The sequence below is a fragment of the Corvus hawaiiensis genome, chromosome 2 (assembly GCF_020740725.1).
Source record: "Corvus hawaiiensis isolate bCorHaw1 chromosome 2, bCorHaw1.pri.cur, whole genome shotgun sequence".
In the NCBI taxonomy this organism is placed as follows: Eukaryota; Metazoa; Chordata; class Aves; order Passeriformes; family Corvidae; genus Corvus; species Corvus hawaiiensis.
Window position 1 is genome coordinate 108,403,582 of NC_063214.1, and position 144,179 is coordinate 108,547,760.

Sequence of the window (144,179 nt, forward strand, 5' to 3'; positions counted from 1 at the left end):
TTTGACTCACCTAGTAGTTTCTATATAGAAGGTCAACAAGCTTCTTCATGTAAAGAAACTGTGTTTGGAACTCATTTGTAAGAAAGAAATAGTGTAGTTGTGTTTTTGTTGCTTTGTTCCTTCATCCCTCTTAAGCATAAGTCAGTATGAGAACATCTTTCTTCTGTCTTTAAATACAATTAGTGGAGGCTTGTTTATCATCAGCCCAAATTACTGCCAAGAACTTTCTTGAGAAATAAAAGATTTATTTTAAGACACTTTGAAAAATGATCTGTCTATGAGAATTGGAACAGAAAATTTTGATGACATTCAATGGCTGTTCCTGTTTGATTCATGAGAGTCCATTTGACTAAGGAGCACAAGCACTCAGCAGAGGGTTTGTTCTTTATAATGAGATTATGAGATGCTTGTTATCATAGCTCTTTTCCATCTGGCTTTCTATCATTAGACAAAGCATGTTGTCTGATTTTTTTTCTTTTTTTCTTAGGGTTTTTCTGAGTTCTAAAAAACTACTTGTTGATTATAGTCAACCAGCCGTGATAGCTAACTCTAAAGACATAATGCAGCATCAATGAGCAAATTATCTTGCATCTTTTGATGCCTTCTCATCTACAAACTTTTTTTCCTTTTCCTAACACCAACAGGACCAGCAAATGATCATACTGACCTGTTTTTTCTTTATTGTGTACTTGCTTCTTCTCAAGATGATAATAGAACTGCTATTCAGTTCAAAGGAACAGGTTCAGCATCTGTACAAACAGCTAACAAACCATCTGTGATAATGAAGTCCTGTTGCCTTTGTATGTTAATACCAAAATCCAGAAGAGCTGTATTTGTTCTTCTAGCTTGATTAGTTGGGAAACCATGCTGTGGTCACAGAAAACTTCTGGGATGAAGGCCCTGGCAGCACCTAGAGGAATGTGAACAGTGTGGATGCTACATCGCAGCCTTTTTGTATTTGGTGAGATTAACCAGCCCCCAGATGTAGAGGAATAGCAGATGGAAAAATGTGGCTGTGGGCTTTGTGCATACCTCAGGGTAATTCTGCTCTGGCAGATGTTTATCAGTAAAGAGGATGTTCTGTAAGATGTGACTATAAAGTTTTGGTCTAGCTCCATAAGTTGTTTGTTGTTTTTTATTTTCTTAATAAAGACCTCAATAAAAACATGAAATTTGAAATTTTAATGTCATGAGATTCCTACACTCAGTTTTATTGGCTATGCCAAATGCTCTGTTCTAGCATGCCCTGATGTTGTCAAACCTTCAATATATTGCACCTACAACACTGCTGAGCATTTTTTTAATTCTCTTTTTTCCGATGTAAAATGTTAGAAATTAATTCTCTATTTGCTTGATCAGTGATAAACTGCTTTCATCCAACGAACTTGAGTCTGTTGCATTTAAATCCCTACAAAAATTAAATCCTAATCAGTACAGTGACCTAAGTATGTGATAATATCTAGAACTAAAGGCAGAGTAAACTTTTCATTTGCACTGTAAAGGCAACTCTTTCTAGGACCATCTTAAATACACTGGCAATAAGGAAAGACAGTTAAAATGAAATTAAGCAAAGGCAATTGATTACTAGAAAGCTATCTGATAAAACTCTTGATATGTAAAGGTTTAAATTCAAAGCCAATATAACTTGGATTCTGGCATAGCATTTGGTCCTTCCTCTTACTGACATGAAGCTGAAAGGAATCTTTTTGAGTTCACCTTCAAACTTAAGAAGAAAGCTAATAAGATGAAAAAGGTCAGGATTTGTGGGAGACCTCAAACAGCATCTAATTTTCAGAATATGAAATACATCTGTGGTAATTCCACCAAATCCAGTAAAACTGTTGTTGGAGGAAGGTAGGCTTCAATGTAGGTAAAGAATGACCACTAAAACTGAACATCAAACCTTGATACAAAGTGTATTGAAATCAGTGAGAAGACTTACATTCCCTATTTTGATTCTTTCTCTCTTTTTATATACAATTCTTCATGTAATTATTCTTTTTTCTTAAAACACACAATTCCTCATGTATCACAATGTACCAGTCTTCATAATTATTTTCAAACTACTCTATTCATGTGATCTTGAGCATGCCTGGATCTTGTCAGTCTTGATATCTGAATCAAAATTGTAGCAAAATTACACATTTTTTAGGAAAGGCATTTAAAACTCTTGCTATGTCTACAAATGCAGACTTCTCACAGCAGTATCTAATGACTGGGATATGTGGACACCAACCAAAACTGAGCATCGTATCTATTTTAAGGAGCATGAATACATTCAGTAGAAGAACAACAGCAGATTTTGGCTTTTTAGAAGCATTTCAAATTTTTGTCCAGATGCTATGAAACACTTTTTTTCTTTAAGCTTGGATAAAGATACCAACTGCTGATCCTTGAGTATAATGAATGTTCTACATATGTGTTTCCTTGATTCTAATGGAAAAGAACAATGTAGGATAGTGAAAGTAAGTACATTTATATGGTATTGGTAAGTAAATGTGACGTTCCTGCAAATAACTATTTACCTTACATAAGATTCCTCCCTTTCAGGGTCAGGATTCAGGAGCTTCCCCTTTAATAAAGCAGAATTAATACTGCAATGTGAAGTCATGAATTAGTGGGAATACATGTACAACTTCTTTTGTATCTGCATTGTTATTCCCAGGCCATTGAGCACTTGCATAGATGATGGCAAGAATATGTTCTTCAGATAAAATGTCAGTTCAGAAAAATACTGATGATTAGGAATGGTTGTGCGACATCCTGGTAATGGAGGTGGCCTAGTTGTGCTTCCTCACTGAGCACTTTTTCTCTGTATCTGATAGATTCATCCTGCATCAGGAGAATAAGAGAATGGGTGAGATGAGATTTGAATTGGCAAAATCACTATTCCACCATGTAGTAGTTCAGGGCAACAGAAAAAAATTAACTTTTCTTTGAAGGAGGACAGGACTTTGTCTAGAATATCTTGCAATTATATGGTGTCCCATGCTGTGCTTCTTCTGCTGTCTTCAATCTCTTTTCTTCATTTTTGTTTTATGTGATCTTGAAACTGTTTCCTTAATATTGTTGCTAAAGATCTGTTCAGACTACAGTTCCTGTTCTCCCATCTTTACTGTCCACATGCCACAAGTCATTTGCCCATCTTGCTCTGTTGCCAGGCTCTTTCCTTTCCCTGCTGGCATTTGAACTTACTAAGCAGCTTCCCAGATCTGACCATCACATGCTTTAGTAGAGCGTTCTCATCACATTGTAGATTGCCTTTATCACCTCTGAGAGAAAGGATTGTAAACATGCTGGTGTGCCTGTTCTGCATTTCTAGGCAGAGTAATTGTCACTTAAGAGAACCTAAATAACTCCATAATACACCATTCAAGATTGCAGCAGTGCAGGAGATCATGGATAAACAAGGTCCTGTCACCACTGTGTGTTACATTCTGTTCTTTCTATTAAACCAACCTCTAAATTAGCAATCCATAAAAAAATTGGATCAATAGCAAACCTTTTGTTACTGGTAGAGAAACAATTCAGGGATATTTTACAACTCCAGTGCTTAGTGCTTTCTCCTCACAATCTGATGGAAATGATTAAAACAAAACACCTCATAATGAGGTGGCTGTTGAACAGTAAACTTCTGGGGGTTTTATTATCATTTTTATTCTGTTGTTTGGAACAGCAGTGGGATCTGGAGTGTGGAAAAGGGCACTGTTAGAGAAGTTTGTTTCTATAACAACACAGTGTAAAAATGGAGTTCCCTTTCTTAGCATCTTTCTTGAAGTGAAAAAATACCAGAGTTTATTTCAGATGCAAGGTATTGGATAGCACTAGCACTGTGTGAGACAGTAAGTAGTGACAGATGGAGTTTAAAGTAATGCTGTGTGTGTGTGCAATATTGCTCTAGGGTGATAAAGCTGTTTTTTTAAATTTTCCTAAGGTTTTTTAAAGCTGCATATATGTGTGCTCACCTGAAATCATGTTGCTGACTCTGCTTTCTAGCCCATCCTGACGTTAGCATTTTAGGAAGGAATCACATTAGGCTATGGTACCTGAGTAAAGTCAATTCACTGCCACCTTAAGATTGAACATTACTGTGAAAACATGTCCTATAAGTCTTCCTAGTGTCAAAGGAAGAAGGAAACAGAATGATTTTAGGGGCTGCTTGGGTGAATGTCTTTGAGTCAGCTAAAATCCCTGTACCTGGTAATTCTTCATCCTGTTACCTGCAGGACTCCCAGGACTATTCAGCCAGAGCCAGGATTAGCCCTATTCCATCTGATATTACTGTGACAGAACTCATAAGGTTTATGAAGGTTCATAGTATTGCTAATTTGATGTTACCTTTACTGCTGTCACCTACTCTTGCACACATACTGGCACGTGGGTGTCTAACTTTCATTGAAATGTACACAAAAGACTAATTTAGAGAAGTCTTTTCCCGGCTGCTGAAAAGCTGTGGCTTGGTGACTAAGTTTGGCTTTGTTTTTTAGCTGTTTTTTGCATAGTTACTCAAATTCATGAGAGATCTTTTAGGTGATACACTCAAAGATTGCATTTCCAAACCAGAGAATCGAATATATTAACTTCCTGTCATTGCTCCCATTACATTTGAATTAGTTTATTCTGATTTCAGCAAGGAACTTGCCAAACTTTTTTAAACTATCAAAAATGTGAAATTAGAATATTCTGTGATTGCTGTCTATGGATATATCTGTTCTCTTTCAGGTATCCTCCAGTACCTCTTTTTAGGTTATAAGGTATAATTCTTGTGGTTTTACATGTTGTGCATAAGACTGTGTAATTGTCACTCCTTGTAGCTAGTCCCTGGGAGTCAAAACAGCCGTTCTAACTGGTTTGTAGCTTATACAGTTTGGATTCAGTGGCCAGCATAGAACAGATAACCTTAAAATCAAGTTGTGTTGAAAAAGGGAGGCTGCCATGGCTCAGAGGAGAGCAGCAGGCAGTGGTGGGTCAGTGCTGGCATGATGTGTCCAGTGCTGGGGCTTATGCTGTGCAGCTCAGCAGCCTGACTGGGTGAATTGAGTCCTTGTTCCTCATGGAAACCTGAGCAAGAGGGTTGTATGGAGGAGGTGGCAGAGAAGGAGAAACTGATGTCTTTGGTGGCTTTGCTCCAAAATCCAATAGGATTGTGGCCAGGAAACCCCTCCAAGCCTTGTGAGAGAAAAGGATTCCTTGGTTGACAAAGAGTCAGAACCATCTCTGGGAGGAGCAGGTACTGTCTGCTCTCTGTCTCTTTCATCTGCCTCTTCTCTTCTTCGTGGTAATGAGTGTGCATTTTATTTGGGCACTGAGGGAAAGAGATGTGCAATAGGTGGAAGTTCTGTTCTTTGGTGCTGATAAACTGAACTCCATTCTCCCATCTGAAAAACCATTAAAATTATCTGCTCTATCACAAAAGCATATATTTGTTTTCTGGAAAGGGAGCTCTCAAGGTTAGCTTTGCTTATTTAGGCACCATGTTCAGAGAGAGAGAGAATTATGCTGGAGAGAACATATGTATCCATGTGCAGAGAGATAGCCTTGTGGGGAGGACATGGTGTGCATGCCCTCAGGAGGAAATTCTTTTCAAACCCCCATACCTTCTCATGAGGGAATGCAGGCAGCAATACCTCTGCGGGGCTGCATGCAAGGCCCAGGACACACAGAAGAGTCTTTTCCCTTCAACCATGAGGAAAAGAGGAAAAGCCAGGTCTCTGGGAGGCTTTTTCTTTCACAGATGGGATGTACATCCCTTCTTTGCAATCTGAATTCTAGCTGAATATTAAGATAGGACTGCATACAGTTGGAGCAGTACAGGCTTGCATGCTGACAGATTCAGCTTGTTCTTTCCAGATTGCTAAAGCTTATTTTAAAAGGTCTTGTTATTGGAGATCTTCCATTGTGTATCTAAAGCCACTGATAACTTGCTGTCAATTAAATGAAAATAAGTTGCTGTTACTTTTCAATTTAAGGGGGACCTCTCAATAAAAATATGTTTACCAACAGTTACACATACGGAAGTGTTTTAAAAATATTTTAAGTGCACCGCAGTTACCTAAAGGTGTGAAATAAAGTTGCCTGTGTTCACTGCGTCACAAGCAAGGCCTGAAATTCAGTGACTATCGGGGTTGTTGGGCTGTTTTTCCATATATATGGCCAATAAAATTAGAAGCTTTATCTCTAGGCAAACTCATTTATATTTTCTTAGGTTTAGATGATTCTTTCAGCCAGGAAAGCTATAGTATGAGTTTCTTAAGCAAATACTTAGCTCTTTATAGTTGCAGTGAAACACTGATATGTGAAACACTGATGTACTGTTCCATGCTTTTAAACACTTACTTTATACTATATACCAGTGTATAATGCAGGAAATTTTGAAAGACAACTGTAGATTTCTGAGAAAAGCCTTTACTTTTAGCTCAGAAAAATATTATCGTGGCTTACCCAGTCAAATTATAACAAAACAGATTCTGGTTTTGGTGGAAAATGCATTCACATTAGGACATGTGAGTCTATAATTGTAAAAGTAATCCTCCTGTGGTTTATGAAGCTAAAATACTTGTGGGTGCAAAACTGCTATAGTTTTGTGCAGAAATAGAAATGTTGAAGCACATGTACTTCACTGCACGTGAATCTTGGGTTCACATCAGAAAAGCTGGTTAACTGTTTTTTGTAACACGTGTCTGTTGTGGTGGTGCTGTTCTCCTGATACTTTACAGCATTTAGAAATGGCTTAGGTGACTCACTTGCAGGAAAAAAAAAAGGGACTTGAAGCATTTCTAATAATGGAAAGAGTGACAAGGGAAAACTATTATTTCCAAATCTATTCCATTACAATGTTCTAAAACCTTTTTTTTTTTTTTTAATGTACTGGAGCACAATAATTGTAAAAATAATTGTATTCACTTGCTTCATAAATGTGACATTCAGTACCTAAATTAGCTAAATGTGTCAAAAGACAACTCAAATAATATAGAGGGACGTATTATCAGTCTTGTTATAGCTGTGGGTTCTACTGGTCACATCAGTCCTCTTGCTCCAGTTGAAATTGATCTTGAGATCTGTGTAAACTGAACATCTTCCAGTGAGTTTGAACAATAATTTAAATACAAGTTAGAAGGAAAAGGCTTTGCATTCATGGTATTTCAGGCATGCTGCGAGCTAGAAGTGTCTGTTCCATAAACAGGATCAGATGTACACTAAGAGATCTGCATCTTGTAAGGTTTCACACGACCTACAGGTACTTAATACTATCTTATATTTCCTTGAAAAGCAGTAATCATGGGAAGTTTCTTCCTTGCTGCTACTGATGACATCAGCATGGCTTCAGGTTCCTTCTGCCTTGCTGCCAATTCGTGGCATGCATATTTTTGTACATCTTCCTCGTCTTCTTGAGACCACTTTGACAGCTGAAATCCCATGCAAGGGACCCCACTAACATTTGCCAATAGCTCTGTTCCAGCTGGCATTGACACTGTCAAATGACTTTGGCAAGGTGAGTGAAATATTAACATAGAATCAAAGAATTGCTATGGTTCAAAAAGACCGTGAAGGGGATTGAGTCCAACCATTAAGATGTCCAACCAACATCCCTGAGGATTGGTTTTCAGATATTCCTCCTTGTCATAGGTGGAATAGTGATCTGGAGGAAATGCTTTCTTTCATGCAAATTCAGAGCTTGCTCTTCCTTAATTTCCTCTCAGTGAACTCATTGCAAGTGAAGCCAGAAATTTTTTAGTGTATCAGCCAGAGACCTGTGCTTAGAAAGTACTGGTTGGAATTGAGATAAAGACATTCTGACACTTCTTTAAGTCAATTTCTACTGTATTTCTTGTAGGAAATGATAATAAGTTCTCCAAGAATATGAGGTCAGTTTGCCCTGCTGCTCCTCCCCTGTACTCAGGGTCTCTTTTATTATTTGTGTTGCCACACTTTGTCTCTAGACCCCAGCTGAGATCGAGTTCTCATTGTGTGAGCGACCATAGAAATGGATTGTATGTCACAATGAAAGCACAGTTTAGCAGGGGAGGACAAAAAGGACAAAAGCTAAGGTAACAGAGACATGCTGAGACTTGTGTAAAGTCACCCAGTGAGCAGCAGGAAGGAGCAGCCATAGGACTGTAATTTCCAAGTCCCAATTGCACTGCAAAACTACTGACAGATGTTTCTTTTTAAAGGAAGACTCTCATCATAAAAAGAAAATGTTATTTTTGAAAATTTTCTTGCTAAAGGATCTTTAGAAATGGCAGACAGAAAAGAAACTGAGAAATCCTAGATTGATCATTTGAAGAAGAATTAGGTCTAAATCTTGAAAAAGATTTTAAATAAGACTTGGACTGCTTTTAATGATGTTTTCCTAGTTACCAGCAGATTCAGTGGAAGTTTCCTGTTGTTGCCTTACATTACATAACTTAACAAACCCAGCTCTACACTGATAGTCAGTGCATAAAAATGGTACAGAAAAAAATTGAACTCACAGTGACTTCTTCTAAACAATATTCTATCAGTTTTTTCATTAGAAACAGTATTTTCAGTTGGGCTGGGAAATGGAATTACATCAAAGAGGTTCTCACCCCATATAGTAAATTTAAGTCTGTTTAACTTTCATCAATATGAGAATTTATTAGCATATAGATAAATCAGAAGTAGAAAGAAACACAAGAAGCAGTCTTGGAAAAAACTTACAGGTATGTGCTGCAAGTCCACAGTTTATAATGATGTTAAGTAGACAAGAAAGTAGAAAGAACAGACACAGGAATGAGAACAGTGAAGTGGTGAACAATGTGAACGATGCTCAAGTACGTCTTTGTTGACTTTATTGACGTTGGTATTCATACCAAAGTCTGTCAGGAATATATATCCAAATATCTATATACTTTCCCAGTCATATAATTTCTTTCCCTAACTAGTCTTCCAGAACAGCTGGGAAATCTGCCCCAAGAAACAGTTCAAGTCCTGCTTATTATCTTCAAAAAGGGTATTTGACTCATTTGCAGGCAGTGTCTTTTTGAGATATCCTGGTACAGACAGAGAGGTTTGTTTTATAACACTAAATTCTAGAGAAATTCTGTGGGATTTGAGTAAATCCATTATTCCTTACACTTTAAGCATGAAATTTAACATTATCTAAGATACAACATGTAATAAATTGTACATAATTTCTGTTGAAAAGAAAAAGACTCTTGTAGACTCAGAGTGTTCACTAAAGTGTGTTGATTGCCTTGGAAATTTCAACTAAAATTAAAATGCCTTACCTGCTGCATTTTTTTGAATTATATTTGTATTTTTTATCAATACAAGTGCAAGAAAAGTTAATAGAAAATTGCCAGCCATGAATTATGAGTTCCAAACTTGTATTCCACTGGCTGCTGTTCCACCTGTTAATAAGTAAACCAAGCAGCAATTGCCACATCATTGAGAATGACTCATTTCTGTAATGAATACCAATTAGGATATCAACATATTCAATGTTCTTATTCAATATTCTTGTTCTCTTTCAATATTGCTATATTATTGCAAACTCATTAAAGGAGTTGTGTGGTGAAAACATTTATTTTACAGAATGGAGAGAATGAAATCACAAAAATATTTCTATATCTTGAAAAAATGGTTCAATTTCCTTCAAATTAAATGGGCTGATTACAAATTTGTATCTTTCTAGTGCAATGTTAACGCTTTGATTTAATTTTTCTTATTCAGAATGCAAAAAATCCCCAACAAAACAAAACAACCCCAAAAAAACCCAACATAATTTTCCACCATATGGCAGTACTGGCTTCTGAGCAGTTCTTGTGCTAGGCACTTTACTGTCTCTTCTATTCTGCCCTGAAGATGTAACAGTTCAGCAGAACCCTGCTTCCATTTGCTCCTCTAATTTTAGTTCAGACAAACACAACAGGCAGGTAGCACTGCTGAGGGACAACAGTCTTGCTATACAAAGGCAGGGGAATATTTGATGTGAGAATTTTTTTCACTTGCCCAATTAGAGTCCTCATTAACATGTAGAACTGTTGATGAGAATAAGCTAGGATAATACACCAGCTACAAGTCTCATTTATCAGGTGCACATTTTATAGTTTATAGTGGTCCTCCTGACTGCTGGTGAGCCCGAAATGAACTTCTCATGTTGACAATAAAATGCTCTATACCTGCTAGGCTTTGTCTGTGCCAGATGGGTTTCGCAAAAAGTGAGTCATGAGTCATCAGTCTCATCACAGCTCTGCTTGGGACAAGATCTGGTTATAGGATGCATGTAGTTACATACCTGGCTGCAATGTCTTTTTGTTTTGGGTGCTGGCTCAGACCTTTCCTTTGGCTTTTTTAAGTTTGGTAGTTTTGTCATTGGAGAGGAAGGGTATGGTTGTTCCAGGATTTGAATTGTGAATATTTTCCCCTTTTCTGACCAACGTCTCCTTTGAACATATTCTATGATTGCGGTCATTTTGTTTGATTGCAAACTTAGAGAGAAAAAAAAAGAGAGAAAGTAACATCATCTCAGTAGTGGAACTGTTCAAATCCTGTGTATGATGCCATGCATGGAGACAAGGAGCTCAAGGCTTCAATTAATGAGTAGAACAGGCTTGTCTTTAGACAGCAGCAATACCCCCTAACTAACCACCTAGCTGTCTGCTCTCCTTTGCCCCCTTGTACCCAGAGGTCCCTGGTGAGATGACTGAGCTGCTTATTATTCATTTGCTAAATGGCTTGAGATACTAAGGTAAAAGGAGACATTTTGGTGTCCTGTAGCCTACTGGGCTGTAATTCTTGTGCATTCAATAATGTAGAAAGTGCCTGGGCTACTGGGCTCCTGAGAACAGCAATGCAACCAGGATCTGACTTGAAGAAAAGCTGTTTCCTAGAGTCAGACTCTTGAAGATGAAAAGAAATTAATACTTCTGTATAAAAGTATTTGCCCCCATGAAGACTTCTAGAAAATATAAAGAGCTGAGTTTTGTTGGGTCTCCCCCCCTGCCATGTGGTCCTGGGAGAGGGGCCCTGGGGGGAGACACAGGGTTTCCCTGCCCCTGGTCAGCCTCGTTCCCCACTGGTTGTTTTGTGTTCCCCTGCGCGGGCAGAAGGACCCTCGGGTCCCGTGTTTGCCTCAGTTCCTCGGCAGAGCCCTGGCCATGCGGCTGGAGAAATAAACATCTCTGAAACATCTATCAAGAATTGGTCCATATATATTTCTTTTCCACGGCCCTCCTTGTTTGATACATCGTGTTACAGAATCCCCACTGTAACAGGGTTTTATACCCTACAAATGCTTTTGAGGGGAGTGAGCCATTGCAGGGTCACTTACTAAATAAGTGGTAGCAAACAGGAGATCTGTACTTCATGAAGATTTTCTGACATACTGTGTGTTATGACCTGCCCCCACAAAGGTGAGAGTAACCCAGGTTCTTGGCAATGGATCCTTTGGGGCAGATTAGAGTGAAACAACACCTAATGATTGGTGCTTGTAAATATATATATTTGTGATGGGTTTATTTTAGAACAATTTGGTTGCAATGGAAAATGTAGCCATTTTGGTTATTATTATCTATAGTAATATATCAATATGAAATCATAGAAGTATTACTTGAGAAAATGTATAAGGAAAAAAAAAGAAAGAGAAAGAAAGGATAAGAGTAGAAAGATACATAGTCACCACCCATGGATCTGTGATGAGACTTGATTGTTGCTGCTAGTTGAAGTGATGTTCTTGATCTGTCTTGATCCATCAGGGGTCAGGAAAGAAGCCCCCAAAACACAGTCTGATGGGTTAAAATACACTCAGGCTGGGTGGGAACACCCAGATACTTCCCCTGTGTGTGGGGGAAGTTTTACACTGTCTCTTGCAACAGACCTGGGATCTGCTGCAACACCTTTGGATCACATGCAGTCCTCTGATGGCAGGCTTCAGGAATGGGTCTGGGGGTGCTTCAGGGGTCCCCGATGGTTTATGGCACCTCCTCAGCTGCCTCTCACATCAGCGCAGTTGAGCCAGTAATGCCCCATCAGACCTTCCCTGCAGGGAGAGGGGACTTTCACAACTGAGTCCTATCTCTCACACCGTGGAACCCTTGGATCATTCCAAGCATTTTGCTAGTATCCTAGCCCATAAAAGTAAATACAATTCAACTTCACAGTGACTTCCTGAAGCTTCTACAGATCTCAAAATAAATATTATATTCACATTGCAGGCAATGCTGACATGTTCATTCAATGAGCACTTACTGCAGATGAGAGTTATGTACAGTTAAAGTGTGTATAAACCTCTTAAAGTGATGAAGGGTACTCAAAGCCCTCTGATAGCAAACCTGTCATCCATGGTATTGCTTCAGGAGGAACCCCTACAGAGAACCAGAAGGAGTGGGGGGTTGTGTGTTGGATAAGATGTGCATACAGAGTATTCCCTGTGATACACAGGGAATGCAGAATTATTGTGGCACTGTGAACTGCATGAAGGCCATTTATAGTGAAGAATAATAGAATCATAGAATCCATTAGGGTGGGAAAAGACCTTCAAGATCATAATCTCTAACTGTTAACCCATCACCATCGTGTTCACTGTAGAGGAGAACTGCGAGCCCAAGACTCCTGAGTGTAAAGTCAGGAAAATTCCCCCAGCAAGGCCCTGCTTGCCACACAGTGAGCCAAAGAGGGCTACAAATCCAAATAGAGATGGGGAAAATAAGGGCTCTGTATGCTCCCAAATGCAAGACTCTTGGGGGACAAAGAAACCGGATCCCCTCTGGTGAGGAGGTATATCTTCAAAACAGCTCACAGTTATGCATAGACCTAATGTTTGTCTCACACAAACGGAGAACTTACAGGCCAGGAATATTTATTTATACTTATAAAAAACTTCGCATAAATCCATAATGAAAGGAAGTTTTCTTCAGGGAAATTCAAATGATTTGTGAAAAATATTGCCTAAGGCTATACTGTAAACAAATATGGATTTCACATAGATAACAGAGGTGATATATTGATGAATTCAAAATGTGAAAATGTAAAGAAGGACATAAAAATGTCTGTTCTAAATTTAATCAAACATTAATTAAAGAATCCTGTGAGGTAAGTGGTATTCCATTACATTTTTTTTCCCTAAAGGAAGGAGAAAGGACTGGCTTTATTGTCAGGTAGAGCAGATGCTCCCCTCCTCACCCCCCCCCCCCCGCCCCCGCCCTGCCATACAGAGGCTTGACGTGTCAAAAACCAAAAATGCTGAGGTTTCTTAGCAATTTTTGCCTAAGTTATACTTGTCTGTGCAAGTGTACAAGTAGTGCTCTGCTGGATCTAGCAGTAGAAATGGATCCAGGAAACCAAGTCAGGTTATGAAGACCCTAAGCTTCCTTGTGATGCAGAGCTGGAGTTTGAATTGATCAGCATTTCTACAGAGAAGTGCTCCAGGCACTTAAAGGGTGGAGAACTTCATTTATCCTTGAGTGAAGAGTCCCTAGAAGGGCCATCACAAAGAAGAAATCATTGAATTGCTGGTTGTTTCATTTGACAAGGATAAACTATTAGGAAATCTACACTTTTACTTGACATGTAATTGAATTTTATGTTCAATCTCTAATTCAATCTAATTTTCTGCATAATAAGGATACTGTGATTAATGAAATATAAATGGTCAAATGAAAAGGCAGTTATGTTCTTCCTTTGTTCAAGGTTGGTATATGACCCAAAATACTACCAATCTGGCTGGACAGTTACAGTACAAAAATCACAACACTGATTACTTCAGAAACGTAGTTTTGCATTTAGGCTATGATCTGACCTGTTTTGATTTAGCTGAACTACCCCAGCTTGGATCTGAAGTTGTCTGCAGCATAATTCAGCTATCTGATGGCACCCCAAGTGTGTGATTAAGCTATCTGACCTTCCTGTGCTATTCTTTCTTTTTCTACTCTTGGTTAGATTAGGTTCTGTCCTAAAATCCATTCTCTCATTCCTGCTTTTGATTTCCAGTTTAGAATAATAATAATGTTATTAATAATAATAAACAATTTATTTCATTTCTTCTCACTCTGTTACTGAAAATAATCCTTGAGATGTGTTACTTCAAATAAAATTAGTCAAAGCCACTGTTCCGCCTCCTTCACTCACAGGAGCACTAAATCTGGTGTGAACCTTTTGTTAACAACTCCTCCAGGACTTAATCCTTACACTTGAGTCTTGGTTCACGCTCCTCAGTTTTTGGTTTCATCTAGTTTAACAAGTGGGTTTTTATTTTTGTTTTTATTTTTGTTTTTAAATATTCCCATTTGCAAAGTGAATTTTATTTTGGTGAAATGTGGGATTTCATCCCTGTGTCCGTGGTCCATGTACACATGCTGCTGTTTCAGCTGCAGGCATTGCTTGGCCCAGGTCAGTGAGAGGTGGCCCTTCTGCTCAAAGCATCTGCTGATGTCAGCAGTCGATCAAACAGCTGGTGTTGCTTGAAGCAGAATTTAGTTCACCTTCTAGGACAACAAGAATTCTTACCTGCCATGCAAACAGATAAGGATTTACTGTTAGTACATTCTAGATACCACAGCTCTTTAGCTTTCAATTTTTTAATCAAGTAGAATTTTTAATCAAAACTAGCTAGCTGTGAGCGTGCAGTAGCAAAACTTTATCTAAAATGCAGATGATCTTTCATGCTCCCTATGTATTTTACTAATGCTTGAAAAAAGAATTAATTCTGTGTGCAGTCTGAGTCATTTTGCAATGAACAAGCTGTTATTTATATTTTAACATTTCCTGAAGAGACAGTTTCTATAGAACATCAGGAAGCAGCCGTAAAATGAATATGGAAAAAAACTGGGACACAAACAAGTAGATGTTTTTTGCAATTGGCTGTGCAGAACCATTCCATAGCAAAAGGTAGGATCACATGCAGTAGAAATCGCTGGCTTTTGTGAGTTGGCAGAAAATATAATTAAAATAAAGAAGTGACATCTTATGTGACAGAACCTGAGTAGGCAGCACAGCATTTATCACCTCCTGTTCACTAGCTTTTCTTTTTTAAAATTAGTGAGATTTATCTTATATGACGCCTACTCATGGTCTTGTTGGCATGAACGAAAACAAAAAAAGAAATATAGCAATGTAAAATAACACCAGGAGTTACTGCAGCCAACAAAAAGGGACAAATTCATCCCTTATGCTGTGTAATAGAACCGAACAAGAGCGGATACAGTCTCCAAAATGCTTTACTTCCCAGGGTTATTCATGTTTGGTTTTTAGTTTTGTGCTCATAAATTCTACTTTTATCTAGGGAAAACTCTAGATCAAGCTATCTTCTACAAAATGAGAGTTGGACTGACATCTTGATTTCAGCTGTGTAAATTTGAAGTTATTCTGCCAGAGTCAATGAAGTCATTCTGGGTTTATACTTTAAAGACTTTAATCAGAATATGCCAGTGAGCAGGAAGATGTGGCACCTGAAAATCAGTGGTTGGTGCTGCTGTTTTTCTGTCAGGCTGAGAATTTTGACATCTTGCTTGCTTGGTTTTCTGTGCTGAGTTTTCTGATTCAGCCAGGCTGTGGACTGAGACCAGTAATATTCTCTATTAGGAGACATGGAATCTGGGAGGTTTCTGAAAACAAAAGCAAACCAAATCAAACCAAGACAAACCTAACTTAACACAGTTTAATTTTAGAAGACTCAAACAACCAATGATTTGGAATTCTGGATGACGTGACTTTAACAAAGAAATGAAGGAGTGCTGTCACGGAAATCTGCAGATAAGAGGAACAGAGCAGGGAAGAGGGTGAATAATTTTATGCATATATTTATTAAACAAGAGCTTGTAAAAGAGCTCAAGTATATCTACATGGAGTGGGTGGAAGGACTAAGCATGATCCTTAGAATAACTATATATACAAGGTTTTAAAAACCTACTTTTAGGAAGGCAGTGAGGTGAGAGAAAAGGGTGATCAGTATTCAGATTTTAATTTTTTATGTTGTTTCTGATGAGTCACTTTCCACTACCCACACTTGAAGAATGCTTCTAAATGTACCCCTCGGGTGCATGGAAGCACACACTTAATTACAAGCCAGTGTTCATACAGTGATGCCTCCTTAGTGAATGGGATGGAGGCCAACATCCCTTCCCCTCCCACTGCCCCTAAGATGCCAGTTAACACCAAAAGTTGAGGCAACCATTACTTGCAGTCCAGAGAGACCAAAACCAGCTGTTGTCCCTTTCTCCCCTGCTGCCTGGTGCACCTACAGCATCTGACCTGCAATCATTTGGAACAAACACACCAAATCTGTCCTTGAATTTCTGTGAATTTTGTAGGGCCCTTACATGGAAAGCAATGGCTTGGGCAGTATGTGGCTTGTCATTTCTCAAGCTCTTTTTATTCCAGCAACAAATATCTGTGATGAGTGTACCCAGTTTGTCTGCACACAGAGCCATGTACTGCACATCATGGTCTTTGGTTTTTCAGTAAGGATTTAGCACCACACAGACCTAGAAGAAAGGTGCATGAATGCAGCACTGCACCTTGTACAACACCTTGGTGCACATTTCACTGTGAAAAAGGAAAGATGACAGGCTCAGGTGACAGACTCAATGCTGAGGAGTTCACTGTGTGATTTCACTCTGCACTGAGTGCAATGGGAATTTAGGATGAATGATGACTGTTCTACTGTACAATTCCATTACCCTGTGTTCGTTATCTCACCTGTCCTTTTTACTTATTAAGTTAGCCATCCTCAGACCATCTGTGTTTTTGTAGTAGCACCTTGCAGCCTTGCAAGTAAACCTCACAAAAGCCTAGTAAAACATCTGTGACCATTTGCTAGCTATCAAGATATTTTAGGACATTAAACACCAAGCTGTGTGGATACCATGAGGCTGTGGAATGTGCTGGACACTTATCACAAAGTTTAAGGTGGATGAATGTCCAATAAGATCTGCTGTATAGCAGTGCACTCTTTTAAGAGGTATCTCTAGCAATGACAGGACTGTTTTACATAGAGATCTATGACAAACACTGCTGCTGCCTTCCTGCAAGTTGCCAGTCTTAAAGTCATTCACATTCATTCATGTTTTCATGATCAGGGTATTGGCAACAATAATCAATTTGACAAAAGAAAAAAAAAGAAAAAGCATTGCAACTGCAAGTTACAAACTGACATGTCTCATTTAAGCAGTGTCACTTACAGCCAAATATTTAGACTCCAAATCAGGATAATGAAAAAAACATTTTCAGGAGTGTGGTGGAGCTTCTGTCTAATTGACACTTGTACTTCCCTGCAGCTGAAGAGGATAAAGTTTCACAGAAGTATGAGCAGGTCAACAGCCTGAGTTCCTGCAGGCTTGACACAGTTTGTGCGGACAGTGCTTAAATCAGTTACACCTTTTAATCTTCTTGCTAAATTCTTTTGCTAATAAGGAGATAGGTGAATACATAGTTTGTCACCTAGCAACCCCAGATGAGTTCTCTGAAAAGCTTTTGAATGAATAGCTGCTGATGGATCTTAAAAATAGCTGTTTTGTTTTGTTTGGTTTGTGCAAGTGAAAGGTGTGGTCCCCCATATGTGCTTGTGTGAAATGATAAGCAGGAAACTGAAGGGAGAGTGACACAGAAGAGGAAATAAAAATGGAATCGTATGGTGTAATTGGCATGCATATATATAGAAAATCTGCTTCTATTCTTTTAAGTCAGCTCTGCATAAACTTGCATGACATACCTCAAGTTCCCTGCCTATTCCATGGCATGCTATTCAAATTCTTTCCTATGGAAGAAATGGGAACATAGATACTTTGGTATGTTAAACAACTCAACCACACACCACCCCCCCCCCCCCCCCCCATCCCGCAAAGTAGAAAAATTGGTTCAGGGATTCATTATTTGCTTAGAGTAGGTTGTAAGTTTGTCAATTCTTGCCTGCACTAGACTTCACCCTTGGATTTTAGACTTAAATAGCAACTGGTAGCAATAATTGAAATTGCGTTAATGGCAGCAGCTGGATGTACAGGACAAGGCCAGCTGCAGTGGGGAGGAAGAGTGGCAGCTATGGGCAATGACACCCTTTGTATCCTGCTCCCTAAACAGTGCTGTAAGGGAGGGGGCCAGAGCCCTCTCAGCTCATCTGGTGAAGTCACACCTGGCCAGGACAGGGTCACTGTTATCCCAGAGCAGGCTGATGGCCTGCAGCAATTAAAAACCCTGTTAGTCTTTGGGGGCTGGGTTTCCTTAATACTCCCTCTACAATGACCAGCCCAATGATGCAAAGCACCTTCATGGCCACTTCAACTGACTGCCAGCAATTCCTCTTCCAAAGAATTGTCTCTTGGTGACAAAACTAATTCAGTAGTTTTACAAGGCCTGCTGCCATCTTACATGTCATGGGACATTCCTATGAGAAAAGGAGCATGGTCATACTATAACCAACTTCTCTTTGTTTGGGACATTGTATCCCAACTCAACAGCTTGGCATATGGTAGTAATAAATTACAGTGAGCTCTCATTGTAAATTGGCCCTGTACTGAGGGCATAAATTTGAATGATTGCGCCCAATAAGGAACAGAGAAGTTGATTTCTTTAGAAATCCAAAGCTTCTGATTTCCCCAACCTTAAAAGCCAAGAGTATTGCAGCTGCTATTTATTTTTGTAAGTGGAGACACTTCTTTCATTCATGCAGTAATTTAAAGCACATTATTTTTGTTCAGTGTAGGCACTCGAAGAATAAAGACAGCACTACAGAATGCTTCTGAATTCTTTAAAAGCTTTCTTGGGTTTTTCTTTCAGTTTCCAGTGTTTTGTTTGCAAAATAAGAAACATGTTGTGATGAAGCCCATATTTTGAAGCCTAAACTAGAGGACAAAAGAAATTTTTACAGAAAGTGGGAGAGAGGTCAGGTGGGTTGGTTAAAAACAAGGTGTCATAAATGTTTTTTGGCTCACTCTCTCTGAGGTTATCCACATCACAGTGTAGGCCAATTTAAATTTAGTTAATGTAATAGTTGAATAAACCGGTTGTCAGTTGTGTTCAGCTTATCCTGCTGTCTGCAAAGGCCGTTCCACACACTGTCCACATATTTATTGCAAGCTGGGTGTGTGTTGATGTTGGCTCTTACACTGCCTGTGTGAGATGTGTGTGGCTGTGCATGCACACACCCCAGGGGTCCCTGAGCACAGAGCCAGGAGCATCCATTTGACACATGAGGAAGGGCACGAGGGAGGTCAGGCAAGGCTTACTCTGGTTCCACAGCCTGGTGCCAGCCTAAGAATGCTGGAGGTTTGGGAAAAGCCATGAGATGAAACCCAGGGTCCCCTTACGGCACGTTTGCTTACCTTCAGGGCCTTGATGAAAAATGTGAATGTGACTCTCCAACCTCATTTTCACCAGAGGGAAAAAAGATTTTGGCTAGCTTGTGGCAGCTAATGGGAAGTAAAAGCTCAGCAAGGTTCAGGCAGTTTGCAAAAGGCTCTTAGCAAAATTATCAAAATAAAAGGGAACTTCCTGTAGAGGCAGAAAATGCTTACATCTAAATGTAACTCTGAAGTTACTGACTGGGTCCTTTCATGCATTAGACACTGATAGTTTCCTCTGAAAATTAAGCTGGGCATTTCTAATGTACATTTTAAGGTCTAATTAGCATCCCATAGCATGGTGTGTGCCTGGCAGTACTGAGACACTACATTTCATCTCAGAAGCTGGTAATGGACCATCTGCAACTGATTGATGGCAACAGTGAAAAATGCTAATGGGAAGCAAGTTAGTGTGGTCATTTAACCATTTCATACTGAAATATACTTATATTTCCATGTAAATGTCAAAAAAGAGCAAAGATGTAACAGTGAGAATCTATTTTAAGATAGAATAATTTTGTGCTGTCTTTTGGGTCAGGAAAGAGTGATGGATCATCTTCATTCTTCTCTTGTATTGAATATTTTTAATGCCCAATTTGCTCTTAATTTTAAATATTTTTCCATATTTATGCTGTTATTATTCAGTCTTTTAACTTTAGTAAGTGCTAGATTTCAGAGTGCTTTTCTCTAATTCTGCCCTGTTATTTAAGATTCTTCTAGTTAGTTTAAGTTTTTATCCTTTTTTCCCCCCTCTAATGCTTCCGGAAGAGAACTGGACTGTCATGAGCTAACAGGTCTCTGTGTAGGCTCAGAAGTTTTATTTGACATTATTTTCCCCCTTGGTTATTTGATCAGGCTGCAATCAAACTTTCCATCAGTCTCTTGGCAGTATCTTGCCAGAGACATTGTACTGATGAAACACTGTGCTTTTGTGCGTAAGGATGTGGCTCTACAAAACTACATTTTAGGCAGGGGCTTCATCCTCCAGTTTGAAAGGACCCTCAGTAGCAGCCAGTGAAAGCATTGCCAGTGTCTTATGAAGTATGACTGATGTATGACATTTTCCTACATGAAAACCGTATGTACCATCACATTTTTTCCTCCAAGCCCAACTTTGGTCACCTACTGCTTGAATAGTGAGCTGCTCAGGGTGTTGCAAAACCACACAAATTACATGTTATCATACCCATGCAGTTGGCTTGCTGTTATGCAGTGTTTTTCTGTGACATTGCCATGTATCTGACTGGCCTTGCTCACTGAGCGAGGGATGTGAAGCCCTTTTTTGGATGCAGTTTCTTGCTATGTGCTGGGGCAATGTGCTTATGGCCCCCAAAATCCTTGCCATGGCTGTGGTAATGGTGTAGCATTTCTGACTCTTGGCTGCCTGTCCCTTATCTTTAGCTGTAGTTGGTGCTTATCATCGTCTCTCTTTCCTGTACGCTAGATAATTAGTCCCTGAAGTTTGTCTCTTCATGTGAAAATCCTTCAGTTGCTAATCCACCAAAAAAGCCAAGTGTATTTTTAGAAATCCTGGGCTCTTACTTGCTCCCCCAGTGGATTTAAATTTTAAAAGCTAGCTACTGAGTCCTGCAACCAGGTCCTCCTTTTCATAAAACACAATACCAACTATGCATTTTTTATCAATATAATGTAGAAATGATGTTAATCCAGTATTTTGACAGCTATACAATGATAAAACTTGTAGAAAATAAGAGCTGAGAAAATAAGGTCTGAACAACAGGCAGGAAGTTAAGCGTTTAGTTTTTTGAAGCATGAAGTGCATGAAGTAATTTCAGGGATTCAGACATGAGGTCCACCTAGCCAAGTACTCTGTCTTTAACAGCAACCAATGAAAAATAGAGAAAAAAAAAACCCCTGGGTATGTCTGCTGAACTTCCAGACACCCACGGTTTAGGCATTTTTTGAGACAGTATCTTTTCATGCCTAGTAACCTTCTGTGCACTTTTTTTTTTAATCAGAAAATGTGTCTAAAATTTTCTTTAATTTATGTAAGCTTTCCTGTAGACAATACCCACACACAATGAGTTCTGAAGTTAAACCACATATCATTCAAAAAGCTAATTCCTTTTTCTTGGATCTCTGAACATTTTATTTGATGCTCCTAGTTTCCAAATTATGATTTTGTAGACCTTTATTTCATCCTTCTTTGATTTTGTTCTTCCAGGTTGAAGACTTCTGGCCTATATACTGTTTTCTTGTCCAGATGCTGTTTCTGCCTTGAGTGGTGTTACTCTTCCCTGCATCATTCTCTGTACCTTGTTCTTCTGTATGTTCATGGAAACATCCTGAAAGCATACGGATATTATGAGGGATTGCCCCTTGAACTAAGATTCCTCATTCATACATGAAGTGCTTCCTCTCCATTCTAAGGAGTGCTTTCCCTCTCTCTTTGTGGCTGTCTTGCATTTAACATGAGTAAGTTTGAATCTTGGGATTTTCTGCCATTCATAACCATTTTTATTTTCTGTTGTGTTCATTTGTACCTATAATAGCTCTTGGCAGATTACCATGCATTTTTGATGAAGGGAATTTCCTCCCTTTTCGGTGACTTTTTCAAGCTGTTTATATGTCTGAATTTACTAGTGCCGATCCAGAGCTTAGTATTACTTTGAGTGTGTGTGTGAGCCATAATGAACAATTTTAGGCTGCAGTTAAGAATGGTCCGTTGAATCCATTCACAAGGAACAAATGTGAAATGGAAGATAGAGCTTACTTTGCTTCACTATGCAGGCAAAGAAGCTTATTCTTGAATAAAAAAAGAAGCTAATGGATGTACATTAGCAAACATGTAAGTGCCTAGGAGATACTGGATAAAGAATTTTAGACTTTTCTTGGCAATGTGGATTTTCTTTGTAATGAGTTGTAGAGATCACTTATCAGTATGGAGAATAAGCTAACAACAATATTTGACTTGGTTTTGGTTTTGTGGTTTGTTGTTATAGAATAATCATAACTCAGACTGGATCAAAGATAAGTTTAATGAAGCAGGGACTTCATTAGTATTTTGAATTCCATATCTCATGACTGGATTAAAAGGACTTTAATGTTCCTTGAGGAGAAAATGTGTCGGCCCTCTATAGGACAGCCTCAGAATCCCAGCTGGACTTGATACCATACGGCCAAGATTGTACAAAGCAGAAACAATCTTCATCCCTTCCACTGTGCCTACATCTCTGCTTCAAAAAAGTTTAATGATTCACATATTTGTGCTTAGGTGTGAAAACCAATTTATATTTTACCCTTTCCCCCCCTGTACTTTGTAACTTCTGGGTTTGAATGGGCTTTGAATTTTCTTTTTCTTACATTTGTACAACAATAATGTGAAAGTGTTATAGGTGTATGTGTGTGTGTATGCTTGCTTTTTCTTTTGGTCGAGAGCTTAAACAGTAGAAACCATTTTGTTCTCCTTCTGTCAGGAAAGAGCTGTTGTTTTTGCTTTGCAGTCCATCCTAATTTGCACCTGTGTGCAAAGGGGACTTGAGGGAAGAAGAGAATTCCTGTGAGATTGGGTTCATTTTGCCACAGCCAACAGAGGAATAGGAAGGGTCAGAATGGGGACTGCTATTTCTAAATGATGATGTCTTTGCAAAAAGTACCCCTTCAGGACTGGTATTTACCACTGAATCCTTAGTGGCAGAAGCAGCAGCCAGTCTGGCTTCCTGGAGATCTGCTGGAGGCAATGCAGGACCAATGATGATCAATTTTCACCTTTTACAACCTGTTATCTTGCCTGAGAGCTGAAGTTGCCTACAGCTCAACCCTGCAACACCGTATCAGAGTACAAGTATTGTATTCTTCAGCCCTTCCCCAGCAAATCTGGATCACGTGGCAACATAAAGCAAGTTAGATCCCAGATTGTTAGTGCAAGAGAAGATTTGTGGAGTTTCCAATAAAAACTGTAGTGATCTTGTGGAAGCCCATACAATTTACTCTGATGGACTTTCAAAAAGAAACATTGAACTACTGCATTTCATACATTTGTTTGGGTGAAGACAAGTGAACTAGATAACTGGATCACTGCAGAGAAGCTGCTTTTGTGCCAATTGACAGTTGAAATTAGGTAGAAAATTGCTCAGAGGACTGGAATTTAGTTACACAAATTTAAAATTAGAAGAACATTTTGTACTTTATGAAGGAAACATATCTGTAACATTTGGTACAAGCTAACATTAGTCAGGGTAATTAAATTCAATGTTTTTAAAGATTAATAAATGTTTTACTTCAAGTAGTTTAGCAGGCACAGAACTAGGAGGAAAAAAAGTATTGCTCTGCTATGTTTTCTTCTTTCATGTGTTCTAGTATATTAATTTGCCAGGGTCAGAGAAGTGGCTGGCTGGGTGGATTCTCTTGATTTCAGGTAGTTTTCATAAGCAAATTACTGCCCTAAGGAGATAAACCACATTTTTGAAAGTCATCTAAGAATTTAAAAATAGAACTGACTGAAAAACTATTTTCAGTTTCAAGAGAAGTATTGATTTATTATTTACCTTGGAAATAACCTGGAAGATTAAAAAAAAAAAAAAAAAAGGAAAACCTAATCCCCTCCCCCATGCTATTTGCAGAAGTTTTCATTGCAAGACAAATTCTTGACACCTTCACCTATAAAGAATTAAAAGAGAAGTTGTATGAAACTGTTTTCCTGAATTTCTTACCTTCCAGACTCCTGGAGAGTAGGTACACATCAAAATGCTGAGGCCAGCAGGAGTGATACCAAGCCTGCTTGGTCAGCCAAGCTCTACAGCCTGCCACGGGGAGATGGAGCTGTGACCTCTGAGATAGGGGAGGTGATTCTTGCAGTCAGTTTGGGGAAACTGGGATTTAAGAACCTTTTGGAATCTTCAACATCTGTGTCCTCTGGGCATTCAAGCAGGATCCCACAGTTGCTTGATAAAACCCTTATGCGCCTGCCTGCTCACAGCAAATCCCCAGCACAACAGTCAGCACTGCTACAGTGGAAGAAATGAGGTAACCCCCACTGGTGAGCATGTGGCCCTTGCTGCATGTGAGGTAAAACAGTTTCTCTGCTGTTTTACTGTTATTCTAAATCTCAGCTCTATTTTTTATTCAGTTCTTATTTTTACAAAAGCATTGTATAAATATAATATCTCTGCTATCAATGACATTTTAAAAATGCTGATAAATAGTTTAGTCTTTGTGGGACTGAAAGAACTTACACTCACTCTGTAAGGTCTTGCAGTAGCATCACTTAGGCAAAACTATCTGATTACTTGAAGAAAGGTGATATCCCATTACATGGCATCGAGTATTCCCCTCAGCCATATGGTAACCAGCCAGGTCTCTTCTTTTACCTGGGAGCTTGTACTATGTCAATAAAACCCCAAACCAAAACACTTCATGCAGCATTTGGAGATACATGATAGCAGAACAGGCTATCCCCATCTCTTAAGATATTTGTAGATGCCAAGCACAAACTAACCCTCATTATACCAGATGTATGTAATAAGAAGAAAAAATTCTGCTCCATAAAATTTACTATATAAATTAGACCAGAAACAGTATGAATCTGACAATAGGCCATGCTAGATAGGATGGGGTGATTGTGGTAAGTGATTTTGAAAGCAATTTTATTAAAAGTCATGGATCTTATAATTATTTTTTCTGTTAGGTGGCTCATTTGGTTGGGTTTCTTTTTTTGTATGTTTGTTTTGGTAAAAGGGCTTATTTTTTCCCTTTCTATTTTTCATGGACAGGCAAGAGAGTGGGAGTAGACTGTGCTACAGCAGAAGTGAGCAGAGGAAAGCTCATTTGCTGGAAGCAGTAGTTACAGGGGGATCAAGTCAAGCCACAGAACTCATCCTGGCAAGCGGAACTTGTTCGCACGCAACCCAGTCTCATGAGGAAAAAGTCTTTGCATTTGGAGTATTGCATGTTGATGCCTTCTGTATTTGGACCTCTAACAGTGATAACTTCAGAAAGGAGGCAGGGAGGAGTGTGCAGCAGTCTTGTTATAAGGGCAGCTTAAGAAAACAGATTTCCCAGCCCAGAGAATCAGCAAAAGAAGGGACAACAAAAGATTTGATAGGATATAGGCAGCATTACTTGGAACCAGCTCTGTTAATCAACTAGGAAGTGAAAAAGAGACACTATTTGAGATCTAAACAGCAAAATCACAAAATAGAGTAGTCATTATTTTGAACACGGGGTATGGAGAGAAAAGGTACTTGGTTAGTAAGCACCAGTCTCTTAGAAAATGTAGGAATTGTAAGTAGCAGTTCCAAAGAGATGGAAGTGCTGGCCAATTAATACCTGCAGATATAATCTCTATCCTGTATTTAAAATCAATTCACCTTTGTAGAAAATGTGTGTGGATCTTAAAAATATTTTTATGTAGGCAGTTCTGAGAGTGAGATTGAAGCTGTGTGTTCCTCAGTATATAAGGCTAATCACTAGAAGAGGTCAAAATTGATGGCTCTCTCATAATTTTGAATATTAACATTTTTATTTTAAAAGGTTTTAGAAGGATTTTAGAAAGGAATTTTGATGTAAGGAAGTTCATGCAAATTAAAAAATGACAAATATTTGATGATGAAGAATAGAAGATGTCAGATGTGAGTTTTCACAAGAAAATAGGAAATAATGCTAACAGAACTCGCTAAAATAGAGATGTTTCAAAACCAACATGCATTTCCAAAATAAGAAATTTTAATGAAGGAGAAATAGTGAAGTGAGCATGAGGCTGAAGATTTTTCAGACCTCTGAATCAAAAACTTCTTGTGGACTTGATCATATTCCTGCTGGGTTCAGTAAATTTATTTTGACATTCAGAGTCAAGGGGTGGGGGAGAAACCTGTTTGTTAAAAATTATTATTATGGAGAATCAGAAATGAGTACTCATTACTGAACTCTGGGAGAAGATTACTCAGCAAGCAGCTGGCTTTGACCTTGGAATGCAAAGATGCAGGAATGTGTGGGAGTCAGAGAGAACTCTGTCATCACTTGACTGACATCCACCTACTCCTATAGAAGCGTTTGGGATGCACATTCTGCCTTCCTCTGGAAATCAATCTTTTGGGAAACAGTTTTCTTAGAATGCAATTTCTTAAATTGCTCTGCAGGAAGGGGATATGCTATGAGGAGCAAATGGGAAGTTTATAAGATCATTCATGTTACACAGCAGCCAAGAGACAAAAAAATACCCATGTCAGCTATTATGAGTTCGGTAAACTCCTAACGATTGACTGTGACATTGATTTTAATATGCAAATTAAGGCAAATGTGTTTAGTGTCAGGAGAGAAGAAGGAAAATGAGAATCAGTTATGATTAAAAATCCCATACTGTGGCTGGGAAGGAAAGGTATTCCACTGTCAGTGAGAGGTATGGTTGACAGAAATATGTAAAGAATGCAAAGGAAGAAACCTGTATGCTGTGCTTTGTAAAGAGGAATGAGACATGGAATGAATGCAAAAAGGAAAATTTAAGAATTATTGTCTTTAGACTAACACATACAATATTGGTCTGTGAAGTAAATAAGCTTAGCATATGTATCTGTAGCCTCCTTACATTCTACAGAAATCAGTATTCAAATAACAAAATAAAACATATTGAAAAAAATTGTCTTAATTTTCTGGTTTATGTACTGTAACTACTCACATAAATGCTACTGGTTCCTATTAGAATTTAGATATAATTCCTATGGTGATCTGAATTTGTTATGCTCCCCTGAATGGCTGCCAAATGTGAATTGCTGTAAAGTGAAATTAAATTGGGTTGCTTTCAAATATATAAGTATATATAATATAAAAGTAGAAATATTGGAAATAATGTTCTTTCTGTGCTACTCACAGGAATTATGTTGAGGAATTTTAAGCAAATATATATAAATGTCTTTCATGACATGATAAATGAATTACATAAAACACCTTTATAGATTTTAATTCACCTTCATTAACTTGAGTCATCGTTAGGCTTCAGCCTTCTAGAGGCAGAGCAGAGCAGAGACTCCCACATTCTGTGATGGGACAGCCCTTAATTCATAGCTGCAAAGGCTGTGCTTCCTAGCAGAAAGGCACTGAGAAAGCAGTGCCCTGTTTGCACATGGCCACTTGTATAGGTCAGGTTTGATTCCCTTCTCCATTGAAAGTCAAGGACATGGACATCACCTCCAGGTGAGAGAGAGGAGCACTTCTGTTCCCTCCTGCAGGACACTGTGACTATGAGGCTTATTAAGTGGCCAAATACCACAACCTATTCCTCAGAAAGAACTTTGCACATTTGCCAGGTAGATGATGACTGCTATGTTAGAGTGATGATTCCAGCTAGGATATTTCCACAGATGTTTGTGGGCAATGCAAAATATATTGTACTTTTAATGAGATTTTTCTATTACCCAAAAAAAATCACTTTAACTGGTTGTAGGGCGAGAACAGAAATATCCCTTTAAAAGCTTTTAAAGGCTTGAATGCTGTACTGCTCTAGAAAAAAACCATCACAGAGAAATTTCATGTTGGAGCTAGGATGAGGAAAATCTTTATTTAGATCTGTACATTTTGAAATATTTCTATTATTTTTTATAAAGTATCCGTGTTAGTGAAGGGCTGTTATAGAATCATGGAATGGGTAAGGTTGGAAGGTCACCTGGTCCAACCTCCTTGCCCAAGCAGGGTCATTCCAGAGCACATGGCACAGGATTGTGTTCAGACAGTTCTTGAACATCTCCAGTGAGGGATTCCATAGCCTCTCTGGGCAATCCATTCCAGTGCTCCATTAACACATTGCTGCACATTTAACATCCAGGATTTATAGCTTCCTTTGCTACATTTTATGCCACCAGCGGGACTACACATATTCTGTGGCATGCCTTTAATTAATTAGTCTTTATCCATTTGATTTGGGGACAGACAGAGGAACTTAATATATTATTACTAACTAATGAGCAAATTCTACTTTCTGATGATTAAATTTTCAAAAGTAATTTGAAATATATATTCTAAGCTCTTCACAGAGAGACATCATCAGATGGACTTCATTAATTAGTCAGCAACATTCACTGCATAGCAAGGCTATGCAGGTGCTAGAATAAAATAACTATTATTTGAAGGTTTTTTTCACATTTTTCATTGTTCCAAAGGAAAATGGCCCAGGGCTTATTTTTCTCTGAGATGTTAGTTCCATTTATAACTCAAATTCCATACAAAAGGAAAATGCCTTAACTTTAATGTGTGCTAGTACTTCTGGATTGAACTATTAATCTGAATCACCCAAACTGATCTTGTCTCAAGTTAGTGTAGCTGATTAGATTGTGTGGATGTGGACTGTGTCTGTGTTGGTGCAGCAAGTCATGTGCTGGTTTGCTGTAATTCCCCCCTTCCCGATACAATAAGACAGACAGTCAATTTCTCCCACGATTCCTTCTTGGAAAAGAAAAAATTGCGGCTCAGCTTATTACAGCAAATAAAGTTGTGTGCAATCCCCTTTAGAAATCTTTGTGCCAGTTGGAGCCAGTGGTGATGCCTTTCATGGGCTCAGCTCTCTGTGTGCTATCCTGCAGTGACAAAATTACAAGCTAACTCTTGCAGTGAAGACAGACTCTCCACTTTCTGCTTCCTTTAATGTCTAAAAAAGCAAAGACTTCCTTCCTCCCTTCCTCCCTTCCTCCCTTCCTCCCTTCCTCCCTTCCTCCCTTCCTCCCTTCCTCCCTTCCTGGAGTAGGCATCAGTGCTATCTGTGCTTGGAGGAGCCCAGTGGCTGACACAGCAGAGAGGGTGAGGCAGAAAAGCAGCACAGGGTGAGGTCAGACACTTCTTTGCTGTGCTGAGGAGTAAAAAAAAAAAAGAAAGGACTAAGCTTTACACTGTAAAGCATCATGCCAGATGTCTGACCACAATGGTCTGTCACCCTGGAGGACTGAGACCTCAAACCAGCACTGAGACAATGACCGAGGTTCATGTTAAAGTTTGGCCTGCTTCATTCTTTTGCAAGGATTCTATCAACACAGAATGCTTCAGGGGCATTGCTGGGGGAGTAGCCACAAGACTGGTAAAGTTCTCTCCTGGAATCTCACTTGCTGGCAGAGAACCCCTTCAGCTTACTGAATTATGAAATTCTTACTGCTGATTATTCATCTGTGCACTGATGTTAAAAGTCAAATGGTTAGGGATAGAAATGAACATGAGCAGAAACATGCTGATTAAAGAAAAAAGGTTGGAAGATGCAGGTTTTAGTCCTGTCTTTAGACTACTTATAATCAAGTAAAGTAAACAAGTTATGTCCATTGAGAATGTAAAGTCTCTACAGTTTGAAATTATTCTCTAAATTTTGCCTGATTTTCTGAGAGCAACAAAGACATCTTCATGGAGATGGCAGAGATCACACTGACAGAAAAGATTTGCCTGTGTAGCTCCAGGAGGGAAGGGTGAATGTCAGGATGAGATGTGTTTTGCAAGAATAGCTTTTAGGCCCTGAAAATGGCTGCTTCTTAAAGCAGTCATTGGAGCAACGTCAGGAGAACCAAGTCTTGAGTTATTCTGACCTGGGACTGAGTCAGAACATTACTGCTAAATAGCTAAACACAATAATTATCACAATAGTCTCAGATTTAGCCCTTTCCCTGCAATAATGCAGAACTACATCAAAATCAAGAAACTACTTCAAAGAAATTACAAGGAGCTGCCAAAAGAAAAAAAGTGTTTGTGGCATTAACATGGAGATTGCTAAAACATAATATACTGGAATGTTAGAATATATTTATTCTATTAATGGAAAAAGAAAACTTGGAAAAGAACTCCAAACAAGTCCTCAAAGTTAAAGAGCAGAGGAAGGGGAGATTACTAGGAGTTTAGAGGCCTAAAATGAACATCACATTTGAATGGAAAAAGAATATAAGTTAAATGTAAAATTAATAAGGCAGAAAAAAAAAGACTTTGGGGAACAATTTTCTAAAGACATAAAAATTAAAAATATAGTTATTTGTCAAACATATTAGAAAGCCTTCCAGAAAGACTGTGGGACCAATAGATGATCATTGTTTAATAGCAGTTCTCACAGGGCAAAAATGCAGAAAAATTAAACCAATTCTTTTCAGTGAACATCACCACCAAGGAGACATTGGAACCAGAGGGCTTTGTATTACAGGGATCAGAGTTTGAAACAGAACTTTCTCAAATGAAAGTGTCAAAAGAATAAGATTTAGAAGACACAGATAGAGTAAATACAGGCAAATTACCAGAACCAGGTGCTATTTATTTGGGAGCCCTGAGGGAACATAAATATGAAAATGGAAGCCCTCGGCTATGCTATGGAGTCTATTGATTAAATCAGTTGTGGTACTAGATGAGAGTGAAATGGCAAATAAAAATTTAACTTTTAAAAAGGATTAAAGTAGGATAGGGAATTCAGACAATCTATAAATTTGGTGTTGTGTGAACTGTTCGAAGACATCCTAGGACTAATAGACAAAAGGGTAAGAACAGTATAAGGAGGGAGAACTGACACAACTTTTGAAGGTGATTAGTATCTTTCAAATCTATTTGGACTGTTTGATCATCACTGAATACACTGAAAAAGTGATCCAGTTGATACTCTGCCAAAAATTTTATTACAAGGTCCTTTTCTGAATTCTCTTAAAGAAATTAAGTTGTGGCAGGATGGGGAGAAGGTCCTCTGCATATTAATAACTGTTTAAAAGGTAGGAAGTGTAAAGTAGGGATAAAGAGTCTTATTTCACAAGGGAGGAAGGCAACGGAATTCCTTAGGCATCTGTGCTGAGGTATTCACTGTTAAATATACTAAAAAATAGTTATACATGGTATAATTCAAGTGTGTGTGTGCCTGTATAATATATATATGTATATTTATATCTCTATTTGAATATTTAGATGACAACATAACATGAAATTCATATTCTGTATCTACAAATAAAAGTAAAGCACTGAGGAAAACCTATTGTGTCTATACGCCCACAGTGAGATCAGCACCACATTACCATGCAAGACAGAGAGTCCAGAGTCTCTGGGGATTGTTCTCTAAAAACATTGGTTCAGTGCTCAGCACTGCTCAAAAAAAGCAGACAGAACATTAAGAAAGACTATTAGGGGGAAAAAAATACGGTGTTTACAGTTTTGCTTTTTATCATAATGTGAATAACCATCATTCATCTATATTGAGAGTACTTTTGTGGAGGTCTGAGCATAATTCCTTGCATTTCTAAAAAAAGTAATACAATTATAAAAACATGATAGCTCTCTCTTTTGACATATATATACACTACCTGTTATTTATATAATGTGGTAAGGACTGTTGGTTTATAGAGCAGATCCTATGCAAGGAGAGATGCCTGATATGCTTCAGGTAGCAAGGGAGAGGCTTGAGAGGACAGCTATCACTGGGCAGCAGATTTCAGACATGTACCTTTTCATTCAGGGCAGAATTAGTTTTGGACCTTGCTGCTATTAGTGGGGGCTAAAAATGTAGGTGGGTCCAAATGATGTCTGCAAAACAAGTATATAGAGATATGTCAGTTGAAAGTTGTGTGTGCAGTGCCACCGCAGTGTCACTCCATTGACTGGCACTGCTGTGCTCCTGCCCCATCCAAAGCCAGATGTCCATTTGCCCCTGCTCCACTACCCTCTTGTACTGGCACTGGCATACGCTTGAGGCTGTTTCAGGTCTCTGAGATATAAAACCATTAGTCTCTTAGTTGTAGGGTTACTTTTCTGTCATCTCCTTTTGCTGGTCCGTGCCAACACCTGGATGAAGGGGTGGGCAGGACTATATTGCTGGGGAGCACAGTGGTGTTTGGGTTTATATTGGCTCAATCTGCCTTATACCTTCACCCTGAGTTGGGAGAAAGATGGGGAAGAAATTTGTCTGTTCTTATCCTTGTTGCTGAATCATTTTGCACAGGCTGTTATCCGGAGCAGAGTGGATGGGGTCTGGTTCAGCTTGCCCGTGTTCTTAAGGCTTGTACTGGCTTGTTAGTTTGTCCTTGTTAGGTTTAGCTTCTTTGCTGAAGAGGAGGAAAGCCAGACCTTTCTCTCTTTTTTGAGAGACAGCTGAAAGGCTCGGAAATTAATTCTAGGGCACTGCAAATAGAGGGCCTAGAAAATTTTTCACAGAGCTCTTTTTCCTCATCTTGGTTCTTTCATCTGTGGCTAGAAGAGACAAGAGCTTGCAAGGTGCTCTCGCACTCTTGTCTAAACATAAGGCTCTACACTTCCATGTTTCCTCCCATGGCCTTGGCACAGTTAAGCATAAGATAGCACATTTTGGGTCAGAATTGGTTGGTCTTAGGAGTCATGTCTCAAAACCCTGACTTCATATCTCAGACTTTCTCTGCCCTGAGAGATCCATTCCTGCTTCCCTCATGCCTGAAGGGGACAAAACAGATCTGCACAATCCTGCTTGAGAACAGGATGTATCTCATCTAAGCTGAGCTCCAGCCTATGAAGTCATGTACCACCACGTGCCACACACAGGGGATGGTGGACCCAACCTTACTTAATTTGTGGCCCAAAATAGAGTAATCTCACAGACAACACCCAGCAGGTAGATATGATTTGTAGAAGCATTGTTGACTAGTTGGTAGTTTATGTTAAATGCATATGTGGAAGAAACCACACACTTCACACACAGGTATATCTGCAATTAAAAAAAGAAGTGGGAATGCATGGAAGAGCTCCCTGTTCAAAACTATTCTCTCAACTCTTCTGAGAGCCTAGGTAATTCAGAAACCCTCTTCAATTTCTAGGTTGCAAAAATAAATAAATAAATAAATAAAAGTTAATTGAAAATGGATGTCACTTAAGTATTATGATCTTCTTAGAAAGGCTGACACCTTCAAGAGGAAATACTGATGCTTTGCATGAAATATAGTGGTTTAGTATCAAGTTTAGCACTCTATCTGTATTAGAGCCAAACGATTAATTTCCCAGCCTTTAGAATATCATGATTTTACATCATTAGGTGCTATTCAATGCAATAATCATCTGTTTTTCAAAAGTAGAGAGGCTTTAAACAGAATGAGGGAAGAAATGAGTATTTGCACAGGCCAGTAGGTTTGTCTGAAACCATGTACACCTATTTCTGGTCTCTTGTTTCCATAAATAATAGATTGACAGCTTCGTGGTTAGCAGAGGAAACATGGCATATGTAAATGTCAGACAAATAAATTCAAACATTCCATTTTTTTCTGTGATGAATAGTTCAGTGTCAAGTTCTTATTATTCTAAATAATACTCATAATTTAATTTTCCTGGTTCTTTAAATGAGCTTAAGGCTATTGTGACAAAAAAAAAGGGGGGAAAAAAGGAAAAGGAAAAAAAGGTGAGTCTGTTCTTACCTCCTGAGCAATTACAGTTGCTACATTTTTAACAAAAGGCTTCCTAAGTAAGACAGGGTAATTTGATGGAAATGTTTAACTGACTTGTATTATTTGGTAGAAAAACATAACTGCTTTCTATTACTTACTGTATCTTATACCAACCCCAAGTGATGGTTTTAATACAGCAATGTATTTTTTGTAACTGCTCTGTGTGGTGAGATAAGGACACTGAGCTTGACTGTTGCTCACAGAAGAACAGAGCCAGGTTATATGGTACTCTATGATGAAGGAAACCATAATAACAACATCTTGTCATCAGGCATTAGTAATCTTTGGGAAGCAGTTTTCTCCTTTTGATTTGCTACCCCCAACTGTTTTCTGGTGGATCTGTGGACTCCAAATTGAGAGTGAATGTCTGACTGAAACCAGACATGTTTTCCTTATCTTTCCTGGATTCCTTTGAAGGGTGAATATTGTCTGTGTGTGATTCTGCATGGAATATGGATTTTTTTTGATACCCAGTGCACTTGATTTATTTCTTCGTACTTTTTCATGCTGATTTTTAATGATTAAAAATAATTAGCTTTCTACAGAACCACCTGGAAAGCAGTGAGAGGGGTGTGGGGGCTGGTCAGGGAAGGAAAGAACATGCCTGGCAGCCAAGGGGCCAGAGTCCAGAGCTGGGCTTCTGCAGGGAGACCAGTGCAGTGGAGAGATACAATGTGCAGTCAGATCTCAGAAAGAACAGAAATTAAATTTGCTGGGGACTGAGGGACTGGGCAGTGCTTGGGGCACTTCAGAGAGTCACTGGATTTGCTGGAACCAGTCCTATCAGCAGAAATACCACACAGAGGGAGAGACTGGATTGTAAACCTTCATTTGCACTCTGAGATAGTGGCTTTAGGTTGATAATGGTTAAAAATCTGTTTGAGGAGCTCACTTAAAGGAGATGATCTACACAGCTCCTGCTCAGAACTCTATCTGACTTGGTGGTCCTTTACATACTCTCTTTGCATGCACTCGTTGCTGTTGCCAAATCCATCTCACACTTAACACACAGGTCTGATAGCTGCACCTGTCTAGTGAACACTAGAAAGGAGACATCCAAACTTATGATCTAGTTGCAATCCATCATTTTGAGTGATGTAGCATTGCAGGATCTAGGACTGCATGGAAGAATTGGGCCTGTACAAAACAAAGGCACTGTTTCAAAACCTGTTTGACAGTCACAAACTTTTGTAGGAAACCATGAACTTAGGAGTCTCCTTTTTTTGGAAATATTTGCTCTCCTTAACATTGAGAACTCATGGCATGTTCTATCAATGTCTGCAGAGAAAAGGTCTCCTGCTTTCTTCTTTGCCTCTTCATGTACCAAAACCCAGAGTTGTGGGATAGAGTTAGGATAATGATGAGATATTGCTGTGCTTGTTGTAGACCAAGAAATCAGAAGTCTCTGTCTGTGAAATTCATAAAGATGTCTAGAAAATAAAGTAATCAACTGTGGCGATCCGTTAATCCATTGCTTTTCCTATTTCACATGTTCCCCCTGCCCCCTGCCCTAGCCCTGGCCACTCCCTTGGTTTCTCCCTATTGGTTCCTGTACCCCAACCCCGCCTAGGGACCGCCTCTGGGCCCCTGACAAAATGCCCCCAAGCCCAGACCACGAGGTCTCTGTACCTGTGGAGATCGTGGGGACAAGATGTGATTAAAGCCATCTCAAACCCTCATGAGAGACTCTTCTCACTTCCTTCATCATCACTGGTTGTAACGCTGCTAGCTGCCAGAGCAAGATCACGAGGCCGTCCGACATGGACTGCGGGATGCGATGGGTCGCATTGCCCTAGGAAGCCCCTCTGAGCTCTTAGGGAGCTACAGCCTGCTAAGCAAAATCTGGCATTACAACTATCAACTTTTTATGTATACACAGAAATGTTGTACACAACAAAACTGACTGCACACCATCTGCTTTTAATTTTTGGGTAAAGCTCTTGGTACTGCCAAGCATTCCTAAAATCAGGCCCTCTGAGAGTTCACTTATAAAAGCAAATAAGCCAACTTTCACTGTACAAAATTATCTCCTGTATAAGTCATTTGTAGGCTGAAATATCTCCATGGAGCCTAAGAATGGGTCTTCTCCCTATGCATCGAAATGACCTCCACTATTACAACAGAGTTTGTGATCACATCACCTTTGGCATACTGGAAGATTGCTCAGGTATACAGGCATATCATATTTCTAGTCAACTTAGTCTAGAGATTATTTTACTACTGCAGACAGCATTTTCATCTGAGTTATATCTGTGGAGAAACATCTACAGGTACCTCTTTTTTGATGAGACCTATGTAACATATTAGTGAGCCTGAAACAGATGCAACCAAACTCAGAAAATGTTGCTTAGTGTTAAAGTAAAATATTTCCTAAGAACTTTCTAAAGGCTGGCACTGATGACCTACAGTGGTGTTTGTCATGCTGTTTTCTGCAGTATAGATTGATTCAGCAGCAGATACTAGTTCTGCAGGAGTTGTTCAGTGTAGATTAAACACCTAAGTTGGAGAAAATTTTAAGTCTGCGGCCTCTTACGATTATGTCAAGATTGAGTTGGTGATGGCAATAGCTGAGTGGTTTTGGCATTTTCTGTCTCTTCTTTTAAACAATACCTTTATTAAAAATAAAGTATATAACATGTAACATAAAAATAGTGTATACCATTTTTTTCTGATAATTTAAATGATGATTCTCTGAGACTGAGGTGAATATTTGGCCTCTTACTAGTGAGAAGAAGGCTGCTATCAGAACATGCCTTATACTTCCTATCTTCTCTCTTTTTCTTGTATTATTTTATTCATCAGATGCATGCTTTGCATGATTCCCAAAGTCACGACTGATTTGAAGTTTGTATTGCCTCTGTCTCTGGAGTTTAAGGTCCTTGGCCTAAAGTTTGATGTATTAAGAATTTTCAAATATAAACAAAGGCAAAAGCAAAACTGACGTAACAGTAGCTGATTAACAGAAAAACCATCCTGGAGATAACTCAGAACTTCAATGTATTAAAATCTGAGAGCTTTCCAAGTGAGAGTTTAAAAACCCCTGAACACAACTTCGGTATACAAATTAACGTAAATTAGTACAGTATTTTAATGAGGTGATAGAAAGTTGCATTAAGAAAAAATATGGTAACTCTGGAAATAACTTAATGAGGGTTGTGTAGGATATGGATATAGATATATATGAGGGTGATAGATCACAATCTAAGCATAGGAAAAAAGCATATACAACCAACAAATACCAAAGTATTATGGAACTCACTATGAATGCTATCAGTATTTGGAAATTCCATTTAGTACTCTTAGTAAATACTAAAAACTAACTTTGCCTTAGGTGTTGAGACATGAAATGGGTGAAAAGTGTCCATTATCTTCTCTGGAGAAGCTTCTGAAATGAACTATTGAAAAATTCTTAAGCATTTGTGGGGGTTTTGCTATGGAACTACGAGTAAAATGAATTAGTCCCAAGGCTTGGAAAATTTATTCTGACCTATAAAACATATTCTGATCAGATTAAAAAGAAATATTAAATAGATTTCAATACTCTATTGAGGGATGAGGAAGAAAATGGGGTTTTACCTTTTTCTGGTCTTGTACTAGATTGAAAACTGTCTTCACAAGCTAAGGGCATTAGTGGGATTGTACCAAAATGTTTACAAAGCCAACTTCTCTCTACACCCTGAACTATAACCTACATACCACTAATGTTTTATTGGAAATTTAAGGAATTGTATGAAGGCATGGCACATACACTGTTCAGATGACATTGTCCTCAACTGGACAGAAACTAGGGCTTGTTTTCCAGTACTATGGCTGTAAGAAAGTGAGCAAAACCATCCGGAGATGCTCAGAGATCACCTGTACACAGGTATTCTCAGGGGTGTTTCAAGCCTAGGTCTCTGAAAGATACTTGATCCATAACATGAAAAAACAGGTCTAAAGCTGAGAAATGTTGAGAGCTGGGCTAATTTTCACCTCCTTGTTGTAATTTCACAGAGATGATGTTTCAGTGTCATGTTTGAATGATCACCCAAACTCACAGGCTATTGGCCAACAAAAAGGAGTCCTTGCACTGTTGAGCTACAGAGTTTCAAAGGTGCTGCATGAATATTTTACAAGCTGCTAGATAACTATATGTTAATAAAGCCATCAAAATGCTATCATTATTATTATTTTTGTTGTTATTTGTAGAGATTAACATGCTAATTTGTGTCAGGTGGTGCTATTAAAGAGCAGTATAACTTGCAGAAAGGTTATGTATGCCCTGATGGTTCATTTAACAGAAATGAGGTTTATTATATCCCCTAAAAATAATTCAGGTAAGAACAACATAAAGGCAAATAGAGCAGGATATAATTGCTGTGTGGAAAGTGCTCTGCAGAACAAGGGCTCACACAATGTCAGCCCTTCCAAAGGCAAACTTTATTCCTGCTGGTGATGTCTCTCAGGGAGCAGGATGGCAGCAGAGGCTGGTGAGGGGGGAGTCTCGATTGTGCTGCTTAGGTTGGAGCCTCGGGCTGGCACTGGTGTGATAAACTGCAGTGTCTCAGATCACTGCTGGGCACTGCTGTCACGTTGCTGTACAGGGTGCGGCTGCTGGGAGGGTGGAGTGGATGAAATCCTTCCATTTAATAAGCTTGTTTGACATCAGCAATTATCAGCTCACTGCTGTGTGTGAAGCATTTTCCCTGTTCCAGCAGCTGGGGTGCTGTTTTACTGCTTGCTGCAGTGTAAAGATTAGATTGCTGTCTCTAGCACTGAGATGCTGCAGGCTGAATGATAACTATGGCAGGCTGCAAGGGTGATTCCTAAAGTGCTCCCAAGAGCCTCGTTGATTTATTTATATATTTTCCCCCTCACTGCTCACCCGCAGGAGTCTTATAGCTGGTGCAGCATCAACAATCACTCCAGGTCAAGCTGCATTAGCCCGAGTGCTAACCTTCTAACAGATTCAGATTTATGAATCCAATTATGGGGCTTTACAGCCTGTTTAGCTTTGTTGTTGCTGTTATTATGGTTATTTATTCCTGTCTGAGTTTAGCTGCACTGCAGCCCATTTCAGGGTAATTAAGGAGGTTCCTATTGATAAGGTTTAGGCTCAACAATATAATGACAGGGATGCAGTATAAATTTTTCCTTTTGTCCTTCCCCCATCTGACAGCTGTTGGTGTGAGCCTATGGGCCTTGCAGGTCTCAGTATCCTTACTTCTTCACAACTCTGACTGCATTATATAACTTCTTAATTTTTTTCCCCCAAATCATTCTGACACAAAAGGGTAAAGAAAGCATTTATCTGTTAACCACATAGAACATTATAAAAGAGATCTTATCAGAAACAAGATAAGAATCTGTACTTACTCTTTAAAATGCTGCAGTTTCTTTCTTCCATCCAAACTCATCATTCAATAGCTTAGGGCTGACTCATGACTTCCATATGCTTAGGACTGGCAGGAGAGACTATGTACAAAGGGCGGAGAAAGAGATAATCAGATTTGTGATGCATGCAGAAAAAGTCTGTAGCATTTAAGATCTTTACCAAAATACTCCATGAGTCCAAGCAAGTTACAGTAAGCAAATTATCTTGGAAAAAATTATAGGATATCTAATTGAATTTTCTACCATGGCTTCCATCAATTTTGTAGAGTGTTCTGGGCTTGATAACAATTAAAGCTGGTGATTAATTGTCAGACATAAAGCAGCTGAGAAAATATATATAGAGACATATTATAGAAAATATTGCTAAGTTTTTCTTGTTTCAGCTCTGAATGTTACCAGAGAATTCTGTGAACAATTAGCATTCAAGTCAGAGAACTTCTTAAATCTGTCAGGAAAGCCATATTAAGGGAATTTAAGTAATGATGGCTTACTATTAGGGAAAAAACCAGCTGTTTTTTTTTTCAGTTTTTCATACATTTATATGGTATAAACATCCTCCTCTTCTTGGTCCCCTTTTGCAGTATAAATGTTTCTAAATTACCACTCTGATGTTTTCTAACTACCTGAGATCCCTTCTTTATGCCATCATCTGCCTCTAGACTAAAATACTCTATAGCTACATAGTGAAATTTATGTGTTTACTCAGCCCAAGTTCATGTGAACTAGTTCAGTGAAAACTAGGACTGGGCCCAAGTTTCTCTCTGAAATTAAAAAGAGGAGGTTGAACTTGAAAGGTTGGACTTTTGCATTTTTGTCATCCTTTTTAGGTTTTGAATAAGAAAATAACAATTCCGAAGAACAAACTGGCTAAACCTTTTCTGCATTTCCTTTGATATTCATACATGACCCTGTGAATTATGAAGCATGTGATGAGAGATTATTTTCTGCTGGGATCCCTGGTAGAATCATGCAGTTTGGATATGTCAGACCACTATGCTGACTAACACAAGAGACAAGACTCAGTAGCACAGACGATCGCATATTAATGTGCCTAAGCAACTCTGGGAGTGAAGGTGATTCACCTATTGCAGTCCTGGAGAGCTGGCAGCTAGAACATAACCATCTGCTTCTTTTTGCATAGAGATACATAGAAGTTTAGAGGATTTCTTGGACAAAGCTTTTCTTTAGTCTTGTGGAATTAATCACCTAATGGATAAAACACTTGATGGATAAAAAGGCAATTTAGGAAAGGCAAAATACCACATACCATTCATTCATTCTTTGAGGGGATGTAGGGCTCATAGAAGAATTGGACTAATTTTTAGCTGTTTTGATAAATGAAACATGAGGAAATGGAATAAAAGATGGTTTGGAGGGTTTCATTAAAAAGCAGAGAAAATATTATGGGACTAATCCTTAATCCAGGTTTGTCTGGTTCTCCATAGTAATGGAAACATGACAGTATTGTTGACATAGGTGTTTGGTACTTCTCAGCATCTGTAGATTCGAGATCTTCAAGCAAAATTAACACCACTGTTTTAGTTCATCTTCCTGGTGATATAAGCTCCATTTACATAAAAGAAAAGTTCTTTCTCTTTGGTGTGATCGTAATGCAGGCTCTGGCAAGGTTGGAAGGGTTGGCTCCATGATTTCACCCTATGGATTCTCTTGTTAATATTTATTTAGCAATACTTTCAAATTAGTAATTTTCAGCAATAGTTCTCCAAAGCAGAATAGAAACAATCTTCTCACAGTTCTCTGGGAGAACTGTTTTTACAAATGACAATCAGCTTGCAGCAATTATTTGAAAGTGTCCCTCTTTTCAGAACTGATATAGTTGTAACTGTGAGTACCATGACAATCAGCACCAGTAACAAGAAGTAACTCTAGCATGCCAATCCTTGCACTGCAAGTCAGTTGTAAACCAAGTTTACTTCAGGTTTTTCTGATACAGTATATTGTAAGTCCAGAAGAGTTCACTTTCATGTGCAACCTTGTGTTTCATTTACAATCAGTTCCCAGACCTAAAGTTCTGTTTTGTTTTGTTTGTTTTTCTTTTTTAATCTTGAAGCAAAATGTAAGTGAAGCATCCTTGGTAAAACACCTTAAAAAGGAAAAATTTCCTGTGAGAGCAGCTGTGAGAAGCAAAGAATGCGTTTGGGAACTAGAACCAGTTGCGTAAGATGGTTCTTCAACAAAGAATAAGTCATTATCTTCCTACTAAATCCAAATTCATCATTACTCCTTGCAAGGCATCATTTCCTTAACATACCTCTTCATTTTTAAGGCTGACATATCTTGACACGATGGCAGCTGATGATAGGATTAGGAATGATTAGTCAAGACAGTGTAACATCTGAATAAAGCTTTGACAGGGAGCCTGGACCCAGCATGCTGATATTGCACAAGCCATCTTGTTAGATACTGTGTTATGAAATACCCTTTTTGTTACATTTCTGATAAATATTATTATAAAAGACAAGCTAGGTATTATTTAGTGGTTCTTCATAGCAACCGCTCTTCGTGGGGTTTCAGCTGAAACATGCTCAAGCTGACAGTAGGGAGCCAGGACCTATTTCTGCGTGGGAAAGATCACAGTTTTGCTGTGCTGCCTTCCAGAAATAGCAGGGAAATTCGTCAAGATTTTCTGTACGTTCTCTCCTTTTCTCCTACATACAAACCCATGCAGCTTTCTGAGGATAGCAAGCTAAGCCAAAATGAACAGGGTGATGTAATGGTCTGTGATGCTGGGGTGAGGCAGGACCGACCCTGCATCTCCTGATGGCAGTGCATGGTCTGCTTGTTACATGAGAGACCTGTAAGCCTGGCCCAGTCACCATCAAGGCTAAACACCATGCCATAGGGTATCTGATGACACACAAACTCTGCCAGTTGTAAAGGATATCAAGGTGGCTGCTGTCTTACACCAGAAATGACCAAAAATAGAGTATGCTTGGTCCTGGGTACATGGCACAGGGGATGCTGAATGGAGATGTTGAAAATTCTAAAAATATGAAGATAATACCTTGATGTCTACTGTTGGAAAACATCTCCTTCCAGGATTATGTAGAATTCCACCAGGGGGATTTATAATTTAAAACATAAAAACACCTGTGTGCAGAAAATGAAGCTCATGTCAAAGATAAGCTAGAAAATATTATGCTCATGTGTGTAATACAAGATGATATTTCCGTGGGTTTATTTTCAAGTGTATTTTACTGCTTTTTTGTTGGTGTTGGGTTTTGTTTGTTTGTTGGTTTTGGTTTTGTGTTTTTTTTTCTTTTTGTAATTAGGATTAGTTAAATCATGAGGCAATGGTGTATCAGACTGGTATCAGACTGGCTTACTTATCTTAATTTCTGCTGAGATCTAATTACATACTCCCCAGCTGGACTTTGCTGAGTGAAGAATTTGCTCATATGATGTTATGTACAGGGAGTTGTGGTTAAGTGTCAAGTAGAATCTAAATCAAAGTAATCATCAAGCTTTTTTTATACCTAGTTCTCTATACCTAGTGTTAGGCAGAGATTCCAATTGCAGTAAGTCTGAGAGGCTAAAGCTTGGGGACATTCTGTTGTCTGTGGACTTCCTCAAAATCTCTGTGCAGGATGGATTCCTCTCCTCCAAATGTATGTAAAAATGTGTGGAGACCTGTGGCACTGTCCCGTCACTATGTCTCCTCAATAAGTACTGTGCAAGTGAATTTGAACAGGGTGAGTTTGCACCAACTAGAGGTAAAGTGAGGTTCGGAACAAGCAAACAGAAGTTCTTTTGCTTTCCCTAAACTCATGGACTTCATTAATGCAATGCAATGAGGCTTCAGGGCCTGGTCTTCTGGGAACCTCAATTTAAGTGGGAGCATCGCATGGAGATGCCACTGGAGTTGGAGCAAAAGGCAGTTTCAATGTCTGGAGCTTTGGGCATGTCTGAAGGTAATGTCAGGCTGCTTTTCTGAGGCCAGTGTTTCTCCTCCTTAATCATCATCACAGGCAGTTAAAATAGAACTGACTCCACTCTGTATTATTTTAAAAGGGGGTAAGGAAGACATCCTCAGTTGTTATCTAAACCTCGGTGGGGTGAGAATCCTATGCACTTTTGCGACATGAGCATGAGGCATCTTCATTGAGGCATTTCAGGTGCCCAGGAAATGGTACCTAATATTTTACTGCAACATCTTAGAATTTGCATTGCTTTCTAAAACATCTTTTTGTATGTTAAAAGTTATTATAAGAAGATGCAAATTTTATGTAGATTTAACAATAAAGCATATTGTAATTTATTATTTGAATTACCATAATAGCAGATGTTTTCCATGCTGTAGTGGCAGTGCAGATTTTATGTCCTTAACACATACCCAGGTGGATGTAAATATTAAATCAGCTATACTGTTTTTCATATACAGCTGAGGAATCCAAAGACTAAATTTATTTAGTCACAGCTAGATTAATAATAATTAATAATAGTTCACAGCTAGATTAGTGGTCCAAACAGCAGCCATATGCAGTGCTGGGTTGTGGATTACTTTACAAAGAATAGATGAAACACAACTCATTTCTCCAACAGCTGATGAGAAATGCAGATTGATCAACTTACTTCTAAAATATTTATCAAATATACCTGTGGATAAGGCACATTCTCAAACAACCAACTCCTTCTGTAATGATGGGATTTATGCTTCTATTTGCAGCTTGGTATTTTGGCTCTGCTAAATTTGCCCATGGTTTCATGTTGCCACCAATCATCATATTATCTGAGCAATTTCCAGACAATAACAGGCAATTACAAATTCCTGGGAACAGGAACATTTCTGGGATGTTTCATTACAAATGGGAACTAACTTTAAATAACTCCTCACTAGTCTTTTAGATAAAATTCCTAAACCCAAGGATCCTTGAGCTGCAGACTCATAGCCACTCACTAGGGGTGCTGGTTGGAGTTTCCATCCCTATTTGACTCAGTTTTTTTTTCTTTGCAGGTAGGGGTTAAATATCGGTAAAGTAGAATTCTTTAGATGCCATTTGATGTATCTTTAAAAAATATTCCAGTATAAAGATTATGAGCAAGCTTGCTGCTGGTAAGGCTAGGTTTGTCTAACTTCTCTGCAAGCTCTGTTTGTGAACAGCTGTATAGTTTCATCTTGACCTCTCAATATTTTAATTTTAGTTTCAGCATGAAATCTGGCAAGCCTAATTGGTTTTGTGTTGCAGTTGCATTAGTCTGAGAGTGCACCAAAAAGACCCCATAACTGAACTTTATGAGAATGTTATCCTGCAACAACCCACAGGATCACAGAATGATCAAGTTTGGAAGAGACCTTCAAGATCACTCAGTCCAACCATCAACCTTGGCCCATTCTGGACCTTCCTCCCAGGTGGGACTTCAGTCGCTTTGCCACACAGGGGTGGATTAGGTGACACCTGGGGGCTTCCTCCACTGTGCAATGCTTGACAGATGCTGTGGGAATGGGGGACAGGGCACTGTCTCACCTGGGCGAAGTCTGACCCACCCCCTAACACACATTCCAAACACCCCAAGATGTCTCAAACCAGATTACTCTGTCCAGTCTCTGACAGCAGCTCGCAAGCCACTCTTCCCCCACCCTGTAGCACTGCTGTGCTACACCGCTGTTGTTGTGACCCAAGTGCAGGACCCAGCACATCATGTTATTGAACCTCATGCAGTTGTCCTCAGCCCATTGGTCCAGTCTGTCCACATCCCTCTGTAGAACCTTCCTACTCTCCAGCACATCAACACTCTTTCCCAGCTTGGTGTTGTCTGGGAACACACCGAGGGTGCCCTGGATCCCCTCATCCAAATCAGTGATGCAAACATTAAACAGGGCTTCCCCAGCACCAAACCCTGGGGAACACCACTTGTGACCAGCCACCAGCTGGATGTAGCTCCATTCACCACCACTCCTTGGGTTCAGCCATCCAGCCAGGTTTTTGCACAGTGAGAGTACAGCCATCCCAGCCATGAACAGCCAGTTGCTCCCGGAGAACACTGTGGGAGACAGTGTCAAAGGCTTCACTGAAGTCTAGATAGACAAGATGCACAGCTTTTCCCTCATCCACTGACTGGGTCACTTTGTCGTGGAAGGAGGTCAGTTTGGTCAAGCAGGACCTGCCTTTTGTAAACCCATGTTGGCTGGGCCTGATCATCTGATTGTCCTGCACATGCCGTGTGATGTCACTCAGGATGATCTGCTTCATGACCTTCCCTGTTACTGAGGTGAGGATGACAGGCCTGTAGTTACCAGGATCATCCTTCCAACCCTTCTTGTAGGCAGGCATCACATTTCCTAACTTCCAGTCACCTGGGAGTTCTCTGGTTAACCAGGACTGCTGGTAAATGATTCAAAGTGGCTTGTCAAGCTCTTTTGCCAGCTCCCTCCTTACTCTCAGGTGCATCCCCTCTGGGCCCATTGATTTGTAAGTGTCTAATTGGCATAGAAGGTCACTAACCATTTCCTCTGGATTATGGTGAATGATGAGATATACGTAAGTAACCAAGACACTATTAAAAAACAAAAGTGTTTTCAAATGTTTGTGTTCAAGCTGGGAGTCAAAGGAAATAGGTCTCAAATGGCAAGACATTTTTTGCTACCACTGTTCTGGGGTAGAAAATAATGAAAATCAACAAACCAAACCAACTAGCAAGCAATGCCCCCGTATTGAATAAGGCTAAGGTTGCTGTCAAAGAAGAGCTGTTCAGAAATCAGAAAGGAAAGATCTACCTGGAAGAGCTGTGTTGTAAAGGAAATGTTAGCAGAACTTTCAGAACAAGTTCACACTTGTGTGTGCTTTCAAGATAGAATATAGAACAGAAATCAGCAGCACCAGAAAGTTAGTAATGCTTTCTTACCCATATTGTAGATGTGTTAAGAGACTGAGTCAGAGGTTGTTGCAAACCTGAAATTTAAGGATACTTCCTTTCTGAGAATTTTGGCTGGTTAGAAATGATCTTAAAAATAGATACAAGACATGGTTTTTTATAGAATGTTTTCAGCTGCAGGAGAAAATTTGGAATGCTTCATAAGTATGTTAAGACAAACACAAATGAAGGGGAAGATATTGGATCTCTTTGCTTTTTCAGTGCACCCAGGGGTTACACTTGCACAGTGTCTCAGGTATAACTGTGTGTATGTTAACTGCATCTTTTAAAAGTATGTCAGCAAGTATTGAACTGCTTCCCTTTGATCACCAAATCCACTAAGTTTTACCTGGCTAAGTAAGGATGTCTGCTTCCTTGACAAAGACGTTTCCTGTTTGCATGAGGCTTTTAGCCTCTTAATCTTTAGGGACTCTAGGGAGGCAAAGTAGTGTTCTGCATCAATAACCCTTCACATCAAATATCTGTCAAGAGAAGTACCTGAGGTGCTTGTTCCTGCTGCAAATATTCTTTAGTTTTTCTGTCCTTGCCTTGACTCTCAAGGTTCTTCTGTTTGCCTTCTGCTCTTCTTTGCCCAGATATAGCTGCTAGGATTGACATTTCCAAAATTATGATTCTGTAATAGGGCTTTCATGGATCGGTGTGTGAGGAGGGTGCTTGACTTTATGTTGTCCTATGATAATAGGATCAGCTTTAGTGGATGTGTGATGGAGCCAGTGAGGAGTGGTATCCCTCAGGGGTCTCACTGGGACTGATACTGTTCAACATTTTTGTGGGTGACATGGGATTGAGTGCACAGTGGGATGGACAGTGGGATTGAGTGCACCCTCAGCAAGTTCACTGACAACACCAAGCTGTGTGGTGCATCCTACATGCTGGAGGGAAGGAATGCCATCCAGAGGGACCTGGGCAGGCTTGAGAGATGGGCCCGTGCAAACCTCCAGATGTTCAATGAAGTGAACTGCAAGGTCCTACACCTGGTTTGCAGCAATCCCAGATACACCTATGGGCTGAAAAAAGATGTAACTGAGAGCAGCCCTGCAGAGAAAGACTCAGGGGTGATGGTTGATGAAAAACTCAACATGAGCCAGTAGTGTGCACTTGCAACCCAGAAAGCCAAACAAATCCTGGGCTACATCAAAAGAAATGTGGATAGCGGGGTGAAGAAGGCAATTTTCCCCTTCTACTCTGTGCTTGTGAGACCCTACCTGGAGCATTGTGTACAGTTCAGGTGCTCCCAATATAAGAAGGACATGGAACTGCTGGAGCAAGTCCAGAACAGGGCCACAAAGTTGATAAGGGGTCTGGAGCACCTCCCCTATGAAGACAGGCTGAGAAAGCTGGGGCTGTTTAGCCTGGAGGAGAGAAGTTCGCATTGAGACCCCATAGCAACCTTCCAGTATCTGAAGGGGGCCTACAAGGAAGCTGGAGGGCGACTCTTCATCAGGAACTGTAGTGATAGGACAGGGAGTAATGGGTACAAACTGAAAGAGGGGAAATTTAGGTTAGGTCTATGGAAGGAATTCTTCACTGTGAAGGTGGTGAGATGCTGGAACAGGTTGCCCAAGGAGGTTGTGGATGCCCCAATGCTGGCAGTGTTCATGGCCAGGCTGGATAAGGCCTTGAGCAACCTGATCTAGTGGGAGGTGTCCCTGCCCAGGGCAGGGGGGTTGGGACGAGATGATCTTTAGGGTTGCTTCCAACCCTTAACATTCTATGATTCTGTTAATAAAAGGGCTGTATTCCTGCATGAGGTTTTTCAAGAGACAAGCTGTGTTACTTAGCAGTGCAAAGGGGAGGCACGACTGTGACCCACCACCTGTACTGAGGAACATGGTGGTAAACAGGGGCTGCTCAAAGAGCAGGAAGCTCGGGTGCAGAGTAGAAGGGTTGCTAGAGGGCCAAGAAAATCTAAATTGATTCTGAAGCTCCTTCTACTGCTCTTGGACATACTTGGGTGACTTCTGAGGCAGGGGACATTAGAGGAATAAAAAGAGGTCAGCCACCAAGGTACTTTGGGAGGCATTACACAGCATATGCAAAGCCCATATGTCTGAAGGAGTTTCTGAAGGCCACCTGCAGTCCTAGGAAGAAGCCAGATGCTTTCCTGTTTCTGTACAAAAGCAACCATGGTATATCTTAATGTCTTAAGATAATTACATTCTATTTACCTTTCATTTTAAGAGAAATTGCCTCCACAGTTTTATTCTCTTCTGTTCGTATGACAGCTTATGTGAATGAAGCCTTCTTCCCATTTCCCTGCCATGATGCCACCCCTTTGTACTTTATCCCCCTTTCTGTCTTGAAAGAGCACTGTTTTTTAATTCTCTGCCTGTAAAAACTGACTTTGTTCTACTTTTTGTCAACAAAAAGTAGGGTCTAACAAAGAAGTGCTGTTACTAACATGGCAAATGCAGATTATTTTTAGCTATAACAGCAACAACAACTAGGCATTCATATCTATTAAATGCTAAAGTATAAAATAAAGAAAAAATTGTTTTACTGCAATCCAGTGTAAAATTAAATTTGTTCATTTTGCTTACAACACTTTTGATGCTATCCACATCTATGAAATGATACTGGTTAGATCCACTATATCATTAGCAAAATTCCCAGTTAATTGAGGAGATCCAAGCTTTCACTTATCACTCATCCCAAACAATCGAAAAAGGAAATATAACCAAAGTGGAGAAAACAGGATTAAAATACATACATATTTTCTTTTAAATTGTAATCAAATTTAAGGATTTAGTCATGAATGGTTGAATTGGAATATCCACTTTTGTTTTATTTCCTTTAATGAGTGTTGATGCTTTTCAACTAAAATTCCAACATGGGGAATTTGTTGTTACAAAGGAAGCTTATTCAGATAGATAATTTACAATGGGATAGTTCTCAATAGAATTAACAAATAGTATAATGTCAGATGCACAGGGAAGTTATTAGAATGATAGAAAACAGTCAAAGAATTTATATACATTCCATGGATAAGAGATAAAGCTAGAACATCCTTTAATTTCGTGTACTTTTTATATGTTCCAGTGATGAGAATACCTTCATTTAACAATCAGATGATCTACAATGGTTTGTATCTTTAATTTATTACTTATGCACTCCTCAATACCTTGTTCCTTACTTCATTATAAATTATTAGACAAGTAACACTAATGAAGTTAGGTATATTGATTATGTGTAGAAAGATTTCATTTTGTTTGATGAAAAATTATTTACAAGCAAAATTGTGATGAACGGGTCGGCTGTGAGCTTCATGGGCTTAGTCATAGTCCTTAGTTCTTAAAACAGTTGAAGATCACACTTTGTGGAAAAAAAATGAGTTGTTCTGCTTCTGTGTCTAAGCCTGCAATATCATCTGGGATTTAGATGCCATTTCTCCCATTTTTTTTGGCCTGGAACTGATTTCCAGTGATTTGAATTAATGTGGAGTTATTTGAAAACTTCAGTTTTACTTGAAGGGGTTTTTTTATTTCCTATTAAACAAGTAAAGGAAAAGCATTTTGTCTTTCTTTAGAGGCTGATGCAAATATCTTGTGTATTTCCAGTCAGTGTAGCTTTCTTGCTAAACATCCAAGTATTCTTTTTCAGAGGCATTTAAGGGGGAAAAAGTAGCTTTAAGTTTGTGCTTCTTCTAGAACTACAGTTTAGGTGACATCCAATTTGTCTGTTCAAGAAACAGATAATAGTTCATGCTATTTTGCACTTGTTCAAGTTCATCTGTACACAATCCTGAGATGACTATTTCAGCTGAAAAAGGATGTGAAGACTTTCTGATTCAGACTTTGGGGAGAGAGCAAGGCACACATAGAGAATGTCTTCAGTGGCAAAACTTACACATTCACTATCATAAACATATATATCCATTTATCCATTAAAAGTTACACACAGACACACACAAAAGGCAGTTCTATCATATTTATATTGCATACTTTCATGCAACAAATAATTTGTGTGTGCTTATTCCTTCCAGGGCTGTAGCCTTGAGTCTTTGTTGTGTATCAACCTTTCTCCATGCAAATTTACCACAAACAAGGTGTCATGACCTGGCCCTGAAGGTGAGGGTACCTCAGGTTCTTGTTAATAGGTCCCCTGGGGCAGATTAGAGTGAATTTTCAGTGTTTATATGTATATTCACTCTTGGATTTCTGAGTAGCCAGTGGCTTCTTTTGTAGTCCTTTAAGGGCAGCACCCAAAATGGGACAAACTGCCTTTTCTTTGCCAGGTGTCAGTTTACATTCTCTTGCCAGAACTGTAATTTCATCCACCTCTGCTTGTGGGTCATGCCGAATGTTATGAGCCCAGGCCATACTGGGAGGAGAAAAATTATCATTATGATTTCCTCACGAGGGGAGAGTCCCCACTAACTCTCCCTTCAGCAGTAATACCCTTCAGTCAGCCACCGGGGGTCAGTGTCTTTCTCCCCACTACCCTCTCTGAGGGTCAGCTTGACCTTCTCCCAGAGAAAATCTTGCAACAGGTCCAGGTCATGCCAGAAAACCCAACAACAGCTTTGGACCACATCAATCACTCCTCCTGGGATCCTGTAATGTCCCAGCCTGTTCAATAGGTTTAGGGGAAGATAATTTGATTTACTCTGGGCAGTGCATGGGAGAAACAACAATTCTCAGGAGATTCAGTAACAAGCTGGTCATTAACCCAGAGAGGATTAATATTCCTATTTACCTTCTCCGAGAATTGGCTTGACTTTGTCATGGAGAAAACCTTACAACAGATCTGGCTTACACCAGAAAACCTTTAAACAGGTCTGATGTGTCTAGGTCATACTGAGAGATAAAAATTATAGCAGTGGGGAGCAGTGGAGATCAGACATATCCTGGGTTGTCATGATCTTCTGCCAGAGATTTCAGCTGTGACTGAAAATCAGTCCTCCTTTATCCAGAACTCTGGCTGTTATCCCTGTAAGAAAACCTTCTCACCACTTTTCAGAGTAATCCTCCAATTTAATGTTACAACCCACACCTGAAGGCAAAGGTAACTGAGGTTCTTGTTAGCAGATCCCTTGGGGTGGATTAGAGTGCATTGACATGAAATGACAGGTGTTTACAAATATATATATAGGGTAGGTTTATTTCAATACTGGTCTACCTTGTCAACAACCCACTTCTGTTGCAAAGCACCATGAAGTTTGACATCTGGTGATGCTGGAAGAGGTACAGGCACATAAAGAAATAACAGTCTTGCATTCTAATTAGCAGAAGCCGTGAGTGGTGGGGATAACAAGAAAAGGATGACAGAGCAACACATGTAAAGGATGCTATTGTGAGCAACTGAGTGGTTCTAAATAATTTCAGGGGCTGTGGGAAGTTTCGCAGTTGACTGCTGTTTGATTGATGCTAGTGAGCATTACAGGAAAACAACCTGAAGAAACAATCCTGGAACAAATTGAAGAACAAACTAATAGAGAGGACAATTATCCTCAATGTGTGAAGGAATATTTTGTTATGCTAATGGTTCCTTGAAAAATGGCAGCACTAAATAAGCTAATGGTTGAAAAATAATGACAGATAGCAATGAATCCTCAGACTAAGTACAGAATGTAAGCAGCCCACAGCAGAATTGTGTGTCAAGTATTCAGATCTCCCCTGTGATCTAGAAAGAGAGACACCCTAAGGAAACTGCCCATGGCAAAGTAGTTGATGAGCATTGACCAATCTGGAAAAATCTCAGGTAAACAAATCATAGAAAAATCCTGCTCAAGTACCTCCTAGTCTTTCAACCTGAGGAATTCACAGTGTAGGCAATAACAGGTGTTCTTGATCTGTTGATTTGACAGTCAACACCACGAGACTACAGAGATCACTTCTATACCAGTCCATCTGTTGAGATAAGAATTTGTGCTTCTAGTTGTGTACTGCCTCTGCCATAAGTGACTTCAGGAAATCTCAAAACACATTTTGAGCCAAATTCAAATCAGAGGGTGGATTAGACCTCCCTGGAAGTCTGAAAACAAGAAAGAAAATCCTCTGCTTAACTTTCTTGTGTAATTCTAAGATTTCTTACCTGCCACCAAAGACAGTACACATTGTAATAATAATAGGCAGCAATATGGGATACACATCATAAGGTCACCCCAAGACAACATCAATAAGTAACTTTTGTGTTAAAGAATGATGCAATTCTTGTATCCAGTCCCAGAAACAAGAAAAGGCCAATGAATATATGAGAAATATGTGAAATGATGAGGAGGTATACTTACAGCTTTTTACCAGCTAGGCTAGTAGTTTAATGCCTTAGAAAGCCTCAGGCAGCCTAGAGAGGTAGCACAGGCAATCCAGCATTTCAGTAGCTCTAAAAGTGGCAAAATGGTAGCTGCAAATCTAGTACCAACAGCAGAAGCAAAGAGGGAGAAATATAGCTCTTAGCTTGCCTAATTTCCTGCAATTAGAAGCTTTCAAAGAAACAGAAGCACACAAATGCCCACAGAAAGAGTTGCAAAGCCAAAAGAGGGCAGGCCTTCCCCCTTGGTCCTCTCTTTTATTTGGAAAAGGGGAAAGGGGCGGACTGGGGGCGGACCCGGGGTGACTGGCCAGTCAGACACTGCTAAAGAGTTTGCGTTACATTTGGTTTTGCCCGCGCTTTGGAACAAAGGGGTTCGGCTTGGGGAGGGGGAGGGGAAGCTCGGAGCAGGCAGCAACGAAATAGGGACCTCTGTCCTAAGTAATCTACTGAATGAACAGGACTGAATGAAGCAGCAGAAGTTGCCTTTCGAATGCTGGCAATGCCTGGGGACGGTGCCTGGATCCTCACTTACGGGATCAACACAGGTTCCCTGGTTTGTCCATTGAGAGCTTTCTGGAACAGATCCAACTTTGAAAGAAGGTGATTACCATGAACAAAAAATTTTTCCAGACTGATCCAAAATCAGACAAGACTGTAATTTTGAGCTTCTTCACAGACAGGAATTATTATAAATAGAATGGCCCAAACTGCAATAAGGACAGTTCTATTTAATTTTTTTATATTAGTCTTGCAAAGCATTTAGTTCATGCCCTGATATACATTTATGGTGAAATGCTGTCTCAAGTACTCAAAAATAGTATGTAGGATGTTAAGGATGAATTACTAATGACCTTTCATTTAGTCTGGTTCAAGAAGTACTTAGATTATCATTCTTTTGTGAATGACAGGTTCATGAAAGTATCTGACAGGTACTTTCAACCATAATTTTTATCCCATGTTTTAACATGTACGTATATATTATGCTGATAAAACTTTCATTGACTTCTATGGGAGCACTGAAATTCTGCATTTCTACTAAATCTCAGCTTCAGAGTTGCATTCATGTAGATTAAAATCTTAAACTCCCAATGACTCATTAGATGTAAGATGAAACCTTCTCAGGGGTTTTTGAGTTTTTTGGACTTATGTGCATATATGCTTATGGGGATGAGTCAAATGCTATAACTTTTGAATATTTAGAACAATCTTGCTCTTGAACTTGGGAAAATTTTGACATTGAAGTTTCATGTTATTTAAGAAAAAATACAAAAAGGAAAAGTAAATAGAAAAAAAAAAGAACATTAGAAGTGTCACACTGTGTGAAGTGCATGCATGTACCTGGAATTTTGTTATGAAGGCATTTGACAAAACCACTGTGAAAACTTCTGTGAGTGATTTTATTCTCTTCCATGCTCTTAGAGCCACACAAATTGCACTGTCACTTACAAAAATGTCATGCCTGGCATTCACCAAGTAGTATTTTATTATCTGTAGCTCAGGTAGATTTATTTATTATTCTGAAGAAGACTGGAAAAATTTTCTGTTGGAAATGCATGAGTATGGGAAAGTTTTAGTTTTTTAAACTCCAGCCATTTTGGAGTTATTGAAATTTATACAATGTACTGCTATCTTAATTAGAGTGATGTGTGTTGCTGCAGTTGCTGACCTCTGCCAGACATTCACAGGTGAAACTTCTTACCAGTTCGTCACTCAAAAGACAAGTCCGCTAAGGGAAATCAATTTAATTCTACTCATTCACAAGCATCCTCCTTGGAAATGAGTACTTCCTCCTGCTTGGGAGAGATTTTAACCTTGTCTATATTCTTTTAATCCCTTGTCAGTTTAATAGGTGCATTCCCAGGTCTGTGTGCCACATGCCAATTACTTTCTCAGCCCTTTAACTGGCAAGTAAAATACAAGCTGAGTATTTTCATTTCCCCATGAAGGAGTCTGTTTCCAGCATCACCCACCTTCTGAGAAGTCCTCCCAGCCATCTTTGGACTGGGAATCCCACTGGGTGCCTCTTCTCCCTAGTGACTACCCCCATCAGCAAATGTCTGAGCAAACCCAGGCACTGCTGAACCCTGAGGGAGTGTGCTGTGGAACAGGACAGGGCCTGTCAGTATGTTAGAACAGCTCTGGGATGGCTCCCAGGTGACTTCCTGAAGCTGTAGCTGATAAAGTTTTTCCATCAGGTTCCTTTCATCTTTGTGCCTGTGAATGGCTCTACTCCTGCTAATGTTAATGGTCCTGCTTTTTCTGACAAAGAAAATTCTGTCATTTCTCCCACTGTTGCTCTTTGTCTTTCCACTTCTTCTGAAATCTGTAGCGGTTTATACTCTTTCCTAGATTTTTTTTCATCTTTTTCATATTTTTTCATCCTGGAAAATTTATGCTTAGATTCTCAGCTGTTCTTCTCTTTCTCCATGTTGTAGTGCCTGCTGCTGAATAAAAAAAGTATCCCTGTTGATTTTCTGGCTCCATTTCTTCTCACCCCTTCCCTGAGTACCTGTTGCTTCTTTCCAGGATTTCATGCCCACGGAATGTTCAGAGACTGAATAGAGAGCATTTAGTGACTCACATGCTGCTATGTAAGGCAGCAGATGCTGGTGTAAGATGTCAGCAAAAGTGACTGAATGCTATAACTTGTTTGGTCACCTCAGGCAAGTCATCTCTCTTCTTTGTTTCATCTCTAAAATGGCTTTAATAATATCTAATGCCTTTTTGATTTATGGATGGAAAACGATGCACAATCCAGCTGTATATTACTATTATTGTTGTTGTTATTATTACTATTATTATTTCTGCCGTCTAATTTTTCCCTTTAGCTCCTTCCAGTTAAATTAATGTGTATGTCAACATCCTAAAAGTACATGCAAATTTACCAATAAAGAGCATCTTGTTCTTATGAGGTCCATCTTTCACAATACAAATCTAAAAGGTTAAAGGAATAGCTACCTTTGTGATACTTTCCTTTTAAGGTACATAGTTAATATTCAGATGCCAGCTGTTAGTCAGCCAAACTTTTATTCTGAGAATCCTTTTTGTGAGGAGTTAGGAAACAACAAAACACATACTGGATATTTGGAATAATGATGCCAACTGGATTCTTTCTCCTATAGTGAGTGGTAGGTTGTTTCTCTTTCTAATCCAATGAGATTGAGAGCTGTACCTGATATGAACGACTGAGATACAGACCCAACTGAGTAACGTTTATCAAGAAAAACGTGATCCTCTTTCATGTCAGTGTCAGACACTGAACTGCACTGAAGAATTCAGGATGTAACTCATACAGCAGAGTTGATTCACTAAGCAATGGTTTCAATATACTGAGGATTGGTATTTTTTTTTAAGAAACTTGTATGGCAAAACCACTAAAAGCAGGTTAAAAGTTGCTTAACGGAGTCCTGATTTTCTTTCATTTTTATTTATCTCTGCTCTCCCAAACAGCACCATTTGTACTCCTGATTTCTGGCTGGATATATGGGAACATAGAGTGAGGTAAAAAAAAACCCCAGGCATTTCTGAACAATTAAGGTGGAATTTAGGTCAAGCCCATAATTAAAAAAAAAAAAAAAAGGATTAAACCACTTAGGCTTTGGCGAGCTTTTAGCCTCAGAAGAACCTGCAGTTCTGATCCTGACCATGCATCTCATCTCCTGACTTACATGTGAGCCACAGGTGAGACTTGCAAACTCTCAAGTCCTTTGAGTGCCCTTTGAGTGACCCAACCTTGTGACTCCCCCCCAGACAATTCAAGGTCACCACAGTGCCATACACCATGCCACACTCATGTCCCAGGGATAAAGTCTATCTGCCTGCTAGTTTCAGAGCATGACCACCCAAGGAGGGGGAGGTGTGGGTTATGGTCCTTGCTGCTCACGATGCACTCAGCTAAGGAGTTAGACTCCCTCTTGGTCTCCTGGTTTGATGAATCTTGCATTCTTGGATGCACATCTTCAAAGAAGCTTTCAAAGTTAGTTTCTGTCTGGATTTCCTCTACAGGAGTTGTGTATTTGAATGCCCTTAACCAAAGACTAACTGGACCTCTGTTTCATGTACACCAGGTGAGTGGTTCAACTAGTGGGTCACTATCCAGCAGGAAGGGAGTCTCCATCACTTTTGGAAGTCTCCTGAAATGGGCATCTAAAGCACTTCAGCTCACACCACGGTTTTCAGCTATCATCGGACTCTCACATAAGCATGTCATATCTACATACAAACATCTATCATCTACCAAGAGATGGAAAGATTTTTATAGAATTTTGACGCAAGCCACTGTATCTGGGAGAGGACCAGTGCTGCACCTCCCCGAGTGTCCGCAGCAGATCCAAAGACCTCTGGAGTCCTAATCCACGGCTGGCAACCCTCAGGAGGGGCTGTAGAGCCAGCACGCAAACACCCACAAACCCAGGAGCGATGACGAGCCTGAACCCAAGTGGCTATGTCACCCAAGTGGCTACGTCACCCAAGTGGCTATGTCCAAGCATGCACACCAAAGATGAAGAGACAGAGAGGGGTCTTTTGTACGGGTTCTGAAGGGTTTATTCCAGCAGAGGGTCCAGGGACAAAAGACATTAGCAAGGGAGGGTCCAGGAGTTTTATAGGGGTGCAATTAACCAATCCAGTGTGGGCAAAGGGGAGGAGAGAATACAAGCAGACCAACCAGAGACAAGATGGGAGGGAGCAGGGAGGGAAGACCAATGGGGGGGGGGGGTATCGAAAACCAGAGAACTTTCTAGAACTATACTTATTCAACAGGGAAATACATATTCAAAGCGTCATACATAGAACGGGGTGGGGAAACGATGAACCAATTGTAACTAAGTAATCAACACAAGGGTCTGTGGGTGCTCACCTTAACCACCACGGGAGATACCAAACTGAGCCAGCCCACCATGAGTTTAATGCTGCAATTCGGCCCTGTGGCAACTCAGGCAACTCGGGCAGCGGCAGCCACCACTGCAACAGAATTTATGTTTGGATTTTGGTCTGAATCCTGGTTTAATTTTAAGGTATTTTTTTCCTATTCACTGGAATATAGTTAGATGTCCCATTTATTTCTTCACAATGCACTCCTCCTGGATTTGTTATCCTGAAAGAATGAGTTAAGACACTGCACATCATTCTGCCTAAATAACTCCTTTTTATTTGGTTCTTTAATCTGGACAACTGAGAATATGTCTTTAAAGCAGTTTGTTACAAACCACTTCAAATCTACATCCCACATAGTTCATTAAATGCTGAGTGATGAACACATCACACATTTATCCAAAATGACCTCTCTAATTAGCAGCTGTTAAAGAGCTGTCTGATCTCCTCCAGTTATCTGGACGTACAACAGCACGTGCCTGTGGTCTCAGGTCTTGTTAGTTCTGTTTCAAACAATTTCTTCAGTCATCAGTAAAGTCAGCAGGAATTAAGGCAGCTCAGCATTTTGAAAGATCATGCTACTTCTGTAGGTGCTCAGATGTGCCACGCATCCATGTTTGACCCAAATTCTAGGATGAAAGTCCTGATAGCCACGGCTCTCCACCCCAGCATATACCATTAGGAGTACGGCAGAGCTTGTCAGTGCTTGTGAAGCTCCCCTTTGGATTGTTTATGACTTTGGGCAGCTCTCCACCTGCCCGTATGAATGATAGTGCAGTAACACAGCCATGAACATTTATGGTACAAATGATAAATCCAATTAAAAAGGAGACAGTGAAAGCCCCATGCCATGGCAATGCTCCACGTGAAAGAGGCATGTACAATATGTTACTGAAAGAAACTGTGGAATGAAATTAGGAGACCTATGAATGTATTTTTGAGGCTTTTTCCTTTGTCCATTGACTGCCACTTTAGATCAAGGTTACGAAATCTATACAAGGCAGATACTGAAACTTCTCTATAATAATCCATGATTGTTTTGGTTTTCCATGGCAGTATACTGATAGGCGGCATATTTATAATCTCAGAAGCAGGCACTAATTCGGTATCTCACATCCTCTCTGTTTAGCAGTGTTTACTTTAAACCCATGGTTAAGTTCAACTGAATGCATTGGTTGAGAACTCAGCATCTGTCAGAAAGATGTTACTGGGTCTAGCTGGACTTTCCATCTGACCCAGAACATCCATTCATTTATTCTCAAGTACGTTTCTAAATCAGGAAAATGCACTGTATTTTATAAAGACCATATGGAGCCATTATTAATGTCCCATAATTCTTATTTATTAAATACCAGCAAAAGTATTCAATAGCTGCTTTGCTTAGAAGAAACACTTCTATTAATTTTTTTTTTATTTTTCTTTTTTTTCTATAGAATTTTGCATCAAGTGGTCTTTTACAGACTGTGTTGTTGAAGGCAGATGAAATGATGAATCCTGCAAATCAGGCATACCAAATTTGCTGCCTCTGGATCTCTTCCATTTGTTCATGTTTTTGCTTAATCTGTGAACAATATTCTGATGTGAGGTGCTGCATGTGTTTTGCGTGTAGGTAGCGGCTGGATAACAATTACAGGAGGGCAGCTCACCAACCCAATTGGCAAGTGCTAAATTGAATAGGATATTCAAAAGCAGGAATAGAAATATTTTGGTTCAAAGTTTAAGTTATTGAAGTATACCATTTGGCACCAAAAGGTTTTTTTAAATCATTTTTCTTACTCTGCAGTCATGAATCATTCCAGCAGTGGGTATATGCATTAGTGATTCCAGCCACAAACTGCTGAAATTTGATGTTGGCTGATGCAAAAATGTAGCTATTACAGTGATTTGACATCTAGCTCCACACCTTGAGTAGACACCACTACCCCATTTAAAACTAATTCCTCAGGAGTGACATCTCATGCACAGGGATTATGAGTCATTAAATAATCATTTGGTAACACAGTGCATCCCTTGCCTCTGGAAGTGGTGTTCAGCACGGTGCCTACTCAATTAATCAACCTTAAAATAATAGTTTCCACTCTTCTAAATTACACTTCCCTTCTTAAGTTTGTAGAAAGGGATCATTTAACTAGAACATGATTTTAAAGGTAGAAATGAGCCTGGGCAATGTAACTGGGGTTCAGATGTGAACTCTGTCAAAGCGCTGAATGATTGGATCTGGTGCCAAATGCTCCTTTATGGCTGACTTCAACTGCTCTGCTGGTGCAAGTCAGAAGGAAAATCATCACATGGAGCTCCCTGATGACCTGTCCTTCAGAAGGAAACCTGTGGAGCATGGAAATGTCTTGTGGGGAGCTTCAGCTACCCTCACTTGTTTTAGTGGCCTTTTGGGGCTCTGAGCATCAGGGAGCATTCCAGTGCAGTTGGGGTATCCCTGATTGATGACCACTTCTGGACTAGACTGTGCTTGTCCATGAAGGAGGAGAAGTATTTACTTACCACATGTTGGGGTTCCTCCTCCCTGGCATGGGGTCCAGGGAGAGGGGACCCTGGAGTAGAGGCACGGCCTATGGGGTTTCCCTACTGCCTGGTCAATCCCATTCCCCGTTGGTTGTTTTGTGTTCCCCTGCACGGGGAGGGCCCTCTGGTCCCATGATTGTGGAGTTCCTCAGCAGATCCCGGCCATGCAGCTGGAGAATAAAGATCTCTGAAACTTCTATCAAGAATCAGTCCCTATTGCTTTCCACGGGCCTTGCTGTCTATACGTGTTGCAGGAGACCCCACCGCAACATTCACATATGATTGTCCCTTTGCCTTTATGGTGGGACTTTTTTTTCCCCCTGAATTTATCTGTTTAAAAGTAGTTATCTGTTGTCTATGCTTACTCTATAATCAAGGAAAGAGATAGAAGGGTTGAGTAGTCTTCTGGGGACACTTATCTTTGTTTCCAGTGACAATAGAGAAAACTGGAGGAGCCAACTACTTTAGGCTATCTTCTGCCAATTAAGATAGGAAAGATAAACCCCACTGTAATGTACAAATCATATTCCATCTGCTCATTGGCATTTTGTTCTTCCAGTGAAACAGGGCAGAATTTTGACAGAACATTTTTCATGAGATGTTTAATTTGTCCTGTACCAGTTGTAATCTATTGTCAGAGAGGGACACCATGATCAGCTCTGACCTCCCTTAGAGGAAGGATGTGGGACTTTACTGGGTGAATTTGTTCAAGTATTAGACTGCATCTTTTAGAAAAGCTACCCCAACTGGATTTAAAGGTATGAATAATATGGAGCTGGTATTTTTGCCTGAATGGCTGGAGTCTCAGCTTCCAGCTGTAGTATCTTTCCAAATCTTTGTCAGCTGGTTGGATATCCCTCCATCATTGACTTGTTTTCCCTTATAGATGCTTTGACTGAATTCAGCTCAGGTCTTAGCCCTTTTTTGATAAGCTTAATCAATTCAGGTCTTTGAATCATTCATTTTAGGATTTGTTTTCCAATCCTTTTATATTTATCATGGTTCTAGTCTGATTCCTTGTCAAAATGTGGATACTGTCACTGGACTGTATCCTGTGCCAATTTTGCAGATGATAGAATTTCCCCAGTCTGTTATCCCTCTTGGCTACAACATTTTACTGTAGCTCATACTCAACAGATTATCCACTGTGGTTTGCAAATCAATTTCAGAATTATCATTTTCTAAGACTAAGTTTGCTATTCTATAAGGATGACATCTGGCTTCTTGTCCTGTTTCTGCATTAAACCATTTTAAATTGCACAGATTTTGCCTTCACCTTTTTTTTTTTTTTTTGCCAGCTTCTTGCACATAATGTATTCCCTGCTTCATTTGAAATTCCTGTGGTATCTGTACACCCACAAGCTTTATCAGTAACACTTTCATACTGAGTCATCAATAAAAACATTACATGGCATGAGGACACAGACAGATTCTGGGAAAGCCAAACCGGGACACTGCAACTTAGTAGATCCTTGGCTTACAATCCAAATCCTACCTTTTAACTATTTCTGTAATTCCAGACATGTGGTTTATGAAACAGAAGTGTCTGTTTGAAAAACACAAAGTTCCCACTTTGAAGTTGTACCAGCTTCTCTTTGCATCCAGTTAGTTGTTCATGATACATGACTCATGAGGCACTCCTTTGTCAAAGGGACACTGAGATACTTCAAAGAAGCTTTGACCTGCAGTGGCTGGATGTGAGGGACAAATACCTGGCTGTGTGCAGGTTACAGGTGTGAAGTTTGCAGCCCTTCTCCTTGCCATTGCTTGGGATGCTGTCTGCATAATATAATTTACTGGGTATATCCAGATGAAAATACAGCATTTTTTTCACAGACAACACCGGCTAAGTACTTTTTTGTTATTGAATCAAAGACTACTGTGAAATAATCCTGAGCATCTTTTGAACTTTGCTGCAGTGTCCTGGTGACAAAGCACAATTGGGGTCTTACAGCCTCTAAATAATCACACATGGAAACTGTGTTTAAAGATACACCTCTCTTACAGACACTGTGTTCACATTTAAAAGGTCACAAATCTCAGAGGTTTTGAGATTTGGGTGCTGTTTGGGGCTTGATTAATTAATGTGCACATTCCTGCAGCATAAAAATCAAACCAGTTTTTACTGTATGAATGGTAGGGATAAAACATTCAATTCACAGAAAGACTGACATCAATTCACTTCCTTATTAGTGACATGGTAGAAGGTCAGAGGGCTAGTGATGTATGTTTCCATTGTCAGTTTTTGCTGTAATAAAGACAGATAGTCATACTGTTGTGCTAAAAAACGGCTGGTATTGGAAATTGTTATGAGGAACACTTTGTGTTAAGGTGCTTTGATTTTTTTAATTGTGAGAAGACATGTCTCTGAAAAATTATAGAAATTCCTCATTATCCAGAAAAAGGAGAAACTTTGCAGTCTCCAGTATCTTAGATTTAATCTCTCTGTTTAAAGTTCCCTACTGGTGACATTTATTTTTCTCTGTTTTAACACATGCTTCCTTTCACGAACACTATCTTCCCATCAGGAATCAAAGCAAATCCAGATGGCTCAAGAACAGATGGCTTATGGTTTAAGAAGCATGGGTCAAATTCAGCCATGCAGTGTACCAAGTTCACAGGAGCGCTCTTCTTACATCTAGAGATTTGGAGAAGCTGAATAATGATTTTTCCCTGCTTTGCTATTGTCAGGCTGTGAAAGTCAGCATGTATGAGTGAAACCAGAAGGTGCTATAGGAGGGAAAGTTCTACATGCTTCACTCAAGGAAAAGAACGAACTTCTCATATGGTAACAAGGCACAATGTAGCAGTTGCAAAGCCAGATATCTGAGAAGTATTTCAACAATCTACTTTGCTCTGAAATTTGAATGAGACTCCTGGAAGAAGTCTGATAATCAGTGCTGGAGACAGCCAAGGTGTTTCCAGGGAAGAAGAGAAATGGAGATCTAGCAACCTCACTATTCAACATGACATGTACATTCTGCCAGTAAAGCACTTTGTTTTGGAATACATGTAAGGATAGAGTCCACTCAGTATTTTTTTTATCAGTAAATCCCCACTGCAATACAGTCAGGAGTGTTATCCCTATAATTTAGGTAAACAAAGAAACAGAGAGAATTAAAGCAATCTAGTCTTTCAAGACCATGCAATACAGCAGTACATGGAAAAGAAACCGTTTACCATATTTTTTAATCCTCAATAGCTTTTGCAGAAAGGGATAGTTTTGAGAAGGGAGCTTGATGGATAGGAAGATTCAAAGGTAGTCTTACTGACTTAAACTTTGTGAATATTTGGCTTCTCTCCTTTCAAAGACTTTCTCTTCCCTATGTTTTGGATTCTTCTCGGCACTCCAGGAGTGGTCTCACCAGTGCTGAATAGAGGGGAAGGATCACCTCCCTTAACTTTGCCTGATGATGCCTAGGGCACTATTAGCCTTTCTTGCAACAAGGCTCATTGCTCATGTTCTCCTTGGTCTCTGCCAGGACATCCCAGGTCCTTTTCTGCCAAGCTGCTTTCCAGGTGGCCCCAGGACTTTGCTCTTCCCCTGGTTTAACTTGATGAGGTTCCTGTCAGCCCATTTCTCCTGGATGCTGAGGTCCCTCTGCATGGCAGCACCACCCTGTAGAGGATCAGCCACCCCTCCCAGTTTTGGGTAATCAGCAGACTTGCTGAGTGTACACACTCCCCACTCTGCTTCATCATCCAGATCTGTCAACACAGATCCTTAACAAAGATGGTAAATAGGGTTGAATTCAGTATTGACCCTTGGGGCGTAACTAGCACTGCTCCTTACAGGCCATCATCTAGACTTCATGCCACCCTGTTGTGTTTGTTTTGCCTGTATTTCTTTTCATACTTGCCTATAAACTTTACACTGACAAGAAAGACTTAAGAAGGGAAAAGGGGTGAGGAAAAAAAACCAGCATCTCCCACAGAGAAATTAAACATGATAATCTTATTCTCTATCGCATTATGTTTGTTATCTGCTAGACATTGCTTAATACCTCCATTTGGTCCTTGCCTTGTCTCTCCCTTTCCAGGCCTGGAGTTGACAAAAAGACCTAGGTGGAGGAATACTACCTCCAGGAAAATCCTCAGAGATCAGCATAGGCAAGCATAAATCAGGAGAACCTTTAACACACTGTATTTTAGAGTAAGGGCCAGTCTAGCCCATCCCAATACTAAAGATATAATTGGGATAACTTAGTTGCATCAGGATCTCATCTGAGCTTGAGGACCAAACCTCTGCTGTTAGTTCTTACACACAACCACTGCCTTGGTACAGCCTCTTATCTGGCTGAACTTTGCAAAACCATCCTATCTGGTAGGAAATGCAGGGTATAATTTTAAGCCTCTAATGGTTTGGTTTCGGAAATCTTGCTCCTACTGTATATGCAATCAACACACCTGTGACTACCTGCTGTCATCCTAAGTGTGCCTTTTTCTCCTAAATACATAACCATAACAAATTTACATCTGCTGCAGAAATGCTTAAAGCTGACATGACCTGGATTTATGGGAGCAGAGCCAGCAGAGCAACATGAGAAATGTGTTCTGCCCAGCTCTAGTTAATATTCTCAATCTCCCAAGATTTCTGAATGTCATCCCAAGTATAAATTAGACCACTGAGAGGGTTACATATCCCTGTATTTTTCTCCCTGCCTCTCTGCCAGTCATTTTCAGCAAGCAAAATCAAATCTTTCCAGGTAAAGAGTTGTAACAGATTACATCCACTTTGCAAAACTTACTATAAAAGATATATAGCAATGTAACATAAAAAGTCCAGTGATGGCATCATCCAAAACCTCTCCAAAACTTTTAGTACAAACTGATTTTAAAATAATCCTTTTGTCTTTGCAGAACTTGAAACCTTTTTCAAGGAAAAGACTCTTCTAATGGGATAATTTGACATTTTGGATGCACAAGCCATGTAGTTTTCCTCATAAATTGAATTGAAATGTTCCTTGTATGATAAGTCTACATTGAAAGAGTATGTGTGGTACAGGGTTACCCAAACCAGCTCTAAACAAATTAGTCTGGGCACCAGCTGCTGTGTAACTCTGTTAGCCAAGAAGTCCATCAAGGCTAATGAGATCTGCTGAGAGGCAGCCAGCATTAACTTATGTAAAGTGTCCTGTTGCCATGGCATTCTCTTATTCCTAATTTGATAATTTTACTATTCTGGTGATTTTCAGCAGCTAAGTATCTGTAGCATATACTTGGAATATTGTTTACGTGTATGTAGGCTTTGGAACTAAATAATTCAGAATCAAATTTAACTCTAGTCTGTGTATTTACGTATATGGGGTAATATGAACAGAATCTATTTCATATTAACAGCCATTTATCTCAGTGAAGCTAATTGCACTTCATGTGAAGTATGGAACCTGAACTTACCTATCAGAATATTATTGAAGATAATGTGCAACTATCTGGCAAACTCACAGCTTCCATAAATACACTTCCTAATATATTTTCCAATGAGAGGCTATGAATATTTTGGTAGGGGAAAGGTGAAGTAAAGCCCTTCTCATTCTAAGATTTAGTCTGGCAGGAAATTGAGAATACTATGCCATACATGACTTACATAAAGACGTGTGTTTTATGCTGTACATACCCCTTGGACATTGTAAAAAGGCAAGTTTTCCACTGGGTGTTCTTGGGTACTTGGTGAGAATATAGTAAGTGTGCTGCAGACCTCCCAGGCTATTTTTTGGGCTTCTCTGTGGCTTGGTGTATCATATCTATCCTAGCTTTTTATCCCAATTGAATGGCAAAAGCTACATCTGCACCAAAGCAGAAATGTCTTTTTTGAGCTTCAGCTAAAAGTGGTAAATTTAAGGTGGTCCTATAACCTGTGAAGGTCCCAAGTGAAAGTCATTTAGTTGAAACTTAGTGGAGACTCATACATACGGAAATAACATTTTTTAAAAGAAGAGCCTTTTAACTACGAATGTTCTACAATAATTTTCTTGGTATTTGATTTCTCTGAATTTAAAGCTATTGGCAAATGTTTTGTGGACCAGCAGGAAGGAAGCATATGTATGGAAAACAAATTGTCCTGAAGCTGGTCTGTTCTATAGATTCTTATTGAGTATATAGATCTAACCTACAGATTCTCATAGAAAATGTAATTGAACATAGAAATGACTAAAAAAAGGGACATTTTTGTAATATTCTTCTCTCTTACAGACACTCATCAGGAAAAAAACCCCCCACCTTCTGTAACGAAATACATATTCTTCTCAGTAATAGGAAAGGAAGAGTTAGGCCATGAGAAATATTTAGTTATTTCTTATGCACTGAGATATTACAGTGACTATTGTCCATCAGGAGCCCCACTAGATATAACTGCAGAGTTAAAGACAGACAGACTTCTCTCCCAGATTAGTAAACCCCCTACAACTGCTAAATGTTTGGCCTTATGAAAAAATCTAAAGCTGTATGGGTGTTACATGCAGAAACATAAAACTCCATGACTTCTCTGCCTCCAAACAAAAAAATCTACTTATACTTAAAGGAAAAACCCCATTGCCATGCATTTGAAATTGAGTGCTGAAAATCACTAGTCTTTTGGAAAATGCAATTATGTGCATCAAAAGTGTGTGTGGGTGTAAGAGCTTGAGAGACAGAGCCACATGGCATGGCTGTTTGCAAGTCCTCCAAGCTTTTTCCATTTGAATTCTTTTACATCCCAGAAACTGTTCTCCAGAAAAAGTGGCACCTCCTCTTGGCATTTCCAATTTGACACATTAAAAACATAACCAAAATTTCAAATTTTTGCACAATATTCAAAGGATGAGAGTTACATTAGCTTTTTATCCAGGACAATCTGAATAAAAACTTACTGCACAGTAGCTTTTTAAACTTTGTCGCAATAAACTCCAGTGAAATAACAGAATTCTCTTTTTGAACTCAAGCAATTTATGTGTTATGAAGTGTTGAGAATAGATTAATAATTTTTGAGAAAGGGACCATAATAACCAGTTATTCAGCTGTGTGAACTCTCAAATACCACAAGCTGCAGAACACACCCATGCAGTCCTTTGTCAGGTCATGTAGCACAAAGTTAAGCTAAAGCATACTTTTCAAAAAGGTGTATTCTAATAGGTTGAAGATTTTGAGTGTGAAAAATGCCAAACAGTCCTTTGTAAAGTCTTCCAATGCTGGATTATGGTCTCCTTTCCCCCATTAAAGATTACTGCAATGGAATTCCTATTATGCTCGTTGTTCCCTGGGATAAGAATACCTCATCGAGTCAGGAAAAATCAAACTATTTCTCACACTTGCATAAGCAGTTCTTCAATTCTGTGCAATTTTATGACGACTCATGGTATGATAGTGTTTGGCACATCATAAATATCCAGAGATTATTTCCAAGGTGCATCCAGCCCTTGCACACAGAACGGCACCACAGGCTAAGCTGGCTTCACTGAATGAATGGAGGTAACACGAGCAGCACTAGCAATGGCACAAGCTTTGTCCAGGCTTTCCCACTACTGGGAACACATCCTGGGGCTCTGTGGCATCGCTCTGCTGGATGCCAGCCCAGACACAAGCCTGTGCCTCTTTATCTCACCACTGTTGCAGCACATGCTGCTTGGGTGATGGCGAAGGGGTGCGGGGTCAGGACAAAAGTCAGTGGTGACACAGAGGTTCAGAGCACAGACAGTGAATGAGCTCTCTTGCCCTGGGAGCTTTGCTGACTGCCTGTGCCAGTGTAGCTGTAATAACCAGCACCACTGGCTGGAGGGAGAGCTGGGAAGTGACCAGTTTCTTCTCTCTTGTTCCTCTTGTCTGCTTGCCACTGCTTACTTAGCTTTCTTCTGGTGGGGGAAAATCATGGACTGGTGAATGGGCTCTCTCTTACTGGGGTGTCTGGAGAGCTGACTGCTCAAGTGGGCACTGGGATGTGATGCTGGTAGTGCTACTCTTTAGGCTGGACTTTGAGCCACTTGAGATGTTAAATCTCATGAAAATTGGAGGCGCTCTTGCTCTTGTGTTTAAGACTGATTTTTACCCTACCCTGGTGCCCACCACTAAGGCATACCTGCCTAACCCTAAACATGCTGCATGCCACAATCACATTTTATTTTGTCTCTTGTGGCAAAATAAGGTAGTGTCATGATCTGTAGCAGAAAGATCTGTGCCTTTTGCACAAGTAGATTTTTATTTCTACATTGCATTGAAGGAAAATTAGGTTCACTGTGTTGGTTATATTAACTGTTGTGAATGTAAGGAATGTTTTATGGGAATTTAATAATCAAACAGATTTCAAGGGCCTGTCAACAAGACTTCAGCTCCATAGAGGAGCCACTTGAACAGAGAGTGCTCGCAAATATACGATGAAGTTGAGAGATGAGAACATGGTTGAAATTACTGTACATTAAAACAAAGTAGTCAATAAAAATGCAAACACTCTGAAGTGTTTTAATAAGATTACACTAAATCACCCTCAAACAGCATTCAGCAACACATGTCACAGGGATTCAGGGCTGCTTATCCAAACTCTTCTGTTCCTCACCTTCTCTGCAAGAATGCTAAATCTTTGCAAAGGATTCAGATTTGCCACTCTCTAACTCCTTCTGTATGTTCTTTTAGATTACACTGAAGAAGTCTTGTATATTTAGGCCTTATTGGCATGAAGCTTGACCTGAAGTCATTTTGAATCATCTGCCATCTATGGAGCTGGATGCATGTTTGGCCCCATGGGAGTCATTAACATGCTGAATGGGGGCTACATAGCTAAGTCACTGTGCGTTGAATTAAATGCACGCCACCTTCTTGTCAAGGAATTAAATACGTATTGCATAGATAACCATGGGATTTTTATTTTGGGTGGGAATTTAAACAAAATATTTTGCATTTTGAACAGTTGCCAAACTCTTCTTCAGCTCAAAACAGTGTAAGCTTTTTGGCTTTGCTTATAGACTCTTTGGCAGCAGGGTTTGGTTTTTTAATTTCTTTTTTTCACTGAAGGCAAAAATCTGATCAATTTATGATCTTTAACAACAAGAAGCTATGAACAGAAGTTTCCTTCAATTTCTCTAGCGACACTGCTAGGTGGCAAAATGTACATGTACAAATATTTCCCATTCATTTCTGCTTTAAGCATTAATTGTCTAATAGTGCAGCACAAATGTGGACAGCAGTTTTGTCAGAAACATTTTCACCATTTCTTCCTTTCTTTCTTTATTTGCTGGGGACTTTTGTTAGCACCTAGAGGTGAGTTGCTCCAACATATCGAGCACCAGCAGTCGTGCCGAGCAGAGCGATGAGTCAGGCCAGCCCTGAAAGGTTCCTGCAGGGTGACCATACCTGCTCACAGCCACCACTGCTAAGAGCAGAAAATGAGCTACAAAATGCACAGGACAGGTTTTCATGCCAGCCTGTGTAGGGTTTTGTCACCTGTCTCAGCCTTTAGGGCAGTATTTCTCAAACTAATAGCTAAAAATTGTTCTGCAAAGGCATAAAGCATTTTAAGTGCTTCACCCCCACTTTTACTCCCATGCTCTCCAGAAGGAGGCAAACATTAAGTAGGGAAAAACAGAAATAACCAATTCAAATAACCAACCTCCAGCATTTCAGCTGTTAAATGATCAAGAGTGTTGTTATAAAAGATGAACACTGGTCTTTTATAGAATTTTTGTTCCTTTAGAAGAAACCAATGGTCTTTGGGGTTTAAAGGAGTTTAAATTGTATTTTCTGGGGAGTGTATCTCTCAAACAAGAATTTGTTAACTGCTTTTTACTAAATATTTTTGAAATATCTCAGAAGTATCCTATAAAATCCATTGTCCCTCAACAGGTTTCTGATGGCACCTGGTGCACTGATCACATTATTGCATTTCAGGTGAAGCTACAGCCCATTCAGTCTGACCTCAGTTGCCAGATCAGTCACACACTCTAAGGACTTAGCAGAGCTCCTCTTTTGCTGATGTAGCTTTTCAAGATCATATTTGTCATGATCAATCAAACACCAATTTTTATCTCCATCAGCTTTCCCAAGAAGCCAAAATCTCCCTGCTCCCTCTTTGAATGGTGCTTCAGGTTGCGCATAATTCAAGTATTTATACTTTCAGCACTTACAACATTCAGAGCTTCTGTTGCAATGGGTATGAGTCATGTATCTCAAAATCTTTTTCTGGGACTCTAGCCAAACAAGAAGATCTTTATTTTTCTTCTTGCCTTCCTTTTCTTTTTTCTTGTGCCTCTGTAAAAAGATAAGTCACTATCTGAAAGGAAAATACCTTAAGCTTGAAACTTTGCCCTCAGGTGAAGCTGTTCCACTGTTGAAAAGTCTTGTGGTTTTAAATGTTTAAATAATAGATTAACTGAAGGCCTGCATGTTTCTTAGAAACAGAATGAAAAAATTGGGTTATTTCGGGTGATTCTGGAAGTTACAGAGCCTGAAATTCCTCACAAATAGAGAGGATGAGGAGAGAGGAATGGGGGCAGGTAAGGACAGTGCTCCATCATAACAGAGCAGTTCACTTCACTTGCATGCTGTTGAGAGACAATATCTGAAAAAAAATAGGAAATTCTGATTTTGTTTTGGAATAGTATGTCTGAAAACCAGAAGTTATTATACATCTCATATTGCAAACAAATATAAAGGTGATTTCCCTGCAGCCATGATAATAAAGGCTCTTAAAAATATCAGTTACTCAGAGGAGACAATCTGACGCAGTGAAAGGCAGAAGATTAATCAGAATTGCTATGCAAAACACATTTCACACCTAGTAATCCTGATTTTTTTTAATACAAGTTCTTATGTCCATCACCATATTATAATGGGAAGCCAGGTGAAAGGGGAACTTTCACATTTGCAAATAACAAGTATGTCTTCCCCATATTGCTTCATAAAAAAATGTTTTTCTTTTCTATTCTTTGTTTCTCTATTTATGTTGTGTAGCTAATGGTACATTTGAAAACAAGATGAGAAGCCAAGCTTTCAACCCTTTAAGAGCATGTTTAGGTGTTAATAACATTCAGACTTTGTTTAACAGTACATAGAGAAAGGTACAGATAGAAATGATGATGGACAAATTAATGTATTCTCATTAGGAATTGAGGAGATCTAGGCTGGATATATATCTTGTGTCTGGTGGGTTCAGACTTTTTGAAGGCAATCAGAACTCTATTTAAACTTCAACACAAGAAAGCTTGGGGTGTTAGCAGAGTGAAATGTTTACTGACATTGACATACAGAAGTGGATTTTTTCTTCAGTTCTCACGCTACATCTAAAATTGGGAAAGGATCTATTTTAGGTTATTCTTGTCAACATGATATTATTAAAACCTTGAATCTCGGAATAAATTTAGGAAGCATTACCCATTATACTTGATAATTTGCCAGATAAGGAGCTGTGTGTTTCAGTATTTGAATTAAGTTCAACAAACATATAAAGTGTTAATATATCCTATACTTACAAAAGATAGACTGCCACTAAAAATAAAATGGGTATGATAAAGCAATTTTGTAATTACAGAAAACTGCTACAGATACTGTTCTACTGAAATGTATCACTTCACTGTGAGGCTTCACTTCTATTAATTTTTCCTTTCCATACTGTAGGTGCACAGCTTCTCTAGCACTGATAGATGACACCCGGGCAACGACTGAGTTCCAGAAGGTCTCTGCAGCAATGCAGTGTGGTGATAAACACAGTTGTAACAAATGTGAAAGAGCTGCTCAGGAAAGCAGCACTTTGCAGATCCTGATTTTGATTCAGATACATGCCGCTAATAGTAAATGGGCATCAGTCTCAGCATGCCAATAAGTCAGGTGCAGTTTGAGCAAAGGTCACAGTCTGGCTGCAAGGCAGATGTACGTGAGCCATAAAATGTGCATGTGGCTAAAAGGCAAAATTCAAACTAGTCCAGTTTCCAAAGAGATGAGATCTAACTGCATACAGAGGTTTGGAGGAAGAAGAGATGTCAACTAGGGAAACAACTGATCTGCTGTTGTTAGCTGTACTCCTTTTCCAAAGTCGAGGTGTCTCCTTCAAAATTGTGGGGCAAGTGTCAACAAAAAACCCCATCAGCATATTATCCCAGCACAACACCACAGTGTATTTTTCCCAAGTTTTCTTCAGAGAAATGGCTGAAGCAGCTTCCCTGGGAAGTAACTAAAAAACTGATGAAGTGGAATTTGAATTTTATTGTCTACCTTGAAAGGAAAATGGAACAGCATGTGACAGGTATGCATTTTTTACTTTAATCATACTGGGAGATGCCTTGTTCTGACGTTGATATGAGTAGGGAAAAAATGTGATTTTTTTTTTTTTTTTTAATAGAAAGGATGCCTATTTTGGCCTCTTTTTCCTTTTAAGTTCTAGTTGCCAGCTCTGGGAATTCAAGCAGGGAATCAGAATGGGGCTCAGTCTATCCTCACAAGTACAAGGTTGTGCCATTCAGGTTGTCTCCTTGTTACACAGGGGCAAGTCTTACTCTCAATGATAAGAAAAGAGTTTCACAGAAAATATAACATCAAACTGCTATGAGTAATCAGATTAATCAGTGCTGGAGGCACTCAGTGGCAACTCAAAGAAAAGAAAGTGTTTTACATGGAGAGGCTTTTCACAAAAGTGCACACATTCCTTTTTATCTGCATGTTTATGGATGGAGTCATGTATTCATAATGCCATGCCAGATGTAGGGAAAAAAATATTCATTTTGTTAGTTGTATCTGGCCCAGAGCAAGGAGGATAGAAGTGGAGGAATGGAAGTTAGAATAACTGTAGTGTGTCTGCTGCTTCCCAGACAAAGTTACCTGTAAATTAGGTAACTGACATGTCACACTTACATCTTACCCAGCAATGACTTACTCCTTCATCCTCTGTTGACTTCAAAAAACCTATAATTAGCTCAATTCTCAAATATACTTCCCCTGATTCTATTGTTGCTTTCTCATGCTGGACTCTCCCAAAACACCCTGTGCCAGTTTGAACAAATTTGGAGGAAAATATCCTCTGATAGAAGGCAGGTTACAACCATCCTTCCCCCATCAGGTTCGGGAAAAAAGAAATTTTTTTCCTTGGAGGAAAGTGAAAGAGATAAAACTATTTATTTAACAATCACACAGGAAAAGGATAATAATGCTAAATAATAAAACCTCTCACTGTGGAGAGAAAACCTGGGAAAATTTCAGAGTCCTTCTGTAGGTAGCCTCTCCCCTCCTCCTTGGAGCTGGGATGGGATAGGCCCTCCTCCCGGGCCTTGATGAAAAAAAATCCTCCCGATGTGTTCTGATATTGAAACAGTCCAGAAAAAGTAGATGGAAAAAATCGAAGTCCCAGGAAAACAAACTTCAAGTCTCCAGAGGGAAAAAAACCTGAAAAACTGGCTGAAAGCTGGCTGAATAAAACAAGCAGGGTGCTTCCCTCCGCTGTTGCTCGCTGCTGCAGCTGAACGCAGAGGAGTCTGTGTGTCCTTGAAACACTGCTTTGAAAGTTCTCTGGGTTTTTTTTCTCTCCCCCCTCTCAGGCTCAGTTTAAAGGCATAGAAAGGCAGAAAATTAATTTCTGGGCATAGAGCAGAGATAGGGTATACACATCATAAAGTCACCCCAAGACACACCCATCACAACTATATACCTTAAAGGAAATCTGTCTCAGAAAACCTCCAAGAAGATATTAATCATGTCATAGCCAGGATAGAAATAATTACAGGTCAAATAAGTAAATTTAGACACAGTATTGTTGCAGGTAGTGGTCCAAGGTGTCTGTAGCTCGTTACAGTCATCAAATAAAAACTGATGCCTATATGGGGCTAAATTCTTGCTGTTTTACCACCAACAGAATTTTCTGAACTGCTGTATTATGAACACTTGCATAGTTATTTATAAATATAAATTGCTATGAACTCTCAGTTCCTTTGCTCTGGTTCCTGCTGGAATTACTCTCTGAATAAATGAAGTCTTCATATGTTGGGGAAAGCAGTTTTGGTAAAACTGATGCTGTAAAGGTATGTGACTTCAAACTGACTATCTGAACAAAAAAGTTTATGTGAAAATACAGGCCTAGGATAGACTCAAGTGTTTTGATAGACTTCAATTTCAGAGTAGAGTTAGTAAGCACCTTTGTGCTGTACTTTACTGAGAGGATAAACCTATGATCTTCTACTCGGGTTGTACCAAATTGTTCAACTCAGTTTGCAAAGATAAAGATGTGACATTTGTTTTTACACTGAGGTGTGAAACATGGTTTAAGATGCTGATGGATGCATGACTACTGTTCTCTAGAAATCCACAATCACTTCAGACTTTTAGTGTTGTGTGTTCAGAATACATATAATAGTTGTTATTTAAGAAAGTGCTAGAAATTTAGGCACGGATTTCCTAAAATAATGTTATCCTGAAGGTGCTGACAGGGAGATTTGATATACTGAGTTGGTAGGTAACAATAACCAGAAAGAGAGCTCCTCCCAGGTAGAGTAGGCTCAAATTACAACACTGGAAACAAGGGGAAGGATATGGGTCTTGCCTTTAAACTCAGGAAACTATCTCATAGTGTGAGCACCTAAGATACAGCAACTGATTCCCTCTGACAATAAGATTTGCAATATAAATACAATTCATACCAGCATTTGCAGTTTTCCTCCATTTATATATACCTGCTGTCTTGAAACACTGAGTATTGCTGTGAATTTATCATCTGATTGTAGAGGTTCATTCCTAACTCCTACAAAACTGAGAACTAAATGTGCTAAAGGATTCAAATTCTTCAAACAATCTTCTGTTTCACGTATTTTCTTTACATTCCCACAGAGGAGTAACATATTTTTATTATTGTACAGTGTGCAAAAAAATGTGTGTGTGTGCATGCAGAGGTATATGAAAACATGTGAAGAGGTATCAGGAGAACAGAGCCCCAAAACTGGACTGAGCCTAAACTCTCTCCTCCAAATCTATTGAATTGTTGAAAAACTCCTGAGAGGATGTGCCACCACCCAAGAGTTGTGCCTCATTTGAATGTTTCTCTTGAAATTTCATCTCTGCTCAGGGTGGAGATGGGGAAGAAGAGGCAGCCACAGAAAATAGCTGTCTGAATGATGGGATGTTAATGCCTTTCAAGCTGTGGCTTCTAAGTATGGAACAGTTTTATTTCAAAAGTAGAACATTCTGATGACATAGATAATTACCATGCCCCACAGAGAGCTTTCAAGCTGGTTCTGAAAATAAGCACCAAATACTTTTAGTTCACTAGTGAATCACAAGTATTCAATCTCACTTTAGGACTTTATCTATCATGTCTGCCTGATGACTGGACTAAGAGATAACTAACTCAGGAGTAGCTCACTGGTTTTGATAGCTGTCTGTTTTAATCCTCACTTAGGGCTCAGATGTATGGTTTAGTTCAGCATAACAGGCTGCCCTGCATCACGAGTGCCCTGTTTACACTTTTGGTCAACAGGAATTAAAAATGCCATGAAATTCATTTCACCATCTTTCACCACTACATTTCTCTCTACCAGGTTCTTTTCAAATCTGAATGTAAATCAACAGTCCAAGAGCTAGATCCCATAAAGTATTTATCCAATGCATGCTAGCAGAGGTTTTTTTTAGTGTTCAGCTCTCAGAGTAGCATCCAGAGCCTTAAATTTTTGTTCTCTCTACAGTTTATGATGGAATTCAACCACTGGACTTTTGAAAAGCATCTGTGTTGAAGATGGAACTGTCTGTGCTAGACTGGCACTTCTGTTTTCTTGTGATATTAGTTAGGCATTCAGATAATGACAGAACAAAAGCATCTTGGATGCTTTACCTCTTTCTCATTATAAGGGAAAAGTCATAATACAATGCCAGCTTCTTACAAGATGCATTGGATTGTCAGATTGACGGTGCTTTAGTAAAATAAAAAATCAAACCCATCACATGAAGAGAACAGATGTAATTTCTAGGTTAAATGTTCAAAATATTCAAAATGTATATAGGAAGCTGGGACTTAACCTTTGAGCTTCTGTCTAGGGGAAACAACAGAAAAATAATCTCTTCCACCTGAAGCAGACCTTACTACCTCAGGTGAAGACTTCCTTTAACAGAGTGCATGCACATGCAAGATTCCAGTTCTATATGAAAATTCCTGATCTCTGGAAAGGAGGCAGATGCATAAAGTGACTGTTCAAATTTAAAAGAATCACAGAGCATATATGACTAAAAGATGAACAAACTGTAGCTCATTTTTCTGAAGCAATGCTTTTAGCTGAATTAGTCATGAATTGTTGTAATATGAAGTGAGGAACAAACAAGCACAGATCATCCCAATGTATGGAAGTAAAATGTAAAGTGCAACCAAGCAAGGTTTACATCTGGTATGGTCTGGTCAAATTTCTTTGATAATAAGTGCCTAATCTCCTACTGAGCATACCCAGAAATACATGTCTATAATTTACCATAGACTTAATGCAAGTTCTGGAAACACCCATGTGTCAGTGTGCTTGGGTAAATGCTGACTGCTCCTGACCCTATGCAGATTCTTTAGTGCATGAGAAACAGAGAAACAGACAAGCATTTTATGCTTACTTGCTCGTGGAAATGAGGGAGATGCTGTTTTCTTTTTTTAATCAATATACAAAAGAAAGCAGACATTCTGTCACCTTATCACCTCTGATTCTGTAGAGAACAATAAATGAAAAAAGATTTCAAATAAACAGACATCAGTTGTTGGTATGAGTCATCCTGATGAATAATGGTGATAATGAGAATGGTATATTGTGTATCTAACATGAAATCTCTATTTCTAGAGAAATCTAGAATAAAATTCAAATCTAGTTTGTTATTCTGCTTTTTAATTATTTTTATCTTCTCTTTGTTTATGATGGGCTTACAATGGCTGCATCATAAATTTCCTTTGTGTACCTGTTATAGAAAAGGTGTACAGGAGGTAAAATTTTAGATAAAATTCAGTACTTTAAAGTTCCAGTACTCCTAATGCAAAACCATCTTAAGCAGTTGCAAACTTTCCCTGGTTTTTGTGAGCTTTCAACACATCCAGTATAGATTTCTATTTAAATAATGCTTTTTTTCCCATTTAAAAATTGAATGGAAAAAACATTGTGCAAAAGGTCTTTGTGCTGGAGTAGTAAATAAGAGGACTTCCTAAGCAAAAAAATAGGTTCCTTTCTTTTCTGAAAACTCTATTCTTGCTATGAAAGTGATTACCTGACAAAAATAGTAGTAGAAGACAATATCAGAGATGAATTCTGCTACCTATCATGTAGTTTGGTTTACTCTAGTCTGTTTTGATACAGGCAGTTTAGACAGAAAAAGACTTATAAAGACAGGATTGTAGACGCTCACGTGTAAACATGCACTGCATTCTTTCCCCTTCCTCTTCCTCTTCAAGTGCCAAGTTGGTAATATCTCTCCAGACCTGTTCAGGAGTAAAAGGAAGACATAACTGCAGTTTAAAAAGAAATTGGTTCAAATGCTAGTGGTTATCTAGTTATGTCTTTTGGCTTAAGTGGTTGCCAGTGAAGTAAGTTTTTTCTTTCCCAAGGCAAGATTACAATCTCCAAAAGCATTTGTGGGGGCCATTAAAATTACTCTGGCTTGACATAATAGCATCTCAGAAGAGATTGTGATTAGTCAATAACACAATAAAAAAGATTGGACATAAAGAAGTGTTCTAATTTTACCTGTTATTTACAGGAGGAAAAGGAAGAAATCAAAGATGTTTAGGGAAGGGTTTTGTTTTTTGCAAATTAGGATTGTTATACCAAAATTCTTGCAGTATAAAATAGAAAACATCAGTGGTTGTTAGTTGTCACAATAGTAAATTTATACACAAGAGAAACAGGAAAAGAAAAAAATAAATTGGTTAATAACCGTATCACTTTGAAATTCTCCTGACCCAAAGATAGTGATGTGTAAAATCATTTGTTGCTATAGTAAATGTCAGTTTGGTACTAGTAAGCATTTAATCAGCTTTCTGCTTGATACATTTAATCTGACTTCAGTGTTTTACTTGAGAAACTAATACATTACGTGGTTAAGTGACTGATGATGAATTCAGGAGAGCACAAGTGCCAGTCACAAAGAATCAGGTCTTTTTAGTGCCCACATTAGCTTGACTCCCATGAATAATCCTCTGTCTAGCAGAAGAAGTTAAGTAAAGCCATTAATTATCCTCAGCAGCTATGGATAACCTCCAGCAAACCACCAAAACCAATAAACACAGGTGGTATACTTCGATATGTTTGGTCTAATATAGAACTTTCTCATATTTTCTAGACTTACTCATTTATGGAAGCAAACTAAGTTCTCTCTAAGTTCTCTTCTAATTCAGAACTGTGTGTCTTACTGCCTCCTTTTCTGTTTCCTAATTTCAGACTGCATTATTCACCAGTCATGCCTGGACATCTCTTCCCCATATCATCAGAGGACATGGCACAGCCTGGAAGAAGAGTGGCTCCCTCCATGGTCAAAGTGGCACAAAAGACCTGGTTGGCATGAGCTCAAACAGATCCAATATGTGCCACCCCTATTTTAGAAGTGGATTCACCAGGAGAGTGGTGATGTGACCCAAGGTCACCATAGAAAATGGTGCTGGAGCCAGCAGCAGAGTGGAATTTCCTTGCTGTCATCTCTGTGCTGTCCTCTCACGTCACCAATTGCTCAGGTCATCCAGACCTGCAACCTGGCAGTGTCCCTTGCACTAAATAAATAAAATGCAAGCAAAACCGTGACAGTGGCAAAGCCAAACACTCCAAAGTGATGAGGTGCCACAACTAAGGTGGCCTTTGCCTGCAGAATTAGATATCTTATGTGCACATAAGTGTGCCATCCACTCATCTATCCTCACATCTATCCACACATATGTATGCTTATATTTATGCTGTAGTTCTGTCTTCAATTACAATGTACCATATAATTTTTGACAGCATTCCTTAATTATAGAATTATTACAAAGCCATATGGTGGAAACAGAGCACAACTCATCCCTGTGGCCTCATGTCTACTTAACAGGGGTCACTCCAGTGCTGGAAGGTTATCTACTGCTACCTTGCTTAAAAGGCACTTAATTACTCTTAACAGGGTGTAAAGGAATGGGTGAATTAAGTTCTTTTCTTTTTTTAAAGACATCAATCTCTAACTGCATTGTCGTAGTTACAGCTGGGGAGTTTGAGAAATGTACTAGTGAAATATATTACTCAGACGTGTGATTATGATTCATCTGGGAGCTTGGAAAAGAAAAGATGCACAAGTTCTTCCTCAGACCCATCAATTCTTCCTTTATTACTTTATTTGAAAGAAAACTTGGACAACCCAAAAAATAATTTGATTTTATGATAGCCATAGGAAGAATAAAAGATGTTCTTTTATACCTACCCATGGCAGAACTACAGGCTAAAGATCAATTTGAAACAATGGTTTTCCTCACTTCATTTGCTAACCATTTCAAAGGCATTACATTCCCATTTCTTTCAGGCAATCATAGATTCTGGGGCTGGAAAATTTGTTCTCCTACTAAAGCAAGATACTCTTAACATCTTTTGTCTGGCAGTATCTAGTTATCAAGTACTCCAAGAAAGTTAAAAAAGGATTGTGCAATTGATAAACAATCCACCCTTGAGGGTTTCAAAAGATTTTTCCCTGGCTTGTGGGATGGCACATCAAGGCAGCAATACTAGTGTTTTGTTTCCTCCTTAGTAAGAGAGTTCTGGATGTTTCCATGATGAATAAACACATCAGTTCCTCTTTAAAATATTTTTAAACCCTCAAAATATTCTAAACGCATCCTTCATAGATGTTGTCATAGCTGACATATGAAAAGTATCCCTGGGCTATCCAATGTTGTAAATAGTTTTTTCCTCCTCTTCTCCCCAGTCTTAGCTAGTTTCTGACTCAGACTCCAGCCATGCACTTTCCCACGCGCAGGCATGACCTGGGACTTGACTACATGAAGCTCTTGTTCCTAGTTTGTAGATTTTACCTATTAACTGTGGGCTCCTCTGCACTCTTGACAGCAGGTCCCATTCCAAAGTGTCAGTGCCTCTAGGGCAGGGGTAGTGAATAGTGCAATGAGTAGGCAGTCTGCTTAAAGGTTCTTTTCAGGGCAAAATCACTGCTGGTAAAAAATACCTGTTTAAAACCAAAATATATCACCCCTATTTTTAAGGTGCCTGTCCACCCTTTGCACGGGGATTTTGCAAAGACCAGCATCCTCTGTGTGTTCCCACAGGGTCTCTGTCTTCCAGCTTGTCTCCTTGCCACAGCTTTTGATCTACTCTGGATATTCCTAAGTGATTCACCAACATTTAATGGGGATTAGGATGTTTTTAATTGTTTATAATTGTTTTGACCTTCTGCCTCAGCTGAGATCCTGGAATTGTGCCATTGCACTCCTTCAAGCAGGAGTGGTGGATTAGGGCAAAGCAGTTTGTAGAAAGAGGTAATTTTTTTTTATTGGCCCAATTACTGTGGATGGAGAAAATAGTTATCTTGCAGGAATGCAAAACCTTGTGCAGGTCTGAAATGAAAACTTCAATCTTCAAAGATAAATGCATGTAGAGAGCAATTACTCTGAACTTAATTTCTTTATGTTAACAAGTTAAATTAACAAAAAGAAAAGGCAGCTGGTGGTTGTGAAATGGAGACAGTGTCTTAGCAGAGGGAGGGGTGATAAATTGTTAGCTCAAAAATTTTCATCTACTTCATGAGGTTGTTCCAGGAGCACAGTGGCCTTGTAGAGGAGATGACTATCAATAACCATTTGACTAAGATTCACCATGCCAAATACACAGTAGGACTTATGTCTGAGAATGCTACAAAAACCTGGAAAATTATTTCCTTTAACTAACCACTCCAAAACTATGAGCTAAAACAAGAAACAGGCTAAAATGAAGTGCTTCTGAAGTTTCCCTAACCATTTTACAAGACTCCAAAATGCTATAAAAATAACCAAGACAGGTACTGAGCACAGGAACCAACACAACAGCAGCTGCCCCAGTCTCTACCTGATAAAGAACCATTCAAACATCTTCAGCCAATGAAAAATCTGCTAATCAAAGGTGAACTGTCTGCTCCAAAAGCCAAAATGTCTTCCTACAGGTACAACCACATAAAATGCTGGTGTATGGGGAATTAGAATTACTTTGTTGACTCTTCTCCTCACATTTCTGTAACAAGCCAGAAGTTAAGTCTAGTACTCATTCTCATAAGGCAATTTCAAGAAGAAGACAAGGAAACATGTTGAGTCTGAAGTCTCAAGACAAAATCCCCTCCCTAGCTGCTCTATCAACTACTTACAGAAGAGAGCCAGAAGAGAAATAACAAGCCAGCCATCATTATAATTTTCTCCTGTCTCAGAAAGAATGTCTGTCCTAAATCACAAGTAGTGCAAACGTGCAATTAGATGACCCTATGACTAATAAAGTCAAGGAAGACTGTGCAGAAAGTAACATTTTCTCTCCAGTGAACCAGTTAGTGACCATAACTTCCTACCCTCTGTAGTACTGTCATATCCACCAGGAATGTCCCCAGCCCGTCCACCAAGTTCCACACTCTGACAGCATCCTGCTTTGTCCTCAGTATGGCCCCAAAATGAGTATCAGCTTTCAGTGCTCCAGCCCATGCAAAACAAATGTAATCTAGTCCATCCTCACCCCATGTAGCTTCATTTCTGTCAATTTTCTTCAAAAAATGAGCACAATATAAGCATAAAGATAATTTTACTACATCTTGACTTTATCAGGATCTACCTCAAAAAAAAATTAATTGGGAAAAGGTAAAGGAAAATAAAAAGAGATCCAAATCTTTTTATTACCAAGGCTGTGCTCTATCTCATATATGAAATCTTTATCATTTGCACTGAAAACATAAATCTCATCATTGATTTTTATTAAATTCAATAAAAATTGCCCCTCCATCAAACTCTCTTGAATATAACTCCACTGAAATCACCTTAGATAATGATGAATATCAAACTACAATTTACGAGTTGTGGTAAGACCTTCACTGATAAATATGCTTGTCTGAAGAAAATCAGCCACTGCTCAGTTTTTCAAACCTTACCTCATTTGCTGCAAAAAGATCACTCATGGACATCACTTTAATTATTTAGAAGTCCTTTCCTGGACAGGAGTACTCCTTGGGCAGGTGGTTGGCTGTGAGTTAAAAGAACTGAAAATAATGTCAAGTGCTATTGTTACCAGCATAATTTGGGACCTATATAGTCAATCATTAACAATTTACAAGGTCCTAAGTCAAAAGAAAGCAGAACTTCCTCCTTTCATATAGCTGCAGCCTCACTAACTTCAGCCCCAGGAAGTTACCCAAATACTCAGCAGGTACCACTGTATTTGAACAGCAAACACTGAGTTTGACAAGACGTTTTCTCACAACCAAATCATCCTTGGATCCTTTACAAGGCATTTCTGCAGCCCATCCACTGTGCCACATTCCATCCCAGACACAACAGCCAACACTGAACGACTGTGATGCACCTGGATGAGCTCATGTAGTCAACAAAGGACGGAAACTTCCATCTTCCAGTGGGGGATAATTCTCTCAGTGCAGACAAACCACCCCTGAGATTTTTGGTGTTATCCACAGAGACAAAATGAAACACCAAAACAGGAGAACAGGTACTAGAAATTCTCTCTCACAAGTACTAAGAGTTTAAATTATCTTTTGAAACCTGTTTTTATTCAACACATTCCACTCCAACATAATCACTCCAATCTTGATGAGGGATAAATATATTTCTCACTTTTGTCCACAGTACTAAATATGCTTTTTGTCTCCACAGGTACTTACAACATTTTTTTTTCTTTTTGTTTCAGACAATCTAATGGGTTAATTTCATCTTTGTGCCGATTTGGTCAAATTTAGAAATATATCCTCTGAGAGAAGGCAAAACCACCCCTCCCCCACCAGGTTCAGGAAAAATAAATTTTCCTCGAAGGAAAGTGAAAGAGATAAAAATTATTTATTTAACAAACACACAGGAAAAGGATAATAATGCTAAATAATAAAACCCCTCACCCTGCTGAGAGAAACCTGGGAAAATTTCAGAGTCCTTCTGTAGATCTCTCTCCCCTCCTTGGAGCTGGGATGGGGTGGTGGGCCCACCTCCAGGGCCAAGGACTCGGTGGAAAGTCCTCCCAATGTATTCTGAAGTTGAAACAGTCCAGCAGAGAGAAAAGGAAAAAAACTAAGTCCCAGGAAAACAAAAGTTCAACTCTCCGAAGGAAAAACAGCTGAGGAAAAAAAACCTGCCGAAAGCTGGCTAGAAAGAAAAGCAAGCTGGGTGCTTCCCTTCCCTCCCGCTCCCCTGCCGCAGCTGAGAAAAAACCGTTGCTATCTCTGTGTGACCTTGAACAAGCTGCAAACTGCTTTGAAAAAGTTTTGCTCAGTTTTTCCTTCCCCCTCTCAGGCTCAGTTTAAAGGCATAGAAAAGTACAAAAATTAATTTCTGGGCATAGGGCAGCGATATGGGATACACATCATAAAGTCACTCCAAGACAATCTTCCACAGCTGCTGTTTCTATTTCAGACCTGAAGGGGGGCTGTGTGTCCAATCACTTCTTTGTTGATTCCAGCTTTAACAGACTAGTCTAATGAAACATTTCACTTTTCCCCACAGACTTTGATTTAGTTCTGCTGTTAGAACATCATGGTTATGCTACTTCTGCAATACTCACACACAAAAATATTGTGAGATCTCTGTATCCATGATATTCTTACATTTCAGCTCCATGGCTGTCACGCAGACTGAAGTTCTAAACTGAACTATTTATGGAATTATTGCTGGACTTGTGGGCTCTTGTGATCCCTGCCTGTTTTATTTGGGTTTAGCATACATAGGAATTTAAATGTTTCATAGGCAGGTCTTTGCCTGGGGTAGTGCTGCACAGCCCTTGGGCCACAGTGTGGCTCTGACAGCTGACAGTGGCACCTGGTTTCAGGCTGGGAATCTCTGCCCCCAGAGCAGCCTGTGAAGCCAAACTCACCCAGTGCCTTCTGGAACCAGCAGCTGTCAGAAACACGTTCATTGCAGAAGCAGTGAGAACATAATCACATCCAATATCTATTTAGTGTTTTCCTAAGTAACAAACACTATGCTTGTATGAAGCTGGTAAAACTGTTATTATCTCTGAAATGGGAAAACCAAGGCATAACGCAGCCAGAAGCTTAAAAAAAAAGAGCATGAAATTTTTATCCAAATAGCTTGGTTTTCAGAGATAATAGTCACTCAAACCTCCCACGGAATTTGTTTTTAAGATGCGGAAGTCAGAATGAGCTGCAGGTGCTCAACACCTCTGAAGATCAGGCCAGTCCTCATGGGTGACTAACTGGGAGGGGGAAGTGTTTGAGATGGGGTGGCAGGTTGCATCTTGCTGAGGCTCATGATTTTCCCAATGTGGGCCAGGTACACATGACATTTCAGTAGCAGCCTGTTGAATGTATTGCTTCTCATCCCAGTGTTAATTTGTAGGATCACATTGTCTCTCAAAGCAAGATTTTATTTTCCTAAAGAGTTCTGAACACAAGCCTAGTTAAATCAGTTAACATACTGTTCTCTGTACACACAAGAGAGCTGAATATCCTTATTTTTTCTAATTACATAAAACCAGTGTTCAGGAACTATAGAGCCACGTGGTCCATGGAATACTGCTTAGGAAGGGCACACATCCTGCCAGTGATGAGGGAAACAGCAGCCTGACCTAGTGCAGGCTCATGACTCCCTATGACTTGTGTCCATTTTCCTGGGGCCACTGACCCTTACCCCCTTCTTCCGTGTGGACTGGTACCAACATTACATTCCAGAGAAGGAAAATGCTTACACTGTTTAACAGAAAATAGCCAAGAAAACTATGAGGCAGGTCTGTGTCTGTTACCTCTGCTGCCTGGCAGTGAGGGATCTCCACCAGACAGCCTAGTCCTAGGAGTGAGCAAGATAAGTGCAGGGCTTTTTCCAGTTTGTCACTTGGATCCAACCAAGTTTTGTGGCTTGGAGTGTATAAAGCAAATTTGATGTGCTGTGTTTAGCTTTTGATGGATTTGTTTTTTGTTTTGTTAATTTGACTGTCAAGGTTTTCAATAGCATCAACAGCAGTAATTTAGCTTCTGTTACCTGTTGTGGGTGGCTTATGCAATGTTAAATTATTTCTTTCCTGCAAAGCACCCAACTGCCAAGATCATAAGAATTACACAAATTAAATAACTAAATGAGAGGCTTTTCAAGGACTCAAAGAAAATTCAGGGCTTTAGTATTGCTCAGAAAAGAGCAGAATGACAGGAATAAAGCTATTAGGATATGATTTCCTTTCAAAGCAAATTCCATGCAAATACTACCTCCATCTAGAAGTGTGTACGTGCCTCCACCAAGGTCATGGCACTCTGTTGCTAAGCTTCATGTATATGAGACGAAAAAGAGAACACCTCCTTTAAAAAACCATCTCCAGTCCAGGAGACATTATCAGCTCTGCTGTACACAGAGAAATCAAATGATTTGTCCAGCAACAGGACCTGACCTCTGCCTCAGGTGTCATTGTGTCTCCTTTTTCTTCCATATGCTCTTCCTTCTCATGCACAACCTCTTCTTCCTTTACAAGGAAGACTCTAACCAGAAGTCAAACCTGAGCCCTTTTTCATTGCAGGACTGCCAGCAACTTAGACTTTTTCTGAAGTTTTGAATTTTCAAACAATAATTATGCCACTCTTCATTTGACATTGCTGCTTCATTAAAAGGATGCAGAATCAATGCAATTTGTGGTGATTCCAGCTCTGGGCTCTCTGAGGGTTTGTAAATTAACTGTAGTTTTTTCAACACTGCTGTAGCCCTCTGTCCAGTTCTGCTGGCCAGTCAAGGGTATCCAACATGTTTTAGCTGAAGCCACTGTTCCTTAACAGATCTTTACATGCTGGGACGTGGTAGGATTTGGAGTGAGAAATGAAACTGTAAACAAATCCCACTGTTCCCAGATGGCATGGCTTAAGACTGTCATCTCCATCTTGTCAAATCTCATTTACTTATTTTAGCTTAATGTACAGAAAATACATGATTAAGATTTTCACATTTATGGAAATAAGGGAAATTTAGTGTTTGGAAAAATTAAACCACTCTTTATTAAACACATGAAAGATCCAGTAGTAACTGTAACAACAGAGATGGGGTGAATTACCTCACTAGAAATGAAGAGATAATTCAGTAAAAGGGCACATGTAGTAGAGAAGAAACCTACCACTAAAAGACAGCCAGATATAAGACATGGTGTCCTGATGGCACTCTTTATGGGCCTCAGCTATTAACCACGCAATAGAATGGGGAAAATTACTTTTCTGCAAAATTGTAAATCAGTTTTGTGCCATCAGATGAAATATTACGTGATATTCTGAATTAGTCTTTAAAGTGACCCGTCTCAGATATACTCATATCAGGGGTAATAGTAGAGCTCTGTGTCAGGTGATACACATTCAAGGAAAATAACTGATAATGATGATGATCACTTCAATAAACATATGGTTAAATCATACACAGATATATGCCAGTCTAGATGTAGCTTGACAGTAAAATCAGCTATTGTGCAGGGTGTGAAGAACATAAAAAATATTTTAAAAATTACTAACTTTACAAAGTGCTGACAAATAAGAGGAGAAAAAGTATGGGCACAGCGTATCTGTCGCACAGGTCACCATTTATTGCTGTAAAGGAACTGAGCACAGAAAAGAAGTTCTTTCTTTCTTGCTCACCTTGATTTAAGCAGTGTTAGGGTCAGTCCTCTTACCAGTGCTGAAACACAAACATGCTGTTGAGGAGGGAGGAAAGCCAATTTCTCCCTCCAGTTTGCTCAGGGTGTCAGGTATGGGGTTTATGTCCCAGAGCATTCAAGTGGTGAGGATAAGGTAGCATCTTGTTTCAATTCATCTTCCCAGAGTGGCACTTCTCAAGCACTTTGGAAGTGTAACCCACTTTTGGCTCGTGCCTATTCACCATTTTTGCTGGCAGCTGCTCATCTCCAAGGCAAGGCAGTGGGAATTGGCTGGAATTACTGGCTGCTAGTACTGACACCCGTTTGCTCACTCTGGTTAAGCTGAGCTGCTGCTGGCACTTAGAGGTAGTTAGCAGCTATCCAACTAGTTGAAACACTTGCAGCCCAGAAATAAAAAATCTGTTCATGCTAAGAATGGAACTGCAACCAGCTTAGGAGGAAACTGTATTGCCACAGATATATCTCATCTAGCACTTCTTGAGCTATTTCAGCCTGTATGTAGTTACTCATCCAGGGCAGTCCTGGAACTGAGGTGTAGCCATGGTGTTACTGACCTTCAAGAGACTTCCTGGATCATTTGCTCTTATGGAGAACTATGTGGAGAAGTTACATGCAGAAACAGAAGTGGTTCTTCTGCTATCACTGGAAGGTTGCTCTAGTACCTTTGTCATTAGAATCCTATTGCTGATTTCCAGTGGTTTGTTCTTGTGCCAATGCTCAAAGTTACTATTTTTGTGTGTGTGTGTTTGTTTTAGAGGCTTTTTTCATTTCTGTGGGCCCCCACTCTCCTCTGCCATACCTATTTATAAACAACAATTACATGCCCTATCCACTTTCATTTTTCTGCCATAAATAAATGAAGTCTTTCTGTCATATTGTCCTGATTTTCCATACTTCTGAACATACTTGCATTGTTAGATATCTTCAGCTTTTTCTGGGGCTCATCTGGCCAGAACTTGATATGGACTCCTAGAGGAGAGCTCTACCTTTTAGAGCAGTCTTGATATTTTCCTGTTTCCACTGGAAACACCATGTGTATTGTGCCCTGAGGTGGATTTTCAGTCTTTGTTGGTTGGTGAAGCAAAATTATTGGTGATCAAGTGGTACATCCAGGACCCTGCCTGTCACCTCCCATTTGAGAGTCCAGAGATACATGTAAGCTGTACAAGTAAGATTTCTGGCAGTGGATGAGGAGTCATCTTGCACTAGGAGCTGCACAAAAGGGGAAAAAAATCCAACTAGTTTACCATCTATAAACCTCATTATTGCAAACTCTGCTTTTCCATATTTTGGAAATGGAAAAATGGGTAACAAAAAACCTGGACTTGATTCTTTTGGCTAGATGAAGTATTTTTCCTCTTAACATGATCTTTTTTAGTTAGAGTCTTGCTCTGTGTTTGTTTCTTAAAGCCAAATACAGTTTTATAAAATGACTGTGTCCTTAAAATTTGAGCCACAGTTGATATAATTTTTTATTTGAATGGATAACTCAGACCCTATTCTGTATTGTATGAAGGCAGCTTGTGTTTTTTGCTCACAAAACTCGTAAGTGATTGCTAAGTCACTTCACTTCTGTATGCAAAATCATAGTCAACAGCACTCAAGAGTAAAAGACTGTATGATTAGGAAACTGTGGTGTTGGATTTGATGAAGTCTCAAAAAGATGTCACCTACAAAATATGTCTTTGAAGCATTCTGTCCAGCAGCAATGAATTGTGCTGTGGTAGGCAACACGCTGCCTGCAGGTTGAGGGAGGGGATCCTTCCCCTCTGCTCAGCACTGGTGAGGCCACACCTGGAGTGCTGTGTCCATCTCTGGGCTTCCCAGTGCAAAACAGACATGGACATGAGGGACAGCATCTCGTGAAGGGACACAAAGATGGCGCATCTCTTCTACAGCTAAAGGCTGAGAGCTGAGTTTGGCCCAGACGAGGCTCAGGGGGTATCTCTATGGATAAGAGCCTGGAGGGAGGGTGCGGAGAAGATGGAACCAGGCTCTTTTCCATGGGGACCTTAGGCAGGACAGAGCCAATGGGCACAAACTGAAACACAGGAGGAGAGTTTTCGGCACATCAGAAAACACTCACTGTGAGCATGACCGAGCCCTGGCACAGGCTGTCCAGGGACATTGTGGGGTGTCCATCCTTGGAGATATTCAAAAGTCATCTGGCTGTGGTCTTGGGAAACTGGTTATAGGTGGTCCTGCTTGAGCTTGGGGATTGGATCAGGTGATCTTCAGTGCTTCCTTATAACCTCAACCCCCCCATGATTCAGAGATTCTGTGATTTTATTATTTAGTTTTTATGCAAAACCACCCTCTTTGAAGGAAATATAGTAACCAAATTCGGGTTATGTGGAATACCTCCTTAAAAAAAAAGTCATCTAAAACTAAAAAGAAATACTTGAAGTAAGGAATATTTGAATTAAAAGTTGTCGTCCTTAAGCAATAAAATTTTTTGTAGGAATGTCTATAGAGACATTGCATCAAATATTCCAGTCCAAATTTTTTGCACCTTGCTTATGCTAAGAAATACAGCATGTTCCCTTCCTCATGAAAATTATTTTCTGTTTAAAATCTGTTTAAGTCATATATTGAATTTCCCCATTTGGGTAGTTGGATGGGTAGCAAGAAGATGGAGAGGGAGTGATGGGCTAGAGATGCAAAATACACATTAAATGGTTTTTGCTCTGTTTTCATATTCTGATAGATGCTTGAAAGCTGTGGTATTAGCTGTATGTGGAAAAAGATACATTTTGGAAACAGTTACAGATTAGGGGAATATTTTTTCATGTTCATAAATTAGACTCCTAAGGAGAACACGGAAGTGGCAAATTTGCATGTCCATAGCTGACTGATGAGAAAAGCATAACTGTCTACTAAGTGCAGCTGTTGATACAGAAGATAAATGCAATGCAAGGAATCTGAGAACCTAAGCAGAGAGAAATTGTAGATATTAGTCAGAAACTCTCTCTGTTTTAAGTTAGCTAAACTACTCTAGTACAAAACTGTAGCTAAAATTACCCTCAAGTAACAGAATAGCAGAGAAATTGTAAAACTTGGATAACAATAGTCACAAGTTTATGGAAGCCAAAAGAATTGTTGCAAGCACACCATGAATAAACTGTGGTTTGGAAATTGAATTGGAAAAGCTGAAATCCAGGAACCAGCAAAATTTTGCTGTTGTGAAAATATGTGCAACTAAGAAAAAAATCTGCTGGTCCTCCTCTTGCAGTGTTGATGATGGAGATCCCCTCATTTCCACTCTTCCATCCGAGGTGCTGTCAACTGCCAACTTCTCTTAGGAAAAGATATTTGCAGCCCTCTGTTAGAGTGCTTGAATTACTGATGATTGTTTGTTTATAACATATTAATCAAAATCCAGACCGTATTGTCATATTCACAGTTTTGATAGACGCCCTTCAGGTATATAAGAAGTTCAGTTTTGTCCAAGGGAAAAAAAGGGAGGCCTGTAATTCAGGTCATTTTAGAAGATAGCTAAATGACAATACACATGAGCAGTAGGAGTGACTTTCTTAGCTGTCTAGTAATGGAGCTAGTCTGAGAAATCCAAATGCTGTGGGCCCCTTCCTATTGCAAAATCTCTGCTAGGCTGTTTTGTTACATGAAAACAAAGCTCCACAGGAGGCAAGAATGCTTTTACATCCCAACACTATAGTGGTTTTTAGCTAACATACCTTATTTTAAAAAAACCTTTAAAAGCTTGTCTCTCTCCAAATCTCTAGAGATGCAGAATTTCAAACTACCATTCAGGCTACACCAGAAGTGATGATCAGTGACTATCATTCCTAGCAATAACATGCCAGCCCAACCATTGGAGAGGGCTTTTTAGGACCTACTGGTGTCTCATAAATATGTTTGGAAAATAGACAGTTTAAAAACCAATTATGTAAGTACTTTTCATACAAATATGTATATGTCATGCTCTGCTTCTAAGTAAAAAGGAGACTTGCATAGAAAGAGATCTCTGGTCATCAGCTTTTGCTCTTCATATTTACAAAACCAGCCACAAACATTGAAATTGTTTCATGTGAAGATGAAGCTTAAGTACAAAAGAAGGCAGGCATCAAAAAACATCAAAACAAACATATGCATGATATTTCCCTGGGTGGTGGGTGTCAAAAGCTGCTGAAAATTAAATTCTTGCTTGATAGAAAGCCTGTGGTCTTCAAGGAGATGTTGTCCCTTAGCCTGATTGTCCTGCAAAAATTAATGTTTTCATTTAATGTGATGGATCTATTTTCATCATCAGTCTAATGCCTCAAATTTCTTTTTTCCTTTCTTTCTTTCTCTCTCTTTTTTAAGCATAAATGTAATAAAATTCTGATTTCCTTCACAAAATGCAGAAGATATTCTTGCAACCCTGAGCCTGCATAGCTGGCCAAAAAATGCCACAGAAGATGCTTCATTTAGAAAAGGACTTGGAAGAAAGCTGGCTCAATTACACAGCGTACCTGCATAATAGAGCCCAAAAGAGGGAAGCACCTTCTCCAGATAAAATAGATATAAGCATAGATGAGATAGTATTCCTTTGAGGAGTATTTTATGTATTTCACAGGAAGAGAGTATATTGTCTAATGTTTTTACTTCAGGCTTTACACTTTGGTTTATGAAGCACATTGAATCATTATTCCTTGGGGGAAAGTTTGCTTTAGCTCCTCACTTGTGGCAATTCAATGAAATCACTTTGAGCAAAAGGTGAACATTTGTTAGCAATGCAGAAGAACTTACGTGACACTTCTCTATGATGGCATTTACACCTCCCAAATCCTCCTTGTTACACCAGTTGCTGGCACGTAAAATGAAGCTCCACCTGCTGCATCTGGATTCATGTCTAACTTTCTGGAACAGAATGGATTTCCAGAAATGTGACTGACAAATGAAGCATAAACTATGTTCTATTACTCATCCTGCACTATAATGGGAGTATTTAAAGTTCTTTCTTGGCCCATGTCTGTTTGAGTCACTCAGATGAATAAATGGCTTTGTCAAGACATACCTGACTGGGAAAGGCAGCAGTAGTGTAAAACTACGTGAACACAGGAACAGATGCAGCTGGATGCAACAGCTTATAAACTCTGTAAGTCGTATTACCAGGGTGATAATATAAATAAATGTAACATGATTATGCTTTTTAAGCTAAGCAGAATCCCAACCTAGCTTTAGTCAATTAGCTAGAGATGGCTGCTTATAGGAGGGCTGAAATTCTGCTTTCTTACTTCAGCCATACAGTTGGGCAAAGATGTATAGACACAAGGGGAAGCAGTTAAAATTTGGCATGAAGATGTTCTTGAAACTTGAGGGCAGAGATGTGTGAGATGGAAACAGTCAAATTGGTTTTGGAGGAAGCAGTCAGTGTAGGATGGGGAGGTGAGTGTCTGGGGAACTGCAGAAGGGCAAATTGCAGTAATCAAAATGGGAGCTGATTGAGAGGGCCCTGGGTGTTTCTGTTTTGATATAGTGGAAACCACACAGAACTTCATCAGGAAAGGAAAAGAACAAGGTTAGGAAACAGCTGGATTTATGGCAGAATGAGAGCGGCGTTTAGTCAGGAATGAGGTGATACTGTCATCACATTGGAAATATTGTCTACAGGAGAGTGGCAGGTGGCAAAACAGAGCCTGGTTTCATGGCCATTAAGCTCAGAGATTTTGGACGCAAGCTGACATGTTGGTTCAAGTCTGATAAAAGGAGCTCCAGATTAAAGGAGATGATTTATGAGTACTCACCAGAGGGGTATAGAAAATTATAGTAAAGGATATGAAAATACACTTGTGTGTCTGTGTTCTGTGTCACAAACAACCCAAGAGAATGCCCTAATCCCTGGCCTGCCCCTTGTAAAGAGTTTGTGTAAGACTGAAATTTCATTTCACCTGCACATAGCATGGTTTGGGGTCCTCTCCTTGCTGAAGAACACAATATACCATCATATTTTGATCAAAAAAAATGCATTTTATATTTCTGGAATGGGTCAAATCCTTTGCAGAGAAGTGAACAAAAATAAAGGTTATGCAATGCTAATCTGTTTTACAAAGAGTGTTTACAATCTCAAGAAAGTAAGAAAAGAACATCGTGTTTTACAACACCTTCCAAGCACACTCCTGGTAACAGACTGTGAGCTCAGACACCATATTAATATTGAAAGAGGTAATGATTTTAGCTTATTCAATATCAAAGGCTAACTGAAATAGAATATCACTTTCATTCTTTATTGGTTTTACTTGTATCCATCTTTCAATTAAAAAGACACAAATGAAAATGCACAAAGTGTTCTCTATGCTCCTACGCTTTTATGATAATGCAGGTATATGCCTAGATGTGTACATCTGCAACTGAATTTGACCTTATTTAAAATAAAGCAGAGAATTTCAAATTGTCACTTATTTACTGTGTCTCTGAAACAGCTATTTCCTAGCTCCAAGCATTTGCAATGTAACCACATGTCCACATTTATACCCAAATAGCAATGGGAATTTTTTAGAATTTATAGCACTCCTACAAAACACTTTCATTTTGGTGAATTTGGCTTGTTTTGAATATAAAAGGGATCCCTCAAAAACCACTAAACCCATTTGGGACAGCTCTGTTTAGATTCCTGAGTGCTTTACCAAAGGACTCAGTTCATCTGGAGTGTGGCACAGCATTGTGCCCACAAAAAAAGCAAAGACCTGGTCACAAATACCATGCAAGGCAGTGATGATGAACAAACAACTCTCCCATCTACCCATGGCCCATCTGCCACGGGAGCCATGTTCACATTCGTAGGGTTGAGGATTGTCTTTGACCCAAGCAGACACATGGCATGACCCACTATGCTGTGATATGTTCATTAGGATCCAGCGCATTGTGAACTAGAGGGATGCACAAAAACCCCTGCTGCCCTTCTGATGGGACCAGCACTCTGCCCAGAACTCCCCTCACGAAGATACTGCACTCTGTATTAGCGCTGGCTGTCTTCTGCACTGACCTTCACACACCATGGGAGCACAAATTCTGAAGGGTATAAAGCAATTAAAATGTGCTGTCTGCTCCTTACAGAATGAGAGGAAGGAAACTCATCAGGTTACAAAGAGCCCAAAAAAAGACACGCATCTGCTGGTGTCGTTGTCAGCTCATGGGATGAGCAGCTGGAAGATTCCCAGCTCATAGTTTGGATTACTAAAACAGGGGGATCAGCCCAGGGGCATTCATGCAATAGAAAGCTGAAGGAGATGCCTGCATTACTATAAGGGAAATTCTAATTGCGTTTATGCTCATCATTTTTACAATAATGCAAATAGGAGATAAAATAAGAAGAGGCCTCATGGATGCTTCTTGAATAAGAACAAAGAGGTTGATGGAATTAGATCAGGAGTCAGTATAGCCCAGAATATTACCATCTGGTGATCAAAAAGAGTATGGTCCTAAAATGAACTTAGGACAATGGCATTTATGGGGAAAAGGACATACACTGTATGGATGTATAATGAAATTGTAATTAGGAAGGACAATTGTAATTGAGGCCCAAGGACAATGTAATCTACATTATTGTAATGTGAATTATAATTGGCATAAAGACACAAAACAGGGACATGCAAAGTGCATTCTGCAGACTATTTTCAAAATAGAATGTGCTATATATTAACAACTGTTATGTGTAGGTGTCCCAACCTTAGAAAGGCTTAGGAATGCTTTTTAATTTCTTTTCTTAAAAATCACAGAATCACAGAATCACATAATAGTTAGAGCTAGAATGGACCTCTGGAGATCATCCAGTCCAACCCCCTGCCAAGGTAGGGTCACTTGGAGCAGGTGACACAGGAATGTGTCCAGGTGGGTTTTGGATGTCTCCGCAGAGGGAGACTCCACAGCCTCCCCGGGCAGCCTGTTCCAGTGCTCCGCCACCCTCAATGTAAAGAAGCTCTTCCTCATGTTGAGGTGGAACTTCTTGTGTTTTACTTTGTGACCATTACTCTTTGAAGTATGCAAAAATGTTCTGGTTTGTTGAAATTAAAACCTTTACAAATATGTATCTGTTATGAAAAAATTTTTATAGTTTGAGGATAGAATTTTCACTGAAGACAGCTGATATCCTAATAATATCCAGTGCATGTTTCAAGCAAGTTTATCAGAGACCTACATTCAATCTTCCACTCTTGCATTGCAATCTCATTTCTTTTTCCATCTGCTGCTCATGAAAACTCTATTTTTCATATTTATGGGGAGAAATAATTCTGATACCTTGTCATTTTCAAAAAATACAGAATTTTTTATTTCTATGCAAACTTAAAATACTTGGAAGCAACATTAATTTGTTGTTAGCAATGCATGAACAACATTAAAAAAGAAGCAATTAGTAGCTGTATATCTCTTCCTAATTAAAAAACATCAGAAAATTTTCAGAAATACATGATTGTTCACTGCTTACAACTTGAAAACAGTTCTGGTTGTTTGTGGTGTAACTGCTGATAACAACAAAGGAAAATTCACTGATGCCTCAGGTACAAATGATTTCCAGGAAGGACACAGCTTTTTCCACTGTACATTACAATGTCTTCCAAATACTAATTGCAGATTAGGACTGTGAAAGTGCTTGATCTTCAGTTGTTTAGCCATTTCTAACTTTTATTAGGGTATGAAATAAATTATGGAAATGGTTTAGGGAGAGAAAACTATCCACAACATGAGTATGTTAAGTCTACATTGTAGGTATGAATTAAAAAACCAAATATCTTCAGATCTTTGTATAGGAAATGAAGAAAGGGATACAGGTATCCTATTGTAACTAGAAAACTGGTGGGTTTCAGGGTTTTCCATTCAGAAGACACAAATGAACGTGCACAGCTAGTCATACTTCTGAGCAAGACAACTTGGAGAGAGACAGATTGTGGCCACTGCTAAGCAGAAGTGTAGAAGAAGCCTCAGAGACGCTGGTGTAAGTTGTGTCTTTCTTGGTATGGCTTATTATTGATGCTCCTGTGCTGCACTGTCCCACACACGGGTCTCTGTTTCTGTTCATCAGCTCCTCTGAGCTCCCTGTTGACTTCAAGGTACATAACCAGGGGGTTTTAGTCCCTCCTGCTGCACACAAATTCTGTGCACACTCCAGGCAGGACCAAGCCCCTCTCTGAACAAGCTCTGGTTTGACGTGGCTGCCAACAGCTATTTCTACATTACTGTTTTCCAACCAGTTTTGATGGTTGTTGCGGTTCTATCATGAAAGTTTCTCAAGCTTGGTTACAAAACTATCATTTGATGGAGTCAAAAGGGCAGCAAAAATCAAAATGTAAATCCTGTATGCTTTTCTTCCAACCACAAAACCTGTCCTGCTACCACGGAAGAGAAGTTGGTTTGTAATCTGTTCCTAATAAACCCATGTTGACTGTTGTTTATCTCCTTGATAGTTCCTCCTTGTTTACAAGCAAATTGATTGATGAATTGTGCCACCATGTATCTGGATTGACATTAATTTTATTTGTCTGTGAAACTTTTCACTCCTCTTTTTTTTTTTTCCTGGTTTAGAACTAAGTCCTAATTTTTTCTTTTCTATGGACATGTAATACCTGATCTGCTCTCCTATGGATTTCTAAAAGCAGAATGAATTACAGTAAGGGTATCACAGACTCAACCTTCCAGCTTAACTTTTAAATGTCAAGACAACTCTCAATATAAACTCAATTCTTTCAAAAGAAATTCAGTACTTGTGTAGTTTTCATTCCTCAGTTCATCTGATTGGAACATAATCCATGTACAGCTAAACTGACCAATTTTGAATAACTTTCCTTCTCCCATTCTTTTGTTGAACAGCCCTCTTTTCTTGCCCTACAAAACAACCAAAAAGAAAGTAAGAGCTTAGGAGTGTTTGTTCAGTACAGCATGATTTTTGCCTTAACAATAGAGGGGAACTACAGCTACAATGCAATGTCTTCATCCTGTAAAAGATCCCAAGTAATTGGATTCTTTTATCGAAAGCAAATTGACCCTCCACTGTAGTATTTCTGGGTAAATAATTTCCATGCAGCAAAAAGATTCAATTAGGTTGAAGTAACTGTCATGGTTTAGCATTGTTTGGGTTTTTAGTTAAGGAAGGCTCCATCAGCCATGGAAGTGATTCTTTGTAAAGAGGTGCTTACAGCTTCCTCTAGACGCAATAGAACCAATCAACTGGCTAGTTTGAATATTGGCAACTTTTTAAAGCCACTTAAGAAGCTTGACACGCCTCTGTGATCCACATTTAAGAATGAACAAACCCCAGGAAAGCTCTCCCTTGCTTCTGGCTTTTGGACAGGCAACTGGGGACTGGAGCTGGGCCCTGCTCGGTGCGGCCTGGGCGGGTCAGCCGCGGTGGGGCTTGGCTGAAATCTCAGCCGCTTCTGCTCACTGGACACCCGGCACAGCCCCCTCAGTGCGGGCCAGGCTGGCCAGAAGACAGCCACCCTGGAGCCCCCGCAGCCCTGTTCCACCCGCAGCCCTGTTCCGTGCAGGTGGCCCCATGGCTCGGCCAGCCCCTCCCAGTGCAGCCGCTGAAATAAAATGCTACACCAAAATGAGCTCTGGCTGTCACCCGGAAGAAATTAGGTGACCAACAGCAAAAGGCGAATTCCAGCTGCAAGGCCTGGGTGAGATTAACTCTCATAGTGCTGTAAGATTCACCAGAACAGATGAAGCCTGCAGAGGAAGAGGAAAGGTAAAGGAATGTCAAGAAAACACCATAAAGACGCCAAAGTCAGTGAAGAAGGAAGAGCTGAAACCCCGAGAGAGGAGAAAGAGGAGATGCTTCAAACCTAGAAGCTGGAATTCTGTTGTAAATCTATGGTGATGGACTGTGATACATCAGAGTACCTGTTGTAATTTCATGAAGCATGGGGGGTGGAGCATTCAAACTGCAATGGTGAGCAAAGGTACCTGTGCTGAAACAAGCAAATGACTGTAATTGTGAGCAAAAGTACCTGTGCTGAAATAAGCAACTGTTGAAGTAGCTGTGATTTGATGAGAAGTTTGAACAGAGATGAAAATGATGAAGACCCTTGCTCCCAGGGAAGAACAAGACCTCTATTCCTAGAGATGAAGATACTCCCAGAGATAGGTGAAGAGAACCTTTGCTTCTGAACAGCTCAACCTTAAAATGGTACCCCATTAGCTCAAGATTGGACCCTCGAAAGCAGTTGTGGGGAAAGCTGTAAGTCGAGGGAAGGGACTTTCACATGTGAGCAGAGAACCAACCTGGGCGGCTGTCTCGCTGTGACACTGAAGCCATGAGAGAACTGTTTCTTGTGGAGATGTCTCCGTAGCATGAGCAAGAGAGACTCCTCTCCCTAAGTGAACTGAAAAAGATTATTATAGAGGTGGTAAACTGACTGGAAAAAATCTCAAGGGTTGTCTTTTTACATGGTCAGTGGGAGAAGGGAGAAAGGTGGGGGGGAGGAGAAGTGTTCTGAAGGTTTAGCCTGACTTTTTTTCTTTCTTTTAGGTCTGTTAATAAACTTCTTTATATTCTTTTAAGTTTTGTGCCTGCTTTGCTTTCTCCTAATTCTTATCTCACAGAAGGAAAATAAGTAAGTAATGGATATTTCGAACCAAACCAGTACACTTAATTGGTGTTTCTGCCAAACCACTACAGTAACACTTTCCCACAAGCGTACAAAATGGCAGTGCTCTGTTGCATGCTGTTGACAAATTAAAAGACACCCACAGGTTCTCTGCATATAAAGTTAACATACAATATTGAACTGCTGGGAGAAATTGTGTCTTTTCAACTACACACTGCCACTTCAGCAGTGTTTGTTCAAAAGTCATTACTAACCTTTGGCATCTCATCTGGGCTACTGAACACTTGCCACTAGGGCTCCATTAATATCTGAGCAAGGGTACAATGTAAAAAATTCAAGGAATCACAACTATGAAATGGAAAAGCCAGCCAAAATCTATGGTAGTCCTCAGCAAAATCAGTAGAATATTTCAGAAATGTATGAAAAATACTGTGTTTATTGCTATGCTGCAAGGAGTAATTTTATGCTGCTATCTTACAGTCAAATTAATCCTTACACCAACATAATTTCCACCTGTGTTTTTACCTTCTATCTTAACCTTCCCTTTGACAAGGTGTTTTGCTTGTCAAGAGAGAGATGGGATAGAGGAATCAAATTTGTTATAACAGAAAAAGTCAGCGTTTTTCTTGATGGAGGATTGATCTGTACAAACAGAGATGTCTACACTGTAGGCCACTAACCTGATCTCCCTGTATATGTCTCCCATTAGAGTCAGTGGAAAAAATGAGCAATTCTCCTGCAGGGTCCAGACAAGGCATTTCAGATCCCCTTCCTTTGGTTAGGAGGGATGAGACCTGCAGCATGCCTGTTACCCTCCATAGACCAAGAAGAAGTGCAGCCAGCTAGCTCAAAGGTAAATGCTCACAGGGTAGATATTTCTGTTAAGAGGAATAAACACTTCCATAAGTGTGACAATTATCTTCTGACCATTTATGAACAAGAGGGAAATATTCCTGAAAAAGCATCTGGAATAGGTGCCAAGCTCTAGAATGCTCAAAGTAAATCATACTGCTAAAAAGGTGGCTTGTTTTGTTTTTCACCTACATTTTCTTGCTTGCTCACCTTGGATAGCTCACCCTTTCTCATTCAGGCCAAATCACTGAGAGATTTCCCTGGTCAGTTCACATTAAGCATGATGGTGATTTTGTGACAACTCAGCTTCCCTAGGCTGCATAAAGTGCTTTTTTTTGTTGTACTGCCACAAGTGCTCCCTGAGTCCTGGCTCAGGGAGCTGTGGGGACAGAAGAGCCTCAGCAAAGTGACTGTGGCCCTGATGCCATGAAGATTTTTTGCCTTTTCTTTTATACCCCTGTTATACCTTTTTAAAACTTCTGTATTCCTAGTGCTTTTTGCCTACATTCTTGGACTTGTTTGTTCAGCTAAGAGACTAAACATTTTAGAAGCTTCATAGCTAGGGATCAGTGTGCCCCAGACCCCAAGGTCCTCTCCAGAACATATTCTGTAAAACCAAGATAGAACCATCCAGGGGAAGGCTCCTTGGGGAGGGGAGCTCACTTGAGCCTCTCATTGGGGAATCTTTGATAGATATGCTGATTAGTAAAACCTATAATGTTATACCCAATCTTTGGGGGCAGACTTGGCAGGGTGCATCTCGATGCATATGACCTGGACATGTGCACCTAAGGATCCTTAAAATAAATACCAAGGTAAAATCCCTTTTCCCCTTCTAACCATGTACGACTCTTGATTTTAAGACCAGGAAAGGCATCAGCCCTTCCCACAAAGAGAGGTAGCCCAGAGACAGTAAGGCAGAGCTGACAGTAGCAGGAAAGGGAGAGCAGTCACTGCCAGCCCCTGAGTGACATTTAACCATGGGGGTCAAGTCCTTGAGGTGAGAAGTCAGAAATTCAGGTGTGTTGCTCCCAGTAGGAAAGTTAATCTGGTATTGCTTCCTTGCTGCCCCAGGGTTGCAGTTACTCTATTTCCTAGGGGCATTTTGAGTTTTTTCTTTTGTGTCCATTAATCTCCTTTCACATTTTGAGGCTGTAGCCCTACAGGTGAAGAAGAGGCTAGATGCACATCCATCAGGTCTAGATTTTGATTGAAAGTAATGGTAAATACATATAGTAAATTAAAGGCTTGTATCCTGAACCTGTCATTAAATAGAATCCTATAAGCTATATCCGTGTTTTCCCCTGGGTCTAAATCAGAAAAGCTGGCCTTGTGGTTTACCTCCCAGTTCCTGGGGTCGAGGCCAGGAAAGTATGTATTTATGAATTAGAGTTATCCCCTCTCCTCAAGTTCTAACCACATTTGTTACCTGTTTTAAATAGGGAAAGATTATTACTTCATTTCTATCTAGCTGAAGACACTCAGGAGATGCAACGCACTGCAGTAGCACTTACAGCTTCAGATAGCCATGGAAACAGGAGGCTGGAAGCAGGCTAGAAATGTGCCAGAGTAACAGCCAAGGTTCTCTGATTTCTCTTTCTGTGCTTGCTTTCTTGCTTAGTGGGTTCAGGAACAGATTCTGGCTGGATCTTAATGCTTTAAGAATTGTGCATTTATGAAGAGAGAAAAAAGTGCTAAAAATATACACATAAAATCTGTACTCCATCTAATGAAAAAAATTATGGCAACTTCCTTTACTAATAATAAGAAAGATCCCATATCTCCTTTTTATGTGAATTATTGGTGTTTATGCAATTTGATGATGTTTAGACATTATAGTACGATAAACAGTTCATTGGTTAAAATACTGTTGGTATTACCTGGGATATATCTACATGTGTCACTGCAAGCTCCATCTCCCTTTCACATGAGCAACATGCAGCTGTGTTTTTATACATGCAACATTCTCAACAACAGCATTCTGATTTTCAGTGATGATTTTTTCTTTTTCTCAATTTTACTTTTAGTATTTTAACTTTCTTTTCAGAGTCAGCATTGACTAATCATTTAACATCTGATGTTTGTTCCAATAATCCTTGTCATATAGAATCACATATTTACTTAAAAATGAATAAAAGTCTTATAAATTCTTGTCTATAATTTTTTTTTTTTAAATCATCTTGAAAATTTTTTGTCATGATAAAAACAGGCTATGTAGATTGTTACTCTAAGTCCTGGAAATTTGAATAATAGGAAAAGAAAGTACAACTTCACCTGAACATTTTTTTTACAAACTCCAGAATCTGTATAAATGTATTTTCTGGCCTCAGATCTAAAATGACTCAAAGGCCATGTTTTTCATGAGGCTCTGGTTCTACAATGATGGCTTTGGCTCCTTCTGCTTTTCACCCTTTTTTTTAATGTAGTGCAAGCCTGTGTGCACCTGAGGTCTACAATGCATCCACAGAGTGATAAATGAGAAAAGTGCAGCAAGAACAGGCATCTCAGCAAACTTAAATCTTTCAGAGGTGGAAATCCCCATATGACAAGGAACATTAGGTGATACAGAGTGGGTCTGCCTTTGTTTGCTTCCCAGGGATGCAACGGTGGCATAGAAAAAGGACAGGCTTATGCACATTTCCCCCTGAGACATACACTGATAGAAAGCTATTAAATTAGTTCTAGCCCAAGACATAAGGAGGAAGCGAGCCTAATTCTGTGTTTAAAGCTCTGGTGATATTTTTCCAGGGCTGAGAACATAAAGCTTTTTTTTCAGTTTACTCAGAAACTTCTGAGAAGTTGCAAATATTGGCTGATATTTCTTGAATATATAGAGTATATTTCCATGCAGTTTGTTCTTGAAAGGAGTGCAAATCCTCTATGGATTAGCTATGGAGAAAAAACGACAGTGAGGTTTTGAACTATTTGTCCATTGTTTCTGAAGTATTCATCTCCTTCAGTGCCTAGGCCAATTCTTCTGCCATGGCTGCAGATATAAATCTCCACTGTCATTGGAGCTAGACTGGTGAATAAAAGCAGCAAGTAGTGAGAAGAAATAAAGCCTGTCCACTGGAGATGAAATTGAGTCTTTTTCTTTCTCCTTATTTGGTATTTGTAATCTCAATTCTTAAATTCAGTGTAACAGAGAACATTACAGAAGGGTCAAGAAAAGATATTTTATGATCTTCAAATGATAAGTAATGAAATAGAGAAAATTACACCCAGAAAAGAGACCCTCAAGCTGGAACAGGCAGGTCTTTCTCTTTCCAGTAGTCATCTCATTTCTTGACTTGGACATCAATTTATAAAATTCATAGCAGCATTTTAGTACAGATTTTAAGATTGTTTTAAAAAAAATTAAAGTGTATAGGAAACTGTAAAAGTAGAAGCACTTTCCCAACATAAAAAAGAGAGACCTTGTAAGATTTCTAGCTGCGTGTAGATGTCTCTATGCTGAGTTCTTCTCCATGGAGAGAAGCCAGGGCTGGTGGTGCTGGGAGGCCTTGTGGAAAGCACGACAGAGGAAAAAGGGCATGCACTCCCTGTGAGTCAGCTCATCTTCCTGATCTAAATGTCCTCTTGCTACAGTCACACTGTTTAATTTTTCATTACTCATAGCAAGAGACATCTGAGATTGTCAAGAGAAATTTAAAAAAAACCCCAGATTTTCAAATTAAAAAACCATATAAACTTAAAAAATATTAGGAATAGCAGCAGTCTATTAATAATGTAGAAAGAGAATGGTTATTTTACAGATGAATTCCAGATCTCTCTGAGAGAGTAAATGTTACCCACTGTATATCTTCATTGCTCAAGCCATAAAATCAGGATAATTTCGTAACACTTCAGACAATAAATATTAGTCTTTTCCTCAGGAAATGTTGAGTAGCGCTCTGAAAATAATAAAGGCAGTTAAAAGAAAGTCACATAACCCAAGCAAGCTGTGCTTAACTTCACCATGTTGTCTCTGGAGGTTCTGTCACAACCAGTCTTCTTTGCCTTATCAGCACCTTTTCTGCTTAGATAAGGAGCTTTTTGGGTTGAGTGTCTTCTTGTCATTCCCACCTGGTCACACAAAGCTGCAATGTAGATACTGGCTCAGGTGGTAACAGAAAGCCCTGCTGAGACTCCAGCAGAGGGGCTTTGCCTGTTCCAGAGCCAGCCATGGGCTCGGTGCTGGGCAGTGGTTTTCTCTAGTCAGGCAGTCCTGGAGATACAGGAGCTGACATCTCCAGGCAAACACCATTTGTCACAAGTTGAGGAGTACCAGAAATGCATTACAGAGTTTATGCACTGGTTAATTATGAAAGAGGCAATGTACGGACCTGAGCAAGATGTGCAAAAATTATAGCATTTGGTAACAGATGGTCACTTGAAAGATTTATAAAGCCTCCCCCAGCCTTGAGAAGAGAAGTTGAAATACACTTAGTTGGTTTGGATGGCAAAAAATTCATGGTCCCAGCAGGTTAGGGTTTCAGTTTCTGGGAAGAGGGCTGTCACATACTTGTCCCTACTAGAACATAGTACTGAGTTGTAGCAAAGTTAATGTGTCATATACCTTGTGTCATCCTTCTTGATTTTATCTGGCTCTTTTTAATCTGTCCTCTCCCGTGCCTACTACAATTTATCTCTACTCTCCAGGGAATTGTTTTATGTTCCCTCCAGGTCCTATGTAGGGTGTCCCTCTGCACTTTCTGTCTGCATCTCCAGAAATGTTCCTGCAGATGACGAATTGCCTTAGTTGTATGAAGGGGCAAAAAGAGAGGTTAGGGAATATGACCTAGAAGTGTGATTCTCTGTCCCAGATCTGACCTGTCTCCCTGGCATCCAGTTTGGGATTTTCCACTGCCAATCCAAGCACAGTATTTTGAGAGAAAATTTATCTCTCTTCCTAACTCCTCTCCATTCCTGCTCTCTCTCTTGCTTTTGACAATTTCATTGCCCTGCCTGTCAATTATTCTTGTTATTCGGTGTTACCTGAAGTCTCTCTCAGTTGTCACATCAAGATTATGCAAGACTCTTCCACACATTTTGTCAAAGATACTGCCTTGTCCAGGATTTAAGCTGTCACCTCACATCTCGAGCTAAAGCAGCCTTTCTAACTCTCATCCATTCAGAATCATTTTGTATGTCCAATTTTCCCAACCTGCCGTATTAACAATAGCAACCTTGTCTTTGTAAATCCTCATTAACCCTCCAGAGTACCAATATCTGCTTTCTTCTCAGGGTCTCCTTCCGTGATCTATCATTTCCCATCCTTTATACAGATAAACACTCTTCTTTGGCCTGAATACCAACCTCCCACCAGCCTTTCATATTTTATAAAAAAATTAGTTTATTTTTTTTTCCTATTCTAGTGCTTGGAAAAGACTACCTGGCAAAAGTACTTTGTTATTTCCCTTCAGATCCTACTTCAACATCTTCCTTGGCTGCAAAACCTACAAAAACTGACAAATACACTGCTCCTGTGCTTGTACCACTGCAATGTTGATTAATATTGTCTCCTGAAGTCCTTCTGCACCTCTATGGATCTGCATTCCTTTGGGCTCTCAAATTGTAGATCCAGTGGGCTAGGAATTAGGGCTTTATTCTGTGTTTGTCTGGTATTGCAATGTGTGCTCAGAAAGTAATTGACCCTTGTGTCAGCATCTTATCAATGCAATTCCAAAAAGGGCACTTCCAATCCATGCCCCATCTTCAGGGTTTTTTGTTGAAATTAATAGCTGAGCGAGACAACTACTAAAGCAAGAATTGAAAGTGGAGTTCTGTAGTGCTGCCTCATATTATGTTAAAGAACAAAAGACATGTTATTCAATTAATTTTCCTACTGTGAAGTAAGATAGGTACACCTAGGCCAGCACTAGAAATTAATTCTCCAATCGGTCTTAAAAGCTTCCAACAATACCACTTACCCAAATAAGGATATTCTACAATACGGTGCTGAACTATTGTCCCTTCATTTCTATTAATATCAAGTTTGAGTCTCTGTTTCTGCAAAATTAAGCCAACAGCAACTTTTCCTGTCTCTTTCAATTGGCAAAACAATTCATTTTACTGTGGTTTCTGCAAAGGGTTTTTAAAATATATTTTAAAATGGTCTTTGTTCTCACTAGAAACAATAGATTTTTTTCAGTCTTGCTTTTTAGGTTAAATTCTGCAGTTCTCTAGTCTTTTTTGTTTTTTTCTTCTCTGCTATGTTACTCTTTCACTAAACTTGCTGTTCAGAGTAGAACCTGGCGGTTTGTTACTGACCTAACCAGTATCAAGTAAATAAGTAAATGAAAACAACTACTTCCTGTAATAACTTGTATATTAATACATCTGGGAATGTCATTAGCCATTTTTAAAGCAGGATCATGTTGCTGATTTATATTCAGCTCATGATACACAATGCCCCCAGGACCTTTTCTGGCCGAGTTGCTGCTTCACCAGTTATTCCTCATTTTGTATTTGTGCATTTGATTTCTCCTTGCTAAGTGTATCACTTTGCACTTGTCTTTATTGAATTTCATCTTATTGATTTCAGGCCCTTCAATTTATCAAGATCATTTTGAATTCTGATCCTGTCCTTTGATGTGCCCACAACCCCTGCTAGCTTGGTAGCATGCTCAGCTTTTATAAGCATACAGTGTATTTTATCATCCAGATCATCACTGAAAATATTTCATAGACTCATATTCAGGTCGGACCCCACTGGAAATGCCCTCCTATATTGACAGCGAAATATCCACTCTTTCAGAAGGGCTTTTCAGTTAGTCTTGCACCCATTTTAAACCACTATTTTCTTGATCATATTTTCCAATATTCTTGAGAAAATATTGCCTGAGATGTTCAGGGAAAAAAATAACTGGCAATATCCATTTGCATGTGAAGCAAAGTTTCAGAAAAAAACCCAAACTTCCCAATTTAAATGGAATTAATTAGGGAAAAAAAAAAGGAAAGGTCAGAAATTATCAGAAGCTGTACTCTGTTGCAGCCTGTTGGGAAGATTGAAAGAGTAATTAAGCTATCAGACAGATTAGCTGACAAGAGCATTAAAAATTTAAAGAAGTTATAGTGAAATTAATGCATTTCTGAGATTCCATGCAAAATCCAGCTTTGTGGAAGGGATAACAGAAAATGTCCAGCTTCTTGATTAGATGTTAAATAGAAAGAATCCAGGCATTAATCTAAGTGAGCTTTAAGAGTTATAAATAAATATTTTGTCAGTAAAACTAAGCACTTCTGAAAACATAAATAGTCACATTACAATGCATGAGCTTTTAAAGGGGGATGAAGAGTTAAGTAAAGATGAGTAGAAGGAAACTCCTTGACATTTTGTGGAGCCACAGAAATGGCCACAAGAAAACCCTCAAGCAGATTCACAGAAAACAGTTCTGTCAGGGCCTGGTAGGTCACCCAGAGCATCCCCTGCCTCAGGGCAGGATCTCCATCTAAACCTGTTCTGAGAGATGTTAGTCTGACCTCTTCCCAAAACCCTCCTGTGCTGGGGTCTCTTTGGGATCTGCCAGCAGTCAACTGCTCTGTTTCACCAACTGTAAAGTTATAGAGTTTTTCCTGAGGAACAAAAACCCCTTTCCTTTCTCTAATTTCAGCCCACTACTTTCAGTCCCAGTCCCAGCAGACAAGAAGAGCAATTTGGGCTGGATGCAGCTGCCAGCCTCTACAGTAGCTGTCAGCACTGTGCCTTTCACCAGCATGCTGTCAGGAGTGCTGAGTGTGGAGTGGGGATGAAACACATCATCATGAAGGCACAAAGCTCTGCAGATTGGTGAAAAACACTACAGAAGCTCCTATTCTGGATCACCTCAGACCCAACAACTGAAGCAAATTTGATGACATGGGAACAAAATCTCCTTTATTCTGGTCAAAATGAGAGACACTACAGTACAGGGGTAGACAGCTTTTCTTCATGTGGGACATTATGCTGTGGTGAAATCTCATTTTTTAATGTCTTATCATTGATCCTTCTGCCTGTTATTTCACCATGGCAACATTTTGGTCCCATTACTGAGTATACAATTAAGATTTCAGATTTCTAATTTCAGGCTGCATATGTACTGATGGATACGAAGCACCCACGCCTGAGATGTATTATGTGTGCTACACAGGCAGATCTTCTGCAGCAGAAATGTATGCTTGCTTTTTCACCAATTACACTGCCATAGTATGTTTTCCTCAAACCATGGATCTGCCGGAAGTGGAAGGCAGTGAGGCAACGAGAGAGTAGGGGTAGCAGCAGAGAGGCAGCTGGGGCAGGAGGGAAGGTGTGGATAAGGGTAGGGGTAAGTTAGAATGGTGAACAAGGACAGGAGAGTGGGAGTGGGTCCTGAGAGTGCAGAGCAGAGATGGAGCAAGTCAAAAGAGTGGGACATGAGATGGAGTCTACTGAGAACTCAGGAGGATGGAAAGGAGATGATGTGGGCAAGGTAAGAAAAGCCTCCATGCAGGTGTTCGAGAAAAGGTGGCGTGTGATCAGAAGCAGGATTAGGAGACTGGGGAGAGGAGAAACAGAGGGAGCAAACATTTTGAGTGGAGGGAGGCTATCAAGGTAATGGAATAGACTAGGGAAGTAAAGAGTGACAACTTTCTCCTCCCAGATGTAAGCAGAAATTAAATGTTACCAGTATCTGGGTAGCCAGAATCTGACTAGGCATCTGTGTTTTCAACCTGAGATAATTGGAGATGATTGTGACAGGCTTCCTCAAAATTACTACACCTATGAAATACTACGCTTTGCAATTTAAAAATCAGCCACACATCTTGAGGGACAAGCATTATCCTGAGCATTTGTAAGGTACAAGGTTGGCAATAAGACTGTTTGCATAGAAAGCATTTCCTCTCTGCTTGAATTCTCCTTTATCTTACAAAAAAAATAAAAGTAAAATGTAATAAAATGTATCAGAATGCGTGAAACGTAATCACATAGCTTCTTATTTGTATTCAGCAACCAAATCCTTCTGAGGGAGCAGTTATTAAGTGCACAGAATCCCATAATACTCTTTAAATATCATGAGCAGGAGCAGCGAAGCACAGGGGAAGTAAAAATGCTGTCTCATGGCTCTCTCTTATCAAGCCAGTGCCCAGTGCACATTGTGGTTGTGGTGTTTGAATTATGCCTGCTGATCCTTGGTGCTCATGGGGAAGACAAGCAGGTGCCAGTCAGTTCTAGGAGAAGTCTGGTTTGTCAGTAGTGTGGCCACTTTCAAACAACCCTTTGGAAAGCAGGTTAGTTCAGTCTCACCATGATGGGATCACTGATTGATAGGGAAGGTTGTAGATAGAAAAAGGAAGATGGGGAAGAAGAAAAACCAGGGAAAAAAAGAGCAGCACTCCCCCCTTTTTTCTTGTTTTCAATACCAAAACTCAGGTTCCTTTATCCAGACAGGAGGGAAACATAGGACCTTTGGGGTCAGTGATGTCCATGACTTCCTGCCTGACTTCCACTTAGGGGGGTTTTACTCTGAGGTTCACCCTTTGCCACTTGCCATGGCCATCTATTTTACCATGAACCCTTGTGATGCCATCTCATTTCCATGAGACGGCCTAGTCCTTGGTCCCTCACAGGCTTATGGCCCACTTGACTCAGCAAGAAACATCAAGGCTCTGCCTCTGTGCTGGGGGTGAGGAGCCAGCAGCTCTCCAGCTGTTATTTGGGCCCAAGAATCTGCACTGTGCTTGGGAGGACACGGGACCAGGACATGTTCTGGGGCACTGGCATGGTCACCACTGCCTTGGCCACTTTTCTCTTGAGCTGAAGCCAAAGAACCACAACGAATGTGCTCTTGCCTGCGGCAATCCCCAGGGTGGGCAGGAGGCCAAGCCCCAACCCGAGGGTGCTGGTGGACCCCTGCATCTCTCTAAAGTGCAAGGGCCTCTGAACAGTTGGTGAGGGACATACGAGGCTAGGGCACAGTTCCCACCCTGGAAAGGCTGCCTGTGCCTTAAGAAGCAGCAGAGGAGTCTTTGCTAGCTGCCTCTCATGTTTCTGCTTCGTGGCAGGGAAGGATCAAGGGCAGGCAGAAGCACCGGAATAATCCCTAGTGCAGCATGAGGGGGCTGGGTTGTGGCTCCTCATATGTGCTCTGCGTAAGAAGCTGACAGCTGTCTGCTTTGATAAAGCTGAATTTCATAAAGGAGCCATATTTCTCCAGGTTTCTGCCCTGTATATGAAAGTGTCAACAGAAGCTAAGAATCTTTTGCCTTCCAGACATAAGAAATACTAGGGCTCCCATGTTTATATGCTTTTAAAAAGCTGATATCAATGCCTAAAAGAAAGCTGAAATCCATGGAAATTACTGCCCTGAATATTGAGTCCCCATATCCTAGTAAACTCAAGAGGCATACAAGAGCTTCTTTTGAGGGGAGCAGGGAAAATCCAAACAAACAAGCAAGCTCATAGACTGCCTAGATGTGAATTGTATTTTCTTTCTTCTCCTTGATTTTGTGAAAACCTGCTTGCACTTGAGAAGAGGAATAATCTATCTTCAGCTGCCCTATTTACACGACAAGAGTATGACCAAGAAATCAATGCACTTAGCAGAAGAGAAAGGTACCTCGTAGTAACTAGGTCATAAACACTCTATCCCTCTTTTGCCTTGAAGCCCTGCTCTTCTCTTTTTTATTTTGTGTTTCACTACAAATATACATTGCTCTTTCAAAAGCTCCATTGCCAAACTTCTCCTTAATGTAAGCTTTTCTTTTCTGAGCACTGGTGCATTGATTATTACAGGATATATGGTATGTAATATCCATCAGAGAATGAGAGAAACAGAAAATATCCAGGCCTTGTCTTGCAATATCCCCTCCTGCAAATAATGCAAATAAAATATAATTTTTATTATTTATGTTGAACATTAAATCAAGTATCAGATAACCCTTATCCATGACATATTATTGATATTTTATTGATGAATGTGATAGATATTTTAAAGGGTTGAACACACATTTTACTGATGCAAACTAAGATAATGTGGATGAGGAGAAAGGCACCTTGACCTGAAAAAGAACAAGCCACCTTGCAATTCTCCCAGTTTTTCTGTCTCCCAAGAGGTTTTGCAACCCCAGTGCTAAGCAGTAGGTGGGTCTCAATTCCGATCACTGTGACGTTTTTGCTCCCCCAATCCCACCATGATCCTTCCTTGTTGTGTAACTGCCATTACTGGAGGTCCCATGAAGTTCTCCATGGGCAGTGAGACACGTAAACAAAAATGCTCAAGTTATTCCATGTTTTGATTATTCCAGTCATCTCAAGCAAGGGTAGTAGTAAATAGTGTGATAATTAAATTCTCAGAAAGCAGTAAGTCAAACACTGCTGCAGAAGATTGCCATGGCCTCAAAATGCGGCAGTGGTGAGATCAGAGATTTAAATAGCGCTTCCAGAATGTTACAAAATGAAATTCGTTTTTGCAACAGGAATGCTAATGGGTCTGAGCAAATGTAATCACAAACAAGGACAGTCAGTGCAAGGGGAGACAAACTTTGCAGAAGTAATGACAAAGGAGAAGTTAAAGTTAATGGGCAGCTAATGAGATAGGAATCAGCAACAAGGCTGAGCTGAATTGACATGCACTGCTCTTTTGCCCACATAAACTCTTGGTAATTCCAACAGTAATTCCAACTTTCCTCAGAGGCATGACTTGGATGGCAGGAACAGCACTCTGGGTAGAGTTACAGGATGTTGTAGTTTTTAACAGCTGTCTTGGTTTTTGAGACAAAACGTCAGGAGGAAACACTCCGGAATGAGTGTTCCTCCCCTTTTCCTCCATCAATGAGACAAATGGATCACAAGAAGTGGAAGCAGGAAAAATAAACCAAACTGTTTATTAACACACCAACAAAAAAGGGTAGAACAGGATAAAAAAAACCCCTCGAAATACTACACATTCCCAGAGGAGAACAGACACGCGGGCTCGGACCAGCCAGGGCCACCCAGCGGGCCCACTGGTGTTACAGCGGGGATTACTGTAACACGCATATATCAAACCAGGAGTCCCGTGGAAAAAAAGTATATATGGACAGATTCGTGGTAGATGTTTCAGAGAGATGTTTATTTCTCCAGCCGCATGGCCGGGGCTGTACTCAGGAACTCCGCAGTCATGGGACTCAAGGGTCCTTGGCCACACCGGGGAACACAAACCAACCAATGGGGGATAAGACTGACCAGGGGCAGGGAGACCCCGTGTCTCCCCGCCAGGGCCCATCTCCCAGGGCTCCATGGCAGGGGGGGGACCCCAACATCTCACCCGTTTTATTTTAATAAAAGGAGAATGAAAACAACTGGATAAACATAACAAGAACAGTTTCAAAACAAAACAAGCCACCCTCCTGAGTCTTTAAATGTCCAAACAGATTCTGTGGAACATCTTAGGGCTGACAGAAGGGAGACAGAACTCTCCAGGCATGCTTTGTGGGGAAACTGAGGCAGGAGAGGGTTTAATTTCTTCCCTCCCCCTTTTCATCCCCAACTTGGCATTGGAGAGGAATTGTAGGGAAATGGAATTGTATAGGGAAGCCATGGGGTGCAAAATGGATTAGGAATAAACTGGGGATAGGGTAAACTTAGGAAGGGCTTCATATTGGGTATAGGGTAAAAGGGGGAAGTAGGCTGTGGGTAGGGAAATTGCTGGGATGGATATTGTTTATAACTTTGTGCATAACAGCTGCCTTTGACTGGAATACCTCCAGGCCCAGTAACATTTGCTGCTTGAAAACCCTTCTTTTCTTGCACTATATCAAATTGTACAACTTCCCCATCTCCTACACTTTGCAGGTAATTTTTAGGGTTATTCCTTTCAATGGCAGTTCTGTGGATGAATAAATCTTCCCCTGTATCATTTCGTGTTATAAATCCATAGTTGTTTTTTACATTGTACCATTTCACAGTTCCTGTGATTTTCGTTGCTATAACTTCTCCTATCACGTGCTTGCGTGTTCGTCGTGGGTGCTGGTCTCGCGTGGCCGCCGCCTCGCTGACTCCGACGTCTCGGCCGGGCCCCTGCGTTGCGGCTGCTCCGCGCTCTCCGAGCGGCGCTGCTCCAGCACGTGTCTGGGCTCTGCGCGGCCCCGCGTTGCCATCGCCGCTGGCTCTGTGCCCTGTGAGCGGTTCCGCTCCGCCAACTCCACGCTGCTTTGAGTGCGGCCCCGTTTTGGCTCGGCGCTGCGCTGCGCGGCTTCTCGCGTCGCTGTGGAAACCGCCGCTTCTCCCTCCACAGGGCTCTCCGAGAAAGTCGCTCAGAGCAGCCTGCCACGCCGATGCCCGGTTCCTGGCTGCTCGTGGCCCACGACACCCGCGGCGCCTGCGGCATCGCTCCCTCAATCACGGTCACGTGGTCGGGGACCCCGAGGCAGGGATGGGGTCCGCGATAAGGTGCGCGTTCCCGAGGGGGCCGGGTGCATCCAGCACAGGCACCTCCGCCGGCATGGCTGCAGTCATGTGCCACAGGGATGGCGGCTGCGCGGGCCTCGGCCACGGGATAAGTATGACCTTCTGCTTTAGGGGTAATGGGACCATACAAATGCTCTTCAAGAGCTTCCCTGATTATAAGGTATGCACGGAAAGCTTCTCTTTGATCCCTTACTTTATCCCAGATCTCGTCCCAGAAGAGATCTGTGTCCCCTCACAAGATCCAGGAGGTTCGATATCAAAAAGTAAGTCTCGAGAAATATAGAGAACCTTTTGAAAAGCCAGATAAAGAAATGTTCTGGATCTCCCGGTTGCATTACTTTTTTGTTTTGTTGTTCAACGATTCCTTTTACTTCTAGATACATTTTTTTCTGGGGCTCAGAGAGCCCCATTTCCCATGATTCTTCCATAGTCCAGAGAGAATATCCAAACCAAGATGAGAAGAGAGAGGTCCAGAGTGGTTTTTTACTCACGAATTTCCTCAGGGATCCGTGTCTTGCCTGCATTCCTCCACCAGTTGTTACAGCAGGGATTACTGTAACACGCATATATCAAACCAGGAGTCCCGTGGAAAAAAAGTATATGTGGACAGATTCGTGGTAGATGTTTCAGAGAGATGTTTATTTCTCCAGCCGCATGGCCGGGGCTGTACTCAGGAACTCCGCAGTCATGGGACCCAAGGGTCCTTGGCCACACTGGGGAACACAAACCAACCAATGGGGGATGAGGCTGACCAGGGGCAGGGAAACCCCGTGTCTCCCACCAGGGCCCATCTCCCAGGGCTCCATGGCAGGGGGGGAGACCCCAACACACTGGGGCCACCCCCGCAGGCTCCCCGGACCAGCGAGGAGGGAAGGGAGGAAGTGAGGCAAGGGGAAGGAAAAGGAAAAAAGAACAAGAAAAAAAACCCAACAGATCCTTTTCCCAGCTAGCTGGAACACAAAGGAAACCCAAAAAGCAGCACAGTGCTCCCAGCGCACTCCCTCCCAAGCCCTGCTCAGACCCTGGAGCCGTTGGGCTGAACCGTTCAACGCCCCGTCGGGTCCTGGCTCCGGCCCCATCTTAAAGGCAGAGCATCCTTGGGCATTGAGCAGATGGTTAAGGAATAAAGCGGCTTCATAACATCACCCCAGGACAACAGCACAGCCCAACCATTGCCAAAGTCAAGATTTATGGGTGGGCATGAGGAGGACTGACGGGTTTTGCAGCTGTGAGCTGGCAGAAGGGGGTTTTACCCCTCGCATGCCGACACAACAAAGCCCGGAGGTCAACGCTGAAACCCCTCTGGAAGGCGGCACTCAGTGCCCAACACACAATGAAAATGGGGTAGAGCTCCTCACCCAAAATGGGCTGTATCTTCCTGTCACTGTTAAGCAGGCACACAGGCAAAGGCAAAGAAGAAAGAGAGGGGACTCTCTGTATGTGTTCCACGCAGGTCTATTACGGTGAAACAACAGAGACGAAGAGGCCAGTTGGTGGGCGGGTCCAGGGATCTTATACTGGGTACAGAATAGGTGGGGAAAGGGATCTCCGCCAATGGGATGGGGGCAAGTAGGCGGGGGTTGACAGCAAGGGAACCAATGGGAACAACACATAGGAGGGACTTAGGGAAGGAGCCAATGGGGTGTTGAGGAACAAGAACTTTCTAGAACTGATACATATTAAACAAGGAATATGAATATACAGAAGTTCATACATAAAACAGGAAGGGGAAAACATTAACCAATTGGGAGAAAACATGTAAAAAGCAGAACAAAGGAATCATGGGTTCTCACCATGACTGCGAGTTACATGCTAAACTTGGGTTGCTGACCACCACAGTTGGTTGTCTGAGTTTTTCTCAGGAGACAGAGTGGCTGGAGCCACTTGCACCACCACAGAGTAGAAAGTCGCTATTTCCTCAGGTTGGATACAGAGTGACCATCACAACAGATGGCAGATGGGTGTATAAGAAGTCAGTAAGCCTGTGAGGAGACCTGTTGGTTCTGGGGAGTATGGAGGGGATCAGTGAGGGCGCAGCATGAAAGGGAGGACAAAGAGATTGATGTGGTGGTTCTGACTGTTAGTCCTGATGACATGCTGCTGTATTGTGGCTTTTTTGTTTGTTTATTCTAAAAAACAAAGAATAATAATTAAGAAATGCAGAACTGCTGCCTGGCTCAAAAGGTTGCTTTTACCCAAGCTACAGATTCTAAAGGAAAAAGCCTTTTTCCAATTTTGGTGGAGAGAATGTATTTCTGCATAAAAGTTCCCAGGTATGGAAAGAAACAGACACACGTACACACACACTTTTTGAGATTGGTATACTTTATGATTAAGTGCAGGCAAGCTGTTCTTATTTTCACAGTGGAGGCTATAAATGAGAGTCCTGCAGTTCAGTGAGGGAAACTGTATTTTAAAGTTTCATGTGCGAAAGATCTGAGGTATTTTGACACCCACTTCTAGTAAAACCTTTTCTTTTTTTTTTTTTAAAGGGAAAAATATTTGTTGTTGCTCAATTCATCCCACTTGACAGGAGTTTGTATAAACCCACACAAAACAATTTTTTTCCTGGTTTATGCCATTAATGGAAAAATTCCACCGAAAGAGGTGAAGTAAATTTTGTGGCTAAAAATAATAAAGTAAATTCAGACATGATCGATTTTAAAGAGTACTGCAATTATAAAATATTTAATTATGGATTGTTTTGAGAAAATGTATTGTCTACAGTAATTCTGCCAGTTGCATTTCTGACATGGGTTTTTTTGGAACACTTATGCCGTGTGGTATGTTGGCTTAATAAGAAGTGTTTATGTGCCAGTGCTGAAAACAAGGAAATTATCAAAAGTGAGGCTAGATAGAAGGTAATTTCTCTGCATCTAATGCTTCCTGAAGTTTTCTGTCCAGCTCTCCAGAACTTTATCTTGATTTCTCCACCAACTTAAGCAACAGCTGCATAACAGCATTCCTGGATCAAATGAAGCACGTTGAGAAAACTGACTGAGGACAGATGAAATCTTATATCTGCGAAGATCGGAGAGGAGACCAGGAAAGTGAGTCTATAGAATTCTTCATCTTGTCTGCTGTAGGAGGTGGATTTGCAGAGTTGTCATTGTTTAGGCAAGACTTTTTCACTCTATCAGTGTTATGGTGTCCATTTTCTCCTCCTGCGTATTTGAATCAGTACACTCCTGCAATCAAAGAAAAAGGTGGATTTAATTTACACCAGTTATGAAGCCCTTGGATGTGTCCTACAGAGATCAGCAGCCCAACGCCTAGGAAGTTATAGACCCCATGTCTATCTCGAAGCATGTCTTTGATATTCAGCAGAAGCTTTTAACCCACTGACATAATGCATTTGTCAGAGCATTAAATCTGTGTTAAAAGGAAACTCTTTCATACCAAAGCTGTCAGCACTGTCATTTCAGTTGCCTTTAATGACAAAAATATGCAATGTGAGGCCAACCCTATTTTAATTTCATAACTGCTGACTCTGAAAAGTCACTATTCTCTGGCCTTTTTTTAGAGTGTTTTCTCCCATAACAACTACAGTTTGGTTAAGAGTATAAATTATCACTTGCTTAAAGTTGCAAATTACAAGTTATGTACTCCCCAAGCCTGCTTTGCCTAGAACACTTCCAGATTAAAAGAAAATCCTCATTTCTTCTATAGCTGTTGGAGGGGACACAGGGAAAGAAGAATGTTCCTTCCATCACAGATTTCGATGTCTGGTAAATCCTTTCACATCCAGATATTATAAACTGTATCATAATACATTGATCTTAATTCTTGGTGGGTTTTCACACTGGAAACTGTTTTCCTTTGGGTTTTGGTCTTATTTGGTTTTGGTCTTAATGATTTTTCAGGTAGGGTTTTTTCATTAATTTTAATAAAATACAACATTATGGCAGGAGATAGAGAAATTCACTGCAACATCCATGCCAGTCACAATATCTCTCTCCTCAGCCCCATGGTGAATCTGATACCCTTGAACGTGGGCCAGGAATGAGACAGGAAGGGCAAATGGCTCTCCAGTTGTCTGACTGCAGGTCTGTCCTGCAGAAAGTCTGCACAAAGTGGGACTTCAGAGTGATAACCAAATAAATTACATCATTGTGTATATCTTGTAATTTATAGTTCAATGGCATTGAAAATGTTGCTTTTTAGTTACTAGTAAGAAGTCAGACTTAACCACTCAGTGAATTTGACTGTGGACTAAAAGTGCCAAGGAATACTCAGATAATACAGTGACTTACTACAGCTACTAAAAAGAAGATAAAACATGTAAGTAAAGTTCATTGAGGGAATATTCTCTTTAAGAAACATATGTACATTACAAATACCTTTTAAAGATGTTATCACTTCTAGTAAAATATCTGAAAGGCAGAAAGTAGCTCTGTGAGAAAATGGTGAAGTTGTTCTCTGCATAAGGCAACACTCAGTTCCTGGTAGACTACAGAAAGGATGTGTATACTTGGCAATCCTGACTAACCATAGAAGTGGGCAGCTGTTCAGCATAGTAGCCACAGACCTCTGTCAGCAGAAATACCCAAAACTTTAACAGTCTTCCAAGCATAGCATACAGAAGTGGAAACCACCTGGCATAGAGCACACAGCTGTATGATATTATTATATATAATCATTATTATATCATTATTAGTAACAAAACACAGCTGCTGGCTGATGTAGAGCCAGCCTTTCAGAGCCATCTAGTTTTCTGGAGGACTTTAGTTAAAGAGAACCAAAGCTGTTCTGGCTGTCAGCAGAGTGACCGTTTTCTTCCAGTTGTTGTAAGTCTGTGCCAGAAAAGTAATCACCTAGAAATTCCAGCACTGACTTTAAAAGCCTGTGAAGTGCCTCCTCTTTTCTCCCCCAACAAACGAGTCTTTGTTTCTTTGTATTGTCATTTCTATTAACAGGTGTTTAAAGTTAGATATGCACTTCCCCCCCCAAAAAATACCCCAACAACAACAACAAGACATTTTGAAGCAGTACTTAGCATTTTCTGTCATTATGTGCTGCTTTCTATACAGCCTCCATGCAGTTCCCATAGTCTGCCAGCCTAGGAAGGGTGACACTTCTAAGGTTCAATCCTTCAAGAGGGGGATGCTACTGAATTGCCAAGACTTAAAACTTTCCAGAATCTAGCTTATAACTTCCTTGGACTAACAGGTTTCTGCAACTGTTCCTCAAGCTTTTCATGCTGTTACAGTATGTTTTTCGTGAATTTCAGTATTACTTTCAGTACAGCTCAAACTTAATCCATCTTGAATTGGAAGCAAGTGTATGATTAATTCATTGAATGATTTCACTGCATTATAATGAAAGCTGTTCATTAGTCCAATATTTGCAGATGAGAATGCACTTGGCGCAAGCAAATTATTTTACTTAAACCTTGCACAGGTACCAGTTAATTTGTGACCATAATGTGCTTTTGCTTCATTTACAAAAGATAAACAAGGCAAGAAAGTCCTTTTGCAAATATTGGAGTGTTCTGACTTCATTAATATATCCTCAAGTGCATTTTTAAACTGTTTAACCAACAGTTGCATCTTTAATTTTTCTCTGGTGCTTTCACATTGGACAATGTGTCCCATCTTAAAAGCAAGTAATTACATGCCACAGCATCCAAACTAAACAAATGAAGTTTCAAGTACCAGATCTGGGATTAGTTAATCCATTTCCCCTATCTTGTATCCACACACTTCCTGTGCCTGTGAAAACATACTGTCCAAGTGACTGAGAACATAAGAATCTGTCCTGGTTTGAGACAAATTAAGGGAAACACTCTGGGAGGAACGTCCTCTCCAAAGAAGGCAGGTTTCAGCCATCCCTTCCCCACCAGGTTCGGAAAGAAAATTCCCCAGAGGAAAGTGAAAAATGAAAAAAAGTTATTTATTTAACAGACACAATGCATGCAGGCATGGGAAAAGAATAATGCTAAATAAAAAACCTTCCGCTGTGGAGAGAACCTGGGTAGATTTCAGAGTCCTTTTTGGGTGTGGCTTTCTCCTTTCCGGAGCTGGGGTTTGGCTTGGGCCCTTCTGGGCCGAGGTGTAAGGTCTCCTGGCCGATGTTCTGGTGTTGTTGAACAGTCTAGAAGAGAAGAAGAAGAAGAAGAAGAAGAAGAAGAAGAAGAAGAAGAAGAAGAAGAAGAATCCACAGTCCCAGGGCTCTGTACTTAGCTAACGAACAAGAAACTAGTTAAAAACCAAAAAGGAATGTAACTCTCTTCCCTGGTGCAGAAGTGGAGCAGCTGGGCAGAAGAAGCCAGCGAGTTTATCTCTGTTTTTGAACACAGCACCGAAGGAATTCCACCAACTCCCCCCCACTCTCTCTTAAAGGTCTGCCTACAGAAAAGGCACAGGATTCATGTCTGGGCATGGAGCAGGTGATAGGGGATACACACCATAAAGTCACCTCAAGACATCTTCTCACAGACAAAAGAACTCAGAAAAACATTTCAGGATCTGAGAATTTAATTCAGTTAGTGCTTTTAATCTTTACCTTATTGCAACAGTAAGAACTACCTCTTAAGTAAGTTGTTAAAACAAAATGTCCCTTTTAGACTTTATTTTCTCCACACTCTTATCAGTTGACAGTGATCAATAGATAACCTTTCCACAGCAGGGCTGAGGACTACAGATATTATTCCTGATGCCCGTTGTTAAGACATTTCTTGTGTCAGTGACTGACAGCAGCATGGTCTTGATCGGAAGAACAAAGAAGACCACAGTGCTCTAAGCTGCCCTGGAAAGCTGGTTTCTTCCATGTGCCCCACTGCTCCTGCCCCAGAGGAGTATGTGTATGTGTCACTCAGTGCAACCAGCAGGTTAGTTTTCTATTTACAGCAGTTCTCAAAGCCTCTTGAGAGAATTAACTGAAGTCCTGCAAGACATCCCAGATTCAGGCTTCACTGCTTTTCTCCTTTCCAATCTGAAGTTGGGGCTTGCTTTCTGACCTCCAAAGAGATTTAGGCATATACGTGTCTACATCCCACCAGAAAATGAGACTGAGGCATCAGTGTCACCATGGCCACCGGATACTGACACATGACTTGTGACAGAGGGAGTCTTTTATGCCATATTTCTTTCACATCTCAATGAACTGTTAATTATTCCTTGCAGTTCAGAGAACAGAGTTCACAAAATCATCTGACAAAGTGTTTTTGAGAAAAGGCACACGTCATAGGGTTATGGACCATCTCTGCTAACGAATGGCTGAGTGGCTCTTGAGTTTCCCTTGAAGAGATCAAATTACATATTCTTGGCTGAAATGGGAATCAGAAGATTTCTTCAGCTGAGGGAGACGGTACAGCATGTTTTAGTTTTCTCATTATAATATAGATTTATGTATCTTCACAGGCACAGGAGTGACAGAATGAAGAACCAAAGCAAGTAAAACTGCTTTTTAGCATAAAGTACAAATTTGCTTAATTGGATGCTCTGTAGATATAGGGATTTTAGGGCTTTTGGAGGAAAGTAGTTTGACTGCATGGGAGGATTTTCCATGGTTTCATTAAATAAATCACTATTTCTTTAAGATCAGTGGAGGTGAGTGGGAAGCATTAGACATTACTACCAGAACAGTCAGACTTCATTCAATTTTATTGTGACACAACCCACCTTTTGCATAATGGCAAGGTGTAAGGTAGCTGCAGTAGTAGATTAATGGTGCCACACTCTACAAGCTCCAGCTTGGCCAGGTCTTGGCTTTCATTCTGGAGTTGCAACATACTGATGAAAATGGCTACATAAAATCTCCAAGCAAGCTAATTTTCACAGTAGGTTGAAACGCTTACGCAAGTAAAAAGCATATTGACCCTCATGCCTGTCCCTTCCACTGTAACTGCTGCAGTTCAAGAGTTTGATGAACTGCGAAGCTTTTGCTTTGATTTCCTTAACAGTCTCTAGAAAAGGCAGAACAGTAGAACAATTTATCAGCTGTACCTGTGAGAGAAGAGGAACCATGGACACTTCATCATATTGGAAGATATTAAGTGGTGAGGGAAACAGGTGTTTCAATTTGGATGATAAACTTTTTATACTTAGGTCTATCATTTATTGCTGTATTTGTAAGTCATCTGCCACCCAGGAGTTTAGAATCTGATTTGCCTCTAGGCAGGCATTTTTCAGCCTGTTCTGTCTGAAGGGCTTCCTTCCTAGGAGAAACCCTTGTCATTTAATAGGACATGGGAAGGGTGTCAAAATGTTATATATTCATTCATAGACTGGAAAAAAGTTAATATCAAAAAATGAGGTCACTTTTCATGTGCTGCTGGTGAAGGATAGACAAATTTTAGGCATGTCTGCATGTGTGTTGGTTTGGTTTTTTTCCCTGTTACATGAAATATTACCAGCCACTGGACCACAGGTGGAAAAACACTACCCTGGTGACACCAAGCTACATACTGGTTATAGGAATAGAAATTATGGCAAACTAACAGAGCAAATGGAGGAAAAGGGCAAATAAATAGTTTTATTACTGCATTTCTCTTTCCTTTCTGGTTGCAGTCAAGTATTGGGTTGAGACAGAGTGCTAGTTCATCACCAAAGGCCAGCCTGGGCTGGAAGAAATTGCCAAAATTAGGAGTTGTGAAATACTCCAAAAGGTAATTGACAGTACTGTGTTCCAGAGTAAATGGATGTTGAATTTACATCTTCAAGCTTATATTTCACCTGAGTTTTATCTGGGATACAGTGAAAGAACATTGCACTTGACTGTTCAGAAGTTCTGTTTTGCTGCTATAACAGCTAGGACCATCATTTATTTACTTTTAATAAAAGATAAAATTTCTGAGAAAATATCAAAACATGATGTATTGCCTATCAGTATTTTGCAGGATCTGAAACTTAGTAAATCCATTTAAATGTGAAGAACAGCTGTAAAATTTTGCCTCTTTCATATACAAATGAAAAGGTTAAGAGGCTGAATCCAGCACGGTCCAAGTCTCTAGCCTCTTTTAATTTCTTTTAGATTTCTGTAGAAATGTCTCCACTAATATGGATTTTCTTTCTTTCTTTCTTTCTTTCTTTCTTTCTTTCTTTCTTTCTTTCTTTCTTTCTTTCTTTCTTTCTTTCTTTCTTTCTTTCTTTCTTTCTTTCTTTCTTTCTTTCTTTCTTTCTTTCTTTCTTTCTTTCTTTCTTTCTTTCTTTCTTTCTTTCTTTCTTTCTTTCTTTCTTTCTTTCTTTCTTTCTTTCTTTCTTTCTTTCTTTCTTTTTCTCTCTTTTCCTTCCTTCCTTCCTTCCTTCCTTCCTACCCATCTTCAACCTCAGACCAGGCTGTATTGATATTTTTCACGAGGCTTATTTTCTCAGGTTACAGGTCAGATTTTTTTCATAGTAAGTAATAAAGTTCACATGACAGCTGTCTCTGAAACAGACTGAAAGAGGGCATGTTTAGGTTGGATATGAGGAAGAAAGTCTTTACTGTAGGGGTGGTGAGGCACTGGAACAGGTCGCCCAGAGAAGCTGTGGATGCTCCAGTTCCAGAAGTGTTCAGGGCCAGGTTGATAGGGCCCTGAGCAAGCTGGTCTAATGGGGAAGGTGCCCCCACACATGGCAGGTGGGTTGGAACTAAATGGTCTGTGAGGTCCCTTCCAATCCAAACCGTTCTATGATTCTGTCAAATCTTTTGCTCTCCAGCATGTCTCCATCCAAACCCACTTCAGAGAGAAATCAAATAAGCAGAAGGGGTATGGATAACAAAACAGGCTCTCAGTTGGCAAGCAGCTGAACAGGACTGCAGTGTTCTCAGTTTTCCCTTCTCCAGACTGCTCATTAATATTGGAAGTTGGTATCTGTATGTACCTATACAAATGGATCAGATATGCAGGGCTGGCAGGGCTCTGACCAAAAGAATATTACTTGCACGGAGGAACATGGCTAATGAAGGTTGTGCCTACACAGCTGCAGAGGGTGTGGCTGCCCTGGCCCTACAACTGCTGCTTCTACAGACACTGAAACCATGGGGTGGCTTGGCTGAGCAGCTGTCAGGGGCTGTGCTGCTCCTGGACAAGCAGTGGGAGAGGGAAGAAGGTGGAGGAGGTGGACTGCTCCTCATCTTCATTTCTGTTCTTCTGGGCCTGTCCAAGAAAAATGGCTGTTAAGGAAGATTGAAGAAGCAGCACTTTGCAAAATAAAAGTATGAACACATTCCTTTTCAAAGTATTAGCACTGTATGATTTACTGACCATCCATTCTGGAAATTTTAATAAGCTTTTTCTACCAACCTTTATACTTTCTTAAGAGCAAGAGAGGGAAGATAAATCAAGGAGCTGGAAATACTCCTTGAGTGTCTTTTATGGATGTAGTTTTCCTTGTAACCAGATTCTGTAATGAACTACCAAGCAGATCATAAATGTGTCATGTAAAAATCTTCCACATCTATTAATTTAATTCAAATTAAATTAGCAAGGATGATTTTTGAATTCTGAGAGCCATATAGTACTGTGACCAAAACTACAGTCTTTCTGCACTAGAGTCAGCATTCTCCTGGAATTAAATTGAAAATGAAAAGGCATTTTAGGCAAAAGGAAGCAAAGAAAATATCTTAAAAGGTTTTCTCTTGCTCGTCTTTTTATGAACAGAGGAAATGAAATTACTAAGAAACTCAGACTTTTTCAGTTACTATTAAAGTCGGAAAGCAAGGAAATATTATATGTACAGGGTATTGGAAAGTATCATTGTTGAAACCATTTAGTGAACTGATGAAAAGAAGTATTTTCTGAGTATATCTAAACCAATCCTTTTTTTGAAATTCACAACCCTAATAATTTCCAAGAAGTATGAGGTCTCTATAAAAGGGGCTTTAAACTTCAGGGTAAGTTTTGCTTTTTCTCATATCTTTATGCCAGATACAGAAAAATTACCAATTTCTTCCTTCCTCATTCTGAACTAGGGGTTGTGCTTGTTCATTGAGGTCCTGCTCTGCACAGTCCTGTCTCTATTTCTGAGAGGGGATGGTCGCTGGCCAAGAAACAAAGTTCAGTGGGGTGACCCAGCCTCAGTCATCCGTTCACACAGCTTTAGATTGTCCTATTACAGAGGAGAAAATTGGCCTATCTTCCTAACTCAAAGTGCAATTCCTTTTTTGTCAGGTTGAAGTGACAAATTTGGAGTATTGCACCTCCCTTAATATTCAATATCACTTTCTATTTTTGTAAGTATTTTCATTTCAAAGGACACACGTGAAATGAAGGATGTGATGCAAGGCCTAAATGATTCATGGGAAATGATGCAAGTCAGGGCTTTTCCATTTCATTTCCATTTTATGAAATTCTTAAAAAAATTAATAGTAATAAATAGATTCGGGAATAGTTGTGGGGAGGTACTTGTTACTTGGTACTTGCAGGGATGGGGAATAAACGACAGAAGAACAATAGAAAGGTGAATAAAAGCATTTTGATTCTTAAAATCAGATTTCTTCTTGCTGTCTCAAGGTGGATATGCAGAGACAAGTCATTAAAAAAGCTTCATTTGCTGCAAATGAAAGCTGCAAAAATCTCAGCCCATATAAACATATGTGCCTTTTCAGAACACAGAAAAAATCCTGGCTTCTCTAAAGTCCGTGGCATTAGTCCATCTTCCATCTCTGAAACTAGGAATTTGCTCATGATTCTATTCACATAGTGCGCGGAGACCCCATTTTGATTGTATGCATGAGTTAGTTATCTGTACTTAATGTTTCATGGCAAGGAGCAGTAATTTACCTTTTTTTTGTGTGTGTACTTAAATGGCACACTTATAACTGGGGTTTTTGTGTGTGTGTGATAAGTTGATTTCACTGCTCTGTGATTCTGGGAAAGGGAGGGTTACTAGGTGGGACTAGCGGGGAAAGGGGTTTGTCCTGCTTTGAAAGTTAAAATGTGAGGTAAAAAGAGGAAAATAAATCATTGTTTCACTGCTGCTGTAATGATGGAGTGCCTGGGTCTCATGTTTTGCCTTGAAGAGTTCAATGAAGGATACCTCAGTGAAATGTAGATGTTGCTAAAAGTGTATGGATTGCTTATTTTATGTGGAAAGACTATCGATAACAGGTAGGTGATGGAGAGTCTGGATACCATAGGTGTAATTTACGTGATTTGGCAAAAGCCTTGTGTTAGAAATGATCACCATGAACATCATTTTAATCCTTCAGTCCCTTCTGGCTCAAGGGAAGTCCTTTACCTTTTCTTGCTCACGACAGTTAATCTGACCCCATTCCATTCCTGTTATCCTTTTTCCTTGGAAAAAGTAGTGATTTTTTATATGACATTGAACGTTTTTTCTATAACTTTTGCCCTAAAAAATCAGTAATGGCTCTACATCGCTCTTCACACCGTTAGGGTTCTGCAAGCATGCGCCATTTGTGACTACCTTATGTGAATGTGGTACAACGACAACAAAAATTGAATCTCATCCCAGCCTATACTAGTAGAAGAGCTGCTGCTTTTTCTTCCCCCTAATTGTGGTATTCTATAAAAGGTTTTGCTAGAAAAGGAAAGCTTTTAAACACTTCATAAAATCCAGGGCTCTACTTCTCTAGCACCACAAACTCGGCTCCCTGTCTTCCAGACAATTCATGCATCAACAACCCACTTTGCTCTTTTTCTATGTCTCTGGTCACACACAGGCAGTTTGACCTGGTCAGGATGTTCAATCACGCCGTATAATGAAAATATCTAAAACAGTAGTGGGCATAATCCATTAACAGTCATGAAGACAAGGGTAGTGTACAAGCCTTCTGCATCACCTAATTCATCAGAAATTACTAATAGTCAGAATCTGGGAGAAGGTGAGGAAGCAGAATAGTGAAATTATTTAAATACCACCTTAACTGCTTGTTGTTTCTTCACTCATGAGATCCCTCAGTAGGTTGGATAAAGGTGAAAAATTTTTCTTTGGGAATGTTAGATTCCTGATGAAATTCACCCATGAGATACCAACTAGTGCGTAACTTATTCCTCGGTGATTTGGCTAATGTGTAGGCAATTTGTATGCCTAGACACATTAAAAAGAAAAATTAATCTGTTTAGTTCCTGGATTTACTGCACTTGCTCTAGGTGTTTTCCATTCTCATGATGCTTAATGTAGTAGGATTACTTTTGAAATAGGAATAATACTCTAGTTGTCTTTAAAGTTGTTAAGCAACATTTCTCCTAACACAATATCTGGCTGCTTTCCTCAAACCAAGCAGTGAAAAAGAAATCTGCCCAGGTGCTAAGTCCTGAGCAGAGTCCAGTTTTGTAAGCCTGTGAAGCCCTTGGACTCACTCAAGAGTGCTCCCTAAGGCAGGTTGTTTTCTTGTGTTAAAACAACACCACAGTGGAGTTCCTTTGTTCTGTGGTACAGCCTTGGTGTCTTTCAGTTGTCTGAACATAATGGCAAGGTTTTTCTGGATAGCTGAGAGCATGGAGTTCATGTTTGTTCAGGATACAACAAACATTTTTTCTGTTTAAAAAGCTGACAGGTACAAGGTCTTGGAAACAGCCTCATAGCCAGCCTGAGTGCAAGTTATGGCTATCTATATAGAAAAGCACACCTAAGGACTATCAAGGTTTTGTACAAAAATACAAGTTCTTAAAGCTTCGGCATAAGGTTTTCCTACTGACTGAGACTATTATCTGTTATGAGGGAGAAATACGTGAGAATGGGTAATAGAGAGTGATTCAGATTCTTGAAATTAGTGTCTTCTGGATTTTAGTACTACAGCATGTATTCAAGCCAGTGCTCTCAGTATTCAGTGATGGATATTCTTTGTTTTGACCCCTCCACGATCCTGTAGGATCAGGTTGGAAAGGGCCACAGTGGATCATCTGGTCCAACCTCTGTGCTTGAACAGGGTCATCCCAGAGCACATGGCACAGGATTGTGTCCAGACAGTTCTGGAATATCTTCAGTGAGGGAGACTCCACACCCTCTTTGGACAATCTGTGCCAGTGCAGGGAAGTTCTTCCCCATGTTCAGGTGAAACTTCCTGTGCATCAGTTTCTTCCTCTTGTCCTACTGCTCAGCACCACCAAGAAGAGCCTGGATCCATCTTCTTGACATCCTTCCTTCAGATGCTTACAGACATTGGTGAAGTCCCCTCTCAGTTGTCTCTTCTCAAGACTGAAGAGGCCCAGCTCCCTCAGCCTTTCATTGTAAGAGAGATGCTGCAGTCGTCTAATCATCCTTCTTGCCCTGCACTGGACCTGCTACATCTCTCTTGTCCTGAGGAGCCCAGAACTGGACACAGCACTCCAAACACACCTCATTGGGGCTGAGTAGCAGGGCAGGATCCCCTCCCTGACCTGCTGGCAGTGCTGTTCCTAATGCACCCCAGGATTCATTGGTGTTCCTGGCCCCCAGGGCACTGCTGGCTCATGGACAGCTCGTTGTCCACCAGGAGCCGCAGGTCCCTCTCCTCAGAGCTGCTTTCCAGCAGGTCGGCCCCCAGCCTGTGCTGGTGCCTGGGGTTGTTCTTGCCCAGGTGCAGGACCCTGCATTTGCCCTGGCTGAGTTTCAGAGCGTTCCTCTGCCCATCTCTCCAGCCTGTCAAGGCCCTTCTGAAGGGCTGCACAGCTCTTGGGGGTATCGGCCACTCCTCCCAGCTTTGTGCCATCAGTGAACTCGCTGAGGAGGCCTCTGCCCCTTCCTCCAAGTTGTTGATGAATAAGTTAAAAACCACTGGCCCAGTGTTGAACCCCAGTGGATACCACTGGTGACAGACCTCTACTGTGCCACTGTTTATGAGCGTCTGGGATCTGTCATTCAGCCAGTTCTCAATCGACTTCACTGTCCAGTCATCCAGTCCACGCTTCCTGAGTTTGCATATGAGGATACTGTGAGAGACAGAATGAGTTTCTGAAGTTTAATTTGGCACTTTGGGGAGTGTGTGCATGAGAAAAATATTTTGATATGTTTTAAAGCTGTGGCCTGATGATTTCAGTGCTTGTTCTGTAAAAAATACTTCATAAGCATTTACTTTTCACCATTTCATTCACAGAGGTATGCATACAGTTATTACAGCCTCTTCCTCCATATAAGTCTTCTTTCTTTCAAATGGAAGTGTCTTCTGTTTTGTAGGGTCTTTTGTTTGTTTGTTTGCCTGTCATCAACTCTGCTTTAGGGAAACTTTTCATTGTAGTGAAGCCACAGAATGACATCCTGCCCAGGAAAGGAATGTAGTCCAGCCCTTGTGAAATGTGAACACCACTTCTACTATACCTGGTTATAGCTAGGAAGATGCAAACTACACACATCTTTGAAGACGTGGGTGCCACTAGCAGCACACAGGGACATAATGTCCAGATTTTTCCTTCAATTCCTTTCCCCATAACATTCTATTTTGATTTTGACTCCTGCTGCCTATCAGACTGATCTTTTCATCAAGCTGACTGTGATGATTCCTTCTTCTCTCCCTGGACTTGTCAGTGATCATTTAGAGTTCATAATTTTCTCAGGTACATCACACTCATCAACAGAGAATTTTACTAACCATTTTATTGCTTACCAATGCAGTCTTGCTTAATTCTTCAAAGCCAGATTTAGTTTTTATTATCCTGCCTATTTTTATAACACCAGCAAACATTTGTCTATTCACCAGCTGCCTGTGCTTTCAGATCTCTCAGGATGATATGCAAAGCATTGATCTTACTGCATATCACCATAGCATTGCACCTGTGACTTTGCCCACTGTATGGCTGACCACTAGTCCTATTCTTCTTTCACTAAACTCTAATCAGTTATTAGTAAATGTCAAATTAGCTTCTTAAGAACCTTTGTTGAGGAACCTTGACAAAAGCTCTTTAAAAATACAAGGATGTATCTTGACAATATTATATCTCTTTCACAGTCACTGATTCCTCCAAAGAGATTTGACAGGTTTGTGCAGCATGAGTTCTCTTCTCAAAGCCTTGCAGGCTCTTCTGCCATAAAGAACAATTTTTCCATGCTTTCTCTAGCTCTTTCCTTTATTGCAGAGCCTACTGATTTTCCCAGGACAGCTGTTAGAGATGCTGTACAAGTACAAATAACAAGTTGTAGTGGTTTGGTTCAAAATACTCATTACTTACTTACTTACCTTCTGTGAGATATGAATTAGGAGAAAGCAAAGCAGGCACAAAACTTAAAAGAATATAAAGAATTTTATTAACAGACCTAAAAGAAGGGGAAAAAAATCAGACCACACCTTCAGAACACTTCTCCTCCCCCCACCTTCCTCCCTTCTCCCACTGACAATGTAAAAAGACAGCCCTTGAGATGTTCAGTCAGTTTACCACTTCTATAATAACCTTGTTCAGTTCACTTAGGGAGAGGAGTCTCTCTTGCTCATGCTATGGAGACATCTCCACAAGAAGTTCTCTCATGGCTTCAGTATCACAGCGAGACAGCTGCCCAGGTTGGTTCTCTGCTCACATGTGAGAGTCCCTTCCCCCGACTTACAGTTTTTTCCACAACTGCTTTTGAGGGTCCAATATTAAGCTACTGAGGTACCATTTTAAGGTTGAGCTGTTCAAAAACAAAAGGTTCTCTTCACCCATCTCTGGGAGCATCTTCATCTCTAGGAATAGAGGCCCTCCCCCTTCCCTGGGAGAAAAAGGGTCCTCATCATTTTCATCTCTAGGACTATCTCTGGGAGCATCTCTAGGAACAGAGGTCTTTCTCCTGATTTGGAGCAAGAGTCCTCATCACTTCCATCTCTCCCTGTTCAAACTTCTCATCAAATTACAGCTGCTTCAGCATCTGCTTATTTCAGCACAGGTACTTTTGCTCACAAACACAGTTTGAACGCTCCAAGCCCCCATGCTTTCATGAAATTACAACGGGTACTCTGATGTCTCATAGTCTATCACCATCATAGCTTTACAACAGAATTTCAGCTTCTAAGCATCTCCTCTTTCTCCTCCCTCAGGGTTTCAGCTCTTCTTTCTTTGCTTAATGTCTGCAGGCTTCATCTGTTCTGGAAGAAACTTACAGCACTAAAAGGGTTAATCTCACCCAGGCCTTGCAGCTGGAATTTGCTTATCGCTGTTGGTCACATGAGCTTTGCTGGGCAGTAGGGAAGCTCCAGCTGAATCTTTGGCCACACTGAAAAAGGGGGAAGGGGGGGTGTAGAGCTGGGCCGTGCCGTCTGCACATAACAGGGCTTTGGGGGACCATGGATGGAACAGGGCCGCACGGCTCCAGGATGGCTGTGGCCCGGCCCAGCCCAGGCCGAGCAGGGCCCGGCCCAGTTACCTGTCCCAAGGCCAGAAGCAAAAGAGAGCTTTCCCGGGGTTTGTCCATTCTTAGATGTGGACCACAGAGGCGTGTCAGCTTTTTAAAGTGGCTTAAAAAATTTTCAGTATTCGAGCTAGCCAGTTGATAGGTTCTGTTTGGTCATAGAGGAAGCTGTAAGCACCTCTTTGCAAGAAAATCAGTTCCGCAGCTATGCTAACCCATGACACAAGTACAGCAGTAGTAGTATTTTTCAGCCATGGATTTTAAAGCATTTCTGAAGCTGTGCAGAAAATAACTGGCAGAGGTCAAAGCAAGGCTCACTTTTTCTCTGTCTTGATCCCATGCTTTGTTGTGCTGTGGCTGAAGTGGGACATTCCCATCCCTTCAGAGCTACTACTGTGGGTTATGGTAGTACTTCCAGGGAAAAGACAGGAGTTCTCTGCTCTGGTACCTGCTCTGACAACAGTGCCTACAGCTATTTTGATTTTCTTTTAGATACTTGCAGAGTCACAGAACAGCTGAGGTGAGAGGGGACCTCTAGACATCATTTGGTCCAGCCAAGAAGGCCCACCTGGAACTGGTTTCTCAGGACTTTGTCCAGGCAGCTTTTGAATATCTCCAAAGATGGTGACTCCATAAAGCTCTTACTAGTTTTCCTGCAAGTCACACATCTCCCTGGTAGAACAATATGCAGCAGAGCTTCCCCTCCCATAAAGTATGGGGTTTGCCCAGGCATGGATTTCATTTGTGACTTGCTGCTAGTTCCTGTTGTTTCTGCTATCTAACTTCAAGAAAAAACAAGCTTAATTGCTTCATATGTTTGTCCTGAATGTGTCTTCCCACTACCAGGGGTGTTGGTGTTTCACTCACTTATCATCATAAGTAATATATGAGTGATAAAGTGATACATGAGGGTGACATGAAAGTTTTATAGGAATTTTAGGACAGCATGTTACCAAAAGCAGAAAGCTGCAAATAGACCTTACCAAATGAATGCCAGTAAATCTTCTACTACCATTATGTTTTATATTCAGGATATGTCAAAATTCACAGTAAGACTGGAAATACTGTGCAATTTTAAAATGTTTTGCTGATATTTCTCATGCCTCATTTATTGCCTGGCTTACCTGCCAGGAGTTCAAAGTACAAAATCCAAGAAGGAGAGAAGAAATGGGTTTTAGAATATCTTCAATAAAACAATGAAAATTGGTTTTCCATAGGCTTCAGTGATTTGGGACCTGGAAAACCTAGAAGCAAGATATTGTATGTATCATTAGAAATGAAGGAACTTTCATTTATTTCTCCTACCTCTATGCTAACCAGAAGAAAAAATTGTTACTGAAGTTTCAGGTGATTGACAGAGGACATATTTCTGCCCTAAAATCTAGTGTTGAAGGTCTTTCCTATAAAAAGGTCCTTCCTATACCTTGTTTAGATATCTCTTCTGAATTTGCATATTTAAAACTGAAATTATTAACTCAACTTTTTGTTTTCCAGTTACTTCATTTTTTTTCACAGTTTTTAATCTGTGCTATTGGTACAAGGAACAGCTTTCATAATTTTTTAATTGTTTTGATTTTCAGAACATGGAAAGAAAGTCAAATATCCAGAACCTTTGATGAGAGAGGAGAGGAGAAAGAGAGAAAGAAAGAGAGAAAGAAAGAGAGAAAGAAAGAGAGAAAGAAAGAGAGAAAGAGAGAGCAAGCTGTCTACATCAATACACGCCTTTATACATTCACACACAAGTGTACCAGACTAATTGCAATTAAAAACTAAAAGAAGTAATTTTTATTTCATTTTTCCCTCAGGTATGGAGCTGGAAAAATCAATTCTTTGCAGAGATGGCTGCTTAGGAGCCTTCCTAGGGCTCAGCAGCCCCACAGCAAGGGCTTGCCACTTTCCCAGTCAAGATGACCTGGGCACAGGGCTGAGATAGAACACAGAGGATCAAGGGACACATCCAAGAGGAGAAGTCTGTTGAGTGGAAACCTGCCATGCACCTGTGAGATCAGGTTCTTGCCCTCCAGACTCAGCTTGCCCTGGAAAACTGCTTAGAATGGAGTCCTGATCAATGAGTCCTCCTATGCCATATTTATGAAATTTCTGACAGATATCCGTGTTTTGACTACTAAATCTGTTGGATCACATGCATAACTTCAGTAATTTAGAATTCATCTGTTTACTTTGCTAGTTCTGCATGGCCTTACCCCTGCAGCAGCTTTTATCCATTGTTTGTCAAAGGCACCATCACTTCTGCTTCTGCTTCAGAAACTGAAGTGGGCTGTTCTTCGGTATGGACCTGAGAGATTTCGGTTTCCAACCCAGGAGCTCTTTTACATCATCAAACAAGAAAAGATGTGGAGGTAGCTGATGGGAAGTCTAGCTGACAAAACATAAGAGAGAAATGAAAGGAAAAAGAACCAAATATACCCACAAGCAGGGAGTACGCAAATTCCAGGTTTCATCAGGAAAGTTTGTTAAGGAACAGATTTAGACCCCATAGAAGGCAACAGAAAGACCCCTGCAGAATTCTGTGGGCCTTGGGTCAGGTTTTAAATCCTGAAATGCTCAGTATCTTGTCGGGTCCCTCATCATACCAAAATGTACTAAAAAATCTATCAGAAGAATGGAAAATACTTCAAAGGAAATATGCACAGAACCCCATAGGGAAAAGTGTGTTATAAATGTGAATTCTCAATTTGATTTACTCCCCTCTTTGATAGTAGAAATATCCTGTAGCTGAAAACAGCTATGAGCATACTCAAATAGGGAAAAAACACCATTAGTGGTCTCCTTGTCCTTGGGCTGCTAGTATGAAAAGCATCAAGGATTTCTGCGAGTCATACAGGTTTGGAATTCACTATCTTTGTGCATAAAATGGAGAAAAAAAGCCATTGTGTTGGTTTGCTCTTCTTTCCCCTTAAGAAAACAGTATTTAGATTTATCAGGTCCAATTTAGAAAGTTAAGTATCCACTAGATAGGAAGGAAAAGCTGTAATGTAGAGATAGATTTCAGAGGTCAGTTTCCTCTACCTTGGGACTTTATTAAAGGACACGTGCATGCATGATCTTCTAGTTCATTTGCATTGTTTGGACATGTTCTCATGTTTTTAATAAAGGCTGTGGTGTTCCTTACTAGCTGTGCACAGGAAGGTTTGAGGCACACAGCAAGTTACACACAAAGCACACTGTGTGGAGTATGATAGAAGAGACTCTTGCCCTCATATAAACAAATGGGAAAACTTACCAGAAAATCAGAAAAACAATGCACTGTAATGAACAGATATCCATCTTTAACATTTTTACAAATAAATGCTACAAAAATGGGACAATCTTGTGTCAAACAGTACACACTTTACCACAGGAAACACTTTGAATGAAGGTATCACAGAGAAAACATCTCTCTTCTTTGGGAAGGCCATTCTGTAAGAAAGACATTTAAGGCATGTGTGCATTTAGCAAGATGAGAATTGGAGGGAATGGGCATGCTGTTTGTGGACCCATGAGAGAAAAGGGTGAATAAATTCTGTGCGGGAATTAGGATTCTGCGGATTTTACATTTTATGTGCTCAGAGATAACCATTATTGCAAAATCTGATAGACATTGGAAGTCTATAATCTGTCATAATATGTCTGGTCTGTGTGAAGTCTCATGTTTATCTATAGACAACTGTCATGTGTGCTACTAAGTAACAGCAATTTTAAAAAGAATTAAATTTAGGAGTATTTCTGAAAGATAACTATACCCTCCAGTTATTCAAAACTGTCAAATAACTTTTAGTTGCTGCTAGAATACATGGTAGCATTAGTGAATCACCTCTGTAACTCCTCATTTCCTCAAAAAACATAATATATGAGTCTTATGAAAGTTATTGACTATTTTAGAGGGCAAAGTATCAATTCTGTCAGTAAGAAAGATATTCCATTTCAAATTTTCATGACTCACCCAAGATCTTTCTTCAATTCTCTAAATAAAAAGAATTATTAAGATTTCACGGCAGAGTTATGCAAGACAAAACATGTTGGAAATAGCTGACATTGTTGGGAGGGATGATATGTGGTGAACACTGCTATCAGTCGATCAAAGCCTCTGCAACATTTCTGGGATACCAGAGGTCCTCTCGAAGAGTTTATGTATGTAATGCAAGTAAACTGTTGAGGCTTTCTATTGAAAACCTCCATACAAAAGGCAGAAAAAGGAGGGATAAGGCAAATATAAACAATAATCTTGCTGATCAAGAAGATCCTCGCCCTTGTGAATAGCCAAATGCTGTTGGGACACAGAGAACTAAGACCAATGACAATAAACATGAAATAAAACAATACGAGCCACTTGAAATGAAAAAGGAGATGAAGACTGAACAGCTGCCTACCTTTATCTCCACAGGTCTCAGAAGGGTCAGCAAGATCAAAATTTTCAGACAAATGGTAGGAACTTTGTAACTAGATTGGTGACTCTCTGCTGTGCTGCATCACAGGCTTCCTGTACACAGAAGGCACAAAGGAATGTTTGTTTCTGAAACAGGCCTGGCCAGAGGGACAGACACATGCACATATATATGTCTATATATACATATAGAACCATATGGATAATATGTATAACATCTGTGTGTATATAGCCTGCCACAGCCTGGGCAACCTGACTACAGTGAGAGAAATCAAAAGGTTGTTTTCAGAATTGCTTGCTCCTTGGAAATTGGAACATATGAAATTAGTTTGTTATCATTACCAAGGTTTCAGATCCATCCTTCAAAATCGAAACCAAATTGTTCTGAATGACGGCTTTGGCACAGCCCTTGCCGAGAACATGTATTTTGTGAATCCATTGCTGATGTTCAGTTGCACCCCAAGTTGCTCATCTCCACAGAGTGCTTGCCCCGTGGTCAGTATCTCCTTCTTGTTATAAAATCTTCTTTTTCTCCTTTCCATAGTGGGTATTTGAGGCCTTTTGGGTTTCATCAACCACTCATTGGTACCATAGGAGACTAATAATCTTGTTCAAGTACTTTGCAGTGGACAAGAATTTTTCTTCCTTTGATAGAGCCTTTAGCCTCAATTTTCAAAGTTGATGGTGTGACTTTTTTTCAAAGTAAGCAAACAAGTTAGAATCATATTCTTTTTCCTGGTCAAACTGGAAACAAGTAAGAACTTAAAAAAAATCTTTTAAGAAACTCAGCTCAGTTGTCAAGATTTGCGACATTTGGCTTGACAAAGCAAGAGTCTTCACTCGTCCTCAGATTTATCATATGAAGTGTTTGTGCATGAGAAATGCTCTAACCTAACCCTCCAGTGGCTGCAGAGGTATGAAATGGCTTATTCACTCTGTGTCTTCAAAGTATTTGTACTTCAGAGAAGACAAGAAAAGCCTCCATGTAAGTAATTTGTGGGAGGATAATTAAAACCATGGTTCTTTCCTTCTATGAAAATATTGTCAGGCATCAATATTTTTAAACAAAAGTTATGTGTAAATAGTCACAGCACTGAATTAAGTCATGGGTACATATTGCAAACCAAATGGGATGGGGATGATTCTGCAAACCTAGTATCTAGCTCTGAAAACCTTTTCAGATTTCCTAGATAAGAAGTAGAGCATTCAGTGAAGAGTGCAGCCATTTTAAAAGTAGGATTTAATGCATAACTTTCAAGCAATCGTTTTTCTTTTAACTGTATCTTAAATATTCAAAGGCATTTTCTCTGCAGAGCAGCTTTTAAAAGGATTGGTATGCCAGACACACTTCATGTTGTCCTTATCTTTATTTAAACAAATCAGCTTGGTGCTCTGAAGTATCAAACTAAAATCTTCTGAGCTGAGCAATGTCACAAAAAGAGCTGTTTGTACCAAGCACAACAGAAAACATAGCCCACTAGTAAATATATTCAACTACGAAGTGCAAATTTTTGGCTAAGAGGCTCTACATCTAGAAATGTTCTGTCCAAAATGGTTGAGTTTATTTAATAGTAACTAAAATAATAAATCCTGTAAAGAAAATCAATTTGATAATATCCTCATGTTTGAAAGGAAAAAAAAGATACACACATTTTCAATATAATTAGATCTTTGTCAGCTCTATGGTCATTAATTAATAAGCCATATATTGACATGATGATGAGTCATAGAATGACTTCTGGAGCACTTGGCAACACCCTGAAACTCTATTGAGCCAAACAGGGAATTATCTAGGCTTTTTTGGTTAAAACCTTAAGGAAAAAAAATTTAAAATGTAGTGATAAATATTGTAAGTAGATTGGAGAGCTTAATCTCAAATATTAGCTAAAAAATCCTCACCATTTCAATGTAAATTTACAATAATTAATTTTCAAATTGCACTTTATGTTTTATAGGCATTAAAAAGCACTTCCAAAACTTCTTTTGATTATCATACCATCAATAGAGAATAGCACAATTAACAGCATCTGACACAGAATATCTTGACTTCCAGATTTTGTGTTCCACAGTAACTAAAGCGCATGGATTTTGATCCAGAGCTTGCTATTAGTGGAAAAACTCCCATTGGTTTTAATGGATTTTGTAACTACTTCATAGCAACGCTGGTCCCTCCTTTTGTTAAAACTGAATCAAAATGATGCTTGTGATTTCCAATCAGTAGCACTGGTTGGATGACATATTCCTATGTGTGAGGAATACTGGATCACACATCTGGGAGTTCAGACCCACATCTGCTTCCTAGGGAGAAGGAAAAAGAGAAGAATAAAAAGCAAGGGAAGGCAAAGTGGGTTGGCTGAATGTACAATTAAATGCTTGCTTTGGGATAGTGATTATAGATATCAGGTGTGCAGATTGGTGATATAGAGATACACTATTGTCATAATAAGCATAGAGGACCATAAAATATAAGTTGGTTCTCTGTATCTGGTACTCTGCAAGACAGCAGAGTTGAAAGTCTTTTGTTGGTCCTGTAGCTTCAGTGAGAGTGGACTAAACACATGAAAATGTATTTGAACTTTACCTACTTGAACTTAACAACCGGTATTTCACCTATATGTACCTTTACAGCTTTTCTAGATAGAACTGATGAGCTGGATCTGGAAAGTGCACTTTAGACCACACAGCATGCAAACTCGTCAGGGACCTAGCCTGTCAGGTAGTTTTGGGCATTTAAAGAAAGAAAAATATACAGTGAGAGTAAAGCTGCCCAGGTGTTACTGCAAATGATACGATGAATCAGTAAACCAAAATGGTACATGAAAATCTTTGATGATGGCAATGAATCCACCACAAAAAGCCTTGGATTGTCCTTCAGTGATTTTTCATTAAGCCCTGGTGCATCTGCCTTTTTCTCCAATTGTAAAAATCAGATAAAAAATGGATATTCCTTTATGTACTCTGGAAAGTATGGTTCATAGCTGTTGTATAAGGAGCAAATTATTGTAACTAAATTACTCTGTTTAAGCAAATGTCAGCAGCTATCATGCTAGAAGATTCTCTGGAAGTGCTGCATGAGTTCTTTAATGCTTTCTAGGAAAGAGAGAATTATGTAAGACACAGAACAATAAAAACACCATAATTAGTTTTGTTTCAGATTCAAACATTAATGTGGTTTACTAAATTTCAACAAAAATAGGGCCCTTGCTGTGTTATGTTATGAACGGATAATTGGCAAGCAACAATTTGAAAGAGTTTGGTAGGATTCAAAAAAGGACTCATTTTTTCAATTCCTAATGCAGGAAAAATGGAAACACAATATGGAATGATCAAACCTGCATATGAACTGTGTAGCAGTTAAATCTTCTAAAGGAAGATTTTAAGTCTTGGCCCAGGACTGCAGCCATGAGGCTGTTCTCATTCTTGGAACTGAGAAATGAAATGATGCAAAATTGACTCTTTAAAGTGGTTGTGGCTTTTTTTAAATTATTTTTTTTAAATTTTCATTGAATTCTTATCCTTCTTCTTTGATAATAAAAATAGTAATGTGGAGCTTGGAAAAAAACCCTAATATTTTGACATCAATAAATTAAAAGAAAAAAGATTTTCAAAATTCAACAGTGAGGTTAAAATCAAGAAGCATATTAGAAGTAATTCTTTGGACAGTTTCAGGCATACTTATTTACCTTTAAGTATGGGCATTTAAATTACTATAATTAGAAGGCTGGGTGGGGAAAAAGCAGTTTAATTTTCATACAAACAAAGAAAACTTTCAGAATTATTTCATTCCCATGTAGTGTCAGGAGTACCTTAATGTGGTTAGGATGCTAGAAGTAGAAGATACAGTCTTGTTTCCACAGAGGCCAGCATGTGATTTTCCTATTGGCTCCAAAGGCAGCAGCACTGAGCAGTAGATTAATGCAGAAGACAAAGCAAAGCAAGATGCTTCTTTACTAAAACAAAATGTTTGTTTCGTGCCAATGCCAAGGCTGATGCCAATGCCGCTACTATATTGATCTAAACTTAGTTATATCCCCTACAGCCTGATTAAAATTTAACTTAAAAATTAAACAGCACAAAGGCAAATTCTTCCAACACAGAAGAGTCTATATATTCATCACAGATGGTCTTACTTCTTTGAGTGTTGACTACTTGAAAATACTTTTGTACTCTCTGCTATGGCCATGTTCCCCCCAGCAAAAAACAACAAATCCACAACAATATAATCCAAGAACCCACCTTTCTTTGCATTACATTCTTCTTGGTGATGACTGATTTTCCTTGGGACTCTGTTTTTCTGTACTGCCCAGCATGTAGCATGAGCCAAAAAACTTCAACATTGAAGCTGACTGTAGATCAGTGGATTTATGGATGCAAAACCTGCAGCAATCTATCAAAAGAATTTCCTTTCCTGAGGTCCTAGTCATTAAAGCCATGACATTTAGTGCAATGCTCTGAGTCAGAGTTAGCTGTCATGCCTCAAACTAGAAAAACTAATGACTAGTCAGAGAAAGTCTTTGATATATCTGCATGTTTCCCTTTATAGACCAGGTAAGAGCTGCAAAATAAGGCAGACCTAGCACCATGTAGTTTATATTCTAAACTAAACTTCACCAAAAGTTTTATTTTTCTTCTAGGGAGACAAGGCACACATGTAGCAAGACTTCTGTACTTGATTGTTGCTGTTGCAGTTGATGTTTGACACAAGTTGCCATCTGCAACCCCGAGTTTGTTTCTGTCCCCATGTACTGCTGTTGCAAACCCCGTTTTCTCAACTTCTTAATAAATAGCACCCCTCATATAACAGAGACCTTTGTACACAACACATGTTGGTGATCAAAAGAGATGATCCCCACAGTAGTCACTTTGCGTATTACCATGGACATGACCTCCGTGTATTCTGGTACTGAAGGTGTTTTTCACCTAGACTTCAGTAGAGCCTTGGGCACCATTTCTGACAGCATTCTCCTTAAAAACTGTCTGTTCACAGCTTGGACAGGTGTGCTCTTGGCTGCATAAAAAACTGGCTGGATGGCTGGGCCCAGAGATTGTTAGGGAATGGACTAAAATCGAGCTGGCAAGCCATCACCAGTGATGTTTCCCAGGACTCAATGTTGGGGCTAGTCCTGTTTAATATCTTTATCAACAATCTGGGTGAGGCGATCAAGGGCACCCTCAGGCAGTTTGCAGAGAACCCCACACTGCATGAGAGTGTCAACCTGCTGAAGGGTAGGAAGCGTCTACAGAGGGTTCTGGACAGGCTGGATCAATGGACTAAGGCCAAATGTGTGGGGTTCAAAAAGGCCAAGTGCTGGGTCCTGCACCTGGGTCACAACAACCCCTTGAGCTGTCAAGGCTGGGGACAGTGACTGAAAATCTGCCCTGCTGGAAAGGACCTAGTAGTTCTGGCTGACAGTGGCTGAACATGAGCCAGATGTGCCCAGATGGCCAAGAAAGCCAATGGCATCCTGGCCTGGATTAGCGATAATGTGGCCAGCAGGACCAGGGCAGTGACTGTCCCCCTGTACTCAGCACTGGTGAGGCCACATCTCAAATCCAGTGTCCAGTTTAAGGCCTCTCACAACAAGAAAGACATTGAGGGGCTGGAGCAAGTCCAGAGAAAGACGATGGAGCTGGAAAGGGTCTGGAGCACAAGTCTGATGAGGAGCAGCTGAGGGACCTGTGGGTGTTTAGACTGGATAAAAGAGGGCTCAGGGAAGACCTTATCACTCTCTACAACTCCCTGGAAGGCAGCTGTAGCCAGGTGGGGGTCAGTCTCTTCTCCCAAATAACAAGAGACAGAATGAGAAGAAATGGTCTGAAGTTGCACCAGAGAAGGTTTAGATTGCATATTAGGAAAAAAATTTTCACAAAAAAGATTGTCAAGCATTGGAACAAGTCGTTGGGGAAGTGGTCGAGTCACCACCCCTGAAGATATTTAAAAGACATGTAGATGTGACACTCATGAACATGGTTTTGTGGTGGACTTGAAAGGGCTGTGTTAATGGTTAAACTTGGTTATCTGAGGCATCTTTTCCAACCTAAATGATTCCATGTTTTGGCCTTTTTTTAGGACTTCTGTCTCCTTTAAGTGCTGTCTCACACATGTGCCTGATCATATCTAAAGTGCCTAGGTATTAAAAAATAGTCTTTCCAGGAAGTTTTTTAAAGTCAGTTTGACTTCCCTTTTACATTATTATGAACTTTAATAAGAGGTTTCCATAGTGCTCTCTTAAATGGCTTCCAGTTTCCTCAAAACTAATGCTGCATTTACTGCCAAGAAAAGCAGACTCATCTTTGCCAAATTTTAATACTTTGGATTAAGAGAAGATCCCACTGTTTTCTCTACCTCTTTTGAAATGTCTGCAGTCCCCAAATCACTTTTAAAATGAAAAAAAAACCCTGCATGAAGCATTTTATTTCATTATTGACATAAAGGATAATAGTAGGGAATGGTTGGAGAAATAAAATCTGTGTTTAAATCTCCTTTAAAGATACCACACACAAGCATCAGAGCTCTTCTGTATGTTACAATGGGGTATGGTTCAACAGCAGCATATTGTTTTCTGCACAGCTGAAAGATTTTATAACATATTTACTTTCTGACTTACCCAATGCATATTGTCAGAGGGAATTAAGGGCACTGTTAAATAACAGCTTTAACTTAAGATCATTAACGCAGTAACCTACCTCAGTAACTCGATTGTATGTCTCATTTACACTTACCCATTTTCACTTATTCATTAAGTGAACTTAGCTCTCACTTACTCATTACATTCACTTATTTTCAGCATGATTTCACTGACTTTATTTCTAATGTTTGTGTCCTGGCTCTCTTGGCAGCTCAAGATGGTGGTTCAGAAAGGGCCTATGCTCATCTTAAAAACATTCCCTCTCCCTAAATTCAACATTGCGGTTCTTTTAGTCAATACCTAAATGATTTTAAATCCCCTCCTTGATCTTTGTGCTGTTTCTTTTATAGACTCCTAACTTTTAATTTTTTTTCCCCTCAGGAGTTGTAAAGAGTAGCTGACTCTTCTCTCTGCTTTGTTTATTCTTAGTGTCATTGCATGTGGGCTATATGTCAGCCAAAGAAATACTTTCAAGGTACCCTAAACAGCCCTAAAATAAATGTTTTGCTGTAAAAGCAATTTGCAAACTCCATTTCATCTCATTAGATTTGTGCCTACATTAAATCAAAGTACAGGTCAAATTAAAATCTAGAAATACTCGTGCTTCCAAATCTGTATATACACAGTAAACACATAGGAGAGTTAATATCTTAGGTTTCAGATACATTTTGTGAATCTCAATCTACAGCCAGACACCAGACTTTAAGCAAGCATGAGGAAAGTTGGACTATGTACAAGAATCCCAAAGATTTTGCTAAAGAACAGCAAGTTTCTCTCAGTGAATTTGTAACACTCTCCATGACAAAGACCAAGAGCTTAGTGAGACTTTTGACTCATGTTCAGCTGTCAGCCAGACCTTTGCCTTGAGCTCACTTTTATTTGAGGGGACTGGCAAGATTTAGTAAGCTGTGCACAATACTCCACATTTTCTTCCATCAGTCCTTTCATGCCGTGCACTCACCAAGAGCTGGCTGCCTCCTGTGACTGCCAATATCCCAGGGAGGCTGGTATTGGCAGAAAACTCTTCAATGGGACAGAAAGTTTTATTTGAGTTGAAGGAGGGCTCACAGCATGGTTCCCTCTTGTTTCTGCAGCCACACTGCACCTCATTACCATTTTTTCAACACTATCCTTTCTGGTTGATGGCCAAGGGGGAAAGCTGCTTTTGCAAATGACATTAGCTTGAGGATGGCTATTTTTCTTGGGAATTCAGAATGTATTGATGACAGAGTCCTCTCTGCTGATTTTCTTACACAAGAAATAAGACATATTGCTCTGGTTTCTGAACAAGACAAAATTAAGCAGCTTAACTGCCAATAGCTTCAGAATGTAATCTCTCGGTTAATTTACACAAATATGATGTTGTTGACCAAGGATGAAATATCAAATACTCATGAATAGTCATGATGCTGCTGTTTAAATGGTGTACATATTTCTATAGGATCATATGTCACTAAACATTAAGGTTTAGTTAGCCCTTTTTTTTTTTTTTTTTTGACAATTCCTAGGATCAGTACTCGGAGAAGATTTTTGTCTCCTGACTTTGCTTACTGGTAAGACCTTGCTTACCACACACTAATTTTTGCCTATTGAGGTCACACTTCTTGTGTTTATGTTCAGCAGAGGGTTTGGACTGTATCAGTTGCCTTTTTTTATGACTAAATTAATCTCTCCACCTTCAGCACTGGATTACTAGCAAAACAATTTGAACAACTTTAGCTGGCTTCTGTTAGCTTGGATAACTTTGAACACAACCCTTGCAGATTATGTGAACTGGTAAGTATGAAACAATTTTTTTTCAAGCAGCCTTTTGACATTGCTGAATAAGAAATGAGATTTTATTATTCCAACTGGAATGGATAAGGTCACTCAGCCATTACTCTTTTCCAGAGTAATTTGAGGCCTTTCTTAAAGAAGGAGAAAAAAGAAGTTTGATCCAAACTATTATGAAGTTGCTGGTACTGGTGCCCTATTTTACTGATTCACAGAAGAGATAATCTTCCTTTTACCTCTTTCCCTAGTTAAGGTTAGATCTCAAATGAAAATTTCCTATAATTTCTGGTAAAATTATTTTTTCCTGTTTTATTTATTGTAACGTTAGGTCTTGCCAGGAGGACAGTATATGACAGGACACATGTACTGAGGTACACTTCAGTGATGACAGAAGTAAAATGTCAAGAGGAAATGGGATAATGAACATTTTTGTCCAAGAAGTTGCCCAGTCCAGATCCAGTTTTGGGTCTCCAGACCTTCTACTTGTCACAAGTCCTGCTTGGTACTGACAGTGCTGGAAGTTGCTTTTACAACCAGACCCATATCCCATCTTCAGCAGTACTTTCTCAGCACAGTCATTTATGACATCCTAATTCAGCATTTCTCCTTAGAGTCATCTCCGACATTTAAATGCACCCTTTACAGAAAGTGAAGCTGCCTGTTTTGTCTCTTACTTATTTCCTTCTTATTTTTTTAAAGTGGCCACAATAATGGGGAGAATAGAGATTGTTTTGCTATCCACCTTGTTCTGAGTGAAAATGGAAGTGTTGATTTAGCAAGTGTACTCCCACATGGTTGGAGTCTGGGCTTTTTTCTCTGTAAACCACAAGAAACCCTTGAGAATGACTGAGGTATTTTTGTGAATAATCCCTTGCATTGTGTGGCCAGGGTGACCAGAGGCCAGAAGAGCTCAGGGGAGGCCACTCTCCATTGGAATTTGATCCCTTCATTGTTCTGTCAAAGCTGGAGTATTTTGACCTCCAGGGCACATTATAAATCTGTTACTCATTCAGACTTCTGCTCTGAAGCATTCACTATGGAAAGAGTAGTGGACTCTGTGTGGTTCTAATGAAATTATTCAGCCTTCTTTAATTTTTCATACATGTGCATAAAGCACATCACATGAAAGCATTTATACCCTGGCAATACTATACAAGTAAATTCTGAAGATGTGGAAGTTGAAAATGGGTTTGATTTTATCCCCATTTGCACAATTCAGTGCAACACAGCTGGGTACACAGTTTAAAGACACTTAATTAGCATATAGGGTGTCGCTGCTAGCTTTTGCTGCAAGGGATGCTTTCCTACTATTCTTTCTGTATTGAGAGACTTTCTGTGATTATATGGTAGACTGGGAAAGCACAGCTCCAGGCACTGTTCAAAAGACTCTGTCTGAAAGTTTTATGCTCCTTTTGTTTGTTATGCCTTGAAAAAAATGGGTTACTCATGCAGCTGTTCACACTTGGGCAACAAGCCAAGGGGCAACTTGCAGCTCCTCATACAGGGAGTGGAGAGGGCAGATTTCTGCCCATGAAAGGTGGAGCTGCAAGTGCAGTATGTCAGTAAACCCTACCAGCTGCTTCATGGCACTGGGGACAGAGGGAGAAAGGATGTGATGGAGGACCAGCAGTTAGAAGTGAGGCAGTGTCAAAATGTCCTGTAAACATAACACAAGGTGTTAAATAAAAGTGGATTTCTTTTTTTTTGATGTGTAATCATATCTACAACATCCCATTCACTAGGTATTTGATCAGGTCAGAATGTAGACTTGTATTTCTAACTGGCTTAAGTCATGATGACATATAAGTTTCCAGTCTGCAATTTTGAGTTTATGTTTCAGCACTTGCCTCCCTTGCACTTTTTTCTTCCCCTGCCTCCCTGTTTCTCATAAGCACACACACACAGATGAAGAGCTAGAAGCTCTGTGAATTCAACAGTTTTTTCCTCTATGGATTCTTATGCTTGTTGTTATTAACTTAGAAAAGCATCTGTGTTAAAATTCGTGCTGGTTTGTTCCATTTTGTGCTAGTAAAGGTGCTAATGAAACTGACACTGAATGTTGAAAGGAAGAATTCATTCTGTTGTACTGTAGCAAATAGTTAAAGGCCACCTGTGGGCTTACCACAGCTGGAGTGAGTATAAAACACTATT

At 39.9% G+C, this 144,179-nt stretch overlaps 2 long non-coding RNA genes across 5 annotated transcripts; both read right to left on the reverse strand.

The window, feature by feature from the left end:
- Positions 1-13,186: 13,186 nt before the first annotated feature.
- LOC125317691 lies at positions 13,187-39,097 on the reverse strand. Of its 3 annotated transcripts, none has more exons than XR_007200148.1 (4): positions 38,999-39,097; positions 31,684-31,763; positions 15,411-15,566; positions 13,187-14,469 (listed from the first exon to the last, which is right to left on the reverse strand). It is a non-coding gene; the product is annotated as an uncharacterized LOC125317691 (long non-coding RNA). The 3 variants fall into 3 exon arrangements; XR_007200150.1 differs by lacking the exons at positions 13,187-14,469; positions 15,411-15,566 and adding exons at positions 17,739-21,601; positions 23,969-24,086; XR_007200149.1 differs by lacking the exons at positions 13,187-14,469; positions 15,411-15,566 and adding an exon at positions 17,739-21,601.
- Positions 39,098-58,711: 19,614 nt separating this feature from the next.
- On the reverse strand, positions 58,712-82,582 carry LOC125317701. Of its 2 annotated transcripts, XR_007200164.1 has the most exons (4): positions 82,544-82,582; positions 81,572-81,679; positions 76,856-76,928; positions 58,712-59,724 (listed from the first exon to the last, which is right to left on the reverse strand). It is a non-coding gene; the product is annotated as an uncharacterized LOC125317701 (long non-coding RNA). The 2 variants fall into 2 exon arrangements; XR_007200155.1 differs by lacking the exon at positions 58,712-59,724 and having other exon boundaries at positions 76,714-76,928.
- Between the last annotated feature and the right edge of the window lie 61,597 nt (positions 82,583-144,179).